At 39.8% G+C, this 144,179-nt stretch overlaps 2 protein-coding genes and 1 long non-coding RNA gene across 10 annotated transcripts; 1 reads left to right on the top strand and 2 right to left on the bottom strand.

Annotated features, from left to right (window-relative positions):
* Nucleotides 1-6,593: 6,593 nt before the first annotated feature.
* KCNMB4 (potassium calcium-activated channel subfamily M regulatory beta subunit 4) lies at nt 6,594-29,001 on the bottom strand. The gene is made up of 3 exons (XM_065829577.2): nt 28,550-29,001; nt 17,862-17,989; nt 6,594-7,453 (listed from the first exon to the last, which is right to left on the bottom strand). Exons 1-3 carry the CDS (start codon nt 28,886-28,888, stop codon nt 7,285-7,287), a joined length of 636 nt encoding a protein of 211 aa, XP_065685649.1. The 5' UTR covers nt 28,889-29,001; the 3' UTR covers nt 6,594-7,284.
* A 6,759-nt stretch (nt 29,002-35,760) lies between these two features.
* On the bottom strand, nt 35,761-125,855 carry CNOT2 (CCR4-NOT transcription complex subunit 2). 8 transcript variants are annotated; one of them, XM_065857416.2, is made up of 16 exons: nt 125,720-125,855; nt 94,890-94,962; nt 76,303-76,425; nt 62,748-62,814; nt 59,294-59,441; nt 58,462-58,644; nt 55,629-55,708; nt 54,359-54,484; nt 51,645-51,769; nt 49,979-50,099; nt 49,706-49,862; nt 46,087-46,148; nt 45,940-45,989; nt 45,014-45,114; nt 44,306-44,450; nt 35,761-36,920 (listed from the first exon to the last, which is right to left on the bottom strand). In XM_065857416.2, exons 3-16 carry the CDS (start codon nt 76,411-76,413, stop codon nt 36,834-36,836), a joined length of 1,563 nt encoding a protein of 520 aa, XP_065713488.1. In that variant the 5' UTR covers nt 76,414-76,425; nt 94,890-94,962; nt 125,720-125,855; the 3' UTR covers nt 35,761-36,833. The 8 variants fall into 8 exon arrangements, with proteins under 8 accessions (XP_065713488.1, XP_071655255.1, XP_065713498.1 ...); XM_071799154.1 differs by lacking the exon at nt 125,720-125,855 and adding an exon at nt 125,034-125,149; XM_065857426.2 differs by lacking the exon at nt 94,890-94,962 and having other exon boundaries at nt 125,720-125,843.
* A 6,604-nt stretch (nt 125,856-132,459) lies between these two features.
* On the top strand, nt 132,460-136,424 carry LOC139827056 (uncharacterized). Its single transcript, XR_011737241.1, has 3 exons — nt 132,460-132,676; nt 134,316-134,381; nt 135,577-136,424. It is a non-coding gene; the product is annotated as an uncharacterized lncRNA (long non-coding RNA).
* The last annotated feature ends 7,755 nt before the right edge of the window (nt 136,425-144,179 follow it).

Raw genomic sequence — 144,179 nt, 5'->3', positions numbered from 1 at the left:
ATGTTTCAATATAGGTCAGGACAAAGATTAAACAGTGGGTCATTTAAAACTGATTTGAAATATGGAGTTTTGCCCAAACCTTCTTTAATTTTGCTCACTTTGCACAGGGGGATCTCCTTGGGCACACATGCCTATCCTGCAAGCAAGGAAAACAGGTTACTGTCAAATAACTGCTGTGCATAACTGTGTGTTTTATGCCCAAAATATCTCTGGAGGGAAAAACAACTTAGCCCCAAACCTGTTGACATTGACACCAGTGAATTTTGAGATGTTCAGCTCCAGCGATGTCCTGCGTGCTGCACCCAGTCACGCAAACTCCTTTCCCTAAGGGAGAGTTTATGCAGGGCTTCTGCATCCATGCATGAATTTGCAGTAGAAATGTTGCTTTATGGAAAGAAAAATCAGTGCGATGGTCCTGATGCTGCAATGACAGAGCTTGAAGCTGGCAGAGCCCGGCAGTGATGGCCCCGTCCTCTCTGGGTCTGGGAAGGCAGTATAGCTCCTTTAAGTTACCTTACGTGTAAGGTAATGTTTGACACTGCATTAGCTCATTAAATTAAATTACAGGCAGATAGCCTTGTTGTTGTTGTTGTACTTTTTTTAATGCAATATCAAAGGTGAGTTAACTTACATAACCCAGGGAGGATGGGGTTGTCCTGACCAGGCTCTGCCAACTTCAGCTCCGTTCCCCCCATGCCGTCCCCAACATGCAGACTCACGCACCAGAAACTGCCCAAATTACTGCAAAAAACCCATGCAACAGTGTTCTAAACTTCCCATCAATTTCAACATAAAAAGAATGGGAAGTGCAGTTTGCTCTAAGCAAAACAAGTTACAAAAAATTTGGTTGAAACCGGTTAAACAAACAAACAAACAAACAACGTGGTACCCCCATATTCTACCAAGAAGTCACTACATGACAGCCACTGGAGAAAAGGCTACAGTTTTACACCAGGACACCAGCTAATTCAACCAAAGCCAGGGTTAGCTGGCAGTGATCACACCAACATGGTGTCTAGCATCTATCCAAAGGCTTTACAGTCACACTTTTTCTTGCCAAAACATTTGCTTCCACCAAACATATTTGCTCTCTCCCTCAGGCCCTTTACCTTGCCATTTTGTATCATGAATTAAGCTACTGAGACACCTCACCCCACACCTGCGCTGAGTATCTTGCTGTTCATTATTGCTTTGTGTTGACAGATCTGCAGCCCGTTCTCAGTCTCCCCTCATTTGTTGCTGGTCTGATCTAAATTAATTTTTTAAATAAGATCTCGGGACATTATTTAAAATGCTCACTATGATGTATTATTTCCTGTATATATCTCCACTAGTCTCCAGTTTGGATGCAAAAAAGCAGCAAAGTTCAAAGGACGTTACTTGTTTTTAATACACCAGAACCATAGACTGCCTGCGATTCACTTGTCTGGACACTTGTAGATTCATAGCATACAGTTTGTATTTTCAGTAAGGATTGAAAATTAACCAATCAAAGGCAAGAAACGCTACCTAACTCCACAATTTCCATATTATTTTTTTTCCTTTGGTATTAGATGATTTTATCCTGATTTTTCAGAAAAATATAGTTTAGGATCTAGACAATTCCTCACAGTTTCACAGTTAATTTTTAATCATCTCAAACATTATTCTTCAGAGGAGTAGTGCAGGAAAAGACAGTTCAGTTCTTTTAATTTCTAGGGGGGAAGGGGTGAGGAAGGAGCTGCTCTCCTGCCAAAATAAGAAGGGCTGTGGCTCTGCTCAAAGCAGCTCACCTGCAAAATTCAGGTTGCAGTTCCACAAACCTTCGGTGCAGGAGCCTGTGTTTCTCACATTTAAATTGCATTCTTCCACTGAAATGCAGCCATGTGTGTATATGAAAGACACAGACTTCAATATTGGCATGTGGCCTGCTAGGTATGATCAGAAATTGCTCCTCATATGAAGTCTAGATTTGTCCTAGTCCTACAGTGAGGGAATGGAAATGGTCTCAAGGTTGTCTCTTTGAGGCTTTTGAAACAAAACTTTAGTTGCTCACATCCCTTTTTAATCGATCCTGCTGTATGTGGTCTAAAGAGTTAAAGAATTTTGCCCAGAAACCACAAGTTGCTGTCACTTTCTGGACAAGCAATTATATGAAAGAGCTTAGTAGCTGATTTTTTCCAACTGCTTTTAGTGAATGGCAATTGGCATGCAAATAAATAGAGATAAACCTTATGCTAGCTGAAAAGCTGTGAGAAAGTTGCCTTATGTAAGGTAATATTGACACTGCATTAGCTCATTAAATTAAATTACAGGCAGATTGCTTTTTTTTAATGTAATATCAAAGGTGATTTAAGTAACTTTTACTGCATTTCTGGCAGTTACTTCAGCTTGATTGCTGTATGGAAATTGTTTGTGTATTGTAGGGTTGTACATAATTTTACAGCTATGCCAATGTATTATACAATAAAATTTCACATCCAAATTGTGGATATATAATTTAATGGGCTATTCTTTTTCTTCATATTGCATCTCTAGCCACGCATCTAATGTATGCAAAGCGATTTTTTAGCTTACGAGACTTAAAACCATTAGACCACCAAAGAGCTGTGAATTAACCACTGTGCAAATAATGACGGCACCCGTGCTACCTTATCAAACCAGAAAGAAAATTGCACAGCCTCTCAAATATCAAATTTTGGGGTTGATTCATTCAGTGGGTCTGTGACCTGACAAGGCAGTATGATTAATTGCACACATATTCCCTCAGAGGTTTTCCCACCCCTGCTTTGTGCAGCAAAGATTGTTAGCTTGACAGATCAGCATAGCAACCTCTTAAGATGCCAGAAAGGGAAGGGGTTGGTTTCTGATTGAAAGTTAATGGAGCAATAGCAGCTGCTCCATGATGAGGCGGAAAAAAACCCAACCAAACAAGCCCGTTTTTGATTCCCAGAGAAATCACAAACAGAAATAAGCTGATTTTTCGATAACTCTGGCTATAGGATTTCTGTCAGGGACTGCAAGAAAACATTCACTTTATACAATAAGCTTCATAATTAGGAATTCTGCTGTGCCTCCTTTCATCTGATTAATCAAATATAAGCTATAACTAAGTTGGTTTTTGTTTTTTTTTTTCTTTTCTTATTAAACAGCATTCTAGGTGTCTCCTCTTTCATGTGTCTGTTCTTGGTTTAAGATACTTTAGGCCATTTAGGCTAAAGTTTGCAGGAACACAGATTGGGCAGGCAGCTCCTGTATTTGCAAAGCTGAGCAAAGACGCTTGCACGGCACGTTCCTTCTGTCTAACAAGCAACTCACACTGTTCTGCTATTGTACCAGACCTACATGGGTGTTGACTGCCCACTTTAAAACAGTTTTGATTTTTCAAGTGAGGCGTAAATGCCCAGCAACCTGCATCAAACACTTCCTTAAGGTTACTTAGTCCCTACACCTTATCTATGCAAAGGTTTTAAACATCAACCAGTCTTTCCCCTTTCACATTTCCCAGTGGGATTCTGACCGGATAACACATGCTCGACGGATCCTTTCCCCCAAAACACACCTGTTTGGAAACAGAGACCTGCGTTATGTCTCCATCACACCTCCCAGCTCGTGTTCTGCAATATTTGCTGAAGAGCCCAGCCGGTAAAAGCCCTTCAAATCCAGCAGACTGTGCTGGACCCAGTCAAAGGACTACATTTACACCAGAAATGACAGGTAATCATCTTTAAAAAAGCCCCTGGATACCCCCATGACATCCTTCATCTGGTCCAAGTGCTGAATTAGGCTCCCCTAATTCAGTAGCTAAGTTTTCTAACATGTTGTGAAATCTCATCTTTTGCTGTCAACACAGAAACACACAAAGGAGGAAAAATGCAACAAAAAAAATGCTCCTATTACTTCAGCTTTTGAAATGAGCCCAAGAAGCTGACAGAGAAAGATACTGTATAAACAAAATGATTTAATTGCACTACATGAAAGAAAAGGCAGGTCTTACTGAAGCAGAGCAGCAGACAGCATGACAGAACGAAATTCCTCAAAGCAATGGCGTATAAATATTGAATAAAATGCAAAAGTCAACGCTGCAGATGGCTCTGGAAAAAAAAATAAGCAGCTCTGGCTGCAAATATGTTTTAGAGAATACACTGAAAAAACTGGAAATACACAAAGCCAAGGGGGAAATCGGTGAATAATCCACTAGAAGGAAATACCAAGCTTCCATAATAGAGTATGGGGATTAGAAAGACACTTCTAAATCAACAAGGTGCAGGCTGGAACAGAAGAGTGAATTTTAGGATTTTTTTTCCCCTTGGCATCACATGCTGCCAAGCAGGGTGGTACTTGCTACCTGTCTTTGCACGCCAATTTAGATGTTTAATTTGAGATGTTAATCTCTTTGCAAAATTATTTAATATCATTCTTGTAACCACTACCTTCTTCCAGAGGCCTTTGCAAATGGCATGTCTAGCAGATTTAAAGATATGATTGTCGATCAAGCGAGCTGCATCAACTTAACTCGCTTCTTACCTTTTGCTTGGTGAATCAGCTGCACAATTCAGTCACAAAAGCCTCTGGAGCAAAGCTAGAGAGGATTTTGCTAATCTGGATTTGTGAGCCCCAAGCTACTGGCTTAAAATCCATGATGAATCTGTGTCACGGCATATTTCCTTCTCCCTTGGGAAAACAAAGAATGTGCATCCACATAAATCAGGGTTATTCCCCTTACCTGTAAGAAGTTACCAAGAACAAATGGAGGAGGGGAGCTTGCCGCCACCACCATACCTGGACAACCAAACCACCCCACAGCAGCAGATTTCTATGATTTGCAGAGTGTGAGAAAGTAATACATATATATAAATATATATAATAACCAACCTCACCAAAAGCAGACACATGCAATGTTTCTGCACATTGTGAGGCATGAGAACTGCAGAGATGTGGGGCCACAGCAGCGAGACATGAATGAAAGAAAATGCTGTGTCCTTCGCAGGACAGCACTTCCAGAAGTCAGCAGGCTTTCATCTGACGGGCTGAGCACTCACAACCTCTCTTCATTCAGCATATCCAGTGTTATCCTTTTTGGCAGGTGGAGACAGAGAGTACCTGTGTGAGCCTGACAATAGGTACCTCCAAAGTGGTGATGTTTAAAACACAGAAACTGGGAAATTCTCACACAAGCAGTATTTTCTATCTACAGAACTGGAAGTGCTTGAACATGTGCAGCCAACATTAATCAGATCTTTCGTACAGAATAATTAGCCAAGAATCATAGAATCGTAGAACAGTTTGGGTTGGAAGGGACCTTTGAAGCTCATCTAGTCCAACCCCCCTGCAATGAGCAGGGACATCTCCAACTAGATCAGGTTGCTCAGAGCCCTGTTCAGCCTGGCCTTGAATGTTTCCAGGGATGGGGCATCTGGCACTTCTCTGGGCAACCTGTCCCAGTGTTTCACCATCCTCAGTGTAAAAGATTCGTTCCTCATGTCTGGCCTGAATCTCCATTCCTTAAGTTTAAAACCATTACCCCTTGTTCTATTGTATCAAGTTCCTAAGTATCAAGCATCAAGTTCCCACCTCCACAAACATATCTCCCTAACTTATTTGAAGGAACAGCTATCCTGAAGTGCATTGGGACCAGAAGACTGCAAAAGTTACATAGCAAGTAAGCAGGGGAGCTGTGAATATCCTCCAGCTGTCCTGCTGCCCTCATCACTGGGCACCAAGATGCCCACAGCATCTACAAGTTTATAAAATAAGGAGTTGTACAGAAATCAATTCTTAAATGCACAATATAATTAATTTGAAATGCAGACTGGGCAATACAAGCAGGTTTGTCACCGTGCCTTGTGCCAACAAAGCTTTCAGGCTTTCAAATCTTGCACTTTCCTCAGCATCAGGAAATACCTCGCCTGTTTGTCAAAAGCACAACAAAACACAAGGTATTCAAACATAATGCTAAGAATATCAGAGATTAGTACAATGAACAGTATGATTAGAATTGCAGAATTGTTCAGGTAGATTAAAATGCTTTGTTACCGTGTGCCAGCGTTCCCTGCAAAGCCATTCAGCTGGTCCCAGGGGTGCACAGCCCTGCGGGGGCGAGGACAGGTGCCATAAAGCTATGCTGGTGTCAGTGTCGGACTATGGCATGGACTGGATGTTCTTGGTGAAACTGCCAGAAATACAGAAATCTCTGCACTGACCAAGGAGACTAAGGCCGTGTTCTGATTGTACACATTGAGGAGCTGGGATGAGCAGAGAAGGGTGACCCAGCAAGATACCGTGCCCAGCCTGCCTTGCGTTTGCTGGAGCGTCCCCTGGGAGGGACCCAGCATGGAGCTGGTGTGACTGCGAGGGGCAGTTCAGCAGCAAATGCCCACAGCTCTGCAAAGAGTTGATGTCCTTCTCTGGCCATCCATAGAGCCTGGTGACCTGCGTGACACCACAGCTCCCAGGGTCCCCTCAGCAAGCACTACACTATTTGGGGATATTGCTAGTAAAATGTATTCATGTAAAATCACTGCTCCTTACAGCCCCAGAGCATTTTGGTGAAGAAGGTAATTGAGAAGGGACAAGAAAAACTGTGGGGACTGAATACCACCAAGGCAATAAAATTAGGTCCAGTGTTTAATCACCTTTTCCAATAATTGCTTCATTTTTTGAAGAAGTATTTCTGAGAGGTTTCTACATTTCTTCACAATGAACAGGTCATGATGAAAGATTTCACCTAGACACAGGCTAAAGTTTGAATTCTAAAATGAAGTTCTACACAGTGGAAAAAAAAAAAAAAAAAAAGAACAAAATCAGCACAGTGTTATTTTTGTCTTAAAGCTTTTTTTTTAAGGAAAAAAAAAAAGTTTTAAAAAAACCCAAACAATCAAACTTTATTATTTGGAAATACAGTCTATCATAAATTAAATATTTTAAATATTAATATTAAACAGTAGTAAAGATGACTTTGCAGAGATGAAATGAGCAACACCAGGGTGTTTTATAAACTGGCTCTCAATACTGCTAGGACCTGGGTAGCTGCTGTTCAGGACTAACAGCGCACAGCATATTTGGTGCAGCATAGATTTTTTTTTTGGTAGAATATACTTATTTACTGTCATAGCAGAAGAAGCAATTAGCTGACATTTCATGGGGCAGTCTCCCAAGAATAATCCTGAGGCAAAAGCAACTCCATCATTAGATGAGGCAGTGGAAGGAGGTGCAGCTGGGTGCCCCGCAGACCTAAAGTGTGTCGAGTTGCCCCATATGAGACCTTCTTACAACTTTTTTGTTTCCTATCAACAGCTTTGCTGTTTATAAATACTTCTTCTTTTTTATTGCCTCTGCCCTGACGGCCAAGCTCTTGGCGCAGATGGTCAGGAGCACAATGAGGACTCCAACCAGGAATGTAACCACAGGCCAGAGGAAGCAGTGCAAGAGGACAGTCTCGTCATGGGTGCGCTTCAGCATCACGTCATCTGGTCTGTGAAGAGAAGGAACAGAAGAGAGAGAAAATATAAACCAACTCGACATCATCAATTCATCATAAATGGAAAGCATCTGCCACGGAAACAATAAAGGTGTTTTATTTGCAATAGTGTTAGAAAATGATTCAGTAGACCGTTTCATTCACTGCTTTTGTTAGCCCATTTATCACCGGCACTCATGGCAGGCCGTGATGGCCTTACACTTGCAGGGTTTACAGGTTAACAAGTTCATTCAGATAAAAAAAATTAACAAGCATTGGTACTTTAGGTCTTCCAGGAGTCCTGGTCATCACAAAGAGCCGTGAGAGATACAGGATCACATTGTGGACTGAAAAACCACTCCAGAAAAAACACGACACCAAATAGCAGCTATAGATACCTGCCTCAAGTAGTAACAGACACTGTGCAATGAGCTTAAAGTGCAATTAAAGCTTCCCTTTTAGCCCAAACACATCCATGGGGCTATCTGGAGGCTCCTTACAAACCTCTTCCTGTGGTTTGGGTCTGGATGGAAAGCCAGTCCCTGTCCTCAGCACTGCACTGCTGGTGGCCCAGGTTAGCCCAGCCACACCAGCAGACAGGGGTCTGCACAAAACCTACCGCCAAGAGGACTCCTGTCCATCCCCAGAGTGCCAGAGGATCCCGACTCAGCTCCTTCCCAGCTGAGGCTATCTCAGCAATAAGCTGCGGTTTGGTACTACAAACATCAGCTGTTCAAGGGACTTGAGTTCGCTCCTACAGGGCTGCTTTGGGGAGCCTCCCCTGAAGATCTGAACCCCCGTGCCTCCGCCAACAACGCAGTCCCAGTTGGATGTGACAGATTTATGCATTTCAAAAGGGAAACGGAGGGACGAGAAGAATAGCAAGGAAGGGGCATCTCAAGAAGTTTGGAAATTCAGCATTGCCACATGTCTGGAAGATCAGGTGTCAATCTAACTCTTCTAAGTCTGGGAGGTTGCCTGGGAAATCTACTGGCAGGTTTTTCTCAGCTCTGGCTGTTTCTGCTCTCCCTGCAGTTTTTAACAGAGTTATTAAATCACTCTTGTGGCATTTGCACTTCGCTGCTGCTTTCCCACCTACAGCCAGAGACATGCAGTCTGCTGAAAAACTATCTGTCACAGAGGAAAACAGAACTTCTGCTAATTAGGAAAATATATATATCCTCTTGACTCCTCGCTTGGTCCTCACTTACATTGAACACTCCCATCTCACGTTGCTTCGTCAACACTACCCAATGCTCACAGCCTAAAATCCTGGCAGCCCAGGCTCATCCAGCCGGGTCCTGGGAGTTAAGTTGTCCTAACACAGGGGCACCTGGGAATCAGATACCTGCGCAATGACTGTGCTGTCTCTTCCCCAACAGCTTCATCCTGATCAGAAAGCAGCACTAAGAAAACATTCCCTGTAGGGAAAACAGGAAGAAACCTTGTTTCCTTCACAGAAAAGTTAACTAATGGAGGTGCCTGCAAATCTACAGGGCATTATCTGTCCTTAATGTGTTGGTGGAGACAGACCACAAGGCTACACTTGATCCTTGATTTAACTGCGCCCGCATTTGCATTTTGGGGTCTCTCCCCCAGAATTGCTCTGTGGAGATTCCTCCTCCCTATGCCAGCCTGCAAGTCCCCAAGGCTGGCACCCTGTGTCTCTATTTGTGTAGTAAGGAGCAGAATAAGTCTCTGATTATGAGCGGCTCGACTATATAAAAATTGAAACTTGGCAACACAGAAAATGGTCAAAAGAAACCCAGGTGTATTCAATAGTGGAATACATGAAGTCTGCTCAACTGAAGTCCTCCAGACACATAATCAGGCACATGTGGAGACCATAAATTGACGAAAATAACACTAACTTTATGGGCACAAACTCACCAGCCCATGCCATATAAATGACAGCACTCATACAGAAAAATCCTTTCACAGGAGTTATAATACTGCTTCCCTCAGATTTACTGTATCATCATCTCTGAATAACAGAGTGCTAATTGGCAAAGAGGCCATAAGTAGGCAGCATTCAATCCTCACAGCTCTCACTTTACAAGTGATATTTAATTTTGAGTATTTTTTGAGTGGATACAAATTAAAGAGTTCATAAATAAGGAGCAAGCGAACAAACTAGAAAATTGGATTCAGTTAGAGAAAAGAAAGTGTGATTGGGGAGAGCAAGATACCCTTTTGACTGAATCTGGGATATTTTTGAAAACATCTGTACCAAAGGTAGCAGCAATGGATGCCAAACACATAGGTGTGACTGTAACCCTTGCAACTCAGTAATTTAAAAGAGTTTCCATTTTGGAAAAGAGTCAAAGACTTACAGGGGCCTTTAATGAAGGCTCAGGATGAGATTTGGGTTCAGATGTACATTATTGCTATTCTTATCTACAGCAGGAGTGCTTGTGCAATTCCTCCATGGCAATTCACTGTCAACTGCTCACAGCATCTCTTCAGACAACGCATCAGGTCATGACTGAGTCCCCCCAAAAATATATCATTAAGTGACTATTGGCACCACATTTAAGATATTAAATGCCCTTCTTTAGCCAAGATGAGGGAGAAGCACTCCTGGAGGGTGACCCAGCACACAGGAGACCTCAGGGACCCTTGTGGATGTAGCTTCTCGGTACTGACCATTGGTGCCAAAGAATGGTGGGACAAATCCCAGCCCTGCTCCTACTTGGTTTGATCTGTGTGGTTATTCTGGTAGAACTACTGTGCTTTCAGCTGCTCTTTGTCTCATCCCAAATTAACTTTCCAGTGCAGATAAGCACTGCTGGACCCTATGAGTGAATGAGAATAGCTAATAAAGGCAGACAGTGCTGCCGGCAGATAGACCACATGCTTCTGGTTGGCAATATGTCCTGGTTATCTGCCTATAACAACTCATGGAATCTTATCAAGATCAACTTTGGCAGTGTATAATGCCATTTCTTTGCATTCATATGATTCTTGCCCTGTCATGTCAGGACCACCTCCTCTTTCCTGCATCTGCTGGCCCGCATGGAGAAGTTGCAGGATGTAGGGGAGAGCATTGGAGAGTGCTGGGGTGGTGGGAGAAGCAAGTGGAAGATGGGAGCATGGGCTTGGTGGTGCACAGCTGAGGAGCCCTTCCCTGCAGATCCATCACCAGAGATGACAGCAGTTACGGAAAGTGCTCTGGAAAACAACTCAGAGGGTGTAATAGCAGCAGAGGGTCCCACTGAGACACAGCTTTTATAGCAGAGGGAAATACTTGAAGAAGGGTTACTGAAAAACAAAATGTTTACTATTTTGATTTACAGAATAACCCCTTTTACCTCTGCTTTTTTGTTGCTGAGATTGTAAACAACAACTTCCAAAGCAAAGAGGGAAAATCAGCCCTGCTGCAGCCTCATGACATGCTGCATGAGACCCTGAACCCACTGCACCGCTGCCATAGCCCAAGGCCAGTGCTGGCAAGGAGCCATATGGCCAAACTGGCCAGTGTGACCTGAGAAGGACCATCCAGGCAGAGGAAAGCACCCCTGACCAGCAAAAACACCACAGTGGCACAAGAGTTATAGTGGACTTGCATATCCAAAGTGAGAGCAGCCCAAGGAGGGGGGCCTGGGCAGCCAGACATCCCCCGCAGCAGGAATGCTGCAGCCCCAGGAGCTCTGCAGGAGATGTGCAGAGGTAACTGCAGGGGCTTGGGAGCTCATCGTGGCCCCATGTGCCATGTCCTGCAAGTGAGGTAACTGGGCTGGTGCCCAGGTTTTCACTTGCTCCTTGGAAAGATGGGTAGGGAGGCACAGAGTGGGTGGCTTGCAAGCTGGATTTGCAGGTCCTGGCAGGAGCCAGGGAGTGGCATGGTGAGAAGTGTGAGAGAGGGCCTAGGAGGCTGTCTGGCTAAAAAACTGAAGAATAAACATGTTTGCATTTGTTTTCAGGTGATCCATGCCAGGCTAAAAAGTACAGGTATTTCGTGGGAGATCTGTAAGGTCCACAACAAGACCGGGAAAAATTAGAATGAATAGCAAGTCACTAATGATTAATTAACAGGTTAGGCTGCAGAGGCTTGATTTCACTTCTTCCAGGCTGTTTGTTATCCTCACAAGATGGCATCAGTTTAGGGGAAGAGCTATCCTCCACCTCCTGAAGAATGAATTATCACACAGAGCAGAACGGCCACCACCACCCATTGAGCCTTCAAAGGAACTGGTGAGGTGCAAAGAGCAGCTGTCCTCTGACATCTGAGTCTGCAGAGTGTTTATGGACATCCCTGGGACAACTCCTAAGCAATCCTGCAGTGAAGCCTGCCCATGGGACACCATCGTGCTGGGCACCTCACTGCAGCATCCTGATCTGGGATGAGCTCCTTACAAGGTGCTGCACTAGCTGCCCCTTGGGGATCAGCAAGAGCTGGATCTGTCCTGCTGTACTGGTACAAAAACCTTTAGCTTTGACTTCAGGGCTTGTACAGTGATTGATACAGGAGAGCTGCCCTGCATGTTTTTGAATCCAAATTATGCATACAGAGATATTTGCCTTGCCAAGCACAGATGGAGAATGTCACCAAAGAGAGCAAAGTCACTAATTGTGAGCCGTGAGGTTTATGCGGCCCATCACAGTTAACTTTTGAGCCCTGAGATGATCATGACAGCTGAGCTGTGAGATGAGTGAAGCCAGAGCTGGGCTGTGCTGGCAGAGGCAAGACCCCCAACGTGGCACTGCACTGTGATGGAGAAGACCAGTAGTTTAGAAACCAGACACCTTCAGGAGAATGAGCCTTTGAGTGTTTGTAATGTGCCCATGAAACAGAAATACACAGCAACAGGAAAATACTGCAGGCACCCAAGAACACTAGATACAGGCCAAAGGAGCTGAAAATTTTAGCTGAAATCTCTGGATTCCATCTCTAAAACCATATCTGTTATCAACAGCGGAAGCAAGGAGAGCAGGAGCCTGAAAAGGAGCCATGGACTGCCATGCGAATGGCAGGAGCGGCAGAGGCAGCTAGGAGGCCTGGGCAGAGAAAACAAGGAGGTGGTGGCAGGGGCAAGGGAGAAAGATGTATTTAAGAGGAAAGCAGCATAAAGAAGAGAGCTGTACTTCCACTGCAAGTAACGCCCTTCCTCGGGAAGAAAAATAAATGGCTAGGACATCCCAAACACAGCAACGTAACTGTTTTGGTTTTGCATGGCAAGGTCAGCATGTATCAAAACTGTGGTTTTGACATTTTCTTGCAACTTTTGTAGAGGTGACTTGCATGTTCCCAGAGCCTGAAGACTTCTTGTTTGGCTTGAAAACAGAAAAGGGAAGGTGCCCTTGCTCCTGGAGGAAACCCCCTGACAACAGACAAGGACAGGGCTTTGCTGGAAGCCCCCACAGCATCACTCCCTTGGTGCTGAGGCAGTGATGCCAAACCCAAAGGAGTTGTGTCATACCTGGAAATGTGGTTCTTTTCTCTGTGAAAATCAGCAGATATAATTAAAGACATTACCTTGTTCCTGAAAGTATAGTGCATTTAATAAATCCATTCTAGTTCTGTGACTTCCACAGAATACTTCAGTTCAAAGATGTTGATGAGAGGGGTTGCACATATTCTCCATAAGATTGGTAATGGACCGTCTCTTGTTTCTAGTGACGCCACCACTGAGATCACCAGTAAAGGCAAAGCCTCTCCAGGGGATGTACCCAAACTCCTAACACCAGTTTTCAGTACAAAACACAATGTCAGGGGCAAGAGAAAGACCTTGTGGGACAAAAGAGGGGGAAACCCCTGAATGCTTTCAAGCCCTGCTCAGGCACTGAGACATGGTTCTGCTGCAAATGGTGATGGCCACTGTGCAGCACCACTACTGCTGCCCAGCAGCAGCCCCAGGGTGAGAGAAGAATCAACAAAATTTTTTAAAAAGCCCTAAATAAGTCTCCAACTTAACTCTGAAAACACACCTTTCCTTTTCACTGAGCAGACAAGGAGGGAGGAATCTCGTTTTCATGGCTAAAAGGTGAAACCAGCACTAATTTTTAGCAGGATTTTGAGATCAGGGCTGGAGCCTCGTGGGGCTCTGACCAGGGGTAACTGGATTAGTTGCTGAATTATGCAACACATCCCAGTTAGGCTCTGTCAAGCAAGTTCATAACAGATCCTTGATACAGCAGGCCTCTGTCAGAGCCTTCGGAACAACTACTGAACATCATGGGAAGAACTGCAGTGCAGGGGTTACCGAAAGTCATGGAGGACCAAAAAGTTACAGGCATGTAAACATTTCAGTTTTCACTTACGCACCACATAGTACAGTTTGTTTGCCACAGCAAAAGCTGTGGCAGAGGTGGGGAGATGGGATGGGCAATCTGGATTTAAAGATGTTTACAGTCCGCATACGCTTATTTTGACCACAATTATTCATATTTCTTCACTATGACAAGCACTCCTCATGACTTTTTCCCCTGTTGTTGCAAGACACAGAGATCCTCAGCTGGATGGCTGCAGGCAGGGGCAGTACCATGTCTTACTAACAGCAATGTCCTTTCCCTCCCAGGCCCAAGCACTGCTCAACAAACAATACAGTAAAAGAAAGTATAGGTAATAGCAACATCATTTTCTGACCGGAGAGAATTAATTTAGAAAACTTTGTGAAGTACCAAAGCAAGCCAAGACTTCTGTTTCACCTTTTGTGAAAGAGCAGCACTACTATCTGAGCACCCTTGACTTCTGCAGATAATTATTCCCAGATAAATGACCTGCAGGGTATCCCAACACCATACAGGTGGTCACCAATCAATAGACAGTGTTTGCTCTTCAACTATCAGGTGAATTCATGTACAGTATCCTGCAGCAAACACAGAGGAGCATAAACCATGGCTGGTTCATTTGCTACTCTGTGGCAAGGAGACCAGAGTGTTCTTGCTGGAATGGGAGAACTGAGAGCTGAAAACCAATAGTGCCGTATAAATGAGCCACTAATACGAAACAACTTGACATATATTGCTCTACCCGTTTCTACATGGCATGAAACTGGGGGGGTCTGGGCTGATGGAGAATTCTGTTTCTCTCTTCTTGTTCTTGTTGTTGATGTCAATGAGACCTGTAACCTGAAGAAATAAAGTGACAGGATCTGTCCCATCCTGCCTCTTCTCACAGGCCTCCCACTTTAGGACATGCAGATGTGACCCTTGGCTGCACGCAGTCATGACTACAGACCCCTTAGGACACTTGGTGTGAGATCCACTAATGCTGAAGCACTGGAGCTCAGCACCTCCTCAAAACTCTGGCAACAGCCTGAGGACTTGATCTGAATTTGTCGTTTATTTTGAGCTCTGAAACACTGGGAGGTGGTTTCTGCTGGGCAGGGCTCCCTACAGACCTGACTATCATCATACCAATAGACAGACACCTTCTCCAGAGGTTTGGAAAAGCAACTTTCCCATGCAGTTTGCACCACTGGGCCCAACGGCAGCCAGAGAGGACTGGGACACTACAGGTAAGCTCCAACCATGGCAAAGCAAAATCTTGATTTTCAGTAAAGCTCCGAGCTCCAAGCTAAGCTGTGCTTTGGTTCCCTAAGATAAATGCCAGACAGCTAGTTGAGCTGGGCCTCTCTACATATATTAACAGAGAATGACTGAAATTGTCAAGTCTTCTTTCCAGCCCTTTTGTACAAATGGCATCACTTTCTTCTTCTTTTCAAACCAGCCTGCTGACAGGTGCCCCACCAAACTGAAAGGAGATGTTACCTGACAGTGTGTTCTGCATGCAGCAACAATTCTGAGATTTACGCTAAATTAAGCTTGATGAAGAGGAGACGATGTTCATTCGTTGCCTACATATTTACCTAGAGTTTTATTCTGCTGTTTCAAAAGAGAGTATTAATATTGCAAATACTACTCTCTCTAAGGAACCTACCAGTCTATTCTATGCTTTATACAGACTGACAGAGAAGAGATGGCTCATCCACACAATTTAAAGAATGCTAACAAAATGTGCACACTTCTATTTTGAAGTGAACAGATTTTTCCCTCAGTTTGGATGATTTTTTTACTGCTTCACAAGCTGTTTAGTCATCATAGCTCCAAAAGTATACCTAAGGAAGCACATTCCAAGTCAGCAAAACTTATCACTCAAAGCACATTCCTATCTCCAGAAGAAAATAGATGTCATACACATTTCAGCTTAGACTATCTTCAAGTATCTCTGGCAGCAAGCCTGTCTTCTGCTGTACATAAATTGTTGTATGATCAGCAAAACACAGTGTTTCATTGCATTTGGCAAGAACATCTAACAGTATAGGATGCAGCAACTATAAGGAAAAAAACCTTTCCCGAGTACTGCACAATTCCTCGGTGATAACCTATGTGAACGGCAGAGTCTAGGCAGCATGCACCCTTTGAGAGAATTTTGCCTTTGCTTTACCTATAGATGTGATGGGAGAACCAGCTCACCCAACTCTGGACACCTACTACCCAGATGCCTGCACCCAAGCAGATCCCTGAGCTCCTCCACAGGAAAGAAATACATACCTCTGGGCATCTGACCTATAGTAGGTATTTATTTTGGGATAAAATGAAAAGCTCCTATTTCTCTTCACTGACTATAAAAGCTACCTTTCACAGCATCTTGCCCCCACCAGCTCAGATGAATCCCATCCAGGATGTCTCCTGCACAAGATCCTGTGGTTCTGACCATCCTGCTTGCTCAGGCAGCGGCTGCTGCAGGTCCCGGGTCTCAATAGGCAGCACCTGCCTGCCCAACAAAGCCAAAGCCATCACTCGGCTCCTGGTTAGCAGACCCAAGTGCTGGCACCTTATGGACCAAATCAGTTACCAGGAAGGTCCCAGCCAGGTCTGGTGTCACCACACAGGGTGCCCTCAGTTTTAACCTCTGTATGCTGTAGACCAGGGGTGTCAAACTCATTTTCACGGGGTGGGGGGAGACACATCAGCCTCGTGGTAGCCTTCAAAGGGCTGAATGTAACTTTAGGACTGTGTAAATGTAGGAGTAGTTACATTTATACAGTCCTAAAATTACATTCATCCCTTTCAAGGCAACTGCAAGGCTGATGTGGCCCCCAGTGAAAATGAGTTCGACACCCCTGCTATAGACAGTTCTTTCCCCACTATAAGAAGCAAATATTTTTTGCTACATTACCCAGAATGAATGGTTTCCCCCTGCAAAGAGTTAACCAGGGACAATGGATTGTCATCCTTGGCAGGCCAACTAGGTCCTTGGACAAATCTGCAGCCCTCCACAGGAGAGCTGGACATCTCTGTGCCAGCTACCCTGCCCTAGCTTCCCAGTTTCTCCAAGATCCTAGCACACTCTGGCATCTGTTTTCCTCCTATTTGTCTTAATAAACTTGAATATTTGATGCCAACATGCTCACAATAAGCCTTGAACTGCACCAGGCTACTCCTATCTAGGTCTACCTCATCTGTTTAACTTCCAAACACTGGTGGCATAGGACTGGCCTTCTCCTTTAGTCCCTGACGTGGCAGACATTTATTCGAGTGCTTAACTCAGCAACAACGAACAGTCTTACCAGCTCTACTAAAATTACTTATCCTGGTCAAATTAAGCAAGTGTCATATGCCTCCAGAATTGGAGTCTAAACTCTGCAAAACCTTGGTTGATCTGAAGATCTTAAGTGTTCTCTTTCTGCCTCCCTGTATACATGGACCTATCGTTCCAATGATTGCTGTTTGCCCAAAATCCTCCCAGGGTGTCTGCACACTGTGGTAACAGTAAGTTGCTGCCACCACATCACCTTTTGTTTCCCAGCACATCATCATCAGATGAACAAAAGGACTCCTTCCTCTTCCTCTTTACTGAAGGAAGGAAACCACACATCACCCTCATACACATGTAAGTCACATCAAGGTTGGTAGTGAAAGTAAGAATTGAAACAGGAGAGGAGATGATTTAAGTTACAACTTCCCACTCTGCAAGCATGTGTGAAAACTGGCAGTTCTGTGAACATTTGTTACACATATCTGATTCATTAAGCTTCCATGAACACAATTCCTGAGCTGGTTTGCAGTATTTATTGGTCTCCCTTTTCTTCCAGCCTCTCATGAAGACAGCAGTATTTCTCTTCCATGGAGGCAAGAAACATTAATATCCAGAGATTTACCATCTGAGTTTTAAAAGCCAAGATGCCTTTTTTTTTTTTTTTTTCATAAAATTATATGTTTTAGGGGAAAATTTCCTCAGAGTTTTATGTTTTCACTTCAAGTGGTAAAACCGGTTTTCTACTTTCTACGTAGCTTTTCATCAGTTGAGTTCTCTTCCAAAGTTCTACACTAAACTCTGTGTGCTAAACCACATCAGTATATGGAACTGTGTGTATACACATATGCATGCATTTATATATATTTGCAAACAGAACCAATGGACAGTTGCTAAACCGATGCATAAACGCTTCTGCCTATGCAAATGTAGATTACTTACCTCAAGTGCTCATTAAAATAGCATGTAAATGATTGTGAACCCACTTTCTCTTTCCAGTATTTCTGCTTGTATGTGACGTTCTCAGAGTTCTCCTGATCGTCTCTTGCACAGGGAGGGATGTACGAACACTGGAAACACAGGATGAAAAACAGAGTTACTTCTGTGCTCTAGGACATAGGGCATCACTCTCTCTGAATTTCCCTCATAATATCGTGTGACTGAAACAGGCAAAGAATAGTAAGTACAGACTCCAAAGAAACAAAAAAAGAAAAATTAGCTGAGCTTCACTTCAATTGCTAGTTACTCCCTGCAGGTACTGGAAAAGAATCTGCCAGCATTCAGAAATGAAATAAAGGCTTTATCACGTTTTGTTCCCTTATCAAACCAAACTGCCACATAACACCTTGGGGTGTAAAGGTGATTGTTTCACTTTGATGTATTCCTAGCCAACTGCATGAATTAGATTTGAATTACTTCATCTTTTCAGTGAGGCACAAGTTTTGTTTAGCGCCATGCTAATAAATAACTAAAATATTGCGGCAAGCTTTCCCGGAGATGATGGGATATCTGATATCTGGCTGATACCTGCTGGCAAAAGACAAGTGTTCTTTCACTGTTACAATACAGGGAAACAAACACAGAAAGTTCAAAGCCCCAATTCAGCAAAAAGGTTCAGCATCTGCTTCTACCATATAGAAGTCAACAAGAGCTGAGTGTGCAGCTGAGCTATCTGCAGATCTCACCCTCAGACATCTGCTTCAAAGCCCAAAGAGATCAAAGGATGTTCCTCCCCCACCTCACTGCACTTGGGTCTGGGCTTTCAGAGTCTCAGCTCTGGGTCGCACACAGCCCACATATCTTGTTTCCAAGTCTCATCTTCGACATATCACCCTTCCCGCCTAGCCACAGTGAGTTAAACAAGGAAAAAAAAAAAACAGTCCACGGAATAAAATGTTGGCAGTATCAAGACCTCAGTGTCTAAGCAAAATCCCTCCTGTTGTTACCAGGCATCCATATGGGAAGTCATTACAAATGTTGAACCAAACTGAGCAACACAGCTTCACTTCTCCTCAGATAACATAAAGGCTTTTGGCCCTAGAGGATGCATGAACAGAAAGGCTCAAGGTGCACACGCAAATATTTAATTCCTTTAAAACTGGGAGCTGCAAGCGGAAAAATATGACTGGGAAGATAGCTAAAAAATCTGCTACTTAGGTAGGATAAGGAAGCAAGTATCCCCACAAATTATCACGAGTTTCTTCATAGTATCTGGAAGGCAACAAGAACTAGCAGAGAAACACACCCTCTAACCTGGAAATAAAAACCACCATGACTCACTACGCCTAGTGAGTGCTTTCTTCTCCTTCTCCATTTGGTGAGGCTTCACAGGGGCCTACCATGCCGCTGGTTACACGCTATATCCTAGCTGTACAGATCTAGATGTCCATCTCAACCACACGACAGCTTCAATCTTTGCCATTCGTTGGGGAGGGGATAAATCTCCAGATATTATTGGCTTGTCATGTAGAACATGACCACTTCTGTCAACACTTAAAAATGCTGCAAGTAGCATCCATGCTTCAAACTGGAAGGATCTGCAAGGTCTTGTTTGTTGCTTCCAAGTTGAAATTTGTCTTTTTCACATGCAAGGGTGCCTGTTCCCACATGTGCCCACACCCAGTGTTGCCACAGCACTGAACTCCCTTTAGATCCTTGTTCAGATGACCTAAACAAGGATTCTCCCACTGCTGATGACAAACGACTGAAATGAGCAGCAACACCACTCTACCTCAGAAGCCAGGACACAGGATTTATCACAAGTTATTTCCTTCTTAGATAATATTCCTTGGCCAGCAATGGTTTTGGTTTAATTTCGTACTTTGGAAGCATCAACCAAACTCCTCTTTCCTCACATCTGCGCAGCAGCTAGAAGGAGTCAGCAGATTTGGCTTGAAGACCCCTGAGGGCAATGCTGGCTCTGCTCTGTCCCCTTGACAGTCACCAACATGCCATACCACCCCACCTGGTCCCCTCCTGGTGCTCCCTGCTTGGCTCAGGGTCCAGCACTCCCAGCCTTCTCTGTTCTGCTATTCTTCTTCATGAAGCCTTTCAGATCCTGCTGTGGAAACGGTACCATATGTCCTGATTTTGTTAAAAAACAAGTTTCTCTTTTAGTGAATTTTTGCCTGTCAGCTAAAGCCTTCATATTAGCTGCATTTTCCTGGAGAACCCAACACATGTTTTGGTTAAACCTAGCAATGGAATGCAAACTTATTGATAAGCACGGATGGACATCTCGCGAGAGGGGCAACGAGAAACTGGTGATCGAGAGACTGACCAACGGTGTATAACATTCCATTCACGTGAATACTTCATATAAAAGTGGGAGATCACGAGGATCTCGTCCCTTTTGCCTTTTCCCTTTTTTCCTCATGGCTGACATTAGGAGAGGACCTTGCTGGTCGTCCCTGCGAACTGAGGCCTAGTGACAGACTGAATCCAGCTCCGGTTGGCTACAGAGTCTAATCCAGGACTTCGGGTGCTGGCTCTGCAGTTGCTGAGACTTACAAGATTGGTTTTGTATATTTTGTATTATTTTCTCTATTCTTATTAGTAGCGTTAGTAAAACATCTTTAACTTTTCCAACTCTCTTCTCTCTGTCCTTCTTTCCCTCCCGATCGCCTGTCCTGAGTGGGAAGGGGGGAGAGGGAGGGGAAAAAGGGGGAAGTGGGGGGGAGAGGAGGTTAACAATACATCTGCCAGGGTTTGATTGTCACCCCGCAATCCTAACCCTCGACACCATATCCCACCAGTTGTACACTCGCTGCCCATGTCTGACTGTAACCTACACCTTGCTCTTCCCCAAGCCCTCAGCTTTTAGATATGCTCTTGCAATACAGTGATACAAGAGAGCAGAAGTAAACAGACTTTACTTAGAGTTCCTCAAACCAACCAGTACATAAAATGCAGAACTAGAGAGAACAACTAGGTATCAATATACATTTTTCAGCCTAAATTTCCTCATTGATATCAAAAACTCCTTTTTGTGTGGTACCAACTCCAGCATGAAGCTTCCCTCTCTCCTCTGAAATGTTTCTTCACCACAGATGAGCCTAATCCTGTCCTCTGCTACGAAAACAGGACCACCACACCACTCCTTTGCTGGACAGACTTCCTCTGGATCCTTCAGAGACTTACCTCCACCAAATATTATGTGAATCCTTCACAAAATTCACAACCTGGTGAACCATTGTTTGTCCCCATTTTGAGTTTCAGGCTTAGAAACAGCTGCAGAGATCTCTTTTCCCAAGAGATGTCCGTCTGAACGGACAAGTAGCAAGCTCTAACACTCTCCAAGGACAGCTCCGTCACAGAGGTCTTCACAATTTTTGACACCAGTCCCCAGGCTTTTAGCTCAATATGAAGCTATTAAAAATGAAGTCTTTCAGGGAAGGGATTTTGTTTGGTTTAGAAGATGTGAAGGGGCTCACAAACAGCTTCCCCAATCAACATGTCCATCTTTTCTCATGCCAAGGTGAGACAGTGTGTGGGAGTACCGCAAATACCTACAGGAGGGACACATGGAAGTTGGGGACAATGGTGAATATGCTCCCTGTAACTCAGACCTCACACCACTCTTTGCACAAGCAACTCCAATAACAGTTGACAGAAAACACGCTGGATTCATTTCCATCTCTTTATCTTCATGTGGAAAATGCAAAGGAGATACTCAGGGGCTTGCCATAAATTCATGGGACCTCATTGTTTGAGCCTGTCAAGGATTAGCAGTCTTGAAAAGAGGAGTGGCCTCTGCCCAAGGCAAAATGATCATCATATGAATCCCAGAGGTCACCTTGGATCATTTCCTCAACCTGATGAAGGCCTTGAGCCATGATGAACACCCAAGGTCGAACTCTAACATGAACTTACCACCTGCTGCACGAACACCGGAGCTTGTTTGCCTCCCCAGGATGCCAGCACGATTCATATTAACCTGAAGTTCATTTGAGCCCTTTCTCATCCACGTAGGTGGTGGATCTCTCTTTCCATAGCCTCCCAAGCACACTTCTTGGGGACTCTGCTTGATCAGCTGTATCACCCTCCAAAGCACAGTCAGCAGGCAGATAAAAGGAAGCCATAACCTGGCAACTTCCGCTGATGTGAGTTGCTGGATGAACCCGAAACAACCTCCCGCTTTAGCAACAGGCAATTTCTGAAAGGTTAATTCCACAGTCCTCCCCCACAAGACAGAGTATGAAATTTTATCATCAAAACAAACAAATGCCAGGCAGTTCAAAGCAAATTAGGATGCCTCGTGCTCACCTGCAGCTCATGCAGGAACATCCATTTTCAGTGGAAGTGTCCCACTCTCTATTTCTTTGATGTTTTTTTTTTCTTAAACAAGTTACAGTCAAGTTGGGGAATAGCACTTAAGATTAGACATTCAGAGTAATTCTAATGGAGCGGAGGCCTTTTCAGCGGATCTATTGGTACATGGTGCCATAATCACACCTCCTACACCATGTCATAGCAACAATAAAATTATGATGTAATTCAAATACAGTCTCAATTACACTGTTCAAAATCAGTATCAGGCTAATAATATTGCCCCTTCACTCAAAGCCAGTGTTTGGATAGATGACTCAGGATTCAATTCAGTAAAAATGTCAGCGAGCAGCTAAAATACCTTTACATAAAGGTTTTGTAAAATCTCTATGTGTGTGTGCTTCTGGGTGCTCTCATCTGCAGATGCCTGTGAAGATTCCTGGTTCCTTCTGAACACTTAATCAGAGCAGATAGTCTTTCATATCATGGCAAAGGGACAGAGGCATGAACTCTTGACCATGGTTTAGGTCCCAGGTTGTATTTCATGCATTTCAAAGATTAATTCTTGCCTAAATCAGCCAAATTTTTTAGGAAAAAGAAGCCAGACTTAGTAGGCTTTGAGGGAAACTGTCTCAAGCCTGGAAGACACTGTCTACAAGATCAGACCAAGAAAATCCCAAATGCAAATAGATGTAAGGATCCAAAGGAGAAACAAGTCAGCCCATAAGAAGACAAGCCAATAGCACTAAGAAGCAAATCTCCAGCCTCAGTGTCCAAGCGACTTGTTGAGGACCGACCTGCTGGTTGCTGGTGAATGTACCATTTGCTTGGCGTGGTAGAGAACCCCCACATTGTGTGCTGTACAGGTTGGGAATCTTGTGATGAAATGAAAGAGCAGAAAGGATGCTCCAGGTAAGTATCACTCCAAAAGTATAATGCACCACTGAAGCCAAGATTTTCTGATTCCTGATTGCCAAGTGTACTGGGTTTGCATGGCAAGATTTTGGTAGCAAAGGGGCTACACGGGTAGCTTCTGTGAGAAGCTGCTAGAAGTTTCTGCTATGCTCAATAGAGCCAAGGCCAGACAGTTCCAAGATGGATCTGCCACTGGCCAAAGCTGAGCCTATCAGCAATGGTAGAGGTGCCTCTGCGATAACACACTTAAGAAGGGGGAAAAACTGCTGTGACACAGCAACTGGAGAGAGGTTTGAGAATACAGGAGAGAACAACTCTGCAGATGCCAAGGTCAGTGAAGAAGGAGGGGGAGAAGCTGCTCCAGGCACCAGAGTAGAAATTCCCCTGTAGGCCATGGTGAGGCCGGCCATCCCCTGCAGCCCATGAAGGTCCATGGTGGAGCAGAGATCCACCTGCAGTCCAGGTAGGACCCTACGCTGGAGCAGGCTCCTGGCAGGACCTGTGGCCCCATGGAGAGAGGAGCCCGGGCTGGAACAGGTTTGCTGGCAGGACTTGTGACCCTGTGGGGGACTCAGGCCGGAGCAGTCTGTTCCTGAAGGACTGCACCCTGGGGAAGGGACCCACACTGGAGCAGTTCCTGAAGAACTGCAGCCCATGGGAAGGACCCACACTGGAGAAGCTCATGGAGGCCTGTCTCCTGTGGGAGGGACCCCACGCTGGAGCGGGGGAGGAGTGTGAGGAGGAAGGAGCAGCAGAGACAACGTGTGATGAACTGACCACAACCCTCATTTCCGGTCCCCCCGTGCCACTTGGGTGGAGGAGGTAGAAAAATCAGGAATGAAGTTGAGCCTGGGTGTTTTAAGATTTGGGTTTATTTCTCATTACCCTTCTCTGATTAATTTAAATTAAATTAATTGTAATGATTAATTTCCCTGAGTCAAGTCCTGTTTGCCCGTGACACTAATTGGTGAGTGATCTCTCCCCATCCTTATCGTGACCCATGAGCCTTTCGTTATATTTTCTCCCCCCTGTCCAGCTGAGGAGGGGAAAGATAGAGTGGTTTTGGTGGACACCTGCTGTCCAGCCAGGACCAACCCGCCACACCAGGCAATGTATGAGCTTTCCCTAACTTTGTCTGTGAGCATCTCTGTGCATTACTGAGTTATCTTCATGGCCTGGAAGGGAGGAAGCGCTGCCATAACCATCCTGCTGTGGCAGGAGATGGGCAGGGGGACTTGCTCTGTTAGTACAAAGAAAATGCTTCCCTCCCAGATGACTGCACCGAAGAAGCTGGAGCTGAGCCTCATGTGTTTTTCACCTGCTTCCCTCAGCACAGAGAAACCCACCAGCAGTGACTAAACCCACGGCCCCTCACAGAGTCTGGAGGCAGCAAGGGGTGCTCCAGGTGAGACGGGAGGGCCGTGGGGTTTATCTGCAGCACCTGGGGCTGCTTCCAGAGGAATCACTAGACAGCATCTGCAGAGTTTGCCCATCACAGGCACCAGTGCAAACACAGAACTGACGCTTCACCAGATGCATCAGACCCTTCCAAAATCATTGTAGCGCTGGGCATATTTTGGTATTAAACATCCTCTGTCACAGGTCGTACTTAAGAGAATCCAAAACCAATTCTATTTACAAGTACACGGAGGAGATAGCTGTGTATAACCTCATCAGGCTGAATGGTGACAGAAGGAAGTGTGACAGGAGCACACGCAGAGCACAGACAAGGAGCAGTGGCTGCCTCTGCTCTGCACCCCTGTCCAGGGACAGGGACGGGGACAACCGGCTCCTGCTGTGCAGCTGCTGATGTGTCAGGCTCGCCAGTCACTCCAACAAAAGTCTCTTTATCAAAACAGCGGGCAGGTTCTTCCTGCCCTACACTTAACTTTAAACATAGAAAAGGAAAAGTCTAAAAAGCTGGGAAGTAGATAGTTTTAGCATCTGACAAAACCCACTGTTATTTTACCAAATAAAACCTACAGCCTGGTCCCTGTGCTGGTTGTATGTGGTGCCGACTCACTCAACCACCAGAGCGATAGTGACAAATTGACTTTGGAATTAATCCGCCTTCAACCTTATCTCAGAGATTATTATTGCTATCAAGACAGCTGAAGAAAGGCTACCATCCCTTGGTTGAAATTTCTTCCTCTGAGATAACAATTAAATTTATTTTAAAAAATCCACAAATCACTTGGTCTGAACACAAATGTAATCATGCCTGGTGCTTTATATATACATTTCTGGATTAACTCTGACCCAGCTATATAATCTTTTAAGAGCTACAGTGAATCCTGGGCTGTACAATGATGTGATTATCTTAGGAAGCAAGAGAGAGAAAAATTACAAAAAATTCTTTTTCCTGCAGCTAGACTTCTCTAGACCAAACAGATTCGTAGATGCTGTTGTGTTTATACACCAGTCCACTCCACTACAGAAAGCAGAATATTTTTAGTTCAATACACTGGGGATTTTTGGTGGGGAGTGAAGCTGCCAACTGATTCAGTATTGTTGCATGTTTTAAGGAGCCTGAACTATGACTTTTCTGCACTGTTGTTTTACCAGGAAGAATTGCTACCCCACAAAGAGAAGCAGCTAAACAGAATGCAAAATTTAAAGACTGATCATAACAAAATTGGTGGGTTTTTTTCTTTCTAGTTATTTGGAACTGATTAGTGTGCTGTACGTCTAATTGCATGAACACAAGCGAGCATGTTGTGGGAAGGTGATGGAAATGGGAAGGGTTAAATGTCTCCTGAGGTGTTTATTCGTAAATACATACTGGATCCCAAGCACTAAATCCAGCAGATTGCTAGTCTGTTGGTACGACTAGTCTATCTCAGCATAAAATCCTGAAAGCTTTTAAAGACGGTGACACTTTAGGACAAAAATTAAAAGAATGTAACTGCTTAGCTACACAGACATTAAACTTGGGAAAAAAGGGAAAACCAAAGTGACAGCTACACATGTCATTCCTTTAAAAGGATATGTTTTCCTAATGAAAGCTAAACAACTTTTCTTCTTATTTTGTATTGGTTTTACGTAAGCTCCTTAAGGTAAGGAAAACAATTGGAGCACATTTTTGTATTTCTGTGTTGTTTTCCACTTGGTTAAATTCAATTACTACCAGAGAATGTGGTTACATCAAAAAATACATCCTTTCTTCTTGGTCTCATCTGGTAAATCAGATTCAATGCTCAGCAATCAATATGCCAGAGTAAACAGTCCGCGCCTAGAGATGCAAGGTGCAAGCTAGGGAAAATGGATTATATTTGTAAAAGCATGCAAATGCAACACGCTGCCAACACACAGCCCTGTGTTTCTTTATTAATTGTTGAATAAAAGCAGGCTTCTGAGTGACATTTACAGGTATCGCTTCTGAAGTTCTGGGTGCCTCCTTGTGGAAATCGCAATCCAGTAATTGTGATTCTCCCCCTCCCAATGGACTTCCAGAAAGGCATGAGAAGATGAGATCAAGTAGTAAAAACAAAACAAAACACTGGGACTACTCAGAGAGATGTTACGGTTGCAGCCCAGTTTGAAAGCCTCTGCTGAAACCAAGGGTGCTGCAGGAGGTGCAGAGCCCAGGCACGCTGGTGGCACAGCTCACCATCCACCTCCTCCCTCCTCCCACCTCTTGCCCCTGCTGGAGATGGCCACAGCAGGACCATTGGTCCATGCTCAGGGGCAGCCACACTGCAGCAACACAACATCTTCACCCCATATCAAAAGGGCATTTCATCAACTACTCCCAGCCCATCTGAAGGTGGAGAGAGGGTTAGGGAAGTCCTGGTGCTTGGACAGCTGGGTGCTCACAGTGGACCTCTTCATAACCATGGCCATCTTCCACAGGTAGCCTGGCAGCAGCACCCCCAGGGAAAGGTGCAGCAGGCACCATTCAGCTCTGCGGCTTCATCGCTCATTGCTTCTGAGTGGTGCCAACAATCTAATCCAAATCCTGTCAGACTTATCATTCTACTTTGTGCTCTGCTGATTTTTGCCCCAACAAAGCCCACAAGCTGCCAAGGAGAAAAAAACAACCACCAAACTCAAAGCTTGCAACTTAATCCATCTTCCAAGCGACAGAGCCACACGGTTGCAACTATGACTGCGGAGATGCGAGGCTGTACATCCCAAACTAGACACAAAAATCCACACCCCAGCCCCAGCGCGCAGACCCCTGCATCATGCATAGCACGACCCTTGGCATTGTGCTACATACACATCTCGGTTGAAGAGCTAAAATTCGCTTCTCCAGCACACTCCTAGTTTTGGGTTCTTTCAGGTGGAAGGTGTGTGTGGGGGGGATATTCTGCCACATTTTTTATTTTCTGGAAACTACTTAACAAAATCTCCTCCACTCAGGTAGTACACTTGGCAAGCTGATATTTACTCAGCATGAAAAGAAAAAGAAGAATAACTGTGTTTAAATAAAGAAAAAAAAACACAAGTCACACACTGCCTTTAAACTATTCTAGTTTGCTAGAAGATGTTACTTTAAAGATGTCTCTGTTTGGTCTGTTCTTGTGTGGGTGATGGAGAAGTTTGAGAATCAAAACAGCACCAAAGAAACTTCTGTTTCAGCACAGACCTCTCCCCAGTGCCCCGTCACCTGTGGCTCCGTTAAAATTTCTCCTTGCACTTCGAGGAGCTGCTCTGGGAAGCCACTCACCCTCTGGGACAAACTGCCCAACAACAGCAAGACTTTCTCCCCGGCTTCTCCCCGGTGTCCCGGAGCCGCCCCCGGGACCGGCAGCGGAGCCAACCCGCTGTTCCCACCGCGCTGCCAGCCCGGGGTGGCCCCGCACCCGCGGGAGAGATGACCCGGGGTTGAGGCTGTACGGAAGTACGTGCATATATATATATAATGTGGGTGTGTATATATATTGTTACACTATATATAGCATAGTGTTATACTACACTACATAGCGTAGTGTAGTACTACGTAGTGTGAGTGTTTCACAGAATCCCAGAATGTTAGGATTTGGAAGGGACCTCGAAAGATCATCTAGTCCAATCCCTCTGCCGGAGCAGGAACACCTAGATGAGGTTACACAGGAAGGCGTCCAGGCGGGTTTTGAATGTCTCTAGAGAAGGAGACTCCACAATCTCCCTGGGCAGCTATGTATACACTCACTAGGTAAAGTATTTGTAAATATATATATATATACATACACACACACACACACACTATACATATGTACTTTTTGCTGAGTAACAGCGCAGAGACTTTTCAAAAGGATGCTCCGCCACTTCATCCATTCCTCCCGTCAGAGAAAAACATGCACCCCGATGGAGGGCGGTGGCAGGGGAGCTGGACCCTAAATGAGGGTGAAAGGGCACTCAGCATCGCGGCGACGGGGCAGGATTTGCCCTACGGGACATCCCAGCACCACCACCACCCCGATTCCCCGCCATTCAGGAGCGCAGCGCTACGCGGGTCTCACCTTGGGGTTGGTGCGGAGCTGCCGCTCGTCCTCATGGAGCAGCGCAGGGGCGGAGGAGCGGGAGGTGCGGACCAGGACCTGCAGGCAGGGGTAGCGGGCGGTCCCGCGGCAGGCGGCCCCGCAGGAGAAGGTGCAGGAGAAGCGCTCCCCGAGCTGCCGCACCGCCAGCACCGTGCAGTTAGCGGAACCGCCGCCTCCCCGCTCCTGCAGCGCCGGGCGCAGCCAACAGCAACCCAAACCCAGCAGGGAAAGCAAGCCGGCGGCGATGAGAAGGAAACCCAGCCGCATGCTCTTGTCCTCCGCCTCCGTGTATTCGTAAATCGCCCGGCTCCGCGCCATCGCCCCGTTGCCGCTGACATCCGCCGCCGGGCAGCCGCTGCCATCGGGTAAAGCTCCCCCGCTGTTCCCCGCCTCCCTGCCCGCCTCCTCCCCACGGGCGGGCGGGTGTGCGTGTAGCCAGGGGGAAAAAAAAAAAAAAAAAAGTAGATAAAAAAATAAAATACAAATATAAACCCGGTTGACCTAATTCGAGCCCCTCCGGGGGTGGAAGGGCCAGATTGCAACGGGATTATCTGGCCGGGGAGATTTGCTGCGGGAAGGGTTAGTCTGGATTAATACCGGGTGCTGTGCAAGGTGCAATCTCTAGAGGGGGGCAGGCGAGCGGGGGGACAGCAATTTACCTCAAGGGCGTGTTGCAGTTCTCCCACCTGCCTGCCCCTCACTAAGCCGACATCTCCCACACAGGATGGGGTAGCGACCCTGCACATAAATCCAGAAGAATAAAATCACGACTTGTACTAGGACCTGAAAATAGTTTGTGCTTCCTAATTCTCACTGCAAGCTTGGTTAAGTCCCAGGGTCCAGTAGAGGCTGTGTGAAGTCACGCTCAGTACCCCATATGCACAAATCCGCGAGGTCTCTATGTATACATGCAGAGTCAGACCCGAAGTTAAAGAAATTAAAGATCTGGAGGTGAGGAAGCAGCTGCTCTTTTCACCTTAATAACTGAGAAGGGAAATAATGGGAGTTGGTTGAGCCTTATCCCGCCTCAACAGGACTTTCTGGGGATGCAGGGCAAGTCCCCTGCTCTGGCCAGCCCCAAATCCAGCATCTGCACAGCAGGGACAGACCCATCCTCCAAGTCATTCATTTTTATTTGGAGACAACAGGTAAGCAAAATGAGAGCTGTCAAGATGTTTTAGGCAGGAACTGCTTTCAAGAGGAAGGTATCAACCTCTGAAAGGTCCCCCAAGGAAGTGCGCTCTTCAAAGCTGGTCTGTAGAAAAGCAGTCAGTCCAAGAATATACATTTAGTTTGCAAATAAAGTTTGGTTATTATCTACCACAACAACACAACAGAACAAGCTTTTTGGTGCCAAGCTACCATAAACAATAGTTACATTTTTATTCCACAGTCTTTATCATAGGCAATTAGGTAGAACAAAATGTGACAGTTTCAGAACCGATAGTTGGACTTGATGATACAGCAGACAAGGAGGTACACAAATAATAGGAAAATAAATATGGGAAACAGCACTTTCCTCTGGCCACCTTTTTCAATTACTTATCCACTGCAGAGTACAACATCAAACTTTCAAAAATAAGGTTGATCCATAGGTTCTGCAAATGGACTATTGAGAAAGGTTCGGCAGGAAGGCTATTAAGAACCCACATTGTGACACGAATATAAATGGATGCAAATATTGTCCTTGGTTGTACCAGTGGCGCTACCATGCCGCTCTCAGGCCAGTTGCTCTGTAGTAGCCATTCCTAACGCCAAAGGGTTTCAGAAAATGTATGCTGCTACAGGCCCGGGATTTTTTAATCTACTGTTTTTACTTAAACACGCAATAGGTTTTTACACTAAAAACAGAACACATCTTGGTCAGTCCTTGGCTCAGTTCATCCATTCCCATCAGTCAGGCCTTGCTGCCAGTGCTTGTGGTGGCGTTTGCTGTGTAGAGCTTCTATATTGTAAACCAATAAATTTTTAGTCAGATAGATTAGGTGCCTGCCACCTGCTGCCACCTTCCTGAGGAAAGCTCCAGCCCTGCTTTCCCAGTTTAGATGGGCTGTGACTTTCCACCTTACCTTTTGAACAGCTGGTGTCGAGTCTCCCTGTGTTCAGTACTCGGTTCAATTCCCTGCTGTCACCCATACACAAAGCACCGTCAGCTGAAAACGAAGGCAGCAGCTCACCAGGTAAACACAGTAACCTTGAGAGTTAGTCCTCCTGCGTGCATCCAACACCTACATCACCCATGGCCAAAGGAGATGCTGAGACTGTATTTTAATTTAGAACGTTGTTTAACATTTACCAGATAATATCATGGCTTCTGAAGCCTTGCATAGATGATGCAGTCAGGACTCCACGTCTCTTTGGATCCGTCCCAAGTGAAAAACAATCAACACATCACAGAATCACAGAATGTTAGGGATTGGAAGGGACCTCAAAAGATAATCTGGTCCAATCTCCCTGTCAGAGCAGGAACACTTAGATGAGGCTACACAGGAAGGTGTCCAGGCGGGTTTTGAATGCCTCCAGAGAAGGAGACTCCACAACCTCCCTGGGCAGCCTGTTCAGTGTTCTGTCAACCCTCACTGAGAAGAAGCTTCTAATCATATTTAAGTGGAACCTCCTGTGTTCCAGTTTGTATCCACTGCCCCTTGTCTCACCATTGGCTGTCATCAAGAAGAGCCTGGCTCCATTCTCATGACACTCACCCTTTACATATTTATAAACATTAATGAGGTTAACCCTCAGTCTCCTCCAAGCTAAAGAGCCCCAGCTCCCTCAGCTGTTCAACACACAGTTTGTAGGAGGCTAAAGCTGGGCACTAGGGGCCTGTTGTGAAGATTTTAGCTCTGTCAGCTGCTGAGGGCAGGACTCTGGATGCTGCCACCACGACCACAGGTTGTGTCAGGGGCAGCTGGGGCTGAGAAGGCTGATGTACAAACATCTGTACGAAATTTCCAGTGTCAGGAAAAACAGGCTGCTCCCTCCCTGATTGCTTGGGTCCTTCCTTGCCCCACGACTGAGGGACAGGCTTACCTGTAGCCAACTGCTGATCAGTCATCTGAAGGCAGCTCACACATCGTTCACCTTGAGTCTGGATGGCTGCGGTGGGGCTCTGCCATCACATACCTGTGGGGGTCGGCTGATAGGAATGGGCTCACGTGTCCCCGCTTCCTTGCAGAAGTCTGGCGGTGGTCCTTGTGATGTCTGTCATGGAGCTGCCTCACACCGTCTTCCAAGCAATTGTCAATAATGAACTGCCTTTTTGAATAGTAAATGTATATATACACAAGAACAAAATGCCTTTTTGAAACCAATACTCTTCACACCCACCAGAAAGTAAATTGGTCTTCAAAGGGTGGGAGTTCTCAGCTGGCTGGTAGGAACACACCTATGGACAGGGGAGCAACCAAAACCAAACCCAGCCCTTTGTCCAAAAGAAGAGCTGTAGTGAAAGCTGAAGAGTTTCCACAGAATTTCATCGATGTCTGCATCAGAAAAAGCAGCAGGTCTGGCTTCCCCGCACTCCTCGTCAGGACTGCTTTATGGGTGATGCAGGATGGTGCAGTCGTGAAGACTGGCTACTTCACTGGATTGTTTGTTAAACCAGAGGGAGTTCAAAGCGGTGATTTTGCAGAAAATTATTTGGACAGCTTCCACAGGAAAATTCTGATGTATAACCACATCCAGCATCGGCATGTTAATACTCACAAGGGAATATGAAATGCAAACGACAAACCGAAATCTAAGGAAGTAATATGCAATCTCAGCACTGCTAATCCTGAAATGGGTTGAATCAGTAATCTTCAAAACCATTGTTCTATGTGCTTTAACATTACTTTCAAAAAACCAAAGTTTAACTCCAACAGTGAAGTAGTTTTAAGATATAAACCTACTGAAGTAATTCAAACCACAAGTTTGAAGTAAGTCATCCAGCTGCATTTCCTCCGGTCTTTTGAATGTACCAGCAGCTTTCAGATTTGTGGGAATGAAAGCACGCACATTCATCAGAGAAGAGAAATGAAAACAGTTACACCATTTTGATTCTCATACTATATGAAAACAAAAGCATCAGTTGCCAATCAACTCACTGCTCAGCCCAATCTGCACTCATTATTAGAATTCAACTTCTATGAGCATAATTTTTAGGCAGTGGCAAATTTTGAGGAACACGATGAAAGGGTGTGGCATTTGAAGACAAAGCACACTCAAATTTTGCTTTAAGTAATTGTTATATTTGGGATCTTAAATCAAAAGCACTGTCTAGCTGCCTCATGCTTAGGATGACAACTACGCGTTTAGAAACTCAAGTGTGACAGACAGCAATCATCCAGCCATGAAAGTACTTTGAATCAGAACTTATAGGGAATTAATTAAAATCAATCAAAAAAGCACCCTAAAAATCACAAACAAAAAGCACTTAATTTAGGTAACAAATATATTTAAAACAATGTTATTCATAAACCGAATACCTTCTTCAATAGCCATGGCCGCCTACAAGCCAACAGCCCCACTTCAGCCTCCCAGCACCACTTAGGTTATGAAAAAGATAATTTCTGGTTCTTTCGAGTCAACAGAAAGAGCCCCTCAGCACTTTGCAAACAATTTCACATCTGACTACAACACACAAGTACTTATTTTGGGTACGTTCTATTTTTTTTTTTTTTCTATGGGAACTGTAAAATGGAAACAGAAAAGTACAAAGAATTCCGGCTGAGGTATCAAGAGGACTTCAGACGTGACACGCAGCAAAGCGATATGACACATCTTTGTACCGTACAGATGTGACATCTGTGAAACAACGCTGCGGTCACTCATTGAATCCTGACCCGTGGGCAGCTGACACTTCAACGGAGGTCACAATCGGGTGCCAAGCAGTTGTACCCCTCTGAGTATCTGCAGGCTTCCCTTGATTGTGTGGGTCTTCCATTAGATTCATCAGGCCCATGGAGGTGCTCACATGCTGAAGTATTTGTGGCACCAGCTACTAATGCAGAGGAGATTGAGTCTTGGGTGGTTTATTTTTGTTTAGTTTGTTTGTTTTTAAACACCCAGGTGGAGTGTCCTTAGCTCCTTCCTCCATGACTCCCTCGTACCTTTGATTTGCCCACAAACAGGCTCATTTGAGTAATAACTGTTGCAATAACAACCACCCGTGTTTTCCGCAATACTAGAGATAATCAAGTGGGTGAAACCCATTTTAACCCTGGAGTGTCAGAGTTGTGGATTTTCCAGAGAAACTGGTGCTACCTACTCAATAAAGATTTATAAACAACATGCAATAAGGAGTGATGAATGAGTGTGTTAAAGAGGTCCAAACAGACATACTTCTTGTTTCCATGAACACCAGGTTTACTACTAACTTACCTTGTGTATTGTACAATACTGTAATACCTCAAATAACATGTATATTTTAAATAGCATTCTATTTTCTCCCTTATGCATAGTGTTAGAAGAACGTAAAAATATATTAAATCAGCCTCAGCCCTTGTCAGTGTTATAAATCTCCAGGTCAATTCAGTTGCCAATTTGCCACGTATCTGAATGTGTGAATGCTGGCTGAGGATTTCTTCCTCTCAGAAGAAAAAGCAGTATGTTTTGTTTTCTTTTTCATATTTTTTTTTCCATTTAATGTGATACCAGCTAAGAAGTGTTCCCAATTTTATACCTGCATAAATCTGTTCCGCCTGCTTCAACCCAGAGTGCAACTTGAAATTAAGTTACAGATTTTTGAAGTCTCCGTATGTGCTTATTTAATCAACTGGCAAGAGCCAGACTGCTCTTCCCCCTGCAAGGAGTAAAACACACGTTGTGTGCTCAGATGTGAGAATTTTACTAAAATCAAGCATCTGGCATTCTGGAAGTATCATGCAGTTGAATGCAACTGTATCAAAGAAAGTTTTTTAAGAACTTAGGTTCCCAATTTCAGCTTGTCTTTAAAGTAGCACAGATATTTCGTAGTATAAGATACCGTTTAAAATGTAACTTCTCTTGCTCCCTTTACCAATATCTGTTTTCGTTTCCATGAGATCAGCTACACAGAGGAAAAATGACATTAAAAAAAATCCAAGTCCATATAAGAAGAAATAATCACATTGTTTCAGAAATCCTTAAAAAAAAGCAGCAAAGATCACAGCAGACCTCTGACAGTAAAAAAATGTAACATATAATTGTGGAATGAGCAATATACTTTTGGAAAATTATTCCTTTTAAAATTTATAAACGTATGTTTGAATAGTCAAATATAGGTTTGTATCTGCTCTGATTTGAGCAAAAGAGAAAGCCACCATCCTCTTCAGCGCTGTCATCCATCATCTGGATTATAACTATTCTCTTCCTTCAAGCTGAGAAAGCAGTTTGCTTTAATAATTAAAAAATATAATCAATAGGCTTATATTTTTATGTCTATCAACTTAAAATAGAAATAAAGAAGTGTAGAATTTAAAACTGCTATACACCTCATACAGAACCACAGCAATGCCATTAACGGTCTGATTTCCAAGCATAATTCAAAACATGCCAACAAAGCTGTTTTTGCACTAGATAGAAGAACAGGTTAAAACCTAGAAGTAAAACCCCACAATTCACTTACAAGTATTTTGCTGTCTTTTCTTGCTTTCTTAATTTCAGGTGTTTTGAAATGGTTTGCACCAACAGAGGCAACTCAGTGAGAGGTGGCACATCAAGAACAGGGAGACTATCCAAACGGTTCAGGCTTTTCTTCCTCCACGCGAGACAACAGTTGTTATTTTTCAGAACCAGTGCACATTCATGTTTGTGTCTACAAGCTCAAGTAGTAGCAATCATCAAATGAAAAGTGTTTGTATTTTAAGTGGGAAGATACAAGTTTATAACTAAGCTATGATCAGTTTTAAATCAAGCTTCTTCCAAGTTTTCCTTCTGTGATGAGTTCTTGAGGCACCTTGATATCACTTGAAATGCCACCCAGCCCCCCTTCTAGAAATGATTTGCGATTTCCCGTTATGGAGAGGGGACCCGAAAACAAGGTTAACCAAACATTTTGGCTGTCGAAATGAATATAAAACTCTCATAAATTTACTTGTCAGCAGCAAAAAGACTCTTCAAGTGTCTCAACCACTGTACAGCTCGATAGTTTTAATACTTCAACTTTTTTTTTCCATTTTTCATTGTTGAAGAAAGAATTTCACAATCTCAAATCAAAGTCAACACTGCAGTGAGGAGAGCTTTTCTACTTTATTACAAAGAGAAGAAGCCTTTATGTGGTCAGAAAATACAAGATTGATCTTTTTTTTTTTTTTTCTCTTCCTATGAAACGCTGCTGTTCAAACAGCCAGAGTGAATTGTCTCAGTTCACTTCTTTAAGTCCCATCACATTCACTTGGGTATGGATGTCCTTGGCTGCTGAAAATCTGGCCCTTTAGTGCACAGGGCGACAAAGAAGTCCCCTGACCAGCAGTTCCAGAATGTCCCGTTTTCATATATTGCATCCATGCACACCTCCTAAAAATGAGGTACAGCAGGGCAAACATTTTCCAAAATAGATGTCATATATATAATATATACACATTCGTACATACATACCTTTATTCATGTGATGTCCAAAAATTTAAAAAAAATGTACACATTTATTACAAAATCGTAACAAAGACTGGACAGTGTTTTGCTCATTCTGGAAAGATGAAGCTCAGTAATACACAACTCTGGAAACTAACCAGAGACTGTGGCAATATCTTTCTTCTAAACAGTCAGATATTCTTGCATTAAGCTTGGCGAAAACTGCCTTTCAAAAACAGAGGGGAAGTAAAATGAAGGAAGCAAACCTTGCTCATCTTTCCAAATGAAATACGAGAAGGATCTTCACATAAAAATGCACAAACATTTTTTATTACCAATAGTGCTACAATGAACAATGCAAATTTTGTTGTCTAATTTTTTGTCTTTTTTTTTTGTCTTTTTTTTTCTTTTTTTTTGTTTTTACATTTTGGAAAACTAAGTGGTAAACTTTTGTCAGTGTACTCGCTTGTCTTTACAGACCCAAGCTTGTCTGCTGGCAAAAAATAAAACAGAAACAAAAATTCAGACCCTGCTCAAACTAAAGAAAAACAATTACAAATTTAGTTGTTGGGCAGCACATAATTAGTAAGGCAGGACCTCAAATGGTGACCCTTCGCATGAGCCAATTGCCAGATCCTCAAGGAATTAAAACCAGGATGCCTGAGCCACATCAGTTCTGCAGTTATGTTGAGTATTGTGCTGAGACAGCCATACCCCAAGAAAAGGGAAGTCTTTAGAAGGCTTGCTGAGCAGGGTTGTAGTTGAAGGTTGATGGCAGATGAGGCCTTTCTTCTAGTTTGTCATATTCCAGATGGAACTCCTACAATTAAAATAGAAAAAAAAAGACAAATGAAACAACATGTCATTTACCTGTTGAGAACTCGTCTTTCTACCAGCCACACTTGAAAAGCACAAATGCAGAAAAGATCAAGTCCTCACTTAAGGTAGAAACACATGGTTTCACTACCTGACATTATATATGTTAAGCAGAAAAAAAGTAAATATCCTAAGCTATTACACCTGCATCACGTAAGTTCTTCTATTCTTTTAAATTTTACATTACTCTTAGTACCCTAATTATGATTTTAAACAACTTTATACATGCACACACACAGAACACAAACACACAGTCACAGCATGAGCTGAATTCTGAATAAAAGTTTCTATCTTTCAACACATCAGACATGCAAAGACTTATTTTGGATGACGTGAAGTTCTGGGATGTTTCGTGGCATACCTTCAGGCCCAATTTTAAGTTAACCTAGCTAGGTTTCTCTTTCTTAGTACAAATCTGGGGAACACTATCTAAAATGCTAGAGACAAAGTACTGAGATGTACGTAAGCCAGAATTTAAAAAAATATTCCACCACATTTCATACTCAGATTTAAGCTTCAGACTTGCCCAACCCTCCTGCACCTCCTGAACTCCTTGCTCCTGTATCCCACTTCACCAACATCTTTCATGAGAAATCCTCTCGGTGTTTTATAAACAGCCACATGGCATAAAAATCGTTGCCCACGTACTCAGATGCCACACAAGCTACCAGTTCATAAATGCACAACTTTATTATCTCACTGGCACAATCACTTGGCTTTTGTTTGAGGGAGTCTGGTTTCAGTAATTATAAGATGTTTCAGTGATCTTGTATAATTCTTATTCTGACTACATTAGGTACTACAAAACAGTGTTATCAGCCTTGATGTCTAAATGATCATTACAGTGAAAAAAGCAGCTTCCTTCCCCATGACCTTAATTTGTGCACATAACCCTAATTAGTGCACTTCGACATGTGGCGCTTGTTACTTACTTCATGCAAAAATGTACAAGGACTTACTTAAATCTTTTATTTTTCAGATCCTTTCAGTAGTTTAGCTGTGACTCATCTCTATTCTATCTTCATTCAAGAAATAGAGTAAGCAGAAGTTTCAGTATTGTTCTTTAAGGGTGCTTCGTGGTAATTCAACAACAGCTCCTTTGGACACGCACAGTAATTTATTTTGCTTAATTCAGTGGAGAACCTCAGCTATCTGTATCTGCAGGGCAAACCTATCTCACTATTTTTACATACGGATGAAAACACTAAGAGTAGTGAATAGCTTATTTTAGAACACTCCTAGAAGTGATTAAATAGTGTAATACTTCTGTTTTTAGAGGCAGACAAACTAAATTAAAGATCAAGTCAATGCAAGACCAGAAATAAAATCTAGGAAATCCAACACTCAGACCTGTCTTCTTCAAGGCAAAACAAGGTCCATCTAGCATAGAAAGAACATTCACCGTGGTAAGGAAACAAACTAGGGGGAAAAACTAAGAATTCACTAAGCCCTCATTCCCCAGAGAATACTGTCCCTAGATCTGGAAAATCCCAGCAAAACCCACATGAGGTTACAACCATCTGCACCAAAGTGTTCCACATCTGCTTCACTTCTGGTTCCTGGCTCTCGGCTCCAACCAAGGGGTTTTGTTGGTTGGTTGGATGGGTTTTTTGGTGGTGGGGTGTTTTTCATTTGGGCTTTTTAAAGCCACATACACAAGCCAATTGCTTTTGGCATTCCTAATTAAGATGCCAGCTGGGTGTATGTTCTCCTCTTGTGCAGGTCCATATACACATACTGATACCGAAGAGATTCTTGCTCTCTCCTTTGCCAGAAACAAGATCAAGGTGTACAAATGTACGTGGGTATTTTGGTGTCAAAGGCTGGTTTAGGTTGGGTGGATGTTCCGTAATTCTGAAGTAATTTTGTAACAGAAAAAAATTATCATTCGAACTTCTCTCCCATTGACAGATCTCAAATCTTCCATTTTGAACATAATCATGGAAGGGTCTGCAGTTTACTATCAATCTACGGTCAGTGTCAATCAGTTACCGGAACCCCTAAATGCTCTGAAATGCCTTCAAAATTATCTAACAAAAATGGCTACTTAAACCAATAAGACAATACCGGTGACCTGAAAAGGGCTTTCCACACTTTGGGGGGGTTGCGTGCCTGTATTGACAGCAGTAGCTACGAGTACGGAGCATGTCTGAAAGAAATTCTCAGTAGCTTGAGCAGTCTCCATTGTGTGCCACAAACTGGAAGTCCTCATTTAGAAGAAGTAATGTGATTCTCTACCAATTTTGCTTCAGAAGTAGATGAGTTGATAGTTCAAACTGTCACCGGCTTTTAAAACAAGCAGGCTTAAAACAGGCTTTCTGATTTGCATCCCTGTGTCCAGTAGTGCATGACCTGAAGGTACATCTGACAATGCCAAAAAAAGAACTCGCTGACTAAGTATTTTTGAAAACTAAAAGGTAATTATTTATTACATATAGAAAAATACTTGTATTACAGGTATAATTTATGGTTTTGCTTTCGATTCCAGGAACCATTGTGGTTTAGGATGTGAACAGTAGCACTGATATTTTTTAATATTAGCAGATATAAATGTAAAAAGATGCCACTTATCCACTGACAAACATCTGTTGAATGGTTTTATTTTCCACGTGGAAGTAATTATTCAAAATTAATTATCTTTTATTAAGCAAGAATGATGAATACTAAGTCCGTGTAGAAACTTACAGCACATGTGCAAGACTAAATGAATTGTTCTGTGCAATCACTTCTTGTATGATCCTGAAAACTCGTTTTAATGGTAAAGTTACATCAGGCTACACAGGTACAAACCATAATAGGTAAGAATACTAAAGACAGAAGAGTTGCTTATGGTGATTCATAGCATTAATGGAGTAAAACAAAACAAAAAGCTGAATAGGAAGTGTCCTGAGGACAAAATATACTGGACTGTTTAAGGCCATGAAAGGAGATGGTAGAAATCCCATGGCTAGCTCAAAAATTCTAAGTGGCACCAAAAAAGCAGCATGTTTATTGGCTTCAAGATGGATGCAAAGACCCAAATTTAAATTAGGGTCTGAATTAAAATGCTGTGGCACATCTCTACTTGAAGAACAGATTTAACTTTCTAACAATTATAAAAGTACTTCAATTAATATTATCTTAAAAGGATAGGGAATAATTTAATATAGCCAGCAACCTTTACAAGCAAATAAACATTTGGAAATTTAACCTTCTCTCCCATAAAGAATTCCACTTTTTATAACTACAAGATCAAAGTAAAAGGGTTTTATAACCTTGTTCCTTAAACGGGATTAATTCTCCTTACTTTCCAAAGGAGAAATTCCAAACAGTTTACTTCAGACTACTTAAATCAGGATTTCATTAAATGTGCAACTGTAGAAGGCACTTTTGGTCTCATATCCACTTCCCTCCCTCTCTTGTCTCCTCAACAGCAGCAAACTATACAGTCGAATCCTCAGTGAAAAAAAATCAAAGCATCTTTCAACATACTGTACTTTCCAAATGCACTAGGATGAAAACCCACATATATAGACATATCTGTAATCAGCATTTTCCTGCATTTTGTTTTGCATTTAATGTGAATTTGAAGTTTATTGCCATTAACGCATTTTCACTGTTTACTACCACATATTAACATAGAATTAATTTGATTTAATCTTCTATCAGTTTAGGAGTTATCTCCTTACTCAGCTATTTTGCTGCCTTTCCTTCTTTGGACTATTATCTATCAGGAACATAAAATTAGAGCCTACAGCTTAAACAAAAAGATAAATATATTATTTGATGTTTTCTTGAAATAAATTATTCCATCTGCTTTACTAGGCTTTATTTAGACCAGTCTAAGATACCACCAAAAAATCTGTTAAACCATGTCTGGCTTACGGCTTTACAAACCTAGTCTTAAGATTCAATAGTAATATCCAAAGCAAACAGTTATGTATCACCGTATCTATCGTAACGCAGTATATTTTAGGCACAATAAATACACAAGCTCATAATGCATGATGCACCATGTGTGCAAAGCACAACTCATTAGAATATGTACTGCCCTATAGTTGAGCATATACACTAGAACAACAGACACATTTATAAAGCACCTTGAAAAACAATTTAATTTGCACATATAAGAGACAGTAATTTACCAGAAACAATTCTTGTCTGACTGCTTCAAAAGTGGACTAATGAAATTAGCAGCAATTACTACTGTGACCTTCTAAGGAATGGATATTCACAATATTCACTAATAATGTAGCAGTTACAATAAGAGACTGTGATTTATTGGAATTCGTTCTTCGCCTAGCTTCCTACATTTTTAGTTTCCTGAAATATTAATTAATAACTTCCACATTTGCTAAGAGAAAATTACTTGGTCATAGTTTTCTTTGCATTCAGTGCAACGTGGAGCTATCAAATACTGCCATTCTTGCTGTGGAAAGTCTATTATTCTTCCTCCAAGGAAACATCAACTCCAGAAATTACTATCAGAGGTAACAACATTACCATACAATGCCAAGACCATACCTGACATACATCTAAGTTCTTACTTACTTATCATAGATGGAAACGACAAAAAAATTATTTCTAGCAAGTGCTGGAAATAGCATTTTTTCCCCAAATCCTTCTCTAGCTTCCTGTGATCAATACTCACTTGCCTGCTGTATTTTGCACCAAACTAAAATTAAGTAAAGATTTCAAAATCATATTCCAGTTCAAATTTTTACCTTAAGAAATACACAAGTCTAACAGAAAAGATATTATCTCTTCCTATGGATACGGGGAGGGGGGGAAATCATGTTCCTTGTTAGCTTATCACTTCAGGTGCAAAACTTTAGAAAATACTATCCCTCTCCTTGCTAGCTACCAACAGGAGTGATTTGTATCTCTCTTTCACTGCGGTATTTCCAGGAATGCTTAGCAGGTGAAGCCAGCTCTGTTTTTTAAAAGAGGGAAGGTATAGTGTGTTAATTAACCATGCAGGCACTGGATGCTGAATTTCAGGGCAGCACTCAGGACTCCTAACAGAGAAAATACTGTCTAAAAACTAATGTTTAAGCATCAAGTAGCAGCTTCATACATTTAGGTACATACAGGTAGAAAGAGACACTAAAGAGGTTATTCTCCTTATAGAATGGGCACCACTTCCTTCTAGTAAAGGAAATATTGTATTTCCACATAGGGTAAAAACTCAGTTCCATTGACATATGAACTACACGAGGCTCAGAAATAAATGGAACATATTTGCTTGATTCCAAAGGAGAAATCTACCCTTTCAAAAGGTAATTACTTCCCCTCTAATGATCCTACACAATAATAAAATAGCTTTAAAGAGCGTCTTGGGAAACCTAAGAAAGTATAACAAGCAGCAAATAAATAATTCATGTAGAAAATAAAACTTTCCTTTTGCTCGGGTTTTTCTTTGGGTGGAGTGACACTTTTACTTAGAAGTTCTGGCACTACCTTGCACATTTGAAAAACCACGCAAGTAGGGCTTGTCACTAAAATCTTCAGTTACAAAATCCTGGTTTTCTACTGGTCACAGGAAGGCAGCAGAGGCAACGAGTCACACATGTAAGCGGAGTAAAGAGCCTCTCGTATCATTTTGGGCAACTAAAATATTGATTTCTGAGGGCAGCTTGCACAGACTCAGCAAATCTACTGAGAGGGAGAGGGGAAGAAAGAAAAAAAGAGTATCATATCTAGATAATCTCTAGATGACGGCAAACTTCAACCCACTGGCTAGGAAGAAATGTAATTCACTTAACAGAGGGAGAACACTGAACTCCATTCCCTTTAATTAAAGCTGATGTTTAAAAACACATCAACAGACGTAAATATTTAATGCAAAATCTCATTATCTCCAAGTGTATAAATGCAACTTCCTCACTGAAATTAAATGCTTTTTCAGTAAATAATTCTTAAGTTACGCTCCAGGTGAGAAGATATCTGATTAAATGAAACACCTAAGCACATGGAACCACAAAACACAGTTCCAGCATGCTGGAATCATATCTGTTGAATTCAAGGCTTCAAGATTAATCTGGTCTGATCTGTTTGAGTGCTTTTTAGATAAAAGCAAGAGTGTGATACCATATTTACAGAAGGTCTAACATGGAAGTTCTATGTTTGCTCTTTCATGGATGAATCCAACATGTCAGTTAAAACTTGAAGTCAAATCATGCCACATCCATAAAAATCTCATATAAACAAACTGAAGCGAGGAATGAGATTCTTGACAAACTGTTCAACTCAAGCAGACTCTAGGTAGGTGTGATCATTGTATGTATATAGTCAAAGTTTCCTTCTTCAGCTCCAGTTGAAGCTGAATGCATCACCTTTTAGGGCAGGCTATTTTCACGAGAGCACACCTCTTGCCAGGTTAGTGAATGTTGGCACTCCTGATTTCTCAAATAGTGTTTTGGCACATAATTGTGTTAGAAAAATCTTCACTTTAGTGGAGGAGAGAAATCACAGAAATCAGGATCCAGGAAGGCAAAGGCATTGTAAAAGATGATGTTAAAAGCTTGAACTGGAAGTTGGATGATCTTAGAAGTCGGAAGAAACTGAAAATTAATTATCTTCAGGGGAAGGTGGAGAAAATGAAACAAGATTCTATCAATTTCTTCAGCTAACAAGAGTGAACATTACTAACAGTATTCATGAGTAGAAAGGAACAAATAGATTATTAGAAATGGGAAGCAAGAAGACCAGAGCTTTCAGATTCAATGCCTCTTGGTCTAGAATACAGAAAAGAAGCACCATGAAAATATGCCTGTACTCTACAATAAGTGATTATTTCAAAGTGCTCTGATGTTCAAACAACAGAGTACAAATGTCCTGCAGTATGTTTAAGGAGAGACATTATCTGAAAAAAAAAAAAAAACAGACCCAGAATGAAACACCCCCTCCGCCAACAAATACAATCCCACCACCCAAAAAACATTCCCCCACACCTATTTTTAATTCCAAAATGAAAAGTGGTAGCTCTATACTGAATTTTCTAAAGCAAAACAATATCTGCAAGCACAATTCCTAAAGTGCCAAATAATGCTTTCTATTCTATAATTCTGTACTTGAAAGAGCTTTCAATCTAAACAAAACTCCTGAATTCTACATCCTTGAATCTCCCAAAGAACAGAGCAAATCGAGAGACATCTTCCCTTTTTCCACAGACAAGTCAGTGTTTTAGGGAATCTCTTCTCCCTCTGACATCAGAAATTAAGATCACGAACTTACATGATAGGAGGTTAAAAAGTCTGAGATTTTTTGGAGGAGCTGGGTTTTACTTTTGCTCTTTTAAAAATACATGGTTGACAGGCTTAAAAAATCTGCACAAGAGAAAAGAGATACCTTAGCTACTTTCCTCCAGTTAAGACAGTCAAAGAAGTAATATGTTCCCCTCTCGTACGTATTGGTTTTCATTGTTGGCTCCATGCCGGGTGCCCTGGTGATCCATACTCGTTCTTCTTTGTGGTATCTCCAATCCCGGTTAAATCTTTCATTTTTAATAGGAAGGGAAAAGAATTTTTAGTATTAGTTCTCTGAACTTGACTTCATAAATTACAATTGTAAGGGTTGCGATCAAAACTACACAATGCATCCAAAACCAAAACAAAATTTCTAAGGTATCATTATATCTACAATCTCATACCTCTTCCATACAATTATTACACCTCAAACTAATCACATATGAAACCTTAAGAAATCTGGTAGGTTTAAACAAATTCTTTTTGTGATTATTTACTCTTTTTCTTTTTGTGAAGAAAGGTAAGTTAGATGTTTAATGACCATTGGCACTTGACACTTCATCACAGTGTTTCTTAATAACATGAAATTTATGAGAGAGACTTTTGATTTCTGCTATACGAATAAAAAAAAAATAAGTACAAAATAGAACCCAGGTTGGAGGATGTATTTAAAAATAAAAAAAAGGTTTCCAGCTTTGCATTGGCTAAGCTACTGTTTTCAGTGTCTTTTTTTTTTTTATTTTTTACATCTACTACTTCATTACTGCAATAGATTAAATCACATAAGACTGACAAAATAGTTTGAACGTACAGCTCTACTGCTGCTAATAGCTGTAATACATCTCCTCCATTCATGTAATAGAGATAAAACAGGAGATCTTCTCCATATCGGCCAAGTTTTATTGCAGCCAGCTGCAAAAGATTGAAGAAAATGAGGATGAAAAATCACAACAGATAACTGTTTTAAGACATACTATCCCACTTAAATAACACAAGGATACATCCAGAACGTGCTTCCATCCTAAGTGTCTTGCAAATCATATTCTCATATAACAAGACTAATAATTATCGAAACAATCATTTTTCTTCACTTTAGTTAACCCTTCCAACTTAAAATATACAACACAAAAATAAACAGAAGTAATGGATCAGCAAGACAGAATTTTCTCCCTGCACCTAGGTGTATTCTCATCTATTTTTTTTAATTAAAAACAAAACATTTACATGTATTTGCTCACTTCACACTCTATTTAAAGTAACACTACTACAATTTCTTACAGTATTTCTCAGTGATCCCTCTTATGGAATTACAATAGTTGAAAGAAAATACAACTAAGAAAAAAATCACTATTCATGTAGATATGGAAAGCAACAGGTAAATATGATAAAATGTTGAACCACAATTCTGAGCTTATCTCAAGAAGAAATATCTCAATATGGCCTTTGAATATTACAGTATATGGATTATAACAAACTTCTGCTTTGCATGGAGGTATACTCTTAAAAACACGAGTTCTTTTGCTAATCATGCCCACTCTCAGTTTTGTCTTTCTTTTTCTAAGGTAGAATGAATGCATGATATGTCCAATTAGCTGGTTAATGCATCACTTCTTAAAAAAGATTGAGGACATCCATTAAAATGCACTGATTTTGAACATTACCCATTTGAAAGAAAATCCAGAAAATTAATGGTAATCAAAAAAAAAAAAAAGCACACACACACACACACGTACTTACCTTATCCCTAATGTGAATGTTAGTTAAGTATTCAGATGGAACATGGAAGTCTAAAAAAAGAATCGGAATTGATGCAACTATTAAGACATGTAAATTAATATAATTTACAAATATTAATGTTGAATTGAATAGTCATTTCTCTCTTACCTATGTCTTGAGGTCGACAAGGCGATGATGCCCAGGGCGATGCAAATTTGGGATAAAGATTTCTGAAGAAAAAGAAAAGCACAATTTCTCAAAATTAAAAACAAATGCCAAACCAATCAAACCAAAAATCCCTACAACGAACCTTGCAAATCTAAAAACCACACCGCATAACCAAAATCACTACCTGGGCTGAGAAGGAAGGAGAAAAGGAAATTTCCAGTCTACTTGCCTAAATATTTACATTTATTTATTTTCTTTTTAATGCGTGAAGTAAGATTGCATTTAAACTGCATGGGAATCTACATGGCTAAGATCTCCTTTTTTTCTATTATTCCTTTAACTGCAAAGCCAGAGATCCCAGCCCTTTTTAGGGATCCAATTTTACACAGGGTTTCAATTCTCTTAGGAACAGCTGTCACATGCATGGTGGGTTCCAACTTATTAGTCCACGATTTAAAAGGGGAAGAAAAACTTATACTTGCAGATGATTTCTTTTTTTAAACTGCTCAATAAAGGTTTTACTCTTCTTCTAAATTTCAGTGACAACAAAAAAATTGAATCCCAGCAAAACATGAACATAAGTTTATTATGATTTAATATTTTTCTTCCATAGAGATTTTGCTAACATATTAAAAAAAAAGCCATTAGTTTAACAAAATTATGAACCCCCCAAATCTACTGCAATGACTGGTGTACTGAGGAATGAGTTTTCTTGTTAACATGTAAAGAAGTGGAAAAAAGGACACAGCAAAAAATACTTTTGGAAGGTAGCTTCAGTCTGCTTTTAATTATCCTTGATAGCATGCTACTGTGGCAAGTTCTGTAAATGAAAACTGAGGATGTTTTTTTTTGCTTCTTTCTTGTTAAAGTCCTAATAACTGCTATATATTTAAAAAAAAAATAAAAATCAGAAACCTACCAAATCACCTGAACACAACCAACTCCCAGCTGAGCCAAAAACTACCCTGATCAAGTAGTGTCAATCTTACTATGGGCGAATTGATCTTACTGTTAGCAAAAACTTATGCTTTAGAGTCTGAAGGAACATTTCAGTGGCAAAATCTCCAGAAGTTGAAAATAAACCCATTTTCCTTCTACTGAAAGCATGGACAGGTGTTGCCCCAAGAAGAGGAGCATCCTGCAACTTCATCACCTCATGCATGCCCTAGAGGCTTAGTTTCTGAGGGCAAAGAATGCAGGACTTTACAGACTCAGACTGTACCTCTGTATGTAATAAAAACTAAAGAGTTTGTGCACAGTGTTCCGTCTATGATACAAATAAAAGCCTACTAATATAGTATTTTTTCAAGGAGGTATTGGACAGTCTACAGCCTCTTTGATGAATACTTCAGAAAGTTTCGGAGCATGAACAAACAGCTACGTAATCTCTAGAAAATTAAACGAAGCAATGCCATTTCTTTCATTTTTGTTTATGTAGAATTATAAGATATCTTAAAGAATTAAAAGCATACCTCGTAACAAATAAATAAAGGACGGTACAAGCAATACACAATCATTGACAACTGAAATAAATTTTAACCTACCTGCACAGAAAATCTATATAAACCAGGAGTTAGAAGGGTTAATTCAAACCATTACAGATATATACAGAATTTTAAACTTTTTTTCTAAAAGTACATTCTTTGTGCTAAGTGTTAAGTCAGACAGGTAACTGTACCATCAGAAGCACCTCACAAGGTAGAAAAATTCAACTTTCCACACATGAAATGCTTTTACTTTTTCAAATGACAATCCATAAAGCAAGCAAAGGATGATTAACATAAGGCAAGATGGCAGGCCAGACACTGAGGATGGCACAGGCCGTTTGGAAAGCTTTTCTGGAGGATGAAATAAAACCAGCTTTATGATATAGAATTGTCTGGTTTAAATAGTAACACTATCCCCTCCATCCAAGACCCTGAACACCCTATATACAGTAATTAAATGTTGAAAATGTTAAAAACTCAGCTATTGCTAAGGAAAAGCAGCAGCATGTCAGCTATATGTCCTGTCCATTTATGAACACACACTAATGATTTGGGTGCTGCATTCAGGAGCTGCATAACACAGCTACCAGTCATCACAGCATCAAAGGATGTTTAGTATTCTTTTGCACTGAGGTACTATGTAAACCTATGAGTTTTTATTAGTATGTAGACTTTCCAACAGGTGTGTTAAGCTTAAGCTTTATGTTAGTCATTAAAACTAATGAATAATATTGAATAAAATAGGAAATACTATCACCAAAAGTAGTATCACTACTACTGTTCAGAATGCCTACACCTAGACAAAGTTGCTGCAGGATCAAACAACACAACCACACTCCACCTGTGTTTAGGAATAACTCAAGAATTCAGCTACAGATGTACATGAAACTATTTCAATGAGCAAAGGCTCATTTCAGCTGAAAAGCTCAAATTAAGTTTGAGCAATCCATACTGAGAACAGCAAATTATTTAAGAAGATACTATATTAACGTCACACATTTTGCAAATAACTACAGACAATTGACTTTGGATGATGGTTTTGAAATATTTTTAGAAATGTCAATGGCATAACATTTTGACAAACTTTTGATATAAGCTCTATAGAAAGAATTTCTAGAAGTAGCAATTTCTAAAGAGTTACGTATCTAGAGAGAAATTTAAAAACTACTGTGAATTATTTCAACAGAGAAAAATCACAGGTCATTTTTCCTATGCTTTCCCTCTCACCTTGATATCCCCATATATCAATCTTCCTGAACGCACACACTCAGAGTGCAGGTCCATATAATTTTGTGAAACATAGAAACTGTGCATGTGTACACTGCTTGGTCTTTGTTGTGTTAACATATTATGTGCAAACCTTAAAATGCATGAACGATTGTCAATAAAACTAACACTATGTAAATCTCTGCTGAAACAAAATGATGGGAGATTCTCAGCTGGAAGTCAAGAGTATAAGAAACTAAATTTCTCTCACAATCATGGTCACCTAGAAGATAAGTGTTTTTGTCCAAACTGATTTAGGTTCCTTTTGTAACTAGCAGAAAAAGAGAGGTACCCAGGGCTGGTGATTTATCTCACCTCTCTTCAGTACTTATCTTACCATTAGTGCTGTCACTAACTGCTTTTCTCCTCACTGTCACCACAGGAAGCCTAGTTAGGTGAACTGAATGACTAGAAGTTAAATATAAAACTACATTTTCCTTTAAATTAATCTTTGGTGCAGGGTAACACTGTAGATGCTCTGTTCATTATTACACTAATATAAACTCAATTTACCCCCCAAATCACTAAGAATTAAGTGTAGATATTCTCAAGGAATATTATTATTTGAAAAATAACATATACACAAAATTTATTAACACTGCACCGTCAATTCCTTGAAGAAACTAAAGAAGTTAGGAGAATAAGCAAAGCTACTAGCGTTATTGGAAGGTCATATACAAAGACCTTAGCATTCCTGGAAGCACAATTCTCTTGTTTATGAAAACAGTATTTTACTCTCATATTTTCAAATTTCATCTGGCAAAAAACCTTGTGGGTTTGATAGTCGCGTGAACTAAATGAGCCTATTATGAATGACAGCACAATCAAACCAAAACTGAAGATAGTACTTAAAACCAAAAACTTACTCCGGAGAGTTGAGATTGAGACCTAGTGTTGTTAAATCACTTCCTAACGCAAGATGTACCATTCCCGGATCTGTCTCTGCTGCCCTGATGAACGTTAACAAGCCAATCATTCCAAACTGGTCCGTCACCATCCCTTGAGGAATGTTGGTAACTCGACCTGGGCAAAAAGAACAAATTAAGTTTCCTCCTTTCACAAAGTGGAGGAAATCAACAAGGTGATCCAAATGACTGTCAAGACTTCTACAGAAGAAGAAGAAGTGGAATGACACATACCGTCAGGTAACACCTGGATCCCTTTTTTCTGCTGGTTGTTGTTTTGCGTAGTTGAACTTTTGTCTCCAGGAAACTTGGGCCCATCTGTGCTGGATGATGTTTTGCCTGATGTACTCAAATTCTATTAAAAATAATTTACAGAGTCAGTATGGTGGAAACAAACCAAAATAGAAAAACCGGTTGCCTATATATTTCAGCACTAAAATGGAACCAAGCTGCAGCTTTTGAGTTCTGTTGCCAAACCCTGTAGTAACATTTAACGCTTCCTAAAGTATACCTGTCTTACAGTAAGAGCTACTAATGAGCCTACAGCTTGCAGTCTAAAAGGATAAGAAAATGTTTTACACCTTGTGTTTGAATACACAATGGATATCCCAACTGTGACCAGAAGATATTTTGGATTCATCACATCTTATATTTTTCCCCGTACAGTCTTGCTCCTGCATAACACTCCATGACGCAGCAACAGATAATAACTAGAGGCAATTTCAGGTGCAAGCAACACCGAGTTGGCACATTTACAACTATCAGGAAAGAGATGTAAACACTATGTCTGGCAAGAAAACTGTGATTGCACTCCAGGAGCCCATTTACTGACAAATGATACCTTCCATAACTATGATTTCTTACTCTTTATTGTTCTTTAAAACAAGTCTGCAGTAACACAATGTGATCACATTTACTCCCTCCTTCCTTAACATATTCAATGCTAACTGTATCAAAACATTTTCCACATGATAAACCTGGCCACAACATTTGAGGGGCAGGCTTCCTCATAGCTTTTTTTTTTGAACAGTTGCATTTTTCAGTTTTCACGCGAGTTTGTAGTGACATCTACTACCTACTCATCAGCATTTATGCCACCCTGATTAACATGTTCTGTGCAACCATAAGTAATAACACCATCAGAAACTAGAACATTTTGTCAAATACTGTAGGAAACTCTTCTCTGCCATCCAAATTTTATTCACCTTTCATTTGTAACAAAAAACCAATTTTTATTGCAAATCTTTCAGACTAAACAATGAAAAAAACCCGTAAATTTTATGATCTAAGCCCTGTATCTAACACATGATAATTACAACAATATTTGAGAGACAATGTATCTCACAAGTCTACAACATAACCACAAATGCAATGGTCTCTATTAAAATAGCTTGTTCCTTCTGATTTCATTTCTCCATCAACAATTTTACCTTGAAGTGATATTGTAGCACCTAACTTTTAATGGATTTGACAGCTTTGAAGTAAGATATTATAATGTGTAAATTACTACTACTGCTGAGAGGCACCAACAGCGAAAATGGGCTGGAATTGGTAGAAAAAGAAATTATGAACTGAAAAACTAGAAAAATATATATCTCAAAAATACATTTAGAGGTGTTCCTGTAAGTTCCTCCCTGACCCCTCTCCCCTATATGAAAGGATACAGAGAAGTTAAAGGAAAGTAAGAAAGTAAGGCTGATGTGACCATTGGGACCAAAAGCCTTTCTGAGAAATTCCATTTACATAGTTATATTTGAAATGTTGCTTATGTAAAATTTCTCATTAGAGGGGCGAATTTGAAAATCTTACATTACAAATCTAGCGACTGCCCATTTTAAAATATATTCATCAAAGGAAGTATGAACACTCCAAATAAAAGAAGATTCAAAGGTTTGCTTACAGATTTATTGTCATCATTACTCGATGTTGGGTCTTTGTAGCTGGAGCCTGGTAATGCTGGAAAATCTTCGTTGTGTATTGAAAAGTCCTGGGACTGCTCACTTGCTGGTTTTGTTACCATTCCAACTATCACCAAAATGAAAGCAGGAATAACATTAAATGACTGCTAAATAAAGAATTTTCTGCTGTTGAACTTGCTTACTGACCGTTTTCATTATGGGCAAGGTTTACAGCAGAAACAACTTTCAACAAAAACAGGTAAACCAAAACAAAGTATATTCATTTAAAACACCCACACACATTAGACTAAAGCCTCTTATTTAAGTGTGAGCTGAGAAACACTCTGGGTTATATTCACAGACACATCCTCACTTCTTTAAGAATGAAGCCTAGTCCCTTTACCAGGAACAGCACCTGTTTTGCACATTTAAATAATCAAATCATCTTTACTGGCATTATTAAAGAGGTCTTAAAGGAAATCCACTGATGAAGGAAGGATGTACTGCTTTAACATGATAATACACTTTTCCTCCATCCCCCAACTGCAAGAAGAATTTCTTCGCACAACCTGTTTAGAAGAACATACTCTTACAGGATGCTGAGCTAACTTGCGACAGAACATACCACCAATGAAACACTGGCCTGTCACATAAGAACGACTCCCACTTTCAGTATGAAAACTGAAAGCATTTAGCCTGCAACTCTCAGTGCTCTGACCCTAATTTTAAAGAAGTAGGCCAGTCACATTGGAATATGGATTCTGACTACTGAAAAGCATCATTCTTTTTTTGTTTTTCTTTTCAAAGCCAGTTAAAAACAAAACCAAACAAACCAAAACAATCAAACACAAACAATCAAAGAGCCTCCACACCACGCACCCAAGGGCAAATGTTCTTTGTGGAGAGAGAGAATACAGTGATATGGCTGCAAACAACAATGCACTCGAGGAAGACAGAAGTAGTCTAGGGCTTATTTTGCAAAGATTCTTATAGATGTATGGGATCTAAAACAGTTCAGTAGCTGACAATATATATGACTTTCGCTAGTATTCTGAAGCTAGAGATCAAAATTGCTTTATTTAAGAAAAAAAAAAAAAAAAACCACAACACACTGAGTTCATCTTGTTTGCTATTCAGCCTTTTCATCCAGAGTTACTATGATCTCTTCTTCCAGTGGATGAATGAAACTGATAATGAATTAGCTGTGCTGCATATTCTCACTCTATCGAAAATTATCTGAAGGATGATCTGCCTAAATAAGCTAAGTATGAAGAAAGTATGTCTCTCTGCTTAGTTTCAAACTGTCCTTCACTTGACCACAACCAAAAGCGCTCTCCACTTCTTGTTGCTGGAGATAGTGCCCGTGCATCTCATATCCCTGTTTCTTGATGGTTTCTAGCACCATGCCTATACCCTGCATTAAGTAAATGCTCAAGATACCTCTTCAGACAGAGAAATTCCATTCCTGGTTCACCACACAGTCGTGCGATTAGCAATGCTAGCACCAAAACAGGGAAATGCTGTAAGCACAGGAGCAATTACAGATTATTTTTTTTTTATGGGGCAGTGCTGCTGAATGTTGAACTACAATTCCATTCTGGAAATACATCTGTGCAGATCTCCTTCCTCCCTTGTACCAACTTTCTATGTAATGGCTTCTCTTTCAGACAGACCAAATCTCAGGTAAACCACAAGCCACATTAGCTCTCCACTCTCAGTGTGAATTTTCAGTGTCTTTATTCAGGGAAGTGACATTTCCCTGTGCTTAGGAGCATTTGAGTTGAACCTGTTTAGCTGTTTCTCACAGCTATCTTAAGCAGAGGGCCCTGGTTACACCCAGTCCATGAGTCTACTTTCTCCTGATAACATGGTATCTATTATTTCTCTCCAATTAAAGTCGGGGATATCTCCAAAAAACACTAGCTTTTTATAGTTAGAAAACACTGGGTTATTTTTGGCTGGAAATTTGACAAGTGTCACAAAAAGAACTTTAGGTTACAATAGCAACTTTTCAGAATAGCTAACGCAACATGCATCACAAAATCTACTAAAGCAGTAAGAAAAAGAAAATATTGTGCTTCACACTAAGCTCACCTGAATTTTTTCCAGACCCAAATAATAAGATTTGTATCCAGCTTAAAAGTTTTCCGTTTTATTATTTTTAAGCTGTTCAGCAAGAATTATATAAAAAACAAACTTGGAATCTGACTGATAACAGTTGATGCTTACAGGTTATTTTTAGAAATCTGATCATCATAAGAGTGACAGTGAACAGTGCTACAGCAAATACTACCAACAAACAATGAAAATATAAAATACGTTTACAGCTGCTGACATTTCACACAATAACATCTCTAGTAATCAAATATTACTTCCAAAATTTACTACTCAGATCTTAACACTTCTTGTATTTAAACAACTAGAAAACAACTTATGGTCTAAGAAATGTCTGTAGAGTGAGCAGCTTCAGAGTCATCATAGTATATAGACTGACAACCCCAGCAACCTCTATCGATGGCGAAAACAAAACAGATTAAGTTTCAATAGTTACAAAAGTCTGAGGGAATCTCCGGTCCCAGAGATATTATTTATTTTCAAAAACGGAGCTCAAGTGTCTGGCATTTTTGAAAAGACTACCTACTGTCTTATGAAAAGCAAAAAGTGAATGAAGCAAAGAGCTATTTCATTCAAAGAGCTTTCAAAACTATAGTCTTACCATAGGGTGCCCTTCCAGCTAAAGGGTTTATTAATGGAGTTGGATTGCCACTTCCTTCCCTTCTATTTCTGTCTGCTAGTGCTGGAAAATCTGAGAGGTCCAGTCCTGTCACATTTTCACTTCCATCTACAATAAAAGAAAATATTTCAAATTCCCTCAGTTTTACTCAAAGATTTCATTATGTGCAAGATATATTTAGGATATATTTCCTTTCTTCTAGTTGATCTTTTTACTGTTACTATTATCATTACAAAAAAGTACAACCTCTGTGTTACAAGACTAGCCTAAGGAGCATCAAGATGTTTGAGGGTTGTTTATAAACAAGAGCTAGTCAGCAGTACTTCGTACCAAGCTCTACTAATTTTCAATTAGACTGATACATAAAATACAGGCAGACTATCAAAATTACAGTACTAGGTTGAGTAGTCTGTTTAAAATTTAAGAACTATCAAGAGCTATCAAGAAAATTGGGAGAAGATAATAACCCATATTAGCAGCAGCATCAGGGAGCTCTTTTGTACTTAGGTAAGAAAAAGCTGAGGCAGCTGAAGAGTCAATGCAGTGCAAGTTACGCGGGACCATTTTTCAATTTGCAGCAGAAAATACTACACAGGCAAGGCCAGAGTTGCAACTCTATAAAGATGCACAAAGTTCTAGGGGATGCCCAAACGCTTCTGCTCTGTGATGTCATCAGTACCTCAAGCTGCTTCGTATACACAGCCACCTACACAAACATCAGCACGGACAAATCCGAGGCATTTCTGCACAAAGACATTTTCCCCTCTCCAGTTCATTACATTCAGGTGAAGAAAAAATTCCCAGAGAAAAATCCCAACTGAAATAATTGATTGAAAGGATCACAATATAAGCCAGCTGTTCAAAATGAGTTTGTGATTTCAAAAAATTCTTTCCCGCTGCTTTTACTCTAGATAATATTCTTGTAGAAAATGGATATATCTTTTCTTCTCTGATCTCCTTTTCAATTCCATAAGCTGTTTTGCATTTCTCTGTGACTAGGCATAATCTATATTCATGTGATGTACAGTGAGTATGCTGCAGAATACTTTTACTTTGCCTTCAAAAGTAGTAAAATCAATTGTTATGAAGTAGTAACAGTTTCATAGCACCTCTCTTGAAGCAGCACTTCCATGGAACAACTTGAAAATTATAACAAAGTTCCATTCCAACAGCACAAAGTATTTTCAATTAGACTTAGTAAAAGTATCTCCCTACTGTACTTTAACATCAATACTAATCAGAGTAAACTCACCTGTTCCATTAAAAATGTTACTTGATAAGGAGTTATTCATTCCAAATGCCTGATTTCTGTTCATCCCAAATCCAGACATACTGTGAAAAAAATCCAGGAAGTCAGACAAAAGGGCATACATACTTTGTAATTCCCAGTGGAAGGCATTAAGGGGGCAAAAACTTAAAACACTTAAATTATTTCAAGCTCAAGCAACCCACATTAGCCTAAACTCAGTTTCTAATTATTTCCTCTTATATTTCTGAAAACTCTGAGCAGCAACAGTAGGCACTTCTCAATCAAGACACCTGCAATGAGTTCAAAGTAACTTAGCTTTTTAATAGTCACTGTGTCTTAAGGCACCTGTGAACTATCACGTTATGACAAACGTGATCGTTACTCAACAATTTCATACGAGAAACTGAAGCAGCAGTAGAGAAGAGCCAGTCTGCAATCCATTCATTCGCAGGTGGGATTGGATCATGGAAGTGATTAAGTTTGTCCTGACTCAGTTAGAAGCTGAATGGTTATGGTGTGCAATCATCACCATGTACATATGGCACTATTACGAGCACAGGGATAGTCTCTGCCACACAATGGCTCCAGCTAAACGGAAGTTCGTATGGTTAGGCAAAAATGCTTAAAGACATCTAAATATCATATAGAACTACTGTGGTCCAAAAGACACCCTCACAAATGATCTGCTTCACTCCGTGTCAGCTGGAGACGTTGAGAAGCCCAAAACAGGCCCCAGTAAGTGAAATTCTGAATTTCTGCCCTATGAGAAATCAGAACGTTCATTTTTCCCATGTAATAGGATGGAAGTTGATGTTTTAGACGTTTCTGTAAATAAAAACGTAAAATGTTTTCCTAGTGGAAATTTTACCTACACAGACTTTTTCCACAGTTACAGATGTGAAGCATTTAATTCCAATTCGAAATTCCCCTAAATGCTTCATTCCTGTTTTGCTTAACCAAGGTGGTATATTTGAAAGACCTCTGTATTTGTCCAGACCTTTGACACCTGATGCAGCTGAAGAAACACATGCGTGTTATCATCTGTGAATTCTACACCTGGTGAGAGCACCAACAGAAGATAACTCAATTTTGTGGGCATATAATCTAGCTTGATGACAGATAATATTTCTCATGGAAAGGGTTTTTTGTTTGCTTTTAAAGTAATTAGAAATAACCACGTTAAGAATTTCAGGGACAATGAAGGGATCAGACCACAAAATGCATACTTATCTACAACCACCTGTAACTTGTTTTACCAAGGTAACTAAGAAAGGGAAAGTGAAATATTTTTTCTATGTTCAAAGACCTAGAAACTTTCATTGCTTCAACTAAGGCAGCACTTCATGGATGCCACATAATTTATGCACCTCTAAAGGAAACACTGTAATTCTTTTTTCCGAGTATAATTTCAAAATTTTGTTAACTATATCAAATTATCAATTGGATACGTACTACTGCCATGCTTCTGTAGAGTAATCAACTGTGGCATAAGAACTTGTCATGGTTCCAGTGATATTTCCTTCTCAACTTGTAAAAATTGTGGTTTCTTGAAAATCAGATACAGAATGCAAACTGTGAAGGATGAGGATTTAAATTCAAATGTTCCTAGAGACAAGGATTTAACTACCTACCCTACTGCTGAACAATATCTAAAAAAGTACTTTGTATACATGTATCAGTCTCCAAAATAATTGTCCTCTACATGCAGAGTTTTAAAGTATGTTACTATTTCAACTTTTTGTGATGCTCAAGTTTCAAAAATAATTTTAAAAGGTAATTTTATATTTTAAAGTATCATCTCCTTTACTTGCTGCTATACATCGCAGGAAAGAAAAGGCAAATTCTACGTAATCAGAGGCAAGACACAAAGTCTTCTCACACTCCAAGAACATAAACCTCTATCGCTGTGATTGAGAAATGCATTTTTATGCCTGTATCAGTGTGAAACTACAGGAGTAAATAGCCTGACCAAGTTTCAGATAACAATGAGATTAGTTTTCACCTTCCTTTATCCATTTTGGAAAATACTAGATTGGGTTAAAGGTGGCACCTGAGTGCCACGAGCTTGTCTGTGCTCTATGTAAGAGTCAGTCCTCTGGGGAAGGGCCTGAAGGCAGAAAAACTGGGAGCACAGAGATCGTGAGGTTGCGGAATGAAGCCTGGAAAGCAGTCAGCTGTGTTAAGCTGTAACTACACACATTAAATAATTAGAATCAACACACTTTTTACTACAAGTTTATCAGTATGAATTAAGCATAAACTCAGCACAAGAAGACAGAAAGCCTAATGATTTATGATGTTAGAATCTTGCCCAGAGTTAGAAAAAGAGCAGAAGTGACTGAGGAGCTTTTGGCATCCAAACGAGCACCAAATCCTCAACTGAACAGCAAGCCACCTTCTCTACATTATTCCAGAATTTAAAGAAGTAAAAAACTAAGAATCTATAGTATCTGAATCTGTTAACTATTCTTCCAGAATCACTACTGTGCTTTTAAATCTTGCCTTTCTTCTTCCCAAACTTCTAGATGAACAGTCTTAAACCAGGTGCATATACCTTTAAAATGAAGGTAAGTTTCAAAACTAAACTTGGGAACTCATGAGAAACATCACAGATTTTAAAGGAGCAGCAGTAGAAATTCAACAGTCAGAAACAGAATTTAGCTTGAAGGCCTCAAGAAGATTGTGTATTAGAAGCAGTTTGAAAGTTTATTGCCAGGAGACAAGAACACACAAAGCAGCTTTTGAGCTTTGTTTTAATGGATAAAAATTAGATTTCCAGAGCAGCATTTAAGCACGTCCATGGCTGTACAGGGATGGTCCAACTAAACAGCCTTACCTGTTCACAGTAAAAGGTTGTCGAGAGGGTTGCTGCTTTGGCATACATATTATGCTTGGAGAGCTTCTGTTGGGGCTGCCTAACCCTGAACTGCTCATGCTGTTTGTCCTGCTGGGAATTCCAATGCCCTGACCAACCTGGGAGTGGTTCATCATATTCCTTGGATTCATAGGCAATATCCCCCTGAAAGAGAAAAACCATCCACAGAGATGAATCTGTACAATAGTATTTGGTTACTCATTGAGATTATTATATAGGATGGACTTGTAGATTACTAATGTAGGATGGACTCTGAGCTGTTGCAACTTAATTTGTGCTTAGCATCAATATGGCATGTTTGGATTACCCTCTAATTAAAGCAGTTTTGGACTTCTTCAGAAATACCAGATGACCCATCACATACTAATCAAGTCCTTGGTCAGGTTTAGATAAATACTTAAGTATTATGCATTTGAGAAGGTGTTACAGCTCTTTTTTTAATGAGCACTTCAGACCTACTACCTTAATATTCTTATATAGCGTATGACATCCATAAAAAACTTTAACTGTACATTTACCAGAACAAACAAAAACCAGTCTCTTACATTCTGAAGCAGAATTTGCCAGAAATTTGTCCTTTACATAGAAAAATCAAATACTGTCTTACAGTAAGTCCCTGCTGTTTTACAGTATTATTTCCCTAACACAGGCAGCGGTCAATAAAAACATCTTTTTTTTTTTTTTTTTTTTAAATAAATCAGACTGTAAAGTAGTTGAGGCAAAATATGCAGAACACTTAACAAGAGCTCTGCAGCAAGACACAATGGCAGAAATATTGGCTATCAATAAATACCTGCTCGGAGATGGAGGCGTGTGAAGTGACATTGTTGGTACCCCTGTTGTTGGCGTTACGTGGCTCGGTAACTGAGTGCCTTGTGATAAGCTGCGATTTAACTGAGGGGTATTGTTGCTCATTCCCCTCATTGGAAGGCCTAGTGCACCTATTGAAAAAAAATTCAGAGGGGTGGAGATATAGAGCAATCAGGAACAAAGTCTTCTCCATCAGGTGTAGATGGAAACAGTTTATGCTGACAACCCACAAAAAAAGTGTAAAGACTGAAGGAAAGTGCAGTGTAAAATCTAAGTCCTTGTTTGCATAGTAGAAGCCCAATTAGCTCAAATTTAGCCCCATTTCTCTTAAACTTCAGGAAGATTCTTTAAGGAATTTCTGCATTTGAGTCACTAACAATTTTTTTTCCTTTGAGATGTATTATGGTAGAGAAAGGGTTCAGAGCTTTGAAGTTTTTGATGAGGACATGAAAACCTACCAATTATATCCAAAAAGGCAGCATTTTGAGAAAATTAGTAACTGCACTCAAGAAACACGTTAACTATTTCTGAATAAACTAGTATATATTTGGCTAGTATTTAGAACAGTGATCTGTCTTGTTAAAAATTAAGCACAACTTTAACAAAAAAATAAAGTTATGAATATTTAGTTAACAACAACATTGCTTTTAGGACAACTAAAGCAACATTTTAGGCCAGTTCTCTGTAAAGTTTAAGTTGCTTCTGTTTGCTAACGGAACTTCAGTGTCCATGACCAAATCAAGTTCAATCTTTTGAGAAAAGAAAGCTAACAGAATTTTAACTGCCCTCTATTAGCATTTTAAAATAATGCAAAAGATTTTTAACATTGTGATCAAAAGTATTTTCTACACAAACAACTGAGTGTGATAGAATAAAGTAAGCACTTCAGTAAGGTAAAAAAGGAAATTACTTTAGAACAGCAAAAGATAACCAGTTGCTGCCCTGTCTCAAAATGTCCAAAAACTTTATGAAGTTTCTCATCATTCTCACTTTGTTTTTGTGTGTTTATGAAGTTTTGGAATGACGTTCAAAGACAAGAAAAATTCATTTAGTGCAATGTATCAACAAAAACAAATTTAGCATACAAAATGTGACAGCTATAAGGAATGGTCCCTACTGCTTTGGCATAAGGCTGCTGAGGTAGACTCACAGAACTCAAAACCTTATCTTGCAGACCAAACGAAAGAAAAATGATGATGAACCAGCACTTTCTCATGGTAGATCACGCCTGCAGAAGAGCTGAATATGCCAGTGTATAACGTGATTAAATACTAAGAATGGAAAGAATGGAGGTAGCATATGTTCAGGTTATTATCACAGACAAGGTCTGAAGAAACCTCCCAGTCATTTACCTCTCACATTTTAAGAATTGCTGTCTGTCCCTGTCCTACCCTACAATTTGCAATCCAAGAAGTTTGCAATATCACTCCAAGTTTTGATAACTCTCCAATTTATCTCTATACATTCAGATTAAGAGGTGGGACTTGCTATAGCAAGCCTCCTACGATTTCATTAAATGCTGATTATATTGAAGTGTTCACTGTAAATATTTTGGCAATTTGCTGCATCAGAATAATTTCAGTGAGCATAAATATATAAATAATATTTAACGTTGATTAACAATTAGGTGGAATTTTAAAAATAAAATGATAAAGAAAAGATACATACACTTCCAAACTAGATACAGTACACTGAAAAACATGATTACAATATTCAGGTTAATTTTATGCAAGCATTTGTTTCAGCAAAGCCAGTTTTACACTGATGGTTATTTCTTATTGTTGGCTTTCTTTAAACTAGAACTTTTAATAAGTAGGGCTTTTACAGTGAAGTAGAACTGTAATCCTGTGGCTGCCAAGTAGGGGCAGTTGAATATTCACCATAAGAAAAAACAGTATTTTTTCTTACGCGTCCTTTTCCCACTTTTTTAACTGAGAGGAGAGACTTGCATGGGCTACATTGGAGGCTGATCAATGAAGTGGCCAATTTCCTGCCTAATAGTTCAGGTTTAAGTTACATTAACTCTAAAACATGACGTCTTGCTAAATGGCTGACAGCTACCAATCTGAAGGTGCACAGGCATTATCAGCCTTCTTTCTAAAAGTACTTTAATCATAAGACTTCAACACAGAAGTTTCTTGGCCCTTTTTCTTAATATTTGGTGGAAACTGAACTCTGATAATATTTACTTTCTAGTTTTTAGCCATGCATGTCTCCATGTCAGAGAGATTATTTCCCAGGCACCACGACCAACTAAATGAACAATAAAGTTGATAAAAAAATAAACAACAAATAACTCTGATACTGTAGTTTATTTATTCTGTGTATCTTTATACCATTAATTCTGAAAGGTTCAATAGTGCCAGACTGAGGACCTAAAAAGCCAAGAGCCAAACATGACTCTCAGACTGGCCAGAAACTGCTTCTGTATCTCAGTAACATAATTAAATGCCACTTTATATTACATGGTCACTCATCAGCAGCCACTGAGATAGTAAAAAAAAAATCACTATATTTTTTTAAACTATTTGAAGAAAGCCAAAAGAATTGGTGAAGGCCATGCATCTAGCAAAGCTTTTAGTTTGTCCTGATAAAAAAGCCCACACTCTTTCAAGTACTCTGAAGACACTTTTTCTTAGAATCTGACTCAGATGCATTTGGCAAGAAAGCTGCAAACATTCAAAAGCGTACAGTGACAAAAGAGAGATGTTCACAAACCTGTTTTACTTCTGTAACTGTATCTAACTCAGATATCATGAGTCACTTTCTGGATGTACCTTTCAGCTACAAGGAGGTTCAGTTCTCAATGCTGGCCCTTATGTTAGGTGGCTAAACATTACACACTGTGACTGCTGCTCTGTAAGTCTTCCATTGCAACAGTCACACAAGACTGTCAGATATAGAAAAAAAATCTTCCAGGTATGGTAAAAAACCAAAACAAAACAGTGGTGCAGAAGGCAATAATCTTACTGGCATAGTTCTCTGCCAAATGCAAACTGCCAAGCTTGTACACAAGATTTAATTTGCTCCTGTAGAGCACGACATAACGATTATAATTTAAGGTATAATTTCCTTCTATTCCTTATGTGTTTTTCTGAACTAAGCTCATTTTGGCCCAGCTCATTTTCCTTAGTTTTTCCTTCAGAGAGTCACAGCTAAATCACAGACACTCTTTAGAGGATTATTATATCTTGATACTTAACAGCTATACAGTGTCAGTATATGACACTGTGCATACTAAACACTGCGAAAATGCATACTAAGCAAAGCAAAAATGTATCTTCACCAAAAAAAAAAAATTACACAAGTAAGGAGACATACTGAGTTTTTTACAGTCACTAGAAAACAAAGCCATATCCATGTTCTCTATCCAAAGACCACAAAACTAGAACATATTTAGCATAAAACAAAATATAATGAGGAAGAGGAATTCTTACTTTGTTGCCCGTATAAACTTGCCCCAAACTGAGACAGCTGACCTGATGTTGATGGAGACGCCAGCATCTAAAATGTAAGAATAAAAGGTTATTAAAGACAGAAAGATGTTGTGCTATTTTGCTCTGGAAGTTTACAGTGGTATGTTCTTTTGCTAAGAAAGCCAACATGGCAACTGAAAACTCTTTTAAGTCATCAAAAGTTCTAGAAATTCCCCAAAATATCTGCACAGTAGCAAATGTAACACTATATTACACATCAATAAAAATTTATGACTTTACACCTATAAAAACAGACTTTCTTTCATTTGTGACAGACAGCATAGAGAAATAAGATATAAAAGTTTTCCGTTTTCCTCTCCTTGTAGCTAAGAGACCCATCTTTACAGAAGATGAAAAACTCAGTTATTTAAATAACATATAGAATGTTTTTTTACTTCTTCCCCTGCAAAACATGCATCATACAAGCAGATCAATCACTGTTCAATGTAATAACAGCAACCATTAGTTACAATAGCAGAAGGTGGGAAATGTGTGGCTAGGTAGCCACCGATAGACAGAAACAGATAGGCACATTAGATAAGATTCCAATTTTAAAATTATAATCTATTGCCCTAAGAGCTAGCTTGATGCTTGTACACACCAAAGAGGTAAGATGTACAACTGCAGAAGTAATCTTTTCTGCTCTATCATACCCACCTTACAGATATCTCATATTATTGAATACTTCCACTAAAACCTTCTTTGTCCCCTTTTCAGACATCACACAAGAAACGTGTCAAACTAAAGAGAATCTCAATGAGAGCAAGATCTAGAAAAAATAATGATCTATGAAGAAAGACTGAGATTTGTGTTTGCATACTCCAAAGAGAAGGCAACTAAGAGAGGGACATGACACCAGACTTCCAGTCATCACAGTGAGAGGTAAAGAATAAACTGTGCTCCATGCTGCTGCAGAAATTCAAAGTATTAATACATTTGAGAAACAAGAGATTTAGGCTAAATATCCAGAAAGAGGAGCCATTTGCAGTCTTAAGGACAGTTAAGCACTGGAATATCCATCTCCGAATGTTCTTAAAGAACCAACTAAATGTTCATCAAAATCAGGTATTCCTGATTGTCCCTTGGAGCAAGAAGAGGTATTTATTTATTAGTTGACCTTATCCATCCAGTTCACAACAGAACATGCTACTTGTACTTACTAACCCACGCTTATTTACTGCAGCAGTCTGGACTTGGATTGGATTTTAGGATGGTTTCAAAGAAAGGAATGTCTGGATTCTTCCACATAAGGGGATTTCAAGCTTTTCCAACTTGAGAGTAAAGAATCAAAATCAAAGTAACTTTTCCTGTAATACACTGCACATTTCTCTGTTGACTTAATCTAAGCTTAATAGATATAACACTAAAACAAACCTTATAAACTGAATCTGCTATAACAGTTGTCTATATTGGGGTTAAATCTAGACGGTAGAAATGAGAAAGAAGACATGCAGGGTAGATGCTAAGTATCAAAAGTAGTATTCACATCTGTAAGCCACAAAATATTTATGATTTTTTGATTACACGCAGAAGGCATGAGAAGAGAAGTTAAACCAGGCAATTACTGTAACTATCAGAAATAGCACCCCAAAATACTATATTCTCAAACATATTTGGAACAAAGTGCACATATTTGATAGTAAACAACTATAGTAACAGACATCCATATTTGCATACACAAGAGGTTTGAAATTAAGGCAAAAACTTTCTGCAGAAGAAAAAAATAGAACTAAGATATGTGCTGAACTAGACCAAAATTCTCCTTTCTTAGTGAAGAACTGGCTGTGAACAAAAGAACATTTTAAATAACTAGTAGTGGTTTCAGCTCAGCACTCGTATGGCAAAGTTCACAAGCCGCACCTGCATCAGCGAGACAAGAAGTGCATTCGCTAAACAAAAAATTTGGTCCCGAGGGCCTAACATGCATACTGTATACATTTCTAACTAGAGTTAGCTATGACTGATGGACTTATGCCATGGACCAGTTGCCCGTTAGTAAGTGGAACATGTTTGGTGCACTCCTGGAGCATCTCTTCCAGTCTGTTTTGATCCAGAAAGAATCAAATCTACTCGCACCAACACTGCCCTACAATGTGAAACAAGGCACACTCCCCAGCCCAAATGAACAAACTGATGTTTGTTAAGCATTGACAAAACAAGCTGATATAGTGGTTTTAAGAAAGGAAAGACAAAGTAAAATGTCAATGTAAAAAGAACCCAAATATATTCAAAGTCTGACCAGCTGGAAAATCCTAGAACACATTGCAAAGTGTGGCAAATTGTAATTCCATGAAAAAAAAAAAAAAAAAAGGAGAGAAAAAGTTGAGAGACACCTTCAGAGACAATGACCAGGGCATGCAAGTGGGGAAAAATAAAAATAAAACAAAAACCAAAAAACAAACAACAACATACACACACACACACAAAAACAAACAAACAAAACAAAACAAAACAAAAAAACGCACCAAAAACCACACCACAAAAAAAACCCTCACAACAAAACGCTCCAAAAAACAACCAGACGTTGAGACAGAAACAGCAGCCAAAAAGTACTACTAGCTTTGGGACAGGTAAGCAAAACAGTTAATCCAGAAAGAAGATTCCCTAAGAACAGCTCCTCAGGGCATTCAAAAACTGCTGTGATAGCATGTGATATAATAAGCAGAAAATAGTACAAATCTCTGCATAAAATCCTTTTATTTTTAAAATTAACTTGGATTAAAAAAAAATCATGGACCTAAGAAATACCAGATTACTTGAAAGAGAGGAAAAAGAATCCTACCTCTTCTATACTGAGTACTACTTGATTTTTTAAAATTCAGTTAAAAGAAAATGAATGGTAAATAATATTTAATGAACACTGCTTATTAGAAATTGGATTTTCTTTTGAAACATTGCAAAGTAGGTCACATGTATTGTGCCATTTGCTTTTACATGAAAAGTTAATTGCAAAATGACTCGTAGAGAAACCTTTCTAGAAAACTATAATGAAGGCCAAGTATTAAATTCAATAAGTCTAACGACTAGTCTTAAAAGTTCTAACATAATTCGAACATCAAAGATAACAAGCCTCAAGAATAAATAAATAACAATTTCTGTGGATCTGTTCCAGGCTTATTAAATGCAGCATTTCTCAAATCATATGGAGAAGGAATCTGCTGTATGGGTATCTCACTTATTCTCTCTTGAGGTTATTTTGTAATATGCCAAAAAAACTCCCCATTATTAACTTTTTTCTGTCACAGCTAAGTAAGAAGCCTTTTCAAGATTTGTCTTCTTTTTCTATTAGTTCCATACAACTTAGGTCAACAGCAAAACAACTAACTTAGCCAAAGCCTTCATCTATGCTACTAGGACCTTCACCGGCATTCACAACCTCTGAGTAACTGTTATAGTCCACTGCAATCTAGTCTATCAAATATAACAAAGTTTCAAGATGAACGCTATTAGTAGTATTAAAAACACTCTTTCTGGCATTCTGCAATCTTTATTTTACCGTACTGCATCACTGGCCACACAATACACCAAATATAACACCTCTTTGAGAGTGTTCTTGTAACAGTGGCTGGACGTCACTCTTGTATTTCTTTTAGTCTACAACAGTCAAAGGTCATGATAACCTTAACAAAAACTAAAGCAGTCCAACCCTTAAGGTGACAAAAGCCTCTTCCAGTTGGTAAGATCTTCCAAATTTCAGTCAATTATGTAAATATTTTAGGAAAAAAATGCTCAGAAATATACCTGTAACAATCCCTGAAAAACAAACATACCAAATTACTGAGATCACATCAATGAACAGCACATTGGAGCAGCATGTATGCAACACCAACTTCTTAAACAAGTGACTAATAATTTCTGATCGAGTCAAGGAAATGGCTAAACAAACTTCTGACACCTATAGCTTTTGCTGCACATGTACGAAAACAACTCAATTCCATTCTTCAAACTTTGACACTTAGGTTTAAATCACTTTGCCAGGGGTTAACAGTTACAAAATCCAGTTGTGAAACAGCATGGGATTTCTGCTTCTATTCCAACCTTGTGTGACTGAACTAGATGGATTGGTACAATTGGTTTTTCCCTGTACGTGTTAGGAGATGGAGGACGCCTAAGACTTGCACCTCCCACAGAGCAAAGAGTGAGCTGAGCCAACAAGACCTTGTGTACCATGAAGGGTGAACTTTGTTCTGCTACCGTACAGAAGGACTGACATGCAGGACTGAGCTCATGATAGTCAACTAAGATGTGAACATCACCTTACTCACAAGCCTCAAATAGTCACAGTGCAGTTCTGATGATGGAAGATTCAGCTTCTAAACTCAAAACGACTGACAATCCAAGCAGATGGCCCAATTTTTTTTCGACTGGTCCATGCCAAAAATCAGTAAGCCATAGCGTGCTATTTCCTGCTCCTAGTGATGAAGATGTTACTGTAACTGCTTTCATTAACTTTTGATGGGCTTACTGCAGTAAGTTCATTTAAGTGTCAACAATCTTGCACCAGCAGTTTGCCAGAACTGTGAAAAAACTGCTGCATTTCACAACCCTCCCAAGAGGGAGGCGGCAGGAGGAGGCCCAGCAGCAGCACTGCTTGACAGGCTTCCCGTCCCAAATTCTGGTGGGCACAGCTGCCCGTCACCAGAAATGCCGTGACAGGGACACCTCAGCACCAAGAAAAATCAGCCAAGCAACGTTTCTGCCAATACTGCTACGTTATGCAGGTAAAGCATAAAGCAGGGGCGTCAAACTCATTTTCACCGGGGGCCACATCAGCCTCACGGTTGCCTTTGAAGGGCCCAATGTAATTTTAGGACTGTATAAATGTAACTACTCCTCCATTTATACAGTCCTAAAATTACACTGGGCCTTTCGAAGGCAACTGCAAGGCTGATGTGGTCCCTGGTGAGAATGAGTTTGACACTCTTGGCCTAAAGCTACTTTCTCCAAGACAACGTAAGCTGAAGGTAAAATACATCAATCCAACTCTAGAAGGTCAACTAAAAGCAAAACATGTTGGAATAAGCAAGTAGGTCTGTGAGTAATATCTGGCCTGATAAATGATGGTTTTCTCACAGGTGCAAACATCAGCATCATTTTGTATTTGCACTACTTTATTTCTGGTATCTGCCATTTGTGGCTCACTATTTAATAATAAACCAGATGACCCATAGCCTCAAAAGAAGAAAGTATTATCTTGATGTAAAAAATAATAATTCAAGCCAATAAGATATTAAAAGATACAGATTTTTCTATATTTACTATTACTATTAGTCCTCCTCTAGATTACAAAGCAGTTTTTGATACAATGTTTACAAAATTCACATCACAAGAAAATATTTCCAAATCTCAAACTCAGAGACCAATGAAGAAATTTTGAAAGCCTTATATATGCTGGGTATTATTTGTCAGCGAAAACTGTTACTGATATATGTTAGTTGTGAAATATAAAAATGAATACAATGCTGAAAAAGATATGAAATTGTATTCAGCCTTTCAGATGCCATCATTCACAGCTGTGGTCTCCTGAGTTCAGTGGTACCCAGGAAGCACAGGGAAGGAGGACCACAGTGCAAGCATCACCTTTTGAATTGCACTTAAATAGATTTTTTTGTTGTTGTTGGCAGCAGTATCTCAAGATCTTAAAGGCAAGATGTTGCCTTTGAATGACAATGACATTATCAACATGAGGTTAACATGACTACTAAAGTAAAACTCTAAAAATAAATTCTCCCTGTACAGAGATACTCTGTTTGAAGGTACAGAGTACTAATGAGCCAAAAGATTACTGAAAACTCGTTGAAAGCTGCTACAAAAAAAATGCCATAAGCAATTAAGAACTAAGACTACAAAGTAAATATTTTATTTCAATTAAATAACCAGTTGCATATGAAAAACTAAAAGAAAACAAAAATCCCCAAACCAACCAACTCCCAAACCACCCATACACTGAGCATGTAAACCACCCACATAACAATACGTTTGGTGAACTGAATGATTGTGTAAGAAACCAAACATTCCTCTTCTAGAAGAGGCAGAAGATTTTATGCATGGAATTAATCTGGTTCAAGGAACCACTTAATATGCTAAAGCTGACATATACAAGCTACTATATAGTGCTGATTTAAGTGGAGATGCAGTAAAATATAGCTTTTATATAAAGTATGGAATCAACAATTTCCAGAGCCATTTAGTTCTTCTATTGAAAAAAAAAAAAAATCTAAATACAAACTCAACCATAGTGAAAATTATATAGTACAGTCCTCAACAGTGAAATTAATTTCCTTGTGACATAATCTCAAATTGTTAAGTAAGTGATGTGAAATAACTTTAATTCATACATATAGTTCTTGCAAACTGTGTAAGAGTATATAAAAAAAAATCATTTTCCTCTCTAAATAAAATTACTTTATCATGTGTTGTTTTATATGACAAACCCATCCAGGTACAAACTTACAGGTGACACAGTAAAAGGCTGCATTTTGCCTTCTAAACTTTTGGTTCTTTCTTCATACTCCACAACTTTGTTATGAAAATGGAAGCTATAGGTAGAATGACAACAAGCTCTGAAAGAGTATAGTGAACTAAAACAGAAAAACTCCCTGAATTTGTTTCTAATCTCATCCCTTGCATGTCCTTACAACTGTATTCAATTAATGGCATTGTACTTTCATTCATTCAAAGTCTGATGTTGTGTGGTGTTTGTTTGTTTGTTTTATATTATGTACTCCCTAGAAGACGCGAAGAATGTTTACTCACTCCCTGGGAAAGGTAAAAAGCACCTCTGTCGCTTTGTAACTCACACTTCAAAGAAAAAAGCTTAAGCCATGTTTCACAAAGCAAGGAGGGTAAACCAGCCCAATATTGTCAAATACGCAATTATGTGTATATGCAAAGAGATGCATATGAAAATATTCATTTGCTATATTATTTTCTCCCAAAATAAGCTTTTTTTTTTCTTCCACAAATGGATCATAGAACCATTTTGGTTGGAAGAGACCCTCAAGAGCATCAAGTCCAACCGTTAACCTTACACTGGCACTATACCATGTCTGTAAGACCCTCATCTAGAGGTCTTTTAAGCACCTCCAGGGATGGTGACTCAACCACTTCCCTGGGCAGCCTGTTCCAATGCCTGACAACCCTTCCTGTGAAGAAATTTTTCCTAATATCCAATCTGAACTTCCCCTGGTGCAACTTGAGGCCATTTACTCTCATCCCATCATTTGCACTTGGGAGAAGAGACCAACACCCTTCATGCTACAACCTCCTTCAGGTAGTTGTAAGACAGTGATCAGGTTTTCCCTCAGCCTCCTTTTCTCCAGGCTAAACAGCCCCAGTTCCCTCAGTCGCTCCTCATCAGACTCGTGCTCCAGACCCCTCACCAGCTTTGTTGCCCTTCTCTGAACTATTCAAACTATGAAAAGTTACATTAAGTAGTTCTACTCAACCAGCCAGCATTAAGCATGAATTCTGTAACTGCTTCTGACACAAGAAGACTCCATGGGAATTCTTAAGTACTAACACTATCTCTATGTGCAGGATCTGAAGTTAAATTATGACTAAACCAACAAACTCTCATGCAATGACTCAGGCAAATGCCAAGCAGGATGCTTTGGGAAACAAGATACCGTAGGTTTCCTAAGAATCCTAAAAAATTGTATTAGAAAAATCAACAATCCAGCTGGACCAACATGGTGTTCAGCAACCCTAAAGCCAAAGCTGTCTTCAGAAGACTGATTAGACCCTTCCACATTTAGTTTCCCAAACTTAGCAGATTCTGGATTTCTATCTCCACGGTAAGCCAAGTTCAGTTTCAGGGTTTTATCTCTTGTAAAAGTAACACCTTTTTATAAGGCTATATTTTTCAAAATACAGACTTAGGTAAAGGTTCTATAAATTACTGGAACGGAAGTTCACAGTAAAACACTTTGACAACAGCTTCTGACTATCCCTTCATTGTATCACCACCACCATGTCCATTACAAGACAAATCCACTGATGTTTGCCTTCATGCAACTGTCTCACGACAGGTACACCTGAATTTGGTCCATCACAGACATGTTACTACTACATCAGGATGGAAGAAACCTTTAAAAAGCAGGTTCCCAGAATCAATAACCCATTTCACTGGGCACAATATCCAAATCTGAGGACCTCCTACTTCAGGAAAGGTAGTGCCAGGGAGTTAGATTAATAGTTGCAATGAGCCAAATCTATTCTGCAGGCTAGGTCTTACTTGCCCCAACTATTAAAATATATTTGGTTTCACAGGAAGGCAAGTTTTGAAAGAACTGAGCTGCAAAAGAACACCAGGTCTCAACTGAGAAAATCCATAATTAGTCAAAACATTAAGATTTTTTCAGAGAAGAGAATAAGCTCAAACTAACTCACTAGAAGTGCAAATCAGAATTATTATCATGTTACTGTGTACACTTTACAACCTGTAGAGCAACTAGGAAAGAAAATGAACAGCAAAGCATTGGGCCAAAAAGTGGAAAAAGCATTCATTGAAAAAATTGTCCTAACTTTCCTCATAATTTGGGTAGATCTTCATTAAAGGGCATGTCTGTCTACTGTCAGATTTATATCTGCAGTTCAGTACAACTGGAGATTCCCTGATGCTATATTCTTATATCCTCTGAACAGGGGATTGGGCTAGACTGATTAAACCTCACAGAGCCATCTCTTACATTCATATTCATGAGAAGTTATAGCAGTTCAGACTGAACGGGTGACATCTTTTCTCAAAGCACGCTGTCATTTTTTTTATTTTGCTCCTTACAAGTGTCCTGGTTTTGTTAAAAACAAGACCAGTTTCTCCTTTCAGCTAAGTTCTTTTAAGTAACTGCACCTGCCTGAAGTTAGCTGTATATTTTTTCTTGGACACTGTGCTTGGTGCTGATGAAATGACATGGAATGCTGAAGAAGCTCATGTTTACATTTATTACTATGGTAACCAAGGTTAACTGATAATGGGACATATTTGCCAGGAGGGTCGGAGAGAACAGGTGACTAAAACTAACAAACTCAGAATTTAATCCCATAATCGTTATACACCCTATATAAGAGGGAGATCACAAGGTGTCTCTCTCTTCAACCACAGCCAGCATCTAGAGAGGACACTGCCCGTCTGCCTGCGAGCCAAGGCCAGGCCCTGCATCCCTCAATCCAGTTCTGGTTTGCTGTGAAGTCCCGCCAATGACTTCTGGGTGCCTGCCCTGCAGCTGCTGCAGCCACGCCAGCTCCACATGGGAGGGGTTAAACGCTGCTCTACCCTGGGACATTCAAGATTGGTTTTGTGTATTTGGTATACTTTCTCTATTTATTAGTAGCATTAGTAAAACCTTTTAAAACTTTTCCAAATTGCAAGACTTTCTAACTTGAAGACCCTATTCCTTATCTTTCTATCACTTTTTACGGTTGGAGGGATTAACAGAGGGCATCTGCCACAGTTTATTGTCACCTTGCTTTAAACCTTGACAACAAGACGGTAGGTTCAAAAGTATATGGAAGTTTTGAGTTACCAGTTTCTACTATTGTCACTCTGTCCAAATAAAAATACATGCACCTCTGTCCTCACAATGATTTTGCTGAGTGCATAGACAGCTCAATTAAGTTGGTGAAACTAGCCACAAATAAGCTCTGTAATTATTTTGTGGGCACACTGTGCATTTTGTTGTCAATTTAAGTTACACAATTACATTTGTTTCAAGGCAAATCTTAAACTGTTTTCTTAATCTGTTCTATTCTCTGCAAATTCTGTAAAATATCTTATTTATTTACCAAAGGATTATTGACCTGGTTATCATGCACTGACCCTAAATACAGCAGAATTCATAGAGTATTCATGGATTTACTCTGTTCCTCTTCCCTTTTGGCACAGGAAGGTTTGCAACAACTCAAGGCAAGGATGCTTGTTTGGTAAAAAGGAAGCACTAGACACCTTGAGTAAGACCTAATCTAATCTAAGGAACCATAATTTTCTACCTAAAACAACAGACCCAAACAGCATCCTTATGGTTTTGGAAGCACTTGTGCACATGAGTAACGTGCAACTCTTCCATTTCAATTGTCATATCAAGCCTGATTGACTAGAGCTGTTATTCCCTAGTGAAGAAACAGGTAAGCTTTTCATTTTCAGCTATACTACAGCTCTGAAATGAAATAACATGTCCTAAACTATTTGTTCTGCTTCTTCCCACCTGGAAAAAGCCTTCAAAATTTAAGACAGGACTTGAGCAGCATTTCGTTCACTTTACCTTTGTGATAAATAAACACTTTTAAAATTCAAATTAGGTAAGGCAACAAGTCACAAGGACACCACATCGGTAAGTGCAAAGAAAATTGTTTATAAGAAGGCATAACATATTTTTTCACATCTTTTTCAGATATGTTCTAAATTACTTTTTCACTTAATAAGTAAAGAACTATTTCCTAATATAACTTGACAAAAATTGAAACCTCCGCCTTGGGTGTTAAAACAAGGTAGAAAGCTGAAAAGTTCCCAAACTAGTCAAACTCTGTGCAAGTCATCACTGTCCTCAACTTGAAGACAATGCCTCTTCACAACAATAGAAACTCTGCTGTAAAAGTAAAGTGAAAAATAGATTCTGGAGTTTATACCAAATAATATGCTCACAGAAACAGTCCTCACTCTAGTCTTCATCTTAGGAGGGTTTCACCATTCTTTATATTCCTCTGCTTGGAGTACACATACACATGTTCAGTAACAATTGCCTCAAAAGTAGCAACTTCAACAAAGTGAAAAACAAAAAACCACCCAGTCATGTCCAGTATGGGGGTAAATACTAAACAAGCTTATGCCTTCCTGAAGAGCAGTAGTTAAAGAGGCCATTCACAGCAGGCTTCCCTCACAACCTCTCTATTTCAGGTTAAAGAACTCTGGAATATAAAAGAAGCATAAATGAAAGGCTCAGGATTCATGTGTATACCTGACACACTGAAGGAAACAAACAAAAAAACAAAAAAAAAACCCCAAACAAACAAACAAAAAACAAAAAACAAAACAAAACAAAAAAACCCAAAAACTATGTTTAACTCATTTTCTACAGGTTTGTAGCTAAAACCTGCAATACATCCATTTTACCTGCTGCCAGTAAAGACCTGTAAGAAACTGAAAATGAAAAAAGAGTAATAATTTAAACTGCAGTAAAACTGCACCTTGTTTAGACAACTCTACTATAAAAAGGGCATAAATGCTGCCATTTTACAGTCTGTTTACAAAGAGATTGTGTATGCCATGTTTTAATCTTTTTACTACCAGTTGGATTTTCTGAACAGAAAAATTACTTACTCCTTTCCCCAAGGTTTCACCTACCTTTATTTTTTGCCTAGATTTGCCTATTCCAATTCAATGTGAATGCGAAAACAGAAAGATTCAAAGTGTTTCAAGATCTAAAATTCTACAAGTTTTTCTTCCCCTCTGGTGTTCATAAAACTGGATCCAGGTTTTGAACTTCAGTCTTTATTAGCTTACTCAGAGAAAATTCTGAGCAAATTTATTTTTGTGTTAGCCAAATGACAACACAGGCAATATATTTATTGTGTTCTCATGTACAGAGTATCATCTTTAGTAGAATTCCAGTTCAAAGATTATTTGAAAACACGGTTATTTTCAATTAGAACATGTTTTCAAAACCACAAAATTGTTTGGAAACTAAAAGAATAAAACCACCTTTGCAACCTTTCTCATCTAACATGAGTCAAATGAGGTATCAAAATCAGCATGTAATAATACAGAATATCCATTTAGCTATACATCAGTGATCCAAGGTATACAGATAATATTTTTTTATAAACTTCAAAAAATAATATATTACAATAGCATATAATGGCTTAAGATTTCATAAGCATAAACTCAGCAAGTTGTAACGGTCAATAGTGAAGCTACAAGGGGAAAAATAAACCCTTAAAAAGGCTTTGGAAATAAAACTTTAGAACACTTTTGCAAAAATCGCTCTTCCATTTCCTGTGGGAACGACATCACTCTTCTGCCACATACAGCAGCTTCTATGCCCCATTTTGGCCACTTCTCCCACAAGTTTTCATGATTTCTCATGTCATTCCTGGTGTCTGGAACACCCACCTTCCTTCTCTTGAAGTCCCATTCTAAGATCCACTTCTGCAACAATGCCTACAGAAAGAGCAGGCAACTAAAGCACTCATTCACGGCATCAACAACCCACCAAACATCAGCTTTCACTGCACACTGTACAGCACAGTGTTCGTCTCACTCTACCCTTTTTACTACACTGTAAAGATTTCTCCCTCAGTGCATCAAATCTACAAGTGGAGGTTTAATATTTAAGAATCTATTTAAGAATCACTTTGGAGAAATAGCATCTGCTGTGTTTGAGAGTGCTAGATGAACCCCTCAGAGCTCACAGAAAAGAAAGTACATTCAGCATTACAAATATTCCATTGTGCCTTTGTGCATCTGTGGTACATGCACATGTGTAATGGACACAAACAGGAAAGAGCAGCCTGTTTAATTTTCTTAACACTGTAATAGATTTTAATCCTTTGCTGGCTCAACTGAAATTTCTCATAAAAATCACTTACGAAACTGAACTAGAAAGCTGCATTTAAGCGCTTTTTCTTTCCTTTTGTTTTAAGAAGCCTTCTACTCTAAAATTCTTTCTTTATATCTTTGAAAATTTGGATTAAAATTCAAATCACTAAAAGCCTATAGGAAATGTTTATATTTACATAGGTCAAGGTCTATCAAGACATCTCCAACTAAACAATTATATTTCTGGACAGCCATGGAGACAGACTTGAAGCAATGACACCTTTTTGAAAGTGTGAAGTGATTTTTTTTTTTTTTTAATTAAAAAGAAAATTTAGCACATTTGTTGCTTACACATATTAAATGCAAGTCTGTCATGAGATAGTATTACTGACCTTCAGGTGACATGAATTTCAAATCATGCTTTTCAGTCTTCCATATATTTCTACATGCCACTCCATATAAAAGTGATATATTTTACTGGCTAATTTATTTATTTTAATAGTAAGCAGAGCTTCAGTAATGCCAATGTAGTTCTAAAATAAAATAACGCATTACCAAGGGAAATAAATGTTTAAGAAAGGTTGGGTTTGTAACTTTGTGTCATTACAAATGGCAGAAATACCTAAATTAGAATACTTGAGCAGACAAACAAGCTGCACAAGGCATTTTCAGAAACAAAGAAAACGGCTGAAGATATAAAGTGTAAAACCACAACAAAAACACTGTGGACACAACATGTAAACACAAGATATAATTCATAACCCAATTTAGGTTACAAATATAATGCTTAAAGATGAAAAAATAAAACCCTGGCAAGCATATGGCTGAAGTTCATATGTACAAACTCCCTAAAATCAAAGCACTTGCCACTGAAAACACATTCACAGCTTAAATCTAAATGAATCCCTTCCTCACATGTATTTCACGAGCTTGAAATTATCTCAGTATTGAAAGGGGAAAAAAACCCAAGCTTATTCAACTTACATCTTTTTCTGACCGATGTGGGAACATCGATGACTGGCTGTAGTACATGTTTTCATCATGGTAGTCACCATCAACCCCCTCTACAAACTTCTTCCTTGAAGCACCAAACATGCTGTTTGTCACCTAAATAAGAAGAAAAAACTGTTATATACCATATATGATTTGGTTTGCTACATACTTATAATTGTATATATTTTAAAGATATGTATGGATTGTTGCAAAAATCTGTTTCTAAACATTTGAAAATTCCTCTTTAACGGTACTTTTTATACATTGGCAAGGAAATGGTTCTTCCAACTGGGATTTTCATCTGACAGAAACGCATATTTCAGAAAGAAGTGGGGTAAGGAGAGAGGATACGCTTCATTTTTCGGAGGGGTATTCGTTTGTTCGTTGTTTTTTTGAGCCTCATAACATTTCACTCAGGTATATTAAAATTACGTAGTGTCATATAACAAAACAAATTTCTCAAATTTTCCCCTCCTCGGGTAAACATTTTTCATCTGAAAGAAGAAAATTAAGGTACATCCTTCATACCGCTCAGCGACCTTAAAAGAAACAACAATAATAAAAGAAGGAAAAAAAAAAAAAACAAACAAACAAAAAACTAACAAACCACTGTGAAATCACTCCTGTGTCTCAGCCCCACAACTTTGGAAAAGCAGCCTTCTACTCGACCCTGCACACTCAGAGGCACAATTAAGTAAGAGAAGCTCAAGCTCAACCACACTTAACCTCATCACAGACTGACAAAGTTACGGCAGACGACCCATAAAAAACCACTAGGTTTTGTTTTGTCCTTATTCCCAGAGGTGCAGACACACACAGACAGAGCTGCTAGGCCAGGAACTGGAAACTGAAAAAACAGCAACCACACAGCTGGTCACTGAACCTTAACTGATTAGAAAATTTAATCCTGCAGCAAGATCATACAACATCATCATAGCATCTACCATATGCAGTGCATTTTTATACACCTGACTCTCTTACGTATGTAAAAACACACACACTTCTGTTAACTTTCTAACCTATCTGGCCATGAAATGCTACCACAGCACAGTGTTGGCTAACCAAGCCATTTTTTAACCCAACAGGTTAATGTTCAAACCAGCCAAATGGCACATACTAGTCAGCACTGAGAAACTTGCCCCATTTCTTGTACCACATGGGGAGACTGAAGAGAGAACAACTAACCGGATGGTAACCAACCCCCAACTATGGCCCTACCTTACATACCTTCCAATGGATCTTTAACATCTTGAAACGTACAGAAGCTAAATTACAGCTAGCTTATCAAATGTGCTGAGATATACTATCTTCACTATTGACAGCACTAGCTAAACTTACAAAAAAAAAAAAAAAAGACAATTTTAAAAATGTATTTAAAGAGTCGTTTTACACTACCTTAGGCTCATGCTTGAAATTGAAATTTCAAAGCATTTATTCTGGTTGGCTGCAAGGAGAGTTACTGTCAGCTTGAAATCCTCTTATCCCAGCTGACACAAAATTACTCTGATATTCCTCACAGTGTAGCTTATTCAAATTTCCCCTTTATTGATGAAGATTTCTAGGCAGTGTTTAATAACATGGGTGCTCCTCTACTAGTGTCAACTTAACCCTGTGATTTCCAAGTCACAGGAGTTTTAAGTGAACACTGAGATGCATTTAATACAGCTAGAATCACAAAATTGCCCTAAAATGTTGCATTCATCTAAACAAAAGCCTATTCCACTAGTCCTATGAGAGGCTTTCAGATATTTAGACTACTGATGTCTCAAAATAAATTTATAACCTGTTACCCCCATGTGAAGGCATGTAAAGGTACTGTGCATCTTCTCCAGATGAAACTTGTCTTTTATGATATTTACAAAAATGTGCAAATGTGAGGTCCCAAACTGCTTCAACGCATTCAGCTGACTTTCACACTTGTAGTGCAGCTTTCATTACACTGTAAGCATATCCCTCTGTGCTAATCCCCTTACAATGCAATTATCACCTACCAGATGGGATGGAGCATTTAACAGGCTGAGGGGATTATCTTGTCCTTTGCTCTGCCTGAGTAAAGTGTGGAGAGACCAGCAATTGCCTTTAACCACTGTAAAAAGGATTGTGAAGTGCTTTGATTGAAGCTATCCCAAGAAATGAGGAGAAGCTGTGTGTCTCAACCAACTACCGCTCTTGAGAAGGTACAAAGCAACTTCCCACCAGTCGTGAAGAATATTTTGGTGCTCCTTTAACAATACCTATGGCAAGAGAGTATTTTTTTTGCCACATAACCTTCTCTTGTGATATATCATCAGAATAACAAAATTTAATTGTGATAGAAAGCAAGTCGCTGAAGCATACATACACATTCTGTACTAATGTAATACCTAACCCTGAGCTACGGTACAGGAACTACACAAAGGCGAAAAAACGATCCTGTTTCTGACCCTGTAGCTTTTGATCTTATTTCCGCCAAGGTTTACATATGGCTGGTTACACACACACCGGAAAGATTTCTGAGTCAGTGGGGTAAGGTCAGAGCTTTCAGTTTCAAAATATATGTTTAAAGCTGCTGCAAGAAAGCTAGTATATTCAAACATGAAGTCTATGTACTGAAAAGCTGGAAGATATTTTAAACAATCTCCGCTAAATTTGTTTAAAACATTAGTTTAGGGCCACTGTCTTATGCAATTATCAGTACAAGAAATAATCAAGATTATGCCCTGAAGACTAGACAAATTGCACTTTTTTTTTTTATATGAAGTCTTACAAGAGCATGGTTATTAAAAAAGAAAAAAAAAGATGAAAACTTTTAGTAATTAGATAGATGAAACATTGATAGTTATATTGACAATCCACATTTCTATGTGGTACCTAACTGAAGAACTCCAGAGAGCAGAGCATGCATTGCAGGCTGCAGAGGAAGAGAAGAAGGCCAGAGGAGCCCTGCCTGCAACCACCTGCATCGCTGGGCCTGGCTACTCCAAAAACCTTCAAAAACATTTCACAAAGACCGATGCTTTTGCACAACAGCATTTTTGTAAGCTGTCCTGCATTGTTCAACGCTGCCAAGCGAAGCAGCTGCGTGCAGCGCTCAAGCTGTCCACACTTCCACCGAGGGAATGCTGGAGGGCATTCTGGCAGCTGCCTGCACCCCTAACAGGGCTTCACTCCACCAGAAAGAACTGCCACTTGTTCTCAGGGTGAACCGCAGGAGAGAAATCTGGTGTTGCAATTCACACTCCTATCCAGCCCCGGTACAAAACTAACAGCACCATAAAATGAGGCAGCCACTAAAGACCAGTAACTGAAAGGGCAGGAACTGGGACTAAAGACAGAAGCTGCTGCTGTGTTAGCCTGGTTGCTCACTCCTCGCTTGTTCTCAGGCTGACACCAGCAGCCAACTTATCTACTTCCCAGTATTCGCTGGTGACAGTAAATTGTTGGCAAACTTCTCAATCAGAGCACCTATCCCTGTGCACACTTCTATGAACGGCAGGTTTACACAATGACAGTGTCAGATGGTTGCCAAGTTAGCAACTGGCATCTTCCTATCCACATCCACTTATTCCGATATTCACTAACATATTCATTAGTCAGCCACACTACAAGTGTATGCACAGATAATGAAAAAACATCATCGCAGTGCTATTTGTAAGAAGGTGTGAGAATAACTGGGGCTGTGCCAAATGCCGGCAGATCTGCAGATGAACTTTCTTGCTTATTTCTTCGGACAAGAAGCCACCAGGAAACCTTATACAAAACGACTGCACCTCTTTTTTCATAGACTGATAGATCAGTGTCCAATCAGCTACAAAAGCAAACACAGCAAAGTTCATGCAGCATTTATAAATACATTTTAAAACCTTTGGAAAGTAATAGAGACCTGAGGTTTTGTACCTTCACAGAGTCTAGACTGATGAGGTTAATGGTAGAAATAAGCTCTTGTATTTAAATATCTTATTCATGCATATATACCAATAAACACACACATTTATGGCAACACAATCTCATCTAAGTGCTGCCCCAGTTGCATGGCAATTTTATTAAGTAAAGAACTCCTGTCTACTCAGCCTAATTTCATAGAGATCCCTCTCCTAATCCTGCAACTACTTTTCCTGTTCTGCTGTGGAAACTCAGTCTTCTGTTGCCCAAGACACATTGGCAGTGCAACTGTTCATTAGAAATGTAAAAATGGTGCACTTCTGTCAATTCATCCTTCAGCATTATATTGCAAATTACTTACAATTGTCACTGGTACACCCATGTACAAATATTATTAGAAAATATTCATGGTAGTAGAGGAAAGCAAAGAGAAACATGTTAAGATGGAGTTCAGAGAACTAACCAGCCATGCTGCCACAAAGCCTGGCCAATTCTGAGCAGATGAACACAAGTGCTTCTTTCAAAGCACGAGGGCATCATGTTTAAAAATCAGATTTACCCACAGCTTCAAGTTAACATTAACCAAGCAAAATGCAGTCACAAACCTGACAAGACCTTTAAAATACTTCTGTGGAACATTTCCTGACAACCACAACAGGGCAACTAAAAGCACCATACAAACGTTAAGAATTTGAAGCACCTAATAAGCAGTTTGTTGCAGTCATTGACCTTCATCCTTCAGCTGAGTACATAAGATAAAACAACCAGCAATACTTATTTAATTATTTTTTTAAAAAAACTATTTTTTTAAAAAAAAATCCTTTTCATTACAAGAAACACTGCAGTATAGCATATTTCAGCACACAAATATTTGGTTTTAGCCATAACCGGAAATACGTTACTGACACAAAATATGTAAGGGAATCTATTAAAAAATGTTATCTTAAGCTGCAAAACAATCTTCTCTATAATCACTTATAGAATGATGCTATAATTGTATATTAGTGTAACAGCCTGAAGTAAATTATAGTACTAAAATATGAAAACTAATTATGTTTCTGTTTTGCAGTATTACTATAGGTAGTGCCCAAGGAGAGCTCACTCATGACATTAATGTAGCCAACTCTAAAATAAGAGGATGCTATAAAATCTCCCTGGAGAAAGAATATTTTTAATTTTGCATAGAGCAGAAAAATCAGTTTTTGCATTAAAACTGATTAAACTCATCACCTTAATGAGAGTTGAAAACTATATAGAGTAATACGAGTTAAAAAAAAAATAAACCACTTCAGGAATTTTAGTAATACTTCCCCTTTCTGGCTCCTCCAATGACTATGGTATTCGTCAACATGCACACTGCCATTACATGAGAGCAATAAGAAGCCCTAATCTCAGTCTGATGCTACAGAGCTTTCATCCATCTGTATACTAAGGCTTCTGATGCTGCTGTTTAGATCTTAGTTAGCAAAGTTAATAATTTACCCTATTTTTCTGTTACAAATCAATTTTTTCACATAAGGTAACATATTTGCATACCCAAAGTATCTACAAAAGTGGCCCTGAATCAGCCTTCCAGTGAGAAATAAGTAACTCAAAAAATAAGTGTATATGAAAAATCACATGCTGGTAACCACCAAATCAGCCTGTAATTTAAGTCAACATATAGAAATGTTTATAAATATGTAAAGGGTGAGTGTCACAACAACAGAGCTAGGCTCTTCTCAGTGACAACCAGTGATAAAACAAAGGGCAATGGGTATAAACTGGAACACAAGAGGTTCCCCTTAAAAATGAGAAGAAACTTCTCAGTGAGGGTGATGGAGCACTGGAACAGCCTGCTCAGGGGGGTTGTGGAGCCTCCTTCTCTGAAGACATTCAAAATCCACCTGGACACATTCCTGTGCAACCTCATCTAGGCGTTTCTGTGCCGGCGGGGGGATTGGACCAGACGATCTTTTGAGGTCCCCTTCAATCCCTAACATTCTGTGATTCTGTGAATTTGGAATTCCAGCAGTTGGCAAAAGATAACAGATTTATTTTATAGTAAAAACTGCTACTGTTTATGATCTTATTTCTCAGTGCAAAAGACACACCATTCAGTAGAGCCCAAACATGCACAAGAAAGACAATTCAAATATAAGAAAGACATCAAGGGATCTGCAAAAGTGACCAGGGGAGCCAATGACCTGGCACTCCACTTGGAGCAGCCGTGGGGAGAGACCAAGTAGATGCCAAGTGTGTTCTACCTTATTTAGTGATGTGACCTGAGGAGAAGCAGGAGCATCTCCTTCGTAAACATGGCAATAAAAGTCACAAGTCCTGACTAACAGCACACATACACATACCCATACACATGCTGTAAAACACACAGCTGGATTATCTGTCAAAGACATGGTTTAAGGATTTTGTAAATCAGGAACAACTATTACTTGTCTGATAATCTAACAAATAATATTTACTCAATAAGAGGGGAAAAAAACCCTCAAACACACATCCAAAACAAACCAAACTAATGTATCACCCTCAAGACCCTATCTAAAAATGTGAATATATTTACCCACTTTCTCTCTTCTTGATGCTTCTAGGCATTTGTAGTATTTACAGTCCATTCAAGTCTAACAACAGTTCTGGATCCAATTTAACACAGTATTTCTGATTGCTATTGTAAAATGCTACACATTTGGCTGCGCAATGCCCTTCAACTGTAAGGTTTCACCATGAAAGATTATTGCATTTTAGAAAGACATGACAATTGTGCCTCATGTTGTCTCATACTTTTAAATTCAATACTATTTTAAATACGCATGCAGCGAGCAACAGCAAGAATCTTGAAAATAACTGATGTACTGCCATACTCTTGTTATCTACTTAAGACACTCCTCAGCCATAATATGTTTTTAAAAAAAATAGTTCAATTTGTAAACAAAAAGAAACTTTTAAAGTATGTTCTCAGTTGATGACCCATCAAGACAACTGTCAGCTAAATATACACTATCTGTGTACCACAATAATTTACTGATTTTTTTTTTTTTTGTGAACATCATCAAAGAAGAGATCAGTTATACTAAGAAACCAGACTTAATCAAAATTAAGTTCAGAAATCGAACAGGCTTCTGAAGTACCTATGTTGTAATGGGAAAACAAAATAAGCCAAATAAACAAGTAAAGAAGCACAAAAAACAACAGGTAAACTTGCATCCCTGGTAACTATTACAGTAAACCTGTCTATGAAAACTGGTATTTGATTAATATGGAAATGGGTCAGTCTCAGAAAAGAGAAAGCTGTCAAGTTTGTAAATAAATAAGCAAAAATCAAAATTCAGTTCTGGAAAGATAATAAAATTTGCTTCATGTGTTCTCATAACAAACCTATTACTAGAGTGGCACTTCTCTTGCCCCCCTAAGAAGTTTATTCTCTGAGTATCTTTCAATCAGTATTTTGCACCTCAACAATAACAAAAATGGTCACTGGAATACATTAGAATGACAACATCCTACTTACTTTTGTTTGATAACCTTTGACTCATCCCATTAGGTAATTCAGAACCGCACTGGTTGAAAACTACTTGCTTTTTTAACTAAAAATTGTTTTTCAAATATAACATTGCATTTTGCCATACGGACTGTATTAGTGCTTTTGAAGTATTTTCTGTAAACAAAACAAGTTTTGCTGTATTTTAGGAATTACCCTTTCATATCAAATTAGAATAAGATATCCCCTAATTCAGTAAGTTAGTCTATTTTTATTTGATCTCCAGTATCATTCCTGGGCTTGCCTTTTTTGTTGCTTTGTGGTGTGGGGTTTTTTTTAATAAGATAAATAAAAAGGTACTTTACCCAGTTAGAAATTGTAGATCTACTCAGATGCACTCCAGAGAGTTCTTTAATAGGGCATATGCAATGGTAAAGTCCAACATTAAAAGATTAGGAAATCAGCTACTACATTAAGTTCTTCAGAAATAACAAAATCATATCATTCCATCCAGTCCTAAGAGAAAGAAGTTGGAATTCGGCATTTTCCTAAACATTGCGATACTCAGAACAAACTGATAAAAATATAAGTTCTGCATTCAGCAGAATTATGCTGCAGCAAATTCTGCATGTGGCCAAACTTGCACAACAGTAAGTGCAGCCTGAAAGCTGCATCACTTTACTGAGAAATGAACCCATAAAATAAAATCATACTAAGTAAATTGTTCTTCTCTAAGGCTTAGAACTGTGACAGATTCTATGCATTTCTCATGGAGGCAAAAAAGGTAACAGTGACAAAAAGCCAACAGTTAAAGAAATTTGCAGTTGCTTTTCTAAAAACTCACTCCTGTATGAAGTCATAGAACTAGTTATAATTTACATAACTTCAGCCAAAAACATCAGGGGTGCAAGACAACAAGGCGAAGCATGTATAGGGAACAAGAAGTTTCAGTCTGAAAAGATGGCCGAAATTTGTATAAGCAACAGAAAAAAGGGGATTTCAACAGGAAAATTCCAGTCTGCTGTCAGAGTGCCAGTACTATCAACTCTCTCTTTACTGTATTCCTCTTCCGCTAGAATGCACCAGAACAGGACAGTTGTTTTACTAGTATATGTTCTATTATACTTATATAGGCATATAGCAGAAAAAAGGTCCTCGAGGGACAAAAATGCACCCCTGTAAAGAGACTTAAGCAGGTTAAGTGATAATCAGACAGGCAGTAAGCCAGGTTTGGAATTCTAACACCTAAATTCATAGAATCTACAGACAGGATAAACACATAAAAACTGCAAAGAAATTAAGTATTGGTTTTGACTATAAGTTCAGAACAGCTTAAGGAAAGCAAACAAAAAACAACAAACAAACAAACAAAACCAACCACCATACTTTAGGAGGTTTTCATTCTTCATTGGTATTCATTAGTCATCACGTATTCACAAAACACATCTTTAAGAGCAATAAGAACATCAAGTTAACTAAGTAAGACTAGGCAAGTTGGCCTTCAGCTTTACAATAGAGATTTGCTATGCTAAAATATTTCTCCTCTACAAAGAGTTACAGATTTAATATCAACATGAGACACTCCACTATCTCTGACGTTTGGTATCACTGCTGGCTACTCAAAACCTTCCTCCACTTAGAACAGACAACTCAGACGATGCAGACATAGACCAACAGAGTTTAATTTGGAAAACAAACCAGGTGCTAATTTAGTCCAAGCCCCAGTATTACAGAAATTATATGGAGGTTTCACAAACAAGGAGCATCTCAGAAACCTTTTATGTCGATAAGTCCCCTAAGAAGTTACAAAAACAAAAGAAAACCCTTGCTAGACCAACATACAAACCCTATTTTACACTGAAATAAAGTGGTAACTGTTTTTCTGAACTATACCCACTGTAACTAGTACATTAGTAGCTGATACTCCTCACAAGAAAGAGTTCTTAACTGCTCTGCAAGCCAGCTCCCTGCTACAATTTAAGACAGTGTGAAAAACTATTTGCTCATGTGGAGGACAGATACATATTTGATTGTCAACACCACTAGAAACAAAGAGTCTACTTTTTGGTGCTTCACAATAGGCAACTATGTGTTCCTCTACAAATTCATGTGCAAGCTTCATTACATTTCCTCTTTTTAAAACATCTGGACATTTAGTGACACACCAGCCTAATGTGACACTATATAATACTTAAAAGAAAAAATAATTAAAAAAAATAATAAAAAATATATATACACTTAAGCCTCCTAAATGGTAAGACACAGTTACAATAAAATGGCTTTAAATAAAAGTGGCACATGAAACCAAAAGCTTGTGTACTGACAGCCAAACATCTTAACCATTTTGTACAACTTAAAGCCTTTTAATTCACATGTAAACTGCAGCCCATTGCTTCAAAACCTTCGCTGAATTTCTTGCATTTGCCAAACCAGAAACTTTTACACAGAAAGTTGGTGGTGAAGAAAGAGAAAACAACACTCCCAAAAGTCTTCGAGAGGCTTTATCCCTTCAGGGGACAAAAAACTGCAGACTGGCAGCAGCAGTACTGGCAGGGCAGGGGGTGTCAGCATGTGGACCACAGCGGATGGGTCAGAAACACAAAGGTCATCAGGGCCTCCCAAGCAAGGGAAGATGGTCCCTGACGGTGCAGCTGCGAAGCTCCAGCAGTGTTAGGAGGACGGTGTCGATACACTTGTCCATGAGCAAGCAAAAAGACCATGCAAGCTCTGTGTCACTGGGATAGTGCTTTTTCCCTTTCTTCTAATCTTGATGTGGGTCCCCTGTATCACATTTAAGCACATCTGGTATCATTCCACCTGCTAAGTATCCCCCAGCTTTCCCTGTAAAGTCATTACCTTACACAGTCCTCAAGCAATATTTCTTAATGGCTCCTACACATCCGATTCATCTGAAGCCAAACATGTCCATTGATAAGCTTTCTAGACCTGTACTGCTGTAAAATATTAAGCCTTATTAAATTATTTATGTTACAAGAACTATTAAGTAGTCTTTATCCGTTCACTGAACACCGTTTTCAGTTCATTCACCATTTAAAAACTTTTGCACTATGTATCAGATAAACAGAGAAAGCTTATAAAATGAGAGGAAAAAGCAAACTTTGAAGTAATTCAGATTGAGTTCATGATCTCAGGATTCAAATGCTTCTACCACATCAAATCACTTGTACTCTGAGAGAACAACACAGACTAAAGGATAGGACTCCTTTGACTTTTTATTTGCTTTCAACTGAGATGCTCAGCCAGGAGGTCAGATTTCTGCATCTATGTTTCAGCTAAAAGAAGGGAAACCATTTCTCCAGCCAGGATATTTCCATGTTCATCCCATGTGGATCCTGAACAGGCTCCTCTTATCAGGAATACTGCAGTTACCTCCCCACCCCCACCCATAACAACTGATTCCACTCACTTTTTATAAGAGCAGCACTGCCTATCTATTCCTTCCTGGATACAGCCAAAACTTGCATGTTTGGTTAATCTAAAACATTGTATTTTAAATAAGCCTTGTTTTCCAAGCATTTCCTGCAGCTAAGCGCTATACGGTCACAAGTAAATCATGATTAATGGACTAGCAACAGGAATCGCTTTTTTTTTTCCTCATTAGTTGGACAGTTTGTTGACATTAAGTAAATTAGTACTAGATCCATTTCTAGTCTGGCTTTTATCAGGAAAAAAAGGGGAGAAATAAAAAAAAAAAGGTATGTTGGTTGTTTTTGTTTTTGTTTTTGTTTTTTTTTTTCGTTCAGGGATCACAAGATAGAGGACAACTGAAAGAGAGCACAACTAACTTCTAAAGATTTTTCTAGCAGTACATTCACACACACAGTATTTAAAGTAAGCTGCTGACCATTTGTTAGAAGCATCCTCAAGAAAGAGGCAACAACACTATTTCTACTTTACGCTGAATTTTAAGAACAGGGTACCTTTTGATTTGTTTTTGTTGTTTTTGTTTGTTTGTTTGTTTGTTTTTCCCAGAGGTATTCTACAAATAGAAATAGCTGAGAACATTCTGGCCAAAAAATTAATTCTATGCACAGAGCACATCAAACATCTTGTCCTACCTTAAAATACAACTGGAAAATTCAAAATATTAAGTATGTTTAATATATTGAATCCTTGAAGAGAAAGAAATATTTACGAGCTGCCACAACTTCCTGGCAGCATACTTGCTTCTCAGTGACTCTCCTCCAGACTAATGGTATGTTCTGCAAAAGGAGAAACATTTCCCAAGAGCACAGACAGGTTAAAATTAAATTCATGTATGGCTTTTAAGTGTATCCTCCTAAAACATACTTAAGAGAGCCTGTGACTCTTTAGGGCAAACCCAAAAACACAAACTTAAAATTAGAGATTCCTATCCTTTGGCTCCTTTTTTATTTTTCATGAAAGCCTTAAGTTGCTTTAGGAAGCATATTTCCCAAAATATTTCAGGGCCTGTTTCTTGTAACCACCTGACTATGCAGCCAGGCCATATTGTGATTAAAGCTGTACCGGATTCAGCCATAAAATAAAATGTGACAAAATAACTCTGATGTTTTTACATCATATCTGAAGAACAAGGACACAGTCTTAAAAGCAAAAATTACTGAATTTATTTTAAATATAATGAAAAAGTATTGGAACTTTCAAAAACTTTAAATTGCTGAACTACAATTCTGCATTGATTTTTTATTATTTAAAGCATTAACTGAGTTCAGTAAAAAATTTTCAGAGTTAGATACTATTTCATGCTGGAAAAGATAAATTGGAGACTCTGAGATACCTACCATGCTATCACAAATACAAGCAGTAAGTAAAGTTAATAAAGCAGTAAATGCACCTATCATGTCTTTCTACTGTAGTAATCTTCCACATGTTTAATTTAAACCTCTTCAGTCATTCTGTTCTCCATTAAGGTTGTCAAAAATGAATTAATCTAGCTATGAACTCCCTCATTTAAGCAGGTGGACTCCAGTCAGACTCCCATATTGTATAACTTTGGCTCAATATGTACTGCAAACTTTGCTCAAATATCAGAAAGTGAAATAACATGTCATTTTTCAAGAAACTCCCCTCTGAAGCGACAGACTTTGTGCCATAATATTTTAAAACAGAGCTACCCCGAATCGGCAGTCTAAGTTCAGACTGCAAATGTTGCTAAGACCTGGTCCAAGTCCCAGACATGGGATGGTCCCCTCCATCTCATACCTTTCCCCACAGTTTCTCAGAAAACAGTCACATGTACTCAGAGCTCCAGGACAGCAATGTTTAGCGCCACAACAGCCTGGTGGAACACCCAACAGGACATTACTTCCTGTTATTCTGCTCTCATTAAAAATGAAAGAGTAGTTAAGTTTACTGAAAACGCGACTACTCAGTCTTCAGCTAACGTATATAGCCTTGCTGACAATAAAAGTTCTGTAGTTGGTGAAGTGCTTGCAAATGCAAGATCTCAGATTTCAGTTTTTCTCTTCCTACAGCTGGTTTCATAAAATTCAAAAGTTATCCTACCCAGCAGCATTACTATGCTTTCATCTAGCATTGCAGTAGCAAAACACTCAAATCAGTTTCAGCCTCAACCCATTTTACCAATGTTACAGATGAGGAAAATATAGGGATTTAAATCATTACACCACAATCTGATGCCAAATTCTTTCCAGTCTTCTCAGGGTCAGCCAAGTCCTGGAAGAACTTCTTGCTTTTTAAGTGATACAATCCCTTCTCCACCCTGCACAATCTTGAAGCAGGGCTCTTAAAAGTTTTGCTTTTAAAAAGAAACCTTGTTCCAGCATTAAGTCTTGTTCAGGAAAGACAGAAGAAGACTAATTTCTTTAGCACATTTCAAAAAGTAAAATAAACTTCAGATCACTTTATTTATCTATAAGTTAAATATATTAAAAAAAAAATGCAGTCGAAATCCAAATAAATACTTTAAGGGCATGGATATATCTTTCTCTGAGCATCAGGTTGGTGAGAAAATGAAGGGTGATACATTTCACCACAAAACTATACACTAGATAACTGGAGGCAATAACATGTTACTCAAATTTGTAACTATTCTTAAATTAAACAAAACATCACCCACATAGTACAGTTCTTTCAATGACAAGAAGTGTACAATTAGCTCTCAAAAACTACAAATAGTAAAAGCACTTACAAATACTGAAGTATTCTTTCTGTTTGATCTCCTTCATGACTGTCATCATTTACAAAAAACAACTGTTTCCGAATCTCTGTGGTGCCAAAGGCTTTTTTTTTTTTAAATAAATGCATCCTTTACCACCTCTGTTAACCCTTCCTCCCTTTTTAAAAGAAAGATATCAAAAAAGCTTATTGCTATAAAGAAAAACATTCCTGGAGGCAGTGTAAGTAAACAGCCCACAGAGCAGCACTGTGCACAATTCACAACTTCCAAAATCCAGCCACAGACAGAAGAAGTATGTTTTTCTAGTTCTGCACAGCATTTATCTTCAAAAAGCTAGTTCAGAAACACCAACACTTTTAATGTACATCATTTACAATGAAAGAGTCAAAAAAATATATTCCTTATAGTGAATGGATACGTATCATACTCAAAAGCTTTCTCATTCTTAACTAAAAAAAGCTTCAAGAGCTTTCTGGGTCACCCACAAGTAAGTAAAAAGCAGATAGAATTCAGAGTCCAAACAAATGATTTTCTAGGAATCTTAACTTAAACAGTTATCAAGCAAATTCTGTTGCAGAAAAATCAATTGCCTCAAAAACTGGAGACTCCCAGGAGAGTCCTTTAGCACTCACTGCTGCTCAAGTACTGACCAAAATCTTGTCAAGCAGCTGCAAAGGAAGGTCTAGATGACTCAATACACTAAATACCTTACGAAAGCTCTGAAAGCAGAACAAGGAAAAATAGATATACTACTGATAGTTGGTAGAAAGCAGTCTACTTAAGAAGTGTTTGAGAACAGGAAGGTTGTTTAGGACACTCTAAAATCAATTTAAAAGTGACAGCATATCAGTTACGGTGAGTGAGGAATACAACCATGATCCACTACGGCCTGCAGTTCCAAAAAACTGGATGGCAAACAAGTTTTTCGGTTTTGAAGTGAGAGTGAGGCAGCTTCTACAGATTCACTGGACAATTCTTACACTAAAGGGCTGCACAGGAAGATTTCAAACAATTATTTCTTCAGTTAAAGATTCACTACAGTGTGAATCCTCAGTGAGCAGGATTTTCACATGGCATAAGGCTTCATCGAGGTGAAGTTTACAGTCACAATCCTGCTCTTGGCTGGCTTGTTAGATTTTCAGCCAGTTGGCTCCTCTGTGCAGCTTTGCTACATAGTTACATCAGTTACAAGGGTAGGACAATGTAATAGCCACAACCCCAATTTACAGTATCTTAAAAGCCAGGAAACTGTATCTGAAGATCAAGGTTCTAGCAACTGAAGAAAGGCAAGTACCCTGTCGTCCAAATTCACTTTATGATAAGGATGACTCCTTGTAATGATGGACAACACTACTATGCAAGTACAACATGTAAACAATCACATGCAGAGGTGGACTGAAATAAGATGGTCGATACAGCTGCCGTCGTAGTTTTTCCATCTTGCCCCTTCCTCAGGAGCTGCTGACAAGCTGCAGAACAAGCAGCAATTGAGATACCACTGATTTACTCCTGGTAGACTATACCGAAACTCACACAGGATTTGCTCCATGCTTGGTCCAACCATCCCTGCAGCAAGTGCAGCCACTTCTGGGCCAGAAGCAAGAACACAGCTGAGAGTGGTAACCACATAAACCACCTCACTTTTACTCCATAGGGTGCCAGTGCCACGCAGCACCTCCCCATGCTGCTCTATCTGCTCAGCTGCCTTTTTGCTGAGAAAGAACAAAAACAAAAACCCAATAAACCTATGGATCCTAAAAGATCTTAACTACTGCTACCTTTACGCTTGTCATGTCAAGTGCTAACTCTGTCTAAAATTTCAATTTAAAAAAATATTGACCAATACCTGTTCATTTATTATTCAAATACTACAATAAGAATGCTGTAAGAAAATAATGCTAAAGGAAAAGAATCTGTTGGAAAGCTATGACAAATATGCAGAGAAAAGATGCATGATTTGAAGCTGGCTTTTTTTTTTAATAAAGACAAATTTGATAAACCTTAGATGAAATGTTTATGTCGCTGGTTTGGGCATGTGTAGACCTAGTTAAGCAGATAAAATTGAGGAGCTGTAAATTTTCTTTTAAAAGATAAACTTGAAGACTTTAAAGTTTCTACATTTCAGCTTATTTACAAACAAAGTCATTCTAAAGGACTTTCAGTATACTACGGCTCTTCAAACTTGGAAAGTATTGTCTGCATCCTCTATGCATTATTTTTTCTGGGCTTCCTGGGAAGTCTATAGTCCGATTAATTGTCAAAATATTGAAATGAAACTGTATAGGCTTTTTACTGTTAGAGTAGAAAGTGCATTCTTGGTCATTTTTATTTTCTGCGTTTTATTATTTTTTTTTCCAGTTTAACAGCGTGCTTTCTTCTGATAAATTCTGACAATTTTCAGAGAAAATATTATTTCAAATCTCAGTTATTTATAGCGATCCAACAAATTTCTGAGGAAGAAAAGCTGAGGCTTAGCCTAATAAGGGGAAAGATAGGAGTCTCTCTCAGAACCCAGTGACTTCCAACATCTTATCTGATCTTTTGCTCTGTGTTGATGCTTCCTAATTTCTTCTCATCAAGAGCAGAGCATGTGTGCTGTTCTCTACAAGGATTCTCCAGTTTATTTCTGTAAAGACTACTAACTTTAATAATCAGTCTTACACTTTACATCAATTTTACAGTTTGTTCCCCCATATATGTTCATAGGAACTGGCATACCCTCTAAATCAGGGTCTCTGAAATAAAACCATTACTACTTCATTCTTGTTCAAAGCAACACGTCTGTTCTTAAGGATTTAATACAAACAAAAATCCACATCTGAAAACATTCTCACAAAACCAAAAAGTTCTAAGTTCTGGTCTAAAATACCTACTTTTAAGGGAAGCAAAACATACACTAGCTATAGTCTTGTGTGAGTGGTTTCTGTAAAACCTGGTATCAAAAGTGCTAGGGACTGGAAAAGAGAGGCAACAGAGAGAGAAGAGTGCACAACCAAAGCAGGTTTCTTTTACAAGATAAACTCACTTCAGTAGTTCAAAAACAACAGAGCTGAATAGATTACTCTCAATAACCTAATGACTTTTCATCTGTGAATCCAGTATTTCAAAACAGGTCTGTCTGGTACTGCTTCATGAAGTATCAGATCTAGTACAAATGTAAATAATCAGGGCTGCACTGCCACTCCTGAATCACATGCGTAGGAGCACTGAAGCTATACCAGTCCCTACTCCCCGTGCCCGAGGTGTGTGCATCCATCTCTGTGATTTCTGGCTTTAAGAAGTGATCCTATTGCCTGCTTCAGAATAAATAAATAAATTCATAAACAAGAATAGTCACCTGCCTTCCTTTTGTCTTCTCGATACCAAGGATATATGGAACTGCAACTCCTCAAACTCCCGGTTACCAACCTGCAAGACTCCATTGCTGCACTTTAAACACTGGCTCTCAAAGCAGAGTCTTTGTCTGTGTAGGGAACTGTAATTCCACACTACAAGCTGCTCAGATCTCACCTTCTTTCAAGCACTACATGGGAGACTTCAGAGAGACATGCTTTGCCATAAAAACTATTCTCAGAAACTATTAATGAAATGGCACGCTCTCCAATGGTAAACTACTTACCCAGCTTTGCTCCAGGAAAGCCAAAACAGTCTGGAGACTGCCTTGGAAGCAAAAGCAACATGTTGATAAATTATTCTGAGGAACAAGAAACCAACCTGCGCCAAGCATAACTTTTTCCCAACCAGTTTGGGATTCTGGGACAAAAGCACAGGAGAGAAGTCCACATTCACATTTAAATCCTCAAACTGAAGCCTAACTGAGCATAACAAACAATACATGACAAATGAAAGGAAAAACTTTTCAAAATTACTTCTGGGACTTTCCACAGGGTATCATTAAATTCAAACACATATTGCCAAAATGTAAAGCAGAGTAATCACACATGCAAGCTATTCTTGAGGTTTACTGACTCTTCTGCTCATCTTATTTTAATGAATCTTAAGCATGTCATGACATGTTCCTGGGAACTTGTCCATGCTACTTTAATACGTTATTTGGCAAAACCTCAAAGTTAACTTGTATGTTTTAAACTTCATGTCGTCTTATCAAATTGACTTTCTTTTTTTAATAATTTCTAGGCTCTAATTAACTCACAGTCTGCAGTCCGCTGACATTCCTTCCTAACTCTCAGGAATTTCACAAATTTTAACTTTTAAAATGGCACAACACCTCATTTAGAAACGTCACCTCCTCGCTACTCTACTTTTAAGCCATAAATGTAAGAACTGGCTACATCACATAGCACCACAGTTTGAGACTTGCAATAAAAAAAACACAGCCACTGAATTTTTACTTCAGTGACACAAAGATAAAACAAAACAATTCTGAAATTGAACCTTCCATCTTCAAATATTATTTTATTGAATTAAATGCAATGCTAGCCTGAAATATTAACAACAGACATTTCTGTATGAACAAAACTGAGTTGTTTTGCAGGATTCTTTTTTAACCTTTGCCATTCGAGCTGAAGGAAGACTATGGATTCCAAAGAAAATTTATTTGCAAAGCAGGCTATGTTAATGTGAAAATTTAAATCAATAATTTCTTTTACTTCTTTACTTAAGGGGATAAATGCGATTGTTATTCACACACCAAAGTACAGAACTCTCCCACCCACAATTATTGCACTACATGTCAATGCACTGAACGTAGTAAAACAGTCAACAAAATAAAGATGCTCATGCCCAATCCCTTTATAACTTACATCAGGTAAGTTATGTTCAAATTTGAGAAAACTATCAGAAAGAATTATTTGTTTGCAAGTCTTAAAGTATTTGCAAAATTCTTAAAGGAACTTATAAAATTAAATATACTTGTTTCAATTTCTCTCTACCACACAAATGCACACATGCATCATTCCAACGCACTCCTAAAAGTAGGAAGCACATTAACATGCTTCAAAGCCACTTCCTTTAACACCTCATAGTTGAAGTTGTTGCCTGAATATTTTAAAGAGCAAAATCCTGTGTTTTGATAGCTACCCCACTCCCTTAGTATAAGGTTCTCCTTGAAGAACCTTAGGTGCACTGAAAATAGCTACCTACCTACACACTGTACTTTTGCCCATCAATTTTTTGTCTCTGCTGAGGTAAGCAAGTTTTGACCGATGACCGCTTCCTGTAAATGAAGTAGATTAATAAAACATTATTAGTAAAAACATAGAGTTATCTTCCAAGCTTCTTACAATTCTTACTGTTCCATAAACAGAAAAAAAGGTATTTCAAAACATTTTTTGCACTGAAAATAAGTAAAAAAGAGGCTTAAAATAAAAAGCTTCTGAGTAGTTTTAAAGCAAAAAACAAATAAAATAAAAAGCAATTAACATACACACACAAACTAAAGCAGGAGTCATTAACTATCAAAATTTCATTTTAAAAACAAAATTATTACTACTTCGGAGATTTAAGAAAAAGCTGAATCAATAATAAGCTTTTTTTCCCATGGGGGGAAAAAAAAAAAAGAGTTCACAACTTGAACTAAAAGGCTACAGAGATCTAACATATCTACAGATCCCTTTGTCCAAACAGAAAGGCAGATGCCTTGATCCTGTAGAGACAAGTTATTCTAAAAATAATACAAAGTTAGTCTCATAAGAAAACCACATAAGAAATCACAAACGCCCCCAAAATTATTTTTAACCGTGTGTAACTTATTCACTGCTAAACCAAATAAAACCTAAAGAGTGGCTGACCCTTTCTACTGTACACCTTCAAGGGAACTTCACCTCCTTACAAGACAGAAATGCTTCCAAACCATCCTTGGGACAGCAGGAGAACAGCCCAAAGTCATGCTCCAACAGTTTTCAGAGATGGCTAGAAAAACAAAACCAGAAGCTGGAACCACAGAATCCGTGTTTCCAAAACCAAACCAAACAAAACACACAAACAACAAAAATCAATTGGGAAAGAAGAGGCCCTGACCTTTCAGGATCACCAACATCAGTATATTCTGGCTGTAAATGGTACAGGAGATGAACAACTACTTCAGTGAAAAACGACATCACCCAAGTCTTGAACACAGAGCGGTATTCTAGGACCCTAAGCTAGTGAAGGAACCAGTCGTTGCATGCAATGAAAAGGTTGACTTTTTTTTTTTTCCTCCACCAAAAAGCCAAAGGTCACATTCACACTGTTATGAGTGATGTTGCAAAGAGGCACAGCACAACCAGTTGTGGGTACTGCAGCTGCAGGATAAAACTTGAAGTGTTTTCCACTGTCCCTTCTCACAATAATTCCCTAAGGTTCCTCACCTCAGAAGAGCACCAAAATTTTGAAGTAGATTTGCTACATAATTCACATACATTTATTCTGCAAAACTTTCTCTTCAGCTTTAAGCAATTCAACAAAAACACGTCACTGAAAATATCACCAAAGCACTAATACACTAGGGGACCTATTTAAAGCAGTTACCACTGAACATACACTTACATGTCTGAAGAAAGCAACCAAGTTGCCCAGGCCCACAGCAGTTAACCCTGTGGTTCCTGAGCCATTCAAGAGCAGTCCCAGTGCCAGACCTACACCACACAACCAAAACCATAGTTTGCCAGAGCTGGGGTGATGGGAGAAAGCAAAGCAGCAGGGGCTGCCAACTCCGACATGGCTACACCGCCTTGGTGCACACAATCACAGAATGATTGGGGTTGGAAGGAAGCTTCTGGAGATCATTCAGTCCAACCCATCTGCTAAAGGAAGTTCACCAGAGCGGATCACACAGGAATATGTCCAGGCGGGTTTTGAACGTCTCCAGAGAAAGAGACTCCATAACCTCTCTGGGCAGCCTGTTCCAGTGCTCTGGCACTCTCAAAGTAAAGTTCCTTCTCATGTTTAGATGGAATCTCCTGTCCTTCAGCCTGTGCCCATTGCCCCTCATCCTATCACTGGTTGCCACTGAAAGGAGTCTGGTCCTATCCTGTTGACACCCACCCTTGAGATATTTATAAACATTGATGAGATCCCCTCTCAGCTTCTCTTCTCCAGGCTGAACAGACCCAGCTCCCTCACTCTATCTTCATAGGAAAGATGCTCCAGATCCCCCATCATCTTCATAGCCCTCTGCTGGACTCTTTCCAGTAATTCTTTGTCCTTCTTAAACTGGGGAGCCCAGAACTGGATGCCATACTCCACATGTGGCCTCACCAGGGCAGAAAAGAGGGGGAGGACAACCTCTCTCGACCTGCTGGCCACACTTTTCTTCATGCACCCCTAGGATACCGTTGGCCTTCTTGGCCACAAGGGCACATCGCTGACACACCCAAACTCATGCCATCCAACAAGAAACCACGGGACACCAGGTAAGCTCCTCTTTCCATTTCCAAAGGTTGCAAAATCAATATACAACATGCAATAAAGTCAGTAGACAGTTTCAGATTTGCCTGGTTCTGCAAAGAGACGGGGCCTCTCAAGTGCCTACACCAAACAATCCAGAGACATTCTCCCTTCACCAGTACTAGCAAGAGCCAGTAGCACTGCCAGATGCAAGAGGGACTTGTCACATTTGGGTACAAGGATGTGTCTGACAGCTGGTTCATCACCTGCAAAGGCACCAAATACTGTGGAAACCCACAGGTTTCTTTTTGAAGGAAGGGATTTCTGCAAGAACTACATTTGCTACGAAAATACAGACTATATCACTGAAGTCTTGCAGGCAGACTGCTTCTTTTCACCTGTCAAGAGAGTGGATCCTTAGAGAGCTTCAATACCATAAGACAAACTTTAGAGCTTCCAAGACTCCCTTCCAGGTAGATTCTACACTCAGAACGCATCACTCAACATTCAGTAACACTGCTTTCTTGTCTTAAAATGTTATTATTTCAGTTCTAGCATCCATACACTTGACAATTTTAAGTATTTCTTAACACAATATGACTTGAGAGAGCTATAGTCAAAGCAAATTGGAAATAAATACATTCTGAATGAGAAAATGCCAACCTTCATCATTTTGTTACATACGTAAATAACATTATATTGAGAAGACAACATAGGTTAATACAAATATTAGCTTATTTCATGTATACACACAAACTCTAAGCTGATTAAAATCACTGTAATTCCAACTCATTACAGGACTTTTGTTCTGTGTTGTAAAAGAAATGAGAATTCTTTGGCCCAAAGGCTGTGCATCAAGCTGCATTCTCCTTTCCCAAATGAGATGTTAATTTGTTGATTAAGAATTTTGTAGGAAATGGGAAATTTTCCCTAGCAAAGAGACATCTCACACTCAAAGAGAGGTTAGCAGCTGCTACCATGTCCTGCATGGGAGCTCCTGGCTCCTGCTGAGCTTTCATTTCTGCAGAAGGCCGGAGCCAGTGTCTACTGGGTAACACCATTACTGGCTCTTGGACCCATGACAGACCTCACACAACCTCCCTAAGGAACCTATCCCAGCATCTGACCATACTTACCAAAATTTCCTCTGACCTCTAAAAAACCCTTCTATACAAACATCATGATGATCTTATCCCATCCCTGAGAGCAAAGAATAGCTTTTCCTCTCCCTCTCCTTTTGCACTTGCACAGCATTGTACTCGTTCCCAGCAGAGAGCAGCTCCAGTTCTTCCTCTCTGGTCCATCTTTGCTAGACCCATGGTCCTTTTTAGTCCTTTTAACAGTTAATATGCTTCTGTAAGTACAGTAATCCATGTGAGGTCCTAATGTCTTTGAACACAGAAACTGTATTTCACTATGACCTGTGCACAGCCTCCTATGTATACATCCTGGAATGGTGTCTGCTTCCCTCTCTCCCTCAACAACGTACTGCTGGTCCGAACGGCTTATTACAACCGACAGCCACCACAACCTTCCCTGCTAATTAATCAATACTCCTCATTACCTATCTGTACTGTTTGCCATCTCTGGATTTGCCTTTTTATGCAAAATGGGTACATCTACTTCCTGTTCTATCACCCACTAATTCAGGAAAATATCAAAAAGTACCAGGCTCAAGAAGATGCACAGAACCTACGGTTTCCCTACAGTTTCAGAGTGAAGTACTCATACTACAGTTTTCCAGACAGCTTGTAGTAGTTTCAATTTAGAACATACCTCCTCAGATTAGTTATGTAGACTATACTAGCATACACGAAAAGTTCTTAAAATACATAGTATCTGCTGCTTCCCTACTCAGATCTTCTGCTCCACCACAGGAGAATTGTGGATTGCTTGAGCACAGTTTGGTTTTATACCAAATCTCTTCCAGATTAAGCTTCAAGAGTAATACCCAAGTCAAAATCAATCTATAGCACAGGTTTAGGTTTTGCAAAACCTCAACCAAGTGACTGACTCTTCATTCTAACAACTTGAGAAGAAAAATGTTGTTAGGTCCTTAAAAAGTTTAACAAAATAAACAGACTAAAAAAAACCCACAAAGACGACAAACTCTAAGAGCTATCTTATTTTAAAACTTAGACACAAAGTAAAGATCACAGAAAAATAAGTAAAAATCTATTTTTTAAAAAAAGCTAAACTGGGTATTAATGATAAATTTGACAGAACCACATAAAATTCAAACAATTTCTCAAACATCAACTTCCCTTTGATTTTCAGAAATGCTATGCAGTATTCATACTGACCCAGTCCCACTTCAAATTTCAGACAACATAACAATGTTTATACCAAAACACACTAAACACGCACGCCATTTTGCCTAACATTTTTTCTATGCTAAACTCAGATAGTATAGCCTGCTTCTATTTGCGATGCATTGGTTTAATATTTGCATTTTAAATACTGGAGAAGGCAGCCTGCATTTTTCCCTGTAGAAGAATTACTTTGAAAGATATTTTCTCTGTAGTCTTATACTCATTAGACTTGACTGATGGACAACTTCATTATTTTAAACTTCGACTTGCTGTTGTTATAGTTGAAAATGAAATTTATTTCAGCATCTTCCTTCAAATTCAAGTATTATTAAACTGTTTTGACTTTATATACTCGAAAAACCTTCAGCTGATTAGTGATCCTGATCCCAACCACTTTACATCATTTTCAGGAACACAATGTTATTTTTTTATTATTTTTTTTTAAACGGGGAAATAGCTCCCTCCTCCTGTCTGTACTAATGTAGAGATAAAAAGAAAAGTGTTCTCTAGGCAATGAGGCCCTTTTGCACGCTCCACCAAACCAAGCAAATCTGCAGCACAAGGTCTTTGTCAGCAATGGAAGAGGTCGGAAACAGACAGCTGCATGAAGAATCCTGCTTTCAAAAGCAACACGGTTGCTTTAGGGTCAGTCAAGAGAACTATCAGGGAGGAATTGCTCCCTAGAGTGACCTCTTATCCACTGCCTATAAAAGGGAGCCTGAAAAGGTAGGTGAACCAGATTTCAAACTTGTTAGTAATTAAATATAAGCAATGCAGACCTACTCACTGCAGCTAGCTAAGCATACTTTACCTTTCCTCTGATCTTACTGATTGGAACAAAGCCAGTAATCCTAAACTTGTCATGCCAGAACTCTAATGGCTCATGCTAAAGAGAATATCATTGTTTTAACTGTCACACAGAAATACAACCACCATCTAAAATGAATTACTAATTTACTGTGTATGCTAAACTAAACCAAAGTTTACCACTTACTGTATTTATCTGCAGCTCATTTACTTATGCTCTCACATACTCTTTTTCAACTGCATCTTACACTCATCTAAAATGGCCCTGAACTGCCATTAGTATCTCAGGATGCATCACTTGAAGCCTGAAGTAGAATAGGCACCAACGATCCGAACAATCAAAAATTATTTACAAACTGCTCAAACATACAGGACTTTGGCAGGAGCACAAAACAACTATACAAAAGGCAGTTAACAGAAAACAAACATTAAACACAAAGGACCCATAATCTTGAATTATCTTTTACCACAGATACTACCACTATTAACTTGACTGAGAGATGGCTATCAAAGCAGAACCACCGCTGCTTTGCAGACAGGTTCAACTATGCAACCTGATCGTCACACTTGGTAAGTACAGACGCACTCAAATATCCAAGCAAGGCTTCTAAAACTTCCTACTATGCAGGTAAAATGAAGTAGGGAAAAAGAAATACTTGAAGCTTGCGTGAGTATCAGTTTCCCCTTTACACACTTCAGAAATTAAAACCAAAAAGACTACCTTTTTCTCCATATAAAATTCAAAAATACAATAAGAGTTTCCATTCAGAAAATGTCACTACCTGACTACTATGAAGAAAAATAATACAGGAAAGTTTCAATCAATAGCATTCACATGTTAATGGAGAGGTCATCCTAAAGTATTCACATTTCTGCATACTTTTCTGCCCAGTTTACTTGACAAAAAAAGCCCTTTTCTACTTGGCACTTTACAACAACATTCTTGTTCCCTTGCATCACGCAGATATCTGAACAACCCTAGCAGAACAAAGATTTTAATTTCACCAAAGTTAGGGGACAGGGATATAACAATCCATATATCAAGATGTATACACACACACCAATATGTGTTTGTGCATACCTCATTAAAAAGGTCTCCACGCAGAGTACAGATTTCAAAAGCTTTAAGAACTACTAGCACTTACATTTGGTTTTGTTTCCATTTGTTTGTTTGTTTGTTTTTAATTTGATAATACAAGACTCTTATAATGTAAGCTTCCTTTTATTACCCCCTCATCCTGAACAGTTCACAAAAGAATAATGGAAAGGTATTCAAAGTCATAAAGACTAAGTATATATTTAGTTTCTGGCTAACAATATTCACATTCAATAACATTTTGCTCCTTTCAAATTTGTTTATTAGCCTGTATGATTTGACAACTCCTTTTCATCTTTCAGTTTTAATTCCTCCTCATGTTGCAGCTCTGGCAACAGAACTTCCTCACTATCTGGGATGGATATATACGCTGAAGACTTTATCTGCGGAGTTATTTTCCTATGGGAAGACTACCTTTTAATAAAAAGAACTAAAAATGATGAAGCCTTCATTTTGTTAGATTTCAGATTGTCAGAGATATTCTAAACAGATAAAAAAGGGCAAGTAAATGTCATCACAAAAACGCATAAAATAGCAGCATTCCAAACACACTCAGTCCACATTGCACAGACATAACACAGGCTACCTACGATGACTGGTGGTTAAGAATAAACACCAGTAGCCTCTTTGAACAATGTGTGAGCAAGAAAACAATCTTAACATGGTATACAGGGAAAAAAGTGTGACACATGGCTAAATGGCCATCATTATACCAATAGTGAGCCACTTCCAGTGCTGAATTAACCCAGAATAAGAATAAGCATGTAGATAAAAGTAACTTCAATGGTATAGTCAAAAACAACCTTTTTTTTTTTTTTAAGTAACTATCTGGTTTAGGCCAGTATAGGTAAGTGTTTACAATGTCAATGAAATTACACAATTTCCTGTTGATACTACATGTTTTTACGGTCTCATATTTGTTCCATTACCTGGAAATTACAGTTATCCAAAACACTGAAGCTTGTTTTTCAGTGGTTCTATCAATAAAGGACATTTCAAAATATCTGCTGTAGTTTATCATTATTTTAATCCCAAATTTTAGTTCATGAAACATTAAATTAATATTATCCTAGAAACTGGAAGACATTATTGCTGGAAAAAGGAAACTGAAAAGTACTTTCAGGTTCTCAACAAGATGCAGAAGTAGGTCCAAACAGGAACATTGATAGCACTTAAGAGTGACCAAGGCAAATTTTGACCCTGCTGTGCTCTCTAAGGTGTGCAAATCCCAATACATATCACTGCAGCACTAAAAATAACAGAGTTGATATTTCAAGACTTCTTCTCTGAATGTGTAACTGAGCTGACAGAGATTCACCTGTACATGTCCACCTCTGACACACTGGTCCAAATTTCACATTCAGTCTCAAAGCCATGAAGGGACTCAGACTTTTGCTAAGGGTACTCTATAAACACCCAGAAAACAAACTAAAGGCCAGCTCAGCTCCTGACATGATAATTTATTTGACCCTGGTAAATATCATGTGACTTCACAGTATTTTCTTCAATACTGATACACTGCAGTGATACACGTCATCGCTGCCACCCAAAGACAGTCATCTGTCAGCCACGCTGCTTCAATGAAGAGCTCTAGAAAGCTGATGTGACATTTCTGCTTTGATGGGATGAGAGACTCTAAACTGCAAGACCTGTGCATCCTATTCTAGATTAAGTAAAGCTAATTCAAATTAAACTTTAAATTGGAAGGAGTACCCCATTATAAAGAAAATCCTAAGGGCCTTACTCTAGCTGGTAGGATAGGCATCCAGACAAAGACTTAATGGTTCTGAAATCACAAGCAGAAGGCAGAAAGGCCTTCACAGATACTGTGTCCAGAATCACCCCAGTCAGCTGCATCCAACTGACAGGATGTAAGCAAAATTTCTGGACACTGGGCTTTAAGTTTAGTCTTCCACTAATTATAAAAAAAGATGTTTCAAGTCAACAATAGTTTCTTGAGTTTCTTAATTAAGAGGCCCCTACTTCATTATTATGAAGAGAAAGGAGACAATGTCACTATACCTTAGTGTCATCAATAATCAATCAGATATTTTATTGTTCACATCACTGAAAAATACAGATATTTCCTCTGTGATGCTCACTTCTATATTTCCATTCCAGCAACCTGAAATCAAGAGATACGCCAATTTCTTCCCTCACCGGCCAAGAGAATGGTCAGCCCTGAAGTCCTAAGGAAAAGGGAGGGGAGAAGATGAATGCTTAAGTCTAAAATGACTCCATCTTTCTCCTCTTTGATATTAGTAAAAGAGGTTGTAAAATCCTTTCCCTTTGCAGGGAAACTTTCTCTAGTACACAGTGGAAGTCCACACACTCCAGAAAGGGAAAGGTAGCAGTGAACTGCAGAACAGCAGTAGTATGAGTGGTAAGACTTGTGGCTAGTGTTATCAAGAACAGAACAGTTTGTTGTGGGGTTGGGGGGAGGGGAGGAGAAATTTATTTTTGTTGTTTTTTTTTTTTTTTAATTTAGAGAAATGAAACTGTAGGTAGGAGAGACTAAGTGGGTGACATGAGCCTGACGGGACACCTTAGCGCGATATCAACAGATGGGTCACAAGTACTGGAGTCAATACCTGTGAAGCCTTGATTTCTGACAGTATTTGGCAAACCTGAAGAGAAAGTAAGGAAAAGCTGAAGCTGAGGTCTTCAAGCAGTCTAAAAGCCACCTTACTTGGAAAAAAAAGTAAAGAGGTAAAGAAAAGATGCTCAATGTATATTACCGCCAGCTGGAAACCCTGACAAAATGAAAGATTATCTGTTTCCAGGCCAAACAGCACAGGTTTATTAAAAGACAGATGCTTTACAACAGATACAAGCATTTTGGCAAATCCTGGACATTCCTAGAACACCTATCCCTAAACTTTGGTTACTAAAACTTCTCTGGTTGTGTCAAGACAGCCAAACATGAAAGCAATACCAAAAATGTCATCTTGGAAGCCTGGAACTTGTCATTTTTCTTTCCAACAGCCAAGGCAGCTGAAGCCTGCAGCGAAGCACAGCTGTGCTTTGGCTACACCAGCAGGTAAGAACAGCATCGCTACTGCAGAACACCCACAAGGTTGTGGGATGCTTCCCTTCTCTCTTCTGTTTCTAACACACAGGACACTGCAGTGCCTGCAGGTCAACTCTAGAAGTAAAGCCATTGTCCCACTAGCACCTGGAAGTGGTGCTCTCCCTGAAGGACAAAGATGGCAGAAGATCCGTACTGTGAAGATAGGTTACTTTACTCCTAGATGATGTGAAGAAGGCTGAGATTCACTAATGCACCGCACAAATCCGCAGCCTGAAGCGCATGCCCAGACATGTTAATAGGCATCCATCTCACCTGCTGTTTAAGAAACAGGTAAACAGAAGCTTTGCACCTAGCCCCCATCTTTTTGCCCTATACCACACACAGCTTGAAGAGACCATCAAGCCACTATCACAGATACCAACGACAAGTAGGGCAAGTAGATTTAAAGGCCAAAAATTCAGAGTGAAAAACTGCGCAGCTAAGGGAAAAACAAAAATAGCGAAGTGCTGTCAGCAAACAGGGGAGAGCACCAAGAATACTCCAGCTAAACACTAACTGCAGAGAAGAGGTCTCTGGTTCAAGTAGCTTTGTGCATGCAAGGATCTCTGTGCAAAAACACACAGCTCATGTCTGAAAGGTAAAACAATCTTTGCATCTGTAAGAAACCTGCAAAAGTAATTTATTTATTCATTTGTTAGTCTAGTTAAAAGAGTATTACATTAAATAAGAAGTTTGGGCAAAGATGTTTTGAAGTTAACTGAATACTTCTCAAACTGTTGGATGCAAGATCCAAGCTCCAGCATTAGAGCACAAGCAGCATGTGCCACAGTGTCTGTGGAAACAGAACTGTGATGGTTCTAACAGCGACAACTCAGTTGCTGCATGCTGAGAGTTCGGCCTGAATGGACACGGCTCATCTGAGCACACCTGCACTAGTCCTGCTCTCTTGTTTGAGGCTGGTCAGTATACATCATTGCAGCTAATTCAAATTTCACTCTGGAACTGGATTTCATTCTGTTTCATCTAATGGACTTCTCCAGGTTTCCTTCTCCTTAATTCTTCAAGCATCATATGTTTATGTGGAGCTACAAACATGCACCTGTGCTGGTCTAGCACAGTCAAGCACTGACACAGTGCTATTTGGCTTAATTTACTAAAACAGCACAGTCCAGACACAAGTGTATCTTTCTTCTCCAATCTTTCCATTTAACCCCAACACCACAGCACAATATGCCACGAATGTTTCAAGCATTTTATCCACTACTATTTAAGTGGATATTAGATAATCCCAAAATGCCTTTATTTTTAAGTTGCCAGTACAGCAATTTTACAGTAATGCAGCAACAGTAACAGAGCAAAATAAAAGTGCAATTCCTGTTAAACAGCTAGATATCTCCTAAGTAGGACTTACTATTAAAAGGATAAGGAGACATGCCTTCACCCTTAATATACACATACTGCTTAGAGAGAGAAGAGTACACAACTTCAATAAATACCTCTTGCGGACTTTGTTAAAACCACCAAACAGTGGGTTTTGCACTTGTCAGCTCTGCTTGCAAACAAATGTCTAATCATCAGTGAAAGTTACTCAAAATACTGTTAGTATTTTTCCTTATTTGGTTTGAGAGCACTTTGCAGATCACTGGTTTCACTCTTACTGGCACTTTCTGGTTGGTCCATTGACACTGTGTGCCACTCATGCACTCCCACACACCCAGATTCACCACAGTATCCAACCCCCAAAATAAGCCGAAACAACCCGCCCCAAAGCGTCTGCAGGCAGCAGAGGGTGCATGAGGAGGAGGAAGAAGAAGAGAACAGACTGGCAAGATACCTTTGCAAACATGAAATAGGGTTTCTGCAGCAAACTGTAGATCAGCAACTGAGATGGGAGGGGAAGTATTCAAATAAATAAAAAGGCCTCATGGTAAAATATTCAAAATGTGTTACTAGAAAATGTCAACTTAAAATAATCAACAATGCCCATTCAATCCGTCTTCTATTTCCTTTTCACACAACTTACTCCTCAAGTGGAAACACTATAGACAGAATAAAGTCAAATCAGAATCCTGTCTCTTAAACTAAGCTACAACGAGTGTGGGATTGGGGCCAATCCCTCCCTGAATGCAGGTGCTTTTACACACAAGAATCCTACTGACACGAACAGGGCCCAGCCTATTCTCAATTAAGATCTGAAAACTAAGGTGACCCCCTCTTTCTTCTGAAGGAGGAAAAGAGGGTTGTAGAAGAGTCTTCTTCCTCTCCCTTCATTTTTCCCTCCCCTTGTTTTAAAGACACAGCAAGGAAAAAAAATACAAGAAAAGCATAGTAATCTACAACTCCCCAGTAATAACTTACCCGTCATGTAGGAATTTCAAAAGAAGCTGGTTTTAAAATTAAGTATCATAAGATTATTTTTTCATAACTGAATGTCTGCCTGCATAACTGTCCTTGGACAGGTACACTAAAAGTTGGACTTTACTGCTTACATTTCAACACGAGGCAACAGATAACCACTTAAAACACTTCACTCTTTGCAGAGTACCTATAATTATCAAGCAAAATTACAAGAATCTAATTGCATTTAATAGGTAAATGTAGGACTACGATTACTCCTTCTGCAGCTCATTCAGATTTTACGTTCCCTTTATAGAAAGGCGCAAGGTAGCGCTGTCAGTTAACCAATCGGCACATCTCCTCCAGCTGATGACTGTCTGAGTTATTTTGTCTTTGATTAGAAAACTCTTCTTTATTCCTAAATGGTAAATTCCAAGTAACTAGGAACAACATAAAGCTTGTTTGTCCCCTCTCTCATAAACATGCTCGGTTCTCACAAAAAAATTATTCAGCCTTTTGCTCTTCAAACTGTAAGACCTAAATGGCAAACTTGGCTTTTGATGTATTGCAGATGACTCGTTAGGTCAAATTGTTGCTTCAGTATTGTCTATGCCACTCCACACTCATAATTTGTTGATGGACTAGAACAGTAATTTCACTCATCAGTTCTTAAGAGGCACTAGTAATATTTAGATGACAGCTAAAGAAAAGAAAGCTCAATTTCTCAAGTAAGCACAGATACATCTGAAAGCACAAGGATCTTCATAATTTAAAATGTGTCATTACACATGCACTCTTATAAATAGAGCTATACAGAGCACTGCTTTAATTATTTTACAATATTTTAAGAACCACTCTTTTAAGGGAAGGTTAATAGAACACTTAAGGCTTTACATCAAATTTCAGTATTATAAATGCTACTATGTATGCTAAACCCTTCTTCTGCAGTATTTAAAATTAATTAAGCTTCTAGGAATGAGCACCCAGAGATCTTCTTGACTGACTATATGTAATTAAGATTAAAAGATACGTATGCATAATAAAACATTCCAAATAATGCTTCAAAGCCAGTGCTGAAGATAATGATATTTACATAGATTTAAATATAAAAATACGTAATATTTTTAATAAGTTTTCCCAATAGTGTCATCACCAGGCTGCCTCATATTCAAATTTTTCTTGCTACATATTTGCTGGCCTTTCATCCCTTAAAAATAGCTCCTGTAACAATACAATAACATAAAAAGTATGTGAAAATCTTCCATGATGAATCAATTAAAAAATAATGCTGGTATAATCTCTGCTCTTGTACATATTAGGACTTCTGAATACATCTTAGGCTACTATATAAAAAAAAAAGTGCTTTTAATATTGAAAGTTCAATCATTCTCATAATAAATGACTAGAAAAAGCATAATGGAACAGTTTATGTTTAGATAAAAAGATTACTAAATATTAGGTCTCTTCTGGAGTTTGTGTTGAATTGGACATGCCCTATATACATTCTCATTCACTTCTGACAAGAGTATAAAGAGCAACTGAGACAAGGGAAAACACCCCAAAGGTCTCAGACATTACCACTTCAAACACCAAAAGCAACAGACAGGGCAAATGGGGCCAACGGTATTAACAAAGATTGACAATGAGAATTAACTTTATATGAGTTATTCTACTTTTCCTTCCTTTGCATATTATCAATGAGTCTCTAAAGCTAAAAATTTGCACTGAGTATTTGTTAGTACTGGATAGACCTTAACCAGCTGACAGTAGTAACACAAACAAAAGTTACAAGGAATGGTTAGCATATTTTGCTACTACACAGACAAGCAAATCCCAGGTTTATACTCTTTACTGAAAGGCATGAGTTCCCTCCTTCATTCGCTCCCTATGGATAGAATGCAAGGAATGCAGCTTCTGTTTCTCTATCTAAAGTTTGAGAAGTAAGACAAACAGAACTTACTATAAAAACTGTTATTCTTAGAGAAATAAATTTTATAAGCCTATTATGATAGATACTCAGCCTGCAGCAGCCAAGAGCCAGACTTAGAACTTGCTACTAGAAAGGCAGAAGGTCTGGTTCCTGGAAACAGGCACACTTTAAAGAAGTTGAGAAGTTCACTGTTAGGAGAACATCAAAAAGCTACGTTTGGATAAGACAGGCATATAGATAAAAAACAGAACAAAAACAAAATGAAGAAAACTAAGAGGAGCCTAGAGCACTGCAAGACAGCAGATTTGAAGTTTCTCCCCCATAAAGTTTATTTTACCGTAACTCATTTTGCAGATTTGTCCCAACAGACCTTTTCTATTCTGGGTTAGTAGCTTATCAAGTGACTTGTAAAAAGGTAATACTAACATGGAAAAACAACAGAACCTTTCTACCCATTTGCCTCACATTTAAGTAGGCAAACAAAAATGCAGAAATAATTCTGGAAATGTTATGTAAAAGAAATACACTTGCTACAAACAGTTACAGAAAAAGGCATTCTATACAGACAAAGATCTTGGACTTCACCTCGACTTGGGCATTTTCAGCTGGATACTCCATGAAGTATCATATTAATCACATCACTAACAGACACACAATATCTTACTTCAATGACACATTTAAATTAGCTGGTGAGCCAGGATCTTGCTCCATCTATCAAATATTCCATCTGTGACCTCCAAAATCTATTTTTTTTCAGAAGGACCAAGAACAGCAATAGCTTCCTAGGTGACATTTAAACTGGAGAAGAGTCCAACAAACTACCTGAAATATCTCTTTAGAAACTTGTTCCTGTCTTTCCCTGATGTAGCAATTCTCTTTAATTCAGCCGCCTTGCTGGAAATCAGAGATAATTGTTAGAGCCTAAGGCAGTGCTTGGAAGCTTGTCTAGCAATGAACAGTGAAAAAACAACTTTCCAGATTTATCAGAGCAGGCTCCACCAACCAACTTCTCCACTGGTTCTCACAGCAACCTTGTAGCCAGTTTACACACTGGCGGAATCTCCTGGGTTCATGTTTACACACTCATTTCCCTGTCATACAGGTACCTGTGCTGGCAGGCCCTGGTTTGCCAGGACGCTTTGATAAATGAAAAAAAGAGGAAGAGCAAAGGGTTTTGCGGTGGTGATGATCATAACAGTCTGCTCCAACACAGCTGTATCAAAGCTATTGCTTTGCAGTTGACATTTTACTCAGAAGGCTGACACCACAGAAGTAAAGCAGAATAGTTTTAGATAGTTCCTCCCTAATCTCTTTCTAGGGGAAAGCAGCACCTTGGATAAACAGTTTCTGTCTCTTGCTTTCAAGAAAGAAAAACATAACACTGTCCGGAACAACCCACACTGTCCAAGACCTTCATTGCTTTCACATTCCCACACTTTTTCTAAAATCTCTCCATCTAATGCTTTTCACTTCCTATCAAAACACCTTTTGCAGGCCATGAATAGTAACACTGGCATTTTAAAGAAACGCGGAGAAGTAAAAATAATTCTAAGTGACAGAGCTTATTTCTCTATGCCTGTGGATCAGCGAGCTGTAAGACCAGTTGAAAGGAATCAGAGAAATCATATACACAAAGAACAGTTTAATGACTTTCGCTTTATAAACCCTTAAACAGCATTTCAGGGGGTACCTTCCTACAGTTTTGTACAGTATCTGTTTACGAAATACTGGCACCTCCCAAGACACTGATTGCCAAGACGGAAGATCCAGAATCAGCTGTCCCTCTCCTAACTTGCCCAATTTTGTAACATATACCTGAGGGCATATCTGGAGACTGCAACTTACATTTGCAAATCAAGAGTAAACATGCTTTTCACTACAGAATTTAAAAAAAAAATAAAAATCAAAATTCCAGAAATCTCTAGACTTTTCTATAACAGGACAAAGGAAAAAAGAATCATCTTCACTATTAAATCTATTATCTGCAATATTGAAAAACTACAGGTTTTAATACTGAAATTAAATCCAGCAAGGCTGATAGCACAAGAGAAATTTTACTTTTTTAAAAGAACTGGCCCTTCAAGAATCTTCAAAACCACATGAAACACAAGTTAAAAGTTTTACCTGAAGTATGAAAGATCATAGCCTTTTCTAATTGGCATAGTTACTGTTTAATGTCATTTAGTATGGCTCCAGTGTAAAAAAATCCTTTAAGACAAAGTTTTCAGTTAAATACAATTAACCCACTCATACTTTTCTTTAACAGTAAAGCGTTCCTAAATTATGACCAAACATCCTAAAATAAAAAACTAAATGAAATAAATTGTTTCAGTAGTTTAGTCCTTTGAAGTGCATCATGATTAACATGTGTCAGTTACATGTTTATGGGAGTAATATACTTCTGCTGCCCTAACAGAGGCTCCCTTAACCACTTCCATATATACCTCTTTCCAGAAAATTGGGTTTTTACCATTACATTTCTTACTGATCCAGAACTTTTTTAAGAAAAAAAAAGTTTTCACAGTACATGTTTACAGTAAGTCTATCACCATCAAGCACACTTCTACATTATAATCTCCAACTTAAAGAAAAAAAAACAATAAAGAGAATTTTGAACTCTATTAAAACTCAGCGATTCTGGAATATGTTACATACTTGACTTGACACAGACAAACAAAACTTCAATTTAAAAAAAAAAAAACATACAGAAAAAACCCAAACAAACAAAAAAAAAAAACACCTAAGAAAGCAAGGAGCCCAATTTAGAGCTTTGTTAGGACACAGAAATTCGTGACAAGAACTCTACCTCATATTCTAGGGAGGTTTTCAAAAGCAAGGTCAGTACTTTGGGCTAACTTCATACCCTTAGCATGGTGGCCCAGTAAGAGTTTTCTCACAATACATCTAAAGACAAGTGCGAAATTAGAAAACATCAAGTCTTTTACCAGGTAAAAATTACACAGCTTGAAAACTTTTTATTCTGCCTATTCTACATCTCATCCAGCTTATACTGTTCTGATTCTTTACAAATAAGCACAAAACTGTAACTTAAACACATTTCTAGTCAAAACTGGCAGTGATTTATACATGCAACTGAAGGGGGAAGATTTTGCAAAATTAACAGAACTATACATTAACACTACATGTTGTTATGAAATTAGACATTAAAAAAAAAAAATCACGCTTTTCAGCCAAAATAATCTAAATACATTTTATAAACTACAGACTCTGTTTTTCCCAGACAAAGAAGGTTTAAGAGGAAAGAACCCAGAGGCGCTGTGCCTGAGGTCGGAAGAGCCAGTAAACAAACCATAATTCAACACAGGCCCTTCCCAGAGAAGAATGATCATCATAACACAGGCCTGACAGAGGGGGGAAAAAAGAGGAGAATTACAGGAGAATATGCTAACCACATTCCCATTTGTGATCTCAATAAACACTAGTCAGAAAGGCAGTCTTCAAAAAAAAAAGCTTTATGCAATAAGGTTTCTCTCGATTACACATTGTTGTATGCTTGTTTTTTCTTTAAAGATTATTCAAAGGTTTCACAATGGTTAATACATTATATTGTAATTCCTATAGTGATAAAAGACTTATTTAGGTTCTCATGCTAGTCTAGCATCACTACTGCCTATTTATATAGTAAGTTTTTCCACCAAAACCCTGGGTTACAGGCGGAAAACAAGACTTCCAATCCCTCTATCTGGAAGTTGAAGCATAAAGGGGGAAAGTTCTACTCCAGCAACTCACAATGTCATGGTTATCCACTTCTAAGTCCACCCTAGGGAAAACCACTGATTTTTCATTATTTGCAGCATATTTGCATAACATACAGATTTGCTACATGTGTATTGCCACAAGTATAGTCTGAAAAGAAGGAAAAGGGTACAGCAGCACCAACTTTAAGGTCTGTTATACACATACTCTGTTCAGTTACACTTATTCAGAGAGCAAATGCTTACTTCTGGTATATGCACGTGTTTTCAAGGATACATAAGAAGTTTTTCCATTCTTTTCCCTGGACTTCCAGAGACCTAGATGCCTACCTTTCAGGCAGCCTAAGTCAGAAGAGAGAAATTTCACCTCAAGTATTAAAATTAAGTGCAGGAAGATGTGTGGGATAAATCTGGATCTTAAATTGATGTCCAGAGATTTACAGCAGAGTCTGGGTATTAACTGTGTCTCTTGTACAATACAAAGAAAAGGAGAAAAATGAGCCATATATTACTTGAATAGACATCTTTACTGTTTTCACTAGAGTTTTAATGTAGGTGAACATACCAAATAAAACTAAAACCTTCACCTTACCTGAGAACATTCACTCCTCTTGCAACACTTTCTCTTCATATTTTTCCTCATTACATAATCCTCCTATGCCCTCACAACTAAACTATCTTCATTTACAATGCAAATATTTTTAATGTAGCAATGGCAGCCATTTCTTTATTATGAAGTTACAGCAAACCCCTGCTTTCCGATCCATTTTCATAAATGCCAGTAATCTTCCTATAGACCACTTCTCAAGAAAAGCTTCTTTTCAGAAAACAAACAAAAAAATCCAGACAGCAAAAATACTTTTTCTAAGCATTTAACCCCAGTGCCATTTTCAAAACAAATCCTGGGCAGATAACCCACTTCAAAAACCATATCATGTTTAAAGTTAGGAATTCTGAAATCAATCCTGTAATTAGAGGTTTATCCAACACTTCCAGACTAACGACTTTCCAGAATTTTTCTATAGCTCTTCTTATACTCCACAGAGAACTGCACAATAAACTGCGCGCACATGTAATATGCTTTAATATGGCCCTTTTAAAAAACTGCACTATTTTGGAAGAAGTAAAAGTTATGAAAACATATGGATTTGGTTTTACATTGTTACACAGAGCACAGGCAGCAATACTGTGTTGGATGATCTCAGCCACTGCTATTAGGACCTCATATCATCCACTTGGCCAAATTAGAGAATGCATAAGCCTTTTATTCTCAAATACACCCTTTAACCACCTTTCAGGTTGAAGTGATCAGATTTATTTACTTTTTTTAGGTAGCTAAGATAGTTCAATCATTTCTGAATGTTTTTAAACATGAAAATATGCCCCTTTAATACTCTTCCTCTTCTTAAAGATCAGTTAGGTGCCATCAAGACAACAGGTGGGACAAAAGGGAGGAGGAAACTAGAAGAGGAACAGGAACAGAAAAAGAAACTGAAGAGAGAGACAGACGGGTAAGATGCTGATGGGAAAGCAAAGAGTCCCAAAGACCCAGCCACTGAGGTATGTGGAGCTTCAGATGCTCACACCCACCATTTCTGGATTTCCACATTATTTTGGTATACAGTCAATGGACCAGGAACCACTGTCAAGATGTATCTTCATTCTCTTCTAATTAATGAGGCAGAGATTATAGAAAGAAAACAACATGTCTAGCTAAGATGTTTAAATGTCACATATGTAAACTGATTTTATGCCTGTCTCTTAAGGTTTGTCCTTTTTTATATTGTTTTAATAATGCTGGGGGAGCCACACAAAGATTTTCACAAAAGCCTTCAGCTTGAAATATTTTAAGAGTCTATGCAGAAGCATTAACCATTCACAGCTGCAAATGAAATCAAAGGTATTTCTGTTAGGAAATATTACACCAATGCCTCAGTTTCTCTTCGTAACACCTGGCTGTCACCTCAGTGAGATAATATAAAAACATAACTTTTTCAAAAGCATATTACAAAGCATTTCCATGAAACTATAAAGACGAAACAGGAGAGAAAACACTAATCCAGAATCTGCTTATAATTTTAGATAGCATGATCAGAAAAACAGGATTAAAAAAGAATCTCAGTGAGCTAACACCACACATCCTGTCCAGCAAATCAGGCCAGAGTCCTCTAGGAAAAACAGCATTTAATAAAAAAACCCTATAATATAGCAATAAGCAGGTGGAACCTGACTTAAGATAGGAAACAAAACCTACATTCCAGCATTTCTTAAACTCAGATTGCCTTGGAGATTGCCATTTTAACATTCACTGAAGCACAGTTTTAAGTGCTTACTGAGGAAAAGTTTTGTTTTTTTTGGTAACAAAACTTCAAATGTTCATATAAACAGTGACCTACATCCCTCTCAGTTTATGAAGTGAAAATGAGACAAGTTTATGATGTGGCAATACAAAGACTAAGCATCAGGAAGAACAATAAGGTAATCTAAAACTTGGCTCTTCAATCTTAAGTTGCTGGGGAAGCAACGAAACAGAATGAAAACAGCAGGTGAAAAAGAGAAAGAAAAGTACAAGGACAAAAACAGCAAACCGTAAGAATACATAAGGTAGAAAAAGGAGACACTCTGGGAGCACAGAAGACAGTTACAGTAACACCAGGAACGCCTTCATCACCCGATAGAACATAGCTGTTCCTCTCTCGATTTATATAGTAACCAAATGAAAAAAAAAAAAAAATTAAACTTCTAATAGCTAAAATTTCAAAGCATATTTGATGTTACAAAAAATGTAAAGGGAATATTACAACATGAATAAGCGAGGGATATGACCATCTCAGCTTTGTTGCACAGATTCTTATCACCATGACTTCACAGAACTACCCCAAATTTAAATTAGCTCCTCATAACAGATTGTACAATTACAAGGTATCACTAGGAGTCTCTTTCTTACTCAAGGGACATATTTCCATTGGTAAAGTAGCCATTTGTAATTCTTATTTTTCGCAGATTGTATTTTGCCAGTTTTACAGCATTCACAGAGGTCAGACTGCTGACAGGGCAGGACCTGGTGAGGCTTTCAGTGAACAAGACTTCTTTTGTTAACCAAGGCAAAACTGGGTATGTCTTCTGGGTATGTCTTCTGGTTTGACACTACAAAGCATGGGGGCAACTGATTAGGCAAGACCATTTTCACTTTTTTTTTTTTTTTCCCTGTTTCAGAGTATCAGAGTTTGACAACTGGATTATTTTAAATGCTCTTCATGCATGACAATTTCAGAAGCTTACCTGCTAAGCAAAATCTGTCATTCTTTTATGGTTTTATATGCTATTTTCCTTTCCAGTAAAAAGAGTAACAGATATTTTGAAGTGTCACTACAATTATTAGTGACTGAGAGTTTTCACAGAAAACATGTTCACAACCAAACATCCATACCTCAGAAGGATCAAAACATATCCGCACAGTTTTATAGATTGCCATAGCAGGGGCAACACTGCAGGGAGGTGAGCTCATTCTGACCCTGCATTAGTCAGTGAAAAGACTATCCATTCATTCTAGAAGTTGCAAGTCAAAAAGCTAGACATTGAACAAACCTGACAAAATATTTCACAGTTTTACTTAATTAGAGAGGAAAGGAGGGCTACACCATCTTCCACAAAAATCTAGAACTTTTCATAAATAGCAAGCTATACAATGAGTGCAGGATAAACTTCACAAAATTAAATTATATTAACAGGACAATTAAGCATTTGAAGTAAAAAGTGTGCACTGACTCTTTACACAAAAATAAATAAGCAGTTCTCACAAAACTCCTATCTCCCAAAAACCCCTCAGGAACCAAGCAATACCAACAGTGTTCTGACACAGTCCTACCTAAACCAGACCAAGAAGACTCAGTGATAAAATGTCAACTGCCACCAGCACCACAGTGCTCCAGCTGTGTCCAAGGGCTCTTTGGACAGCCCAGAACTGAGAAAAACATGTAACATAAGGCAAAGCTGAGTAACAATGATTTTGTGTGTGACATTCTACTCCTTCCCCTCATAGGCACATTCATCAGTTCCCCAAGAACAGGAGGGACTGTCCACCTACCACCAGGACAAGGGGATGGTACCCACAGGCCTCCAGGAAGGGTGGTGCAGTGCTTTGTGGTTTTTCCTCCCCAATACGCAAGCTGGGTCAAGACAGTTTCTTAAAGCCCCCAACCAAAGGGATGACAGGCCTTACAGCAGGCTGTCACCTACTGACATTGCCTACTCCCCACTGAACAACACAAGTCCAACCTAGAAACAAAACCTATCCATGTAGAAATGGTATGTATCTACCAATCTGAATATGTATATATGCTGTTTGGCCCTAGGAAGGATAAAGGTAATCCCTACTTTGTCAAGGGTAACCCTCACACTGAAGTGTGGGCCTCTGGTGTCACAAATGCCAACCTTTACAAATTTTTCAGTCTTTCAGGATGACCTCCACAGTTGACCAGGAAGTGTGAGGGCTGACAGTAGTTCCCTGACACAAAGTTCTGGATACTTGATCTAGACACTGCTAGGAAATTAAATAATTTTAATTGTTCAGAGAAAACAATCATTAGAAGCATCTAGAAAACCCCATGTCTTCTTAAAGCTGCGACCTAAGAGACTACCTGTTTATTCTGTTCTATAAGTATTTATTCCTTCAGACCTCAGATTCCTTGTAATTCATTCTTCACTGAACTACAGGATCCCTCAGGGAAAGAGAAGGACCTTGTAAAATGAAGCACTTGGGATGTCAATAAATAACACTATAGAAAATTAACTTGTGTGAGGACAATAACAGAACAAAAACCATGGATGTCCCTGTTTTGGCCTTGGATTTTGCAACTGTCAATTTTCAGTCCCCTACTCCAAAATTTCAGCTGTGCTCTTAACACAAAAATATAGCACCTGCTTCAAGTGGTGAAAAAATGGGAATTAAGTTACTTTCTAATAAAGCTATAATTCTTGATAAATCCAATTTCTGTCCCTTAAATTATTTATATATGACAAGTTTGTTCTGCACAGGAGTCATCCTATCAGCAAGATGTGATGCATTCTGTCATTTAATTTAACATGTTACTTGCAGCCTGAATTCAAAAAGCATGAGAAAAGTCACATTAAAGAGATCAAAACATTTCTAAGACTACAGCAAGAGGTGTATAACAGCTAAGAGAACAGTATAATTTTATCATTAATATCACCTAAAATACTGAAAAAAGTGAGTTCATTTTCAAGCACCCTCAAAGTTGCATTAATACGATTAACATCATCTTTTCACACCTACAGCAACCAGACTTTAGAACTCTTACAGTGCAGCACCAGATTATGAGAGGTCTCTGAGAAAGTGCACATACCTGTGAGCAGGAACCCACCAGCCTGCTTCAGATTAGAGAAACCAAGGTCTACTGTACTTTAAAGTACTTTTAATCGGTTGTTTGGCTCAGATATGCCAAAATAATACTGTAAAACTTCACAAATGCAGAGGAGTAACATACCTAACTGTGGATAAACAAGATATCTGATATTCTTAAAACACAAGCAAAGCTACTGTTTGGCCACAGACACTGACAGGGAAAATATTTCAGATGTAAATACCCACAATCAAAAATTATGTAGGATGTGTTCCGCTTCATACCAGTGGGGATGAAGCCTCTAGGTGCTAACAATACAAGAAGTGTTACATAAGCCTATATACTTATTTTTAGAAGCACATTACAAATTAAGTACTGCACTGGAATCTGTTGCAGAGCCATGGACAGTTATATCAATGTGCACAGAGAACAATTGCTCAGCTGGAGCAGAATTAGATTAGATTCAGATCAGAGTTCTCTCCTGCCAATCCCAAAAAATACTGAACCATCTGAGACTAAGAAAGTTAATGTGCATACATTAAAAAAAATCAAAACAAAACAAACCCCACATACACTACTAATCTTAAATACAGACATATTCTTTTCTACGAGCAGCAGAACTAATAAAAACTAGTTGCTTACAGATTTGTTCTTTTGTTTCTTAATACTTTTCCCACATAATGATAACCCTCAACTTCCTCCTTTGCCACATCTCTTCATCACTTGCTTTCCTCCCTGCTCCAGGCAAGAGTCGTGGTACAGGCACTGGAAGTCTGTGTGTGCTCACAGGCTGCCTGACCAGCTGCGGTCCTACAGAATACATACTAGATCAGGTCTGACTATCTCTTTTCCATGAGGATGCACTGATTTTTACTTCCTATGCCTAGACACAATTTTATGAGGTCTGTGGTACCATAATTTGAGTCTTAATTTCTCCTTCCGATTTAAGTTTCCATATATAAATACAGGTATAAATTAAACGCTTAACGTTTTACTTAACTCACATGTTAGGTTCGACATATATTTTAAATTTTTATATATACATACACACATACACACTCATTTGGGGGGAAGGGCAGACAAACCAAAACATCCCATAAATGGCACCTCCTGAGAAGAACTGAATCAAAGCTTCCTAGGTGTTTGCTTTCTTTAAACAGTACTAAATACTGCAGAATGAACCCAGCATGCATTTGCCTAGAGTAAACTTTACTCGTCCTTCACCATCTCTGATTTTCACTGTTCCTCTCATTTTCACCACTTTAAAAAACAAACAAACAAACAACTAACTTCGTGGTCATGCATGACACAGCTCTTCAAAATAACCTGAATTTTTCAGTATTGCTTTCCCTATTTCTTGCAGATACAGACATAAAACAATCCATTAAGTGCATTCTACTATCAACAGATTCTACTACCACTCTTTATTCATCTGCAGCCTACGCTATTCCTCTTCAGCCTCTTTGCTAAGTACACTGTGGCCTGTAAAGTACGTTTAGTCTACCAAATTTTAGAATGCACCTCTCAAAATGTTTTTGTTTTAAAAACTGGACTCTGAAGATGCAGCTATTCAAGAGCACAGAAAAATCCAGCAGCTGCATGTTGGAATACAGACCTGCTGCAGCAAAAGGGTCAGTTAAAGACACCTCCTCTCAGCGAGTCACTCCTCGTTGCCTACACTTGGTCATCTCAGTTTTCAGGACTTACTGAGCTGTTGCTTAAAAAATTATTTCAGTCTAGTAGTGTATTTGAGAAGGGGAGGCCTGAAACTGAACCTAGAGTCAGGACCCTAAAAGAACTGCCAGATGCTTTAAAAAAAAAAAAGGTCATTTAGTCTAAATGTATGTGTCTTTTGAAGACAAAAGATTAGTATCACAGCTAATATTAACAGTTTGCAAATACCTGATTTAACTGTTATGAAAACACAACTTGCCATCGTGTATATGCTGCTGGTAGTCAAAATACACATCTACATGAGATAAAGAGAGCTCAAAAGAGCACCAATCTCTTGAAAACTAGATTTTATCCTTGCAAGAAATTCAAAATACTTCCTATTTCACCACAAATGTCCCACACCACACACGTTCTTACACAACTGAACTTCCATGAATTAGAAGGTAAAACAACTCAAGCCTTTACTGTTCAAAACATACCATCCTGAACATTCGAAAGTTTCCTAAAAAAGTGATTAATAAACTCCTTATCACAACAGCACAATAACCTGAATTCACTTCAACTTCTGTCATGAAATAAAGAGATACTGTCTTATTCATGTGTATAACGCTGAGGTTAATCAATTTGATCTTGAAGAACCAGTTTACTAGAAATGTGCATCCATATCCAGTAAATAAGACAACAAATTAAGATTTCAATGTAAAGTACCTTTCTACTTTATGATGATGCTTTTGACATATTGAAAAAGGTACATCACACAGCGAAGTATCAAGATTGCATCAAATTAATCAAATATCTTTTTTTTTTTTACTGCAAATAGTTTTACAGGTGGACACAATATTACAAGGTACTTTTAACATTCAGAATTGCTCATCATGTCTTTAATTCTTTCAAATACTGGCACTGCCTACAGCTTAGATTTCTTTCCGAAAACCTTTCAGATTTCCACTTCACATTCCAAAGTGTGCTATACACTCTCAAGAGAAGACCTTCTTCCATACACTTTTTTAGCCTACTTCCATCATTGCATAAAATAACCTGCTTCACAGCTATTTTCCTGCTTTATATTTTTTTTATAACTATATTTATACGCAACAAACACTTTCTCACAAATTTTGTTTCTGCCGAACAGTGAAAGACTCCAAGCATATACCTGAACAAGTCCCCTACACAGTACAGCAACATTTTTTCCATCATATAATTCTCTGGCAACACTTGCTTTGCAAGAACAGTTTTCACAACTAGAAGAAAAAATTCATTAAAAATAGCTACAAAGTCTAATCAGTCTACCTCCAATAATGCAAGGTTTTTCTAAGCTGGAAGGAGAAAAATACTATTCCAGTGAAGCTTGAAGAAAAAACTCACATAGTCATACACACTGTATGGCAAGTACACAGTCCATTGACACAAGCATTAGTTACTTATTTTGCACCAGGATGGGCATCCTCCTACAATCCTTAGACAGAAAAGATAGTGCGAGATATTAAATTATCATTGTCTGTGTTATGAAGGCAGCCTGAGAAAAACTTGTTTGCTAAGTAGTAGCCTACAAATCTAAACATTAACAGTTATAATTTAAAATAATTGTGGTTGTTTTAATGTAATTAGTCATACTGCTCCTTTTTTTGGTGCCTGGAAACTCCTTGCTATTGTTTTCGAATACAAACATATTTAGATTGTCATGAAAATGTTGTGGACATACAATTCTAAAACACATAAGGACAAACAATACAACTGCCACCCACTGAATTTGGTATAGGACCATTTTGGAGTTCTTACCATTGCCTTCTCTAACTGTACGTGTTAACTGCTACTGGTATCTAGTTCCACAGAAGCCTTGAACCATGCAAGTAAAACAAAGGAAAGCATTTTCCTCTTTTACAGACTAGAATTTGGCTATAAATGGGTTAAATGACCTACCCAGAGTCACCCATCACTTCAACAGGTAACTCAAAAAGACAGAGAGCATGCTCTCACACTTATGCCCAGGTTCAATCCATCACTGTCCGCTCAAGTGAGAGTAACATGAAGTAGGAGTTTCCATTTTACTTTCACAAACACATCAGTGTTTTATATTAGTTTTCATTTTAAATAAACTCTACCTTTTCACAAATAACTTGACCTCAGCCAACTATATTCATTCATCATCAATCTCAAATGCCTAAAAAATCTGAAGGTAAAACTTGTGACATGGGGTACAAGATGACACTTAAAAAAAAAAAAAAAATCCCCAAACCAAAAGGAAAACAGGAGGAAACAATGGTTTACTTATTAACGAATTTCTGATAAACAACTATTACATTTCAATTCAACAAGAGAAGGATGTGTCTGAAAAAAGCCTCAGTTATAATCAAGTTTTAACCTACCAGCATAATCTGAAAGGAATTCTCCTAGGAAATGTAGAGAGTTGTGAAATTAAACATATTGGCAGTGTAAAGAGCAATCAGACAGCAGAGCAAGCAAGTCAAGAGGAAAAAATAATGCACACTTTTCTGTAAGGCTACTGATAACCAATGCTACCTCAAGACAAATTGGTGAGGCTCAGTAACCTCTTCAGGCATGATCATTTACACCTTGATTTGGGGACTGTCACACAACCAGACCAGAAGGTGAGCCAGTACACACTACCACAATAAAAATATTCAATTTTCAGAAGAGCATTATAAATGAAAGATAAAATAGAAATTAAAAGCAATCTGAACTTTGTTTTGTTTTTTTCTGATACAAACAAAAAGATTGTAAACCCTACGTAGAAATCTCTTGCTGATAAGCATAGATCACATTTGGTATACATACACCTTCACTAAAACCAAAATAATTCCATAAGGACAACTTTAAACATCCTGCTTTGCAATAATGTCACTTGCCACTATTCTTCCTACACTGTTAAAATGCTCAATAAAAGCATACTTAGCTGTCAACATGCAGCATCCCTCCTGAAAACTCTCATGCATGAAGTTAAAAACACCTACTCACACGTTGATAGTTAAGTCAATGAGACTATCCACAAACTTTGAGGTTTTTTTACATTTTTGCAGGAACCTGGGTCAGGAGACCAATGCAGCACACACACACACACACAAAGAACCACAGGGGAAAAAAAAAGGCCAACCCTATCCAAGAAACACAATCGAAACAGGTTGTTTTGAAATGATCAGTACAGTGTCTCTGAGACATCAGGATAAATTTCAAGCAAACATAGTAGTAGGTCTCTGTTGTGTGGAAGAACATCTAAGTACAATTTTTTAAATTTATTTATATCTCAAAAGCCAAGATGAAGCAAAGATAACCCAACTTGAACTTCTTGGCTTTTGACAACACGCACTATAATTCATGTATACACTGTACTAATAATAATTTTAAAAATTAGAAAGACTGTCTCACTTGAGAGTAATCATTTAAATCCGCAGCAAAAAATTATTGTTTTAATTTACTAGGGTACTGTACTTCTATATAAACTGCCACAGAGCTTTCTATCTAAGCTAACATTTAGAAACACACACAATAAATATGGCAAGTATTCTGCCAAGACTGTAATAGTTTATATATATATATATATATATTTAAAGAACACATTTTTAAGGTGCCTTTTAAAAATCTGTATTCGAGCATATTAGAATTTTAAAGGAGTACATAATAATTAAAAAAAAAAAAAAGGTTAAATACAAGGATCTACTTTAGAACAAAATTCTGTACTTGGAAGCTTGGGTGCACTTTCTATACTACCTCATAACAAAACAAGCAATTCAATGTTTCTCTCAAGCTTCCAGATCAAGTCAAAAAGCAGGTGCAACAAACCTCTACGGTGCATTTTTAAGGTCTATTCGCTTCTTGAGTCAATAACAACAAGGAGGTGTAAGATACTTCTGAATGAACAAAGTTATGATACAAGACTGCTTTAAAGCTATAATGAGATTACAACTTTACAATTACTATACAACAGACCCTTGTATCAACAGAAAAATAAGGGGTTTTTTTTAAAGCTAGAGCAGAGGCTAAAAATGCAATAATGATTCTAATTTCAGAGTTAAACTCTATGTAGACAAAAATGCATTTAAAAGTATAGCAAACACACCAGAAATACTTCCAAGAGTATCGTTCCACTGCGTGCACACACAACTTTCATATGAATGGGCTGAGGTAAAATACCAAGATTTTCAGGTGTGAAGAACCACTTATGAGAGCAGTTTTAACATCAAACTTCAGGACATGTTAACTACCCTATTTTTTCCACTGAATACCAATTATTTAAAATTAGATTCTTTCAAAGAGAATTCATAATAACTTTTTAATAAATTCCAGGGATTTTTTTTCAGTTCTTAGCTAAAGGTTTTTGGTTTCATTTGTTGGTAGAACTGACACAAAGATAGGTTACAATAACAATGTCTACTTTGACAGCAATATTAAGTTTTTAAAAGAGACGTGTAGACAAAGTTTATCTACCAGTACACTCTTGGCTTTATCAACAACTTCCTGAAAGTGAAACGGAAACACACTTGCAAGTCAAGTCAGCCAGCTCACGACAGCAAGTACTCAAATCCCTTCCTAAAATCAGAAGCAGTTGACACCTTGAAGTTTAGCATGCTGGCTGAATTCTCAACATAAACAACAGTGGAAGTTGAGGGGGAAGAAAAAAGAAAAAAAAAGGCATTGGACACAGATATAGTCCTCAAGATCATAAAACTGGATCTTGCAAGTTGTATCCTATCAACATGCCGCTATAAGAGAACTCAGAGTACATCAACACACACACAACAATTCTTCCAAGTCCAAAGCAAAGATGCCTTTGCAATATAAACCCAAACAATTATGTTATCCTTGCAGGTTTTTACAAGTTTTAACAGTCTGAAACACATCCAAGTTTCCATAAACATCAAGGTTTTCACTAACTGATGTGACAGCAGGTTTGATCATCTTAAACTCCCTTCCCCCAGCTGAAGAGTTAAGACTAGCAGCCAGTCAGCAGCACCAGATGTTCCTGCCGTGCAGGCACACAGGAATGTCTCCTTCACACACTCAAGTCACACACAAACACATACATATAGAAGAAAGAGAGACAAAAATTTCTTATCTTACCCTGGAGATAAAATCGTGCAAAGCTGGAAGTAAGTTTTTCCCTGATAAAATGGACTTACTGAAGAAATGTTTTCATTTTCTCATATTACAAAACCTCCAAAACAAAGTTACCTGAAACTTCATGGAAAATAAACACACCACCACCCTAAAACAGAAATGCTAAACCTACAATACCTGTAAGCAAATCCTCATATCCATCAGGACAGCACACACAGACACTGACTACAGCACAAACACTGCCTCTCGCACCATTCCTCACCACTCTAGGGTCTCCCTCTCATCCCTAACCTGTCACCCTGTCCCCAGCCGGCCCCTGTACGCTCTGCCCCCGGGTCAGGCTCACACCGGAGCTCCAAACCGCCGCCTCGGCGGGCAGGGGAAGGCCGGCTCCTTCCTCCGGGGGCAGCGCTCGGAAAGCGGCTCGCTCCGTTTCAAGTTTGTTTTACAAACACGTCTTAGTGAACACCAGAACCTGTTTACACACCACCTTAACCGCCGCCAGGAGGAAAGTGGAAAAGGCGCAGGCGAAATAAAAAACATTTTTCGAAGGAAAAACAGCCAGCAGAGCCCCTGTCTCACCCCCTTTCTTCACCCCGGGCCTTCCCGGGGGCCGGCAGAGCAGGCCGCAGGGCCACTCGGGCGAAGCGCTTAGCCCGGCGCCGCCCGGGAGCGGGGCCGGCGGGAGCCCCGGCCGTGGGCAGGAGGTTTCGCTGGCCCGGCGTCGGGCTCGGGAGGAGGCGGCGGGCGGGGGCCGGGCGGCCGCGCACCCCCGCCGCAGCGCGGAGATGGGCCCGGTGGCGGCGACGGGGGAGAGGTGCGGAGGCGGCCGCCGCTAGGCCTGAGGCCGGGCTGGGGCGGGCGGCGAGGCGGCGGCGGGAAGGAGCTGTCCCGGGCGGGCCGAGCGGGCCGCGGGGCGAGCTGCCAGCGGCGGCCGCGGAGGATGCGGGGCCCAGGCACCGCTGGGCCGAGGCCGAGGCCGGCCCCGGAGAGGCGCCCGGCGGCGCCCGCGGCCGCGGAGGAGGGCGGGGGGTAGCGGGCCGGGTCGGCCCTGCGGCTGCGCTCCCGGCTCGGGCGCCGCGCGTCCCCCCCGCTCCCCCTCGGAGACAAAAGCAAACGGAAACCCGGCGGGACGGCCCCGGGCTCGCAGGGCCCCGTCGCGGGCCGCGCCACCGCCCGGCCCCCCGTCATCGGCCCGCGGCCGGGACGGCGGCGAGGCCCGGGGCGGCGACGGGGGCCGGGGAGGGGGCGGCTGGGGCCGGACTCACCGCATGAATTTTCTTGTCCCGCGGATCCAAGATGGCTGAGTATCCAGCACGGAGGATGCTGGGGGAGCAACCTTTACCCTCTGACCCGGCCGCCGCCGCCGTGACCCCGCCGCCGCTCGGCCCGGCAGGCAGCGCCGAGGGGCGGGGGCAGCTGCTTCCGCACGGTCCGGCGCGACGCGGAGCGGCCCGGCGAGGAGCGGCGCGGAGGCGCTGAGGGGGCCGGGGAAGAGGAGGAGGAAGGAGCAGTGAGGCTCGCTCGGCTGCGCTCCCTCCGCCTCCCGCGGGAGACGCGGCTCAGCGCTTGAGGCCCCGCACGTCGCCGGGCCCGCGGCGGGGCACGTAGGCCGCGGGGCTGCTGGGCCCCGTCGCTCTCCGCGGGCCTAGGGCGGCCGGAGGCGCCGGCGCTGGCAGAGGCGCTGCTACCCGGGGACGCGGGCCACCGGCGCGACCCCCATTTTGTGAGGGGGGTCGGCGGCCTGGCCTGGCCCGAGCCGGACGGCGCGCAGGCTGGTGCGCCGGGCCAGGCCGGGCCGACCAGGGGCTGTGAGGTGGAACAGCAGCCGGGTGCAGTGGGGCTCATCTCGCCCTGCGGAGGCAACAGCCCTCAGGGGTGCCGGGGGGGGCTGTGGAGAGCTACCCAGGACAGCCGCGTACCCCCAGGAGGTGCCCCGCGTTGCCGAGGCGGGGTCCCATCCCCTGCAGCCCAGCCTGTCCCCTCTCCTTGGGTCACAGAGCGTGGAAGGAAGGGCCTGGCCTTGCTGTAGGCTGTGTGTTAAGTCTGCGGAGGATCTGGGTCAGGAAGTACCATCCTGATTAGATAAATGGTGTGAAATTTCACATTTTCTGTGTCAGTGAGGTAGCAGCAGGCAGGACAGCCCTGTTATCCACTTTGTCTGTTTCTAAGACAGAAGGGTATTCTCGAGATGACACAACTGGACTTCTTAATATATCAACTCTGAAAACATGTACGCTATAACAGTGGCTCAAGTAAAGCAAATGCTGGTGCATAAAACACTCGTAATGCAAATAGTCCCCTTGAATTCAGTGAGACTATCAACAGTATGAATGCTAAGCCTGTGCACGAGCATTTACAGGATCGAGGCAAACATTTATGAACTGACTTCTGTGATCCATCAAAAAAAGAATCCAATGGCACTTCTCCCTTAATTTTGTTGTGAAATCATCATCAGGTTTAAAAATTCGAACAAAAAAGATGAGCATAGAATACTTTGCCAGAAATAGTGTCTTTCAATAATTTCACGCATGTGCTTTCTCTCAGGTTTGATTTCGGACCTCCAAGCTGAATTTAAAAAGTATTCAGTAGGTTACACAACACTAAGATTCTATAGAAATGTTAGTACTACATTTTGTCAACATAAATATGTCTGTTGACGTAAACATGTTCAGAAGATGAAAGAACACAGCCTTTAAAGGAGACCAGTTTTTTAATGCCACCACCTTTTTGTGCAGCACAATTGCATGCTGAGCGTGGGTGCTGTGTCATAGAAATGAATGTCTATACACTTTTTTCAAGGAAAATACTGTATTATTCTAATATTTTAACCTTTCCTTTGTCTCTCAAATATTCATGCATTTCATGTAAATAAACCTTTATAAAACCCTAAGTGACATCCTGTTTTAAGTAGAGTATCTGTGAACTTCTGGAGTACTTTTGTTGTTCAATCTGAAAAATCAAAGATTTCTTTCCACCACTTGAGAGATAAAAAGGCAGTACTTTTAGACTGAAAATGGTAATGAATCTTGTTATTCTTTACATTTCTTAAACATGGTTTTGTATAGTCAGATTGACCTCTTTACATCCATTTATAAACATTTTGCTTCATTATGTTTGATTTTATACTTTAATGGTCTGAGTTTCTTTTTCAAAAGCTATTTTTTATTAAATTTCCCCAAAGAGATATCATTTAAGATTTATAATACCAAATGATATGATGCAAGTAAACTAAGCACCTGACATTGTCATTGCGTCTGTGGGCTGGTCTCTGTCAGCTACAAAATTACAGTTCACATGCAAATCAATTAACATTTATATGACAAGATGCCTGTATAGTTCGACAGAGCAAGAGGATGGAAGAAATAGGTTTTCTTGTCTTAAACTGGTTAGCTTATTATACCAACCTAACTGGCAATCACAGTATGTGTAGGTTGTGATTTTAATTCTGTTAATAAAAACCTAACGTGCCCTTCTACCCAAAACAGTGTGTTTGGTTGAGGAATGTCATCACTGTGGCTGTAGTAGGTGTGTATTCGAATTTCTCGCTTGTTTTCTGAAAGAAAGTGAAAGCTTTTAGCGTTTTAAAGCTTTGAAATAACCTTTGAAGCCACTAAAGAGGATGTCTTGTCATGTATGCATTCATGCATTTGCTGCTTTTAGTCTTGGCTCTATACAGTTTTCCACAGTGGTGAGGCCTGTTTTGCATGGTTGCATCTGCTTAATTGAAGAGGTGTCCTGAGCTCATTCAATGCAATGGCTGTTCATCATGTGTGGACGCTCCTAATCCATTTTGAACCTTACATGGTACGGTTCGACCCCTTCATGTAAGCCTTTGTCTACAAACAGATAGGCGTTTGTTATTTTAAACCTCATTTAATCAATGTCTCCTTTTATTTTTGTTTCTTGACTTAGTTCACAGACCAGACTGGTACACATCAGTTTTCAATCAATATAAGAATGTCTATAGAAATCGACTTGCAAACTGTCATCTATGACAGCAGAGGGGAAAGAACTATAATGCATGATGGCAGCAACTACAGAAAACCTGTCCTGCAGGTGCGTGCATGTGCAGGCCCGTGCAATCAACAAGTCATGTGGTGTTGTTGAAGTCAATCAGCACAGTCTTCTACCTAATCTTTGTGAAAGCCGGGGCCTTAATGTGCACGTTCTGAAGCTGTCATGACACGCATCCAGTAGCCATTGGGATTTCCAGCTGGCTGTTTCTTCTACTGATGTCCACAGAAGCCTAAAAGCCTACAGCAGGGGTGTTGAACTCATTTTTACCATCAGCCTCCTGAGTACCTTCGAAGGGCCAAATGTAATTTTAGTAACTACTCCTACATTTATGCAGTCCTGAAATTACATTTGGCCCTTCAAAGGCACCCACAAAGCTGATGTGGCCCCTGGTGACAATGAATTTGTCACCCCTGGCCTCCAGCATCTGGCTGGAAAATTTGGGAAGAGGTCATCAAGGAAGACAGACAGGCTCAGAATCCCCAAATGCTTTATTGTCATGGCTCTGGGAGTTCACTGAGATTTCTCTGCAGTTTTTCTCAACCTTTGCTCCAGAGAGTTTGTGGATGCTCTTTGGCTCCATTCAAAGTGTCACCAATAGATGTGGGCAATGTAGTTGCAGAAGTGGGAGGAAGGTGAATTGCCCAGAGAGTCTGCAGGGCACAGTTAGGGTGTTCCACTTTGCCAAAACATAAAATTAAATTAGTCATAGTAAGACCACTTTCCTTGATTATGAATGGAGGCAGAACATGGTGAATAGCCAACCTTGTAAGTCATTTTTAAATAGACCAAAAAAGTGCATTGGAGCGCAACAAGGGTCTTTCCTTCTCCCACCTACCTTCTCCCAGTATTCCTCAGGGAAAACAAATATAGTTCAATCCCCTAGAAGAAGGGTTAACAGCTTTTCAGTGGTGGAGAAACAGACTGTATTTTTCCTTCTCAGATTAGGGTTTAAGTCCCTTGGTAAAAACAGCCGGAACCAGAAGATAGTGCCCCTCGATTGCAAGGTGTGCTTGTTTGGCCACAACAGTGAAATACCGCTTCTGAAGGAGGCCGAGATTTCCGATTTCTACTGAACTCACAACTGTGTGAGATTCATGGGTTGAGAACAGGAGCTTCTCACAGATATATTTCTTGCTGCATGATGTTCAAAAGTCTGCCAGTTGCTTTCTTTAGAAGGTTGTAGGGTTACAGCACTGCTCTGCATTAATCTTTGCCCTAGAAGAACACAGTGGATTTTTTTCATAACTATAGCCTATTTATTTTTTAGATATTTCTAAAACACAAGGATAAAGACATGTCAAAGTGTACACCAAATCTGATGTTAAAGATTTCACCACAAAGAGGTGAAAAAAACATTTTTTCAACAGTAAAAGCACTAAGACCTCTCATTTTCTTACTGTATTTTCTACTAATGCTTAATTATTGCACTAAAATGGGGCACAAAATGCTTAGATTAGGGAGGAATTGGTTAGTTAGTTTGAGTTTTGCGAGTTAGTCTCCAATGTCTAGTTTACTTAGGAAAGGTAAGGGAAGGATCGGCTGTTTCCATGGCACTGTCCTTATCTATCCTTTCACTCCTACAAGGGATTTCCAGGGATGGCTGCTGGCAAGGGAAGCCCTAGAAGTGCAGCTCCATTACTGTTTTAGTGTTAAAACACATCACAAGGTATCCACACAGATGGCCTCTCATCTGCTGGATCTGTAGTTTCCAGGAGGGAATATTGAGAGCGGAAGTATCTGTATCTCAATCTCTCATATTTTTGCTATCAGGAAACCCTATCTCAGCCTTCTGCTGTAGTGTCTTCAGTGTCTGATTTAGTGCTAATTATACCAGAGCACCAGGGAAAAAAATACCAAGTTTAACAAGAAATCTGCCAATTCTGGAAAATAGTATGACCCCAAACAGGAGACAAAATGTAAAATTTTCCAAAAATAAGATGCTTCATGCTGCTGTGTAGCAATGAAGAGGTCTGCCAGACTGCTAGTAAATGAGAAGATAAATTAAGAATTAGAGATAGCAGCAGTTTCAAGTATTTCTTAAGACAAATAGAAGAATAATGCTGTAGGTGGAAATCTGTTTTCCAGAGGACAGAAAGTATTAGAGAAGCACAAGCTGGTGCCAAAGTAGGTGCTGACTGACATTCCCAAGCATGATTATCCCTGGAGAGAAGGGAGTTACAGCAGTGGTGACAGGGGGACCCTTCCTATCTTGGTTCTCAAGATTGCAGTCAGCAGTGCCCTTGCTGGTGGTTGTCAGAGAGCTGCCTGGTCAGAAGTGCTGTTTCTCATTTTAAACTATTAAACCAAGTCAAAAGACAGACAATGTTTTATTTTGGGTTGTTGTGGGCTTTTTGGCATGACTTTTTCATGGCACTAACTGATGTTGGTACTATGAATATGTGCTACATATGGCAGTCTGTCCATTAAGCTGCAGTCCCTGTTGATAGAAATACAAACTTCAGTGTTTAAGGTGGTTGTAATTAGAAGTTAAGCTGGGAAGTAAGAGCTACTACCATGGCTTTCTAAGAAATGACCAATGTAAGAAACCAGCAGCCTGGGGAAAGTGATCATGGTATGTAAGGTAAAAGGAGGATTAGTTTCCCTCACAACAGGTCTCACCTAGAGAAGGGGACAGAGCCTAGAGGGCCAAAAAGGGCTGGATTCTTGTTCTCGCTTTTGACAGTTTTTTGAGTTTGATGGTCAATTTTCCATTAATTATTTCCAAAAATGTACTCTCCCCTAAATAAGTGTTAATCAGGCTAAAAAATGAACTCTGGCTACAGCAGATGGTGATAGTCTGCCACCCCAGAAGACGCTGAAGGACTCCAGTGTCACTGTCCCCTTGGGTGGAGTGTTCAAGCAAGTTGCCAGCGTGCAGCTGCAGAAGACCCACAAGAGCATGGCTGCCTGGGCAGCCCAAGTTGGCCAACTCATGCCACTTGCCAGGAGTTTGATGGTACCTGGAGAAGGGTCCTTGAGCTCCCCAGTGGTGCTGTTAGCTACCCATGTCTCATGCAGCCCCTGCAGCCTGCAGATGGTTTCACCTCTGAACTGACCCAGGGCACACTTACTGATTGCAGAAGTGTTTGACTGGGGTTTGTGTTTGTTTGAAGAGGAGAGTTGGCTCTTAAGCTATTTTGAAAGCTTTGCTGGGGGCCTGATCATCACATCAAGTGACTCTAAACATCAGCAGAGAGTCTGCTACACTTTTCCTATGATAAGGCCAAAGACCAGCTGCCAGGCACAGCACTGGTTTCTGTTACTGGGTAGTAGATCCAGAACAGAATGAGACTTAAAAGGGCTCAGAAGGGCTTGAGCCACCTCAGTTACCAAAACCCATCATCAGCTCATGTTTTAAATTGAAACTTGTTCACTACACTTAGGAGAAAAAAAATAAAAAAAAACAACACATTCTTTTGCTCTTGCCAGCCTTAGTGTATCTGCCTGTTCATCCCAGTGAAGGCTGAAACCCAGATTGTAAGTCCAAAGCTGCTGCTTACCTCCTTAGCCAATTCAAGCAGCAACATGTTGCTAGGCCAATGAGAGGTGGAACTTACTGCATCAAAACTAATCTGTGTCTATAGCCACTATACTGAATTGAATTGCTTTTTGTTCTGGCTTGCACAAAACCAATCCCCAACATGCCTGGGAATCTCCAACAGCCTTTACCATTGCAGGGCTGAGACTGAGCCTTCCCAGCTGAGCAACAGCCGCACTGTATCACAAACTGTAACACTGTAGTGGAGCAATACCAGCTACTTCCAAGCTCTTCTTCAGCGTCACTACATTGCCCAGCAAGAGATGCAACTATATGCACATGTCAACTCAGGACCCCTCAGTAGTTTTCTGGGTCTCAGTTTTGCTGCAGCTGATAGCATGCTGGTTTATTACAAACTGGCTCCAAAGCCTTGGCTACCACCTGTGGTTCCCTACTCCTGTCCCATTCAGGACCATAAATTCAGATTGTTGTTTACTGTTCTACCAAGCTATTTATGGAATCTCGTGATGCGGAAATTCAGCTCTAAGTATTGCATGCTCAAACAATTGAACCTATCCCACCTCTTCCCACACCAATCCTGCTCATAATTTTCAATACTCTTAGTGGAGGAGCTGCCCACATCTGAGAGCCATGGAGCCAGTCTGCATGGGGAGACCAACTGACTGAGGCAGCCTTCTTCTCCATTTGGACATGCCTCTCCACAGAAGTAAGCTGAATTTTAAAATCAGTTACCTGACGTGCTCCCACCACCTCCAGCAGAGCCCGTGGTTTCTACTGAAGCCCTACTTCTCATCTAGCTCTGCTTCTTGCTTTGGTTGGCACTGAAAAAAGTGGCAGCATCTTCAGAGAAAAAAAGTAAGGTTTTCTTTATTTTTTCTCTCTCTGCCCCTTCCTTCCTTCCTTCCTTCCTTCCTTCCTTCCTTCCTTCCTTCCTTCCTTCCTTCCTTCCTTCCTTCCTTCCTTCCTTCCTTCCTTCCTTCCTGCCTTCCTACCTTCCTGCCTGCCTGCCTTCCTGCCTTCCTGCCTGCCTTCCTGCCTTCCTGCCTTCCTGCCTCCCTGCCTTCTCTTTGTCTCTTCCTCTCCTCTCCTCTCCTCTCCTCTCCTCTCCTCTCCTCTCCTCTCCTCTCCTCTCCTCTCCTCTCCTCTCCTCTCCTCTCCTCTCCTCTCCTCTCCTCTCCTCTCCTCTCCTCTCCTCTCCTCTCCTCTCCTCTCTCCCTCTTGATTTATCTCTTTCTCTCTTCTTGCTGTCTTTTTGAAGTCACACATACAGTGATATAAATATTCTTGCAATAAGCAGCCAATCCTTTTAGTACAAGAGACTAGCCTCACTCCTGCTATGGCTCCTGCACAAACATCTGCACCAGTGGGGCAGCCCCACAGACTTCGGTAAGAACCCGAAACATGCAGGTGATATTGTACAAAAGTTACTGTTTCTACATCCAGAATGTTTCCTATTTCATTACGTGTTGTGATAGCTATGAATGAAAGCATTAAAGCCCCAATTCTGCAGCACTTTCTTGGGCAGAAGCTGTGGCAGGTGGTGCCTGGGCTGGGCACAGGGCAGACCCACAGAGACAACCCTTCACATTTTAAATTCTTTTTTTGCTAGGTACAGTCCCAGCAAGCTTACATCTATAGCAAGTCCATGGAGTATATGCGCTTCCCTTTATAACTAAGCAACGGTGTAACACTAATTCCCAGTGGTAACTGAAGTGATACAGTATCACATACTGTCAGGAGTCATGTATCTCACATATGCAAATATATATTGCTTTTTATATTATACCTTTGATGTTAAGTCAGATGAATTTGAAAGCTAAGGATACGATTCATCTCAGTACCTTTAGCTGTCTGAAAAGAAGGTGCCTACTCTGAGCTCTTCACCCGGTCTTCCTGAAAGTTAATGCAGAGAGATGGGAACTTCTGCTCCTCCTGGTTCCTCCTGAGATGGGCGTCCCTGCAAGCTGCAGGCAACTGGCATCAGTGGGGTGTGTGCCATTTGGGTGGCTGGTGCGAGCTGGAAGAAATTCTGCCTTGAACAGTATGTTTACTCACATGGGAAGCCTGAATATTACTTGTTCTGAGTATCCAGAAGGTGTTTATTAAAAAGTAACTTGGTGCACAAACATAAAGATTTTCTGCTCCGGACCTGTGTTTGGAAAGTATGCAAGGTAGTCTCTCTTTTACGCAGTATACAGTAAATCTGGTCATGAAATAATATGTTGGCATAAGAGAATGGGAAGTATTCTCTCTATTTCATTTAGTAAGACTATTCTAGATACAAAACTATATAATTCTAATGTATATTCCTAAAAACAATTTCAGAAGGACCTTGTCTTTTTCAGGGCTGGAAAAATCATCTGCAGGAAAAACATTTTTTTAACGTGAAATTGTTATTAGCTTCTTCAAATGTAAGTAGCAGTTCTAACATAGTCTGTTTTTCTACTGATTAATTTATGTCTGGTTTTTTTTAGTATGAAGTCATATTTATTTCAAATTCACCAGCATAAAGAGTTGTTACAAGCTCCAGAGATCAAGATTGTAGTGTTATAAATATGTAGCTAGACACGGTCCTTTCCTGAGCACTTACTGTCAAAATAGACAAGACAGGAATGGAGAAGATGATGAAGAAGAGCTGAAGTGACTTACTAAAAGTCATGTAATTGTCCCCTCTCACAAGTTCCAGTGCAGGGGAAAAGCTGCTGACTGGGACTGCACATGGATTAGCTTACCCTACAGTTAGCTTGGCCTTTCCAGTTCAAGAAAAATGTTCCCCAGGGAGAAAAACAAATGGTTTATATTCAAACATGGAATATCCTGAGCAATAATTTTATGATTTTTAGCATCGTTAGCATGACAAAAGATTTTGTGATGAATAGTTGTGGTTGCCACATCCTTGTTAACAATCTGTACTAGCACCCAAGTAAAATACTAGATGAAGGCTGCTAACTATGATCTTTTTTTAAAGAAAGTGTACAAATATGACATAATTTGAGACTCTTGTTTGACAGCCCAGTTATATTCTGGCCCTGTGCCAAATTCCCAACTCAGCCTCTAGTGTTCCTTTGTTGAGAACATTTGTGAAGATTCCTCATGCTAATCCACTGAAAAGATAGTTGGTGCTCTGAGCCCTGACACCACTTGAGGTTTGGTCAGAAAATAAGTCTGACTTCAGAGTTCCGAGTATTGACACTAAAAGATTGTGACACCTCTTCTGTTGGCTCACATTTGTTTAAGAAAAATGTAAATGGATTAATTTTGTAGCAGCAGGCTTTATGCCAATTCAAGGGCCTAGCTTCATGCCAGACCATGTATTATCCATCCTTCAGTGGTCAACATAAAATCAGGAAGAGCTAGGAACTGGTTCTGGCGGGGTCAGCAGACCCATACTGGCATGGACCAGAGTGTGTAGTCACCCAGCAGTGTGCAGATCTGGCATGAGCCATGGTGGCATTGCAGCCCAAGGGTAGACAGGGTAGTTTGGTTGGGTTTGTGGGGTTTTTTTTTATGGCTAGTCACATGGCAAACTGACAAAAACCTTCTTAGTCCAGGAAGCCCTAATAATTATGTCTCTGTGCTTGGCTAACAAAGCTGTGTTGTTTTCAGGGAGGATGAGCTGTGGGAGAGGCCTCACATCTGCCTGCAAGACACTGAATGGACCTACCCTGGGAGCACAGCCTGTGCGTTGCTTTGCTGCATGACCAAGCACTACGATTGGACTAGATGGCCTTTAAAAGTCCCTTCCAACCCAAACTATTCTATAATTCTATGAAGTTTGGCCTTTGTGGTTCTTACCCATCATCATGGGTGAAGGGCATGAGTCAGTCATCGTTCATTGCTTTTGGGAGATTAGAGGTGGCTTTGGCCTCTCCGCTGGTGCAGATGGGGGTTCTACTGTCCTATCAACCATTAAAACAGTAACTGCAGCCGCCATTTCTGGTTGTTGAACCACTAATGCAATAAAAGAGTACAGTGCAGGGCACTCGGTTGCCAAAGTCATCCATTTCTGAGCTGAAACTGAAACACCAATTGCTAGGTATTAATGACTGTTGGCTTAATGCTTCATGAGTGAATTCACATTTCTGTAAGTAGTTTGATATACCACGCCCTTGCAATTCCCATAGGTGTTCATAAGCAGGATTTGGGGAGAAAAGTTTCATTGTTACTATTGGCATTATCATTATTAGTTGCTAATTGCCTGTAGAGGAGTTGTGTTTAACGCAGCCCAGGTTGCGATGTGTTAGATCGGGACCTGCCCTGGAAGGTTCCCAGCATGGCAGCTAGCTGCTGTGGAGCAGGGAAGATGGATTTCCAATGCAGCCTGGGGCAGATCACTTCAGCTCTTATCCCAGGTGGGATAAGAGCTGACACCCAGAAGCAGCCTGTTTGCTTTGTGTGTCTCCAGATGATTGCCCTGCTGCAGATGTCCAGCCTCAACTTTTTCTTCCTCTATCTGTTGGCACTATAAATAAAGAAATGGATAACATCAACAAAATTTTCATTATTTATCAGAAAATAAATATCTTATTTCAAGTCTATTGTGAAGTCACTTCTGCGTCATGGCCTCATGGTAGTTTCAGTAGATCTACCTGATGCTATAGATAAAAATTATGCTGGAGGAAAGGGAATAATCCAGTGCTAAAACATATGTTTCCAAGCTCACCGTTGAGCATTTTCATAAGTTTAATCATATCTAATGCATTAAAGAATTTATCATTTGTAACATACAGTTAAAATCCCTGTAGTATAACATAGCAGTAACTTGTACAAATTCATATGGAAAAGTGCAAGCAATAGTTTTTTATGTTTATAGTATTATCAAATATTTTACATTTGATGGCAGTTTGGGGAAAAGAAAAGCTATTGAATTAGTTTAGAATAATTCCTCATTTGTATTCTCTAAACTGGGCAAACAGTCTTTGACTTCTTTATAACAGACATTTTATGTGCATGGCGGCTTCACTCACCCACAGCAAGGAAAATAACTAACAATTGTGTTTTAAGGGCTGTGTCACATGCATGTGCGTTGTGTGTGTGAATACTGTACTGTTACAGTTCCCTGAAGAGAAATACAGCGGTTGTAGATCCTACTTTCTGAACTCATCTCCTGGGATGAAAATAGAAGCTCACTAGTTATCTCTGCTGCTACTTATCACGTTACTTTCTTTGGGTTTTTTTGATGAAAAGAGGTGCCCAGTTGTAATTTTCATACAAACATTCCCTCCCTGAAATCCTTGTAGAAAAATAAGTAGATATATTCGTTAAAACCAAAATATTTTACAATACATTGTGATGTCTCTTGCTTGTCAGATGTAGCCAGCACTGGCCCTCATTTGCCAACAGAATTACTTCTTAAGTTCTAATACTTATTTTAGACTGGGAACTTTTCCAGAGGGGATATGCCCTGATTATTGTATGGCAGTAGTGGAAGTATTGAAACACTACTTCTACACCAAACCAAAACTGCCAGAGAAGTTAAATTCACTTCACACATAAAGGAACACAAATATCACAGATATTCACCTCCTTACTTCGTTTCTATTACAGAGATATTGCTGCTTTGCTTATAGCTTGCATTTTAAGAACATTTTTCCATTTAGCTTAGCAAAGAAGTTGTCTGCAGTGATTTCCTCTTCACATTTTATAAAAGGAACATCTTTCATTCATTGATACTTCTGAATCATATATTCAGCATTTAATTATTTTAGGTCTGCATTCTGAAATGAAATTCTGATCTTGCATGCAATGTCCAGTGAGTATCATAACCCAGGTCAAAAGTCCCTGCTGGACATTCACGGCATGGTTATGCATGGGATGCCAGCACCGACCTACATGGTTGTGAGTCTCTCCTGGGCCAGGTAGCCTGCAGCACTGCCTCTGTCATCAGTCCCACCAGCTCCCTCCTTGGATCCATGTATCGGTATAGATAGTATAGGTCTATAGACATATATATCTGTGTATCATGATCCTCTACCTGTATGTGAGATGCTCCAGTACTGCTGTGGTGAACATCTCTGGACCAGTGATCACCATTGAATACACTCTATTAGTTTAGCTTGGGTTGTTCCAGAATCCAAACCCTGTGGAAGCCCTCGTTCTGAATTAAACTTCTTACACTGAATTTTATTTTAAGCAGCATGAGAAATTTAGCCTATAAATCTCTGCTTGATTTCCCTACTGCATTTTAGTGTTCTTTGGGATTTAAGTCAGTAAATTTTTATTGTTTATGACACCCCTTCTACCTCCTCACCCTTCTTTTGGGATTCCCTTCTAGGTTACTCTCTTCATCTAACTGGGGAATCCCCCTCTCTCTCTAACCTTTGAAGTACAATTTCTTCAGCTCCATTTGGTCCATCAGTGGAAAAGGGCATTCTTGCCCATAAAACCTCTGTCTTTTAGTCTGTTCTCAATGTCCCAGCTCTTGGCAAGCACTTGGATAGCCTGGATACTTATCTGGGCCTTTTTATTTGTTTTGTATTCCCTTGTTGATATAGTTCTGTGCTCTACACTTGCCTCCATCCAGCTCCCTGAGAAAAAAAAGGTCCTTCCTGGTAGTGCACATTCTTTAGCATTCTCTCTCTCTTCTTGATTTGAAGTAATAAATGACTTCTCTTTCTCCTCTTTACTCCTTTGCATGACAGGATTCTTACAAGCCTTTAGCTATTTTGCAGCTCTCAGAGGGAAAGGATTGTACACAGATTTCTTCAGTCCCATCAGAGCACATTGATATATTGGGGATTGTACTGTTCCCCCACAGTGCCAAAACAAACTTTTGCACCTGGTAACCCTGCCTGGGCTGCAACTGCTTCTTTCCAACTGTGACACATCACAGAGCATCACCTCCAAGGCCAAGGATGTGGCAACTATGACTATTCATCATGAAATCTCTCACCATGGGAGGTAACGATGGCTCACCGGCACGCTGCCTGTCATACAGTCTGGCTCTGTCTCTCCTGGACCTTGCCTGTGCTTGCAGTCGTGTGTCACTTTCACACATGAAGTTGCATCCTGGCAGTGAGAAGGAAAGAGGCTGAAAAAGTGCTTGGATTAGATAAAAGTCTGGCATTGCTGTTAGTAGCTACACACACTTACAGGAGCACAATTCTCTGCAAATCATGCCCCAGTTGGCCACTCTTATTCCCTCCCTCTGGCAAAAGGAGACTGGTAAAAAAAAAGGACACTGAATCCACTGTAGGTGGCTCTTTTACGCAAACATTTTGCTGCTTGCACCTTCCTCTGTCTAAAAGAACTGTGACAGAAGGATTTGGTCTGAATAACTGAAGCCTTGGTCAATACACAGCACACGCTTTCCTGGAAATACATTTTATGCACCACAGCTTCAAACTCTAAAAGTCCTCCTAGTCAGCTAGAAATAGACTGTTTGTGTTTAAAAGGTAGATAAAAGGTTTTCCTTTTCTGAAACATGCTTCTAATTATGAACAAACTGGATGACACTTTTCCTTGAAAGATGTATTTTGCTGGATGTTTTTGTTTGAAAGTAGAAAAATGTTCAAGAACCTGATCAAAATTCAGACACCAGTTATGGAAAGCATTCTCTAGTTTGAAGAATTCAAACAGGATTTCTAAACTGATGACTGTGAAATGCAAAAAAACCCAACAGCTTGAAAACCCCCCAGAAGACAAAACCTCCAACTGGAGAGAAACAACCAACCTTGCAAATAATTGTTTCCTTTTGGCTCGTTTAAAAATACAGCTCAACATTTTTTCACATGTGGCTAACAAGCTCTTAGTTTAAAATTTCAACATAATCTACTTCTGGCCTTCAGTGACACAAACATGCTCCCCTACTTGTTTGGAGCAGCAGATATTAACCTCTGTCTAAAATCATTGGCCAAGCACGTTGGCACTCAGAGCTCAAGGGTGTGATGCCACCGACCTCAGTGCCCTTGCTCCTGAGATGAAGTCAGCCAGACCCCAGCATGGCTGCACTGCTGTTCATCTGTTCACGTGGCAACCTGCCCACTGTCAAGGGCTTATGCCAGGCTTCATGTCTCCTCAGTGCCAATCCAGGCAGGGCTTTGGTGAGTATCCCCTGAGGTGGACATAGATAGCTCAGGCACTACTGTATTCGGGCAACTGAGATATGGGGCTGTTCAAGCATACAATCATCAGTAGGATGTCTGGTATCCCACAACAGATGGGAGTCTTGGGAGTTACGGAAGCTTTCATTCACTCCCCTGGGTTTCTTTCCTGCAGCATTACCTGGTAAGTGGCTACTGAGCCTCAAAGGGAGCCAGGGGCAGTGCCTGGGAGGGTGCCAGTCCTGGCTCTGCAGGTGGTGGCTGGTGGAGCCAGGACCACATCCCACCAGCACACCAAAGCCCATGGCTGCTGCAGTGTGCCGCTGCAAGCTGGTGTGTCACGCTGTTTTCTTAGGTATCTGCCAGTGAGAAATACAGAAAGATTTTGCTAGACCAATCCTTTGAAAGCAGCAGGAAGCTTTGAGATGGCATAGGGAGAGCAAGTGCTGTTGCTGGGTATAAAACTAATTTTATAAAAGGAAAAGGAGTTGTTGAAATCTTGCACAGTGTGAAACACCTGAAAAAGGCCATAAGGTCTTGACCACCATTTTGCAACCTGCAGCTCCTCAGGCCACATCTGCAGAAAGATAAAAAATACTAGTAAATACCTCTCTGTGCCCCTCTTCTAATTGAAAATAAGTTCCTTTACAACTAGGTATCCTTCAGCAAAATACACAAGATGCATACATAAGAGTGCTGTACTGGATAGAGCACAAGAGGTATCTATACATTTTTTCAGACATACAGTAACTTTGAAGACAGTCCAACTTTTCCAGACTTATCCATCTTACTTTGATGGACAATCAATGTTCAGAATGTCTCCTGAAGTGTTTTTATCCTGTGTAGTCAATACTCACCAAATAGTTATGGGATTGAAAACATTATATCTGGTTTCGATCAGCTCAGGAGCAGGATAATGGCCAACTTGTCAGATAATTAATTTGCAATGAATAATTTAGTCATAATTATAATCAGCTAAAGTTTTAATCCTTTATATCTTTCACTAATCAACCTTGCTTAGCATATGGGGAATCAAGATAAATTCGCTGTTTTAATTAGAAAATCAAAAGCTTTTATATGCTTGTTGGTTGATGACAGGCCTCATAAAAGCATGTCACCAAACTGCTGATGTTTCAGAAATTCTGTCTCATACAATGCAACTCCTTGATTACACGAGCTGTTTTTAATCATGAGATTAAACTCTGCAAGGGTGCCTGATGCCAGCACAGCAGCACTTCTGATTGTGCTCTTTGACCCCATCCATCTTTTAGACATCAGGGTTCATTGCTCTGTGGCACCCAGGATGTGCTCTGAAGTGACAAGGCCAAGGTCGCATGGCACTTTGTGGTAGGCTCTCATTTTTCAGGTGCCCTTAGCGGGCTTAGTTCCTTTTCAAACAGATGTTCCAGAGAATACAATTCACTTCTGGTAAAATAGGCAAAAGAAAAAAGGTTTTATGGTATTTTACCACCAGATATACCAGCAGGATCCACTTCTGGTAAAATATGCAAAAGAAAAAAGGTTTTATGGTATTTTACCACCAGATACACCAGCTTTTAGAGAAGTATCTTCCCCTAGACAGTGTGCTACTGGATTTTCCTGTGTTTTCTGAATAGCTAGGCTAAGGTGGGGTGATTGTTAAAAATATTAGCACAGGATGGAAAAAAAAAAAGGAGTCTTGGCTCTCAGGTGGTGAGAAAGCAAGACAGGGAGTTGTGTGCTTACTCCAGAAAACCTAATAAAATAAATATGAAAACAAAATATGTTTCATATTGAGGTGGACAGTTTTAAACTGTTTACTTGTATTGAAGAAACCACCCTGGAAAGATATGTCATAGTGGTCATAAAGGATCAGTCAGAGAGTCTTGAAGACTAGGAGTTTGAGAAGGATTGACCAGCACCCAGACCCATGACCACAGAAGGAAACGCACCTCTTCCCTCCCCCTGCTTGCCATCTTATCTGCTTGCACCACCTCCAGTTGCAACTGCACTGCTAAATAAGATGGGCCAAGGAGCTTCTCCCTGCTTCTGAGGCTGACCAGCACCCCAGAGCTCACCTTTACCAACATGACTTTTCTTACCCTCCAAGGCCACAGAGCAGGCACACTCAGCGTGTGTGCTGGGGACATGCTTCCCCCAGACCATGCCCAGGCATTTCTCAGAGAGTACCAGGTGTCGTGGCTCAGGGACCACACCAATAACTGAGTGACGTGGTTGGCTGACCCACAGCTCAAGCCCTTACCTGCCTTGTTTGATTTACCAGTAGACATACAGCCTTAATATTAATATCTGCTATGGTGTTGTAGTCTCCTACCAACAGACAAGTTAATGAGGATGTAGGAAAAGTGGGGAGAGGACCATTGAGAACCCCACTCAACCCTAGAGAGAATAGCCCAAACAGTGGGGAGGCAAGGAAGAAAAAACATTTTCCAGAGAAATTATCTTTCTCATTGGAAATGCACTTGTACAAGTAAAAGTTCCTCTTCCTTTTTTCCCCATTTCTCTTCCTCTTTTCCTATTCTAAATTAAGCAGAGTATGACAAAGGTTACACCACGGCCACACTTCTCTCCCTCCCCAGACTGCCCAGCAATGTTTGTTCCTTTTTCAGACTTACAATGGAGACAATATTAAATCAAAACAACCCATCTGTTGTCCCAGACCCATGGAGACAGACCTCTGGGTTCTTCAAAACTCAAAACCTTTATCCAAATCAGAAATACTTATTTAGGAAATGGAAACAAAAGTGAGAATTTTTTACTGCTTTAGGTCTACCACTGAAAGAGGTGATATTATCTAGGAGCAGCTCCCTTCAGGCACGTTCTGTTTTTTTTGATGGCCCAACCTTCTTCATTTCCAGTTGTCTTTATAAGTGGTTCTTCCCAGTAGTATAATTTTTAATAGATTAAAAAACAACAAGAAAGAATATGACAGGATTTTCCATTTTTCTCTCCAGCTGTGGATCATAATTAGATACCCATGTGAAGTGTTCATAAATATGAGTGATCATTATCCTGATAATGACCCTGATAATGGCACCGATGTATGATAAATGCTATTCTAGCTTTTCATTTCTTGAAAACCTGACAAGTTGTCCATCCTTCTCGAAAACAAAACAAAACAAAAAACCAAACCAAACCAAACCAAAACAAAAAAAGAGTACAAAGGACTTTAGATGTCGAACTCCAGAGTAGCAACTGAACATTTCCACGGTATTTTTGCTTCATAGTGATGACATCTGTTGCTTTCCCCATCCCCAGGAACCACAAGCAAGATGAGGTCACTGTCAGCTCTCAGACAGGAGACCTAAATTACTAGAGCAGAGGTGTTAAGGGTACAATGTTGGTGACTGACTCAGTATGTGACACATTTCCTTCTGAGACACCGTTGAATCAGTGCCCTGTTAGGATGCCAAGAGGTGTTGTTAGGGGCTGTCTCTGTCTCCTGAAACCAACAAGAAAGTCACTTGTTGACAGTGAGGTTCTTCAGCATTTACTGACTGACCTGGAGAGAAATTTCCCCAGAGGGAAACGGCAATGTTTTTCTCCGACAGGAGCATCTCACTCAGAATGGGCCGTGGTTATTCTCTGCACTGTGCTTAGGTTCTGGTAGGTCTCTGATCTTGGTAGCTCACAGCAGGTCCCATAGTCATCGCCCATTGTGTAGTAACTTGCAGCTACGCAGGAGGTACCTTTCACCAGGTACTTCTTAGTTTTTCCAGCATTGAAGCTCTGACGGTTATATTATACCATAGGTTTTTAGTCGCTTGAGTGAAACATTTCATAATGGGAAGGACAGTGTAATTCATTTGTGTGGACAGTAAGGGGTTATAACCTTGACTTCCATAGACAAGAAGAATCTCCCCAAGTCCAAGAAAATAAAATTCCACAGCATGCTGCTTTGAGGATATAAACACTAACACAAATCTTTTTTACTGATCGTGAAACAAAATTAACCGATGATGCACAAAAATATGTATGTTAAAGTAATATTTAAAGCCCATGATATTAAGCAATGAAGAATCAATGTTTTAGCAAAAATCTGTCATAGTAGTAAAAGCTCCTACAAAGAAGCAATATTTTTGTTAGGCCATCTGCAAAAACTAAAGGAACTTTAGAGCACACAGTATCTCCATCAGTTCCGACAAAGAAATGTCAAAAACCCCAGGC

This window comes from Patagioenas fasciata, chromosome 1 (genome assembly GCF_037038585.1).
Source record: "Patagioenas fasciata isolate bPatFas1 chromosome 1, bPatFas1.hap1, whole genome shotgun sequence".
In the NCBI taxonomy this organism is placed as follows: domain Eukaryota; kingdom Metazoa; phylum Chordata; class Aves; order Columbiformes; family Columbidae; genus Patagioenas; species Patagioenas fasciata.
Note: the sequence above shows the minus strand (reverse complement) of the source record. Positions and strands in the feature narration are given on the sequence as shown.

Excerpts from the sequence above, each read along its gene's own strand:
- KCNMB4 (XM_065829577.2), bottom strand. The coding sequence starts at position 28,888 with ATGGCGCGGAGCCGGGCGATTTACGAATACACGGAGGCGGAGGACAAG. Across the intron at positions 17,990-28,549 it reads AGCTCCGCACCAACCCCAAG|TGTTCGTACATCCCTCCCTG; the intron begins GTGAGACCCGCG and ends CTGTGTTTCCAG. Across the intron at positions 7,454-17,861 it reads TATTTTAATGAGCACTTGAG|ACCAGATGACGTGATGCTGA; the intron begins GTAAGTAATCTA and ends TTCTCTTCACAG.
- CNOT2 (XM_065857416.2), bottom strand. The coding sequence starts at position 76,413 with ATGTTTGGTGCTTCAAGGAAGAAGTTTGTAGAGGGGGTTGATGGTGAC. Across the intron at positions 55,709-58,461 it reads CAACCTTTTACTGTGAACAG|TATGTCTGGATTTGGGATGA; the intron begins GTAAGGCTGTTT and ends TTTTTTTCACAG. Across the intron at positions 50,100-51,644 it reads GTAATGATGACAATAAATCT|AATTTGAGTACATCAGGCAA; the intron begins GTAAGCAAACCT and ends TATTTTTAATAG.